Here is a 122352-nt window from a genome sequence, read left to right as displayed (position 1 = left end):
TTTTACAGCACAATTAATATAAATTATTTTAAAATTTACAGTATTCCCAAACTGACTCTTAATCATACTATTCGTACATAACATATCTAAATAAATGGTGTCATGTAAAAAAAAATTGAATAAAATTATTTATTAATCATATCTAAACAAATCAAATCCTGTCTCCGCTTTATTCAATGCGCCGATTATGAAATTTGAATGTCAAAATTTATTAGTAAAATTTGACATGAATATTACCGCTCCTGCGGGTCTTCAGTCTCCATGATCATGAGTTAGCGGTAAAGTATACTTTTTGACCTAGTTGGATGTAGGCATTTCCATTATGCTTAAGCTGTTTTGATTTTTACTTTTTATGGTACATGAGTAAACTAAAATTATTAAAAGATAAAACGGATAAAGAGAGGTGAGCAGCAAAATGATTCAGTAACTTAACGGTAAAAATAAAACTGAATTGTACTGGACTGTCGTGGTGGTTGAGACTTGAGATCTAACACCTCTGACCATTTTTATCGGATTGATCTACATTCGACAGGCACCAATCTCCGCACTAAAGTCTCCCTTCCACGCGCCTACATCATCTACGTCCACTCGAGATAAGAGCGCGTCAGCATCAGACGCTTTCACCGTCAACGCTTAGAAAGAGAAAATATCTCGTTGAAAAGTTTGCTTTGAATAAATTTTTGGATAATATCATCTACATCCACCGACGGATGTATCAACTTGGCTCCTGCTGAAATTGCAAATTTGTAATTAATTTGATGGGTAATTTTTAAAAATCTCCCCAGAGTTTTGAGGCTGTTGCAAGTAGATGGTGAAAATTATTTTATTTGTAAAAGATCCCATATCGTTAGTTAAAATTTTCATTGACTAATTGTTGACTTTAAAAAGATAATATTACCCCCAATAATAGTTTAAGTTAGTTAAAATTTTCTTAAAATCTTAAAAAAAATAAAATTACAAACTTAAAAAAAATTATATTTTATATTAAATAATTAAGATTTGTAATTTTATTACAAACTTTAAAAAATTACATTTTTATATCAAATAATTAAGATTTGTAATTTTATTACAAACTTAAAAAAAAAGTTTACGTCAGTTAAAATTTCCTTAAAATCTTAAAAAATTAAAATTACAAACTTAAAAAAAATTATATTTTTATATCAAATAATTAAGATTTGTAATTTTATTACAAACTTTAAAAAATTACATTTTTATATCAAATAATTAAGATTTGTAATTTTATTACAAACTTAAAAAAAATTATTTTAAGATTTGTAATTTTATTTTTTTAAGATTTTAAGGAAATATCAATAACTTGATCATGGTGAAAATAATTGTTTTAATTACTTATGAAATTGTAAATATTTAGAATTGTAAATATTGAGGATAATATTATCTTTTCAAAATCAACAGTTAGTCAATGAAAATTTTAACTAACGGTAGGAGGCCTTTTACAAATAAAATGATTTTTACCATCTACTTGCAACAGTCTCAAACCTCAGGGGAGGTTTTTAAAAAGACAAATGCTAAGTTACAATAATTATAACATACATCTCTCATGTGAACCACACAAATTATGGATTCTATAATTTTATATGGTTCACATGAGAGATGTATGGTACAATTGTTATAACTTAGAGGCTCCCTTTTAAAAATTACCCTTAGTTTGATAGGGTGACGTGACGTCGCGTCAGTGGATGAGAAATGACGGACCTTTTCGATACAAACGAACAAACTATATCTATATTTGAAACAAAAGTAAAAGTGACATACCCATTTGTTATTTTGCCACAGATCTTTGTGATCGGCCTATTCGAAAAGTTGTTGCCTAGAAAGTCAAATATTTGCATAAAAGAAGATACCAGCAACTGCGATTTAAAATAAGGGTCACGCCATTGGACCACCGTAGGTGCCAAACCCGCGGCCTAAAATCTAATCTTCTGATTGTACATTTTTTAATTGGCACAGCTACCACTCAAAAAATGATATTTAGTTTAAGAATAGATAAGACTTGAGTTGAATAAAATAATAATAAATTTATTTAATTTAACAATAAATAACTTTAGTTGTAAAACTAAATTATTTTTTAAAAAAGAACTAATCAACTTATCTAATAATAATAAAGCTAACTTGTTTTTAACCCAAAAAAAAAAGGAGATAGGAAAGTGGATTAATCTGAAATTTCTTTTTGTAATCCCATAACGCCTCTATAACAGAAAACTATTTTTTTTTAATTACAAATTGCTATGTTACTAAAATAATGAAATTCATTTCATACGAAAGCTAATGAAATAACGTAGGTTATAATTCATTTGGTAAATATTACAATCAGCATGGACATTAATTTAATTTAAGAATAAAATAAGATACATGTAAAAAAAAAAGAATAAAGTAAGATATTGAATAAATTAAACTATTGTAGCAAAATATTAATACATTTTATTTAAATTAAATAAAATTTAGACGGACGGTAATTGGTCGTTAAGAGCACGCTATCCAAGATTAGAGAATAATTACTAGTTAGGCTTCACATTTAGCACCCAGACAAATTAATTGGCCCGCACATATTGATTTCACAAATAGGAAAATTTGGTAATTATCAAAATGACGTCATTAATCAGGCCGGTTTTCGCGTCCGTATCATCACCATTATTCTTGGGGAAAAAAAGTTTTTTTTAAAATTTTTTTATATTTTACAATTTTTTCATTTTTGGAATTTGGATATAGACAAAAGAGAAATAGATAGATATACTTTTGAAATTCTGCCAAAACAAAATAGAATTTGTATCTCTGTGGTATTTCCGTAATTACCTCAAACAAGGAGGGTACATTCATCTCAGCCACTATTGCTCTCTTGTTTATATGCCCATGTTAAGCGCATTGTCTCCTCTCTCTATGATCCGCCGTCTCGTTCCCGTATAAATCCGTCTCTCGTCTCTGTTTTATATTTTTCTCAATACTCCATTTTTTCATTTACATTTTATCATTATTCTGCTCTCTCTCTTTAGATCCAATACGTACCGTTTTATCTGATCCAGGTAACGTAACGAATTGTGACTTTTATTTTTCATTTTTTTGGTTTAGTGTTCCTTTTGTTTGACGCAGATCAGGTTTTGATTGTTTTGATTATTTTTTCGAGATTTTGTTTGTTTTGATTTAATGTTGTGATGATGAATGTGCGTGTAACAGACTTGCATGCAATTCGCGCTCGTTTTGAAATTCCTTCTGTTATTTTTGTTTTGAGACGACGATGCTTTAATGTTTATTTGCTTGATCGATTGATAGATCGAGCTGTTTATTAGTGACTGATAGGATCAATCTCATGTGTTCTGTTTTTGCGTGTCGTTTTAATAATAATTGAATGCGTTTTTGGACTTTCGATGATTTCAATGCTACGGATCTGATATGAATTTGTTCTTCGTGTGCGTTTTCTCTTATTAATTTTCATTCTTATTTAAATTTGTTATTTTTTATATTCTCTTTCAGTTATTTCTTTAACTGATGCTGATTTGATACACAGAATATTGTTAATGAAAAAAAAACGTATGGATTAGAGATTAATTCGTTTAGATCTTTACTGTTCAGATGGCAACGCCAGCGGCAGCCGGGGGAGGATGGTACAGAGCAAGAGTGAAAGCTGTTCCATCCGGTGACAGCTTGGTGATAACAGCCTTGTCCAACCCGAATCCTGGACCTCCACGGGAAAAAACTCTCACTTTATCATCTATTATTACACCTCGGCTGGTAATCATTCTCTATCCACAATGTTGTATGTGGTTAGAGTGCTATTCTACATTCTCTAATTTATTACCTGAAATTTTTCTTAAAGTTAAATGTCAGTGGAGAAATTTTATAGGTTTGTGAGAATCTATTATATAATTATTTGTATTCGCGGCCTCTCAACATCTTGTTATAAACAGTTCTGGGTTTTCTACTATTACTGTTGACCTTGCTACTCCTTCTTGCTGTCAAATGTTATCATAAAAAAGTTAAAAATGGGAGTACATAATAATAACAAAAAAAACTCTGGTTGTATTACAAATTTGTAGCATCTTTCTGAAATATTTGGATTACAATATTTTTATTCCGTGAATTTTTCAGTTTCCACACTAAGAGAACCTTTTTGTGATAATTTGTCTTATTCTTAGGCCCGCAGAGGTGGTTTAGATGAGCCATTTGCATGGGACAGCAGAGAATTTCTGAGGAAGCTCTGCATAGGAAAGGTTCTTATTTTCTACTATCATTGTCAGTTAGTTTCATTAGTTTTTCTTCTCTCTAGATCAATTTTTGTGAGTGTATCAAATGCAGGAGGTCACATTCCGAGTAGATTATGCTGTACCCAACATAGGCCGAGAATTTGGCACGGTCATCCTCGGTGACAAAAATGTAGCAATGCTGGTTGTCTCAGAAGGCTGGGCAAAGGTTCGTCCTTCCATTCCCAGATTTGAGAGTTTGGACTTGTGTTTTGGTCCTCAGTATTTATTAGCTGAACGTGATATATGCAGGTTAAGGAGCAGGGTTCCCAGAAGGGGGAAGCAAGTCCTTTCCTTGCAGAACTGCTACGGCTCGAAGAGCAAGCAAAGCTACAAGGTCTTGGCCGCTGGAGCAAGGTTCTTTTTAACCCTTCCTGAAATGCATTCTATTGTAAAATCTAATTTTTTTTCTTATGTTCCTTGGGTATAAAAAGTTGAGATCTAGTGGCAATTGAATTTATTTTGAAGAAACTAAAAGATGTATGAACTCAGAACCTCATTTATATTTGCTTTTGCTGAAATAGATGATATTTGAAATTAAAAAAAAAAAGGGCTAAATAAATTATATTTAATAAGAAATATTTGGCAATGCTGGAGTATTGCATTAAGAATGAAATGTTCAAAGCCTAAATTTCTTAAAAAACTTTACAAGACACCACATTATGACTTTAAACGTATTTTGATGTGCAATATTTTCAGTTGCATGTTAATGCTGAAGTTTTTGAGAATTATTGATTCTATAAAATTTTAAAAATGGTTTCTTTCGCTCTTGGTAATTAAATAGTATTTTTTCCGTCAATTACTTTTTCATAATTTTTTTTAACAACATTAAATGAATGGATCAAATCTCATGTATAATTATCTTGTAGAGGACATAATGTTATATGTTTAAAATTATCTTATTGGATTTACTTTCCATTAAAGAAGTAGTTTAAATGATCACTTTTGTCAGAGTCCTAATCCTTGTTTGATCTAAGTTTATTAGTCTCTTTTTTTCTTGCACATACTGAAACGATTAGTATCACCACGAAAATGTCTTAGTTAGGTGCACGCATGATGAAAGAATTTTCCTAAGAACCCTGGAAATAAAAGAAGTTTCTATAGCTTAACTAGGATCAAGGATTCTAGAGTACCAATCCGGCCATCATTTGTATTAATGATGTTGCATTTTGGCTTTCATCAAGTTTGAGTCTAATGTGATTGGGCTTGTGCATTGTGAGCAGTCTACCTTTTAGTGAAAAATGACTGGCTTAGCAATAAAATTGTTGCCTAAATTAATGCATAAATGATGAGCTGTCTTCATTTCTTGATCATAGGTACCAGGTGCTGCTGAGGCTTCCATTAGGAACCTACCACCATCTGCCATTGGTGATTCTAGTAACTTCAATGCTATGGCTCTGTTAGATGCAAACAAGGGAAGACCTATGCAAGGTATTGTTGAGCAGGCTCGAGATGGCAGCACTCTCCGTGTATACCTGCTTCCAGAATTTCAGTTTGTCCAAGTTTTTGTTGCTGGAATCCAGGTAAACATGATGCCCCTTGATTGTTTGCATGTAAATTTTTTATTTAACTTTTTTTTTTTATGCCTTCCGAGACCAGTACTGCTTGATGTCTATATTTCTCATTTTTCCTGTTTCAATTAAGGCTCCAGCTGTGGCTAGGAGGCCTGCAGCTATTGTCGACACAGATACTGAGGAGACCAATGGAGATGTTTCGGCGGCTGAAGCAGTAGCTCCTCTGAATTCTGCTCAGAGACTTGCAGCCTCAACAGCCTCAGCTGGACAACAATCCACTGACGAACCATTTGCATTAGATGCCAAATATTTTACGGAAATGCGTGTTTTGAATAGAGAGGTATGTGCATTTCTAATAAAGTTGTCTTCTTTATATCCACATTGTTTAGATGGCCTAAATTCATAATTGATTCTTTGGTAGGTCCGTATTGTCCTGGAAGGTGTTGACAAATTCAAAAATTTGATTGGGTCAGTGTTTTATCCTGATGGGGAAACAGCAAAGGACCTAGCAATGGAGCTCGTGGAAAATGTATGTGCATAAACTCTTATCTTATCATCCTCTGATGTTGTGCGTGTATATATTTGCAAAACTTTATACTGTAGCTGAATTGAGGATTGTGATGTTTGATGCTAGCTTCCATGGTGGTATTTTTAGAGTGTTTTCTTGTTCATGACATCTCATAGATGCTCCATTATGTGGAGCTATGATGAAAAGTGAGGAAATGTTGACACTTTAAAAGTGCACCAATTCACGTAGAAAATATTGAAAATGAATCTAATATGTGTGTTGACAAAATAGACAACTTTGAAAATGAAAATATTTAGAAGTAGGCAAGGTCTGCCATTTGTCTACTTTGTCAATTTATGCCCAGCTATTTCATTGTTTACTGCCAGTGGTATGTATTGTATTTTGTTGAAATGGGATAGCTGAGGAAATGTTAAGTTCTCCTGTTTCTATACTTTTTGGCTCTGAACATGCTATGTGGCTTGAATTAATATTATTTGTTTATTCTGTAAAGTTGGTAGTGGTGCTTTTTTTAAGTTAATGTAAAATTTCTTCAATTGGTTCTCAAACATGCAAGTCCGTTCAGCCACTGCCTGTACTTTATTGTAATTGTTATGTAATAATATTATATGCTTGGTACAATCCCTGATAGGTTTAGCTTATTTGATAGGACTCTGTCTTTCCGTAGGGCCTAGCCAATATGTTGAATTCTACTGTTTAATTTTTATTGGACAGTTCAGGAAATATCAAAATTCCCCTGTTTCTACTCCTTTGTGGCTGTGAACATGCGATGTGCCTTGATTTAATAATATTTGTTTATTCTTTTAAATTGTGTAATGGTGCCTTTTCTTAGTTAAGTAAAATTTCTTCTAATACCCTGAAACACACAATTCGTTTCAGCCGCTGCTTTGCTTTATTGTAAATGTTACTTAGTAGCATTATATGCTTGGTAATATACTACTATCTATGATGGGTTTAGTTTATTTGATATGACTCTCTGTCTTTCCTTTAGGGCTTAGCAAAATATATTGAATGGAGTGCAAATATGATGGAAGAAGATGCTAAACGACGGCTAAAGGCCGCTGACCTTCAAGCCAAGAAAACCCGGTTGAGGATGTGGACAAACTATGTGCCACCACAATCAAATTCGAAGGCTATTCACGACCAGAATTTTACAGGCAAGGTAATATATGTTTCAGACAATCCCTTTGTTAGTAGTATTTTGTGTTTTATATTATAGGTTATAAATTTACCTGTATTCATTTCTCAGGTTGTGGAGGTTGTTAGTGGTGACTGCATTATTGTGGCTGATGATTCTATCCCATATGGCAATGCATTGGCAGAGAGACGAGTAAATCTTTCTAGTATTAGGTGTCCCAAAATTGGTAATCCTCGTAAAGATGAAAAGCCAGCTGCCTATGCTAGGGAAGCAAGGGAGTTTCTGAGAACACGGCTCATTGGCCGGCAAGTAAGTACAAATATTCATTGGAATGAATTTGAAGTTTCTTTATTTATTTTACTTTTCTTTAAGGTTAACGGGCAATTTGTCCTTATTTTCTCCTTACATTTGATTCAAATATATTATTTTTTTCCTTGGGAAAAGAAAGGATTATTATTCATTTGAACATAATTTGAATGATGATAGAAATTATAAATAATCTTTTATTATTTATTTTGTTTTAGGTGAATGTTCAAATGGAATATTCCAGGAAGGTTGTTGTGGAAGCAGCACCAGTGGCAGCTGGGGCTAAAGGGCCTGCTGGGACTAAAGGGCCTGCTGGGACCAAAGGGCAAGCTGCAGCTAAAGGGCCAGCTGGGGAAGAGTCTGTGGGGGCTACAGAAACAAGAATAATTGATTTTGGATCAATCTTCCTCCTGTCTCCCATTAAGGGTGAGGGTGATGACGCATCGGCAGTGGCCCAATCTAATGCTGCTGGCCAGCCTGCTGGAGTGAATGTTGCTGAGCTGGTAGTCTCACGTGGCCTTGGCAATGTGATTAACCATCGAGATTTTGAGGAAAGATCAAATTATTATGATGCCCTTCTTGCAGCTGAAGCACGTGCCAAGGCTGGGAAGAAAGGGTGTTACTCTTCGAAGGAACCCCCAGTCATGCACATACAAGACCTGACTATGGTTAGGATCAACTAAAATATTTCTCATTCAATGAATCGCGAAACCAAGTGACTTTTTTATCATTTACTCAATTGAATGTCTTTAACAGGCACCCGTCAAGAAAGCTAGAGATTTTTTGCCGTTCCTTCAACGGAGTAGGAGAATTCCTGCAGTTGTTGAATATGTCCTCAGTGGCCACCGCTTTAAGGTGTTGATTCCCAAGGAAACATGTAGCATTGCCTTTTCATTCTCTGGTGTCCGATGTCCCGGTCGTAACGAGCGCTATTCAAATGAAGCGCTTTTACTAATGAGACAAAAGATTTTGCAGAGAGATGTTGAGGTACTTCACTTATTTAAATATTCTCGGTTGCTCTCCATACTTAGTTTAATCTATATTTATTTGTTTCTATACAGATTGAAGTGGAAACAGTTGATAGAACCGGCACTTTCTTGGGATCCTTATGGGAGTCAAGGACCAACGTGGCAGTGATTCTTCTTGAAGCTGGCCTGGCAAAGCTACAAACATCTTTTGGCAGTGACAGGATCCCAGACAGTCATCTTCTTGAGCAGGCTGAAAAATCTGCTAAATCACAGAAACTGAAGGTAAGAATCATAGTGTAAGTCTTTTTTGCTTTCATTCTTATGTTGATTCTGCTAATTGAAATATTATTGCAGATATGGGAGAATTATGTTGAAGGAGAGGAAGTGTCCAATGGTGCAGCTGTAGAAGGCAAACAGAAAGAAGTGCTAAAGGTGATTTTGATACTATTGCATCATGTATTGTCCTCTTCTTGTGTTCTAAATAGTAAATGATTTCCTGCTTACCTCTATTTTCAGGTGGTGGTTACAGAAATTTTGGGAGGTGGAAAATTTTATGTTCAGCAAGTTGGTGATCAGAAAGTTGCCTCAGTTCAGCAACAACTTGCTTCTCTGAATCTCCAAGAAGCTCCTGTAATTGGTGCTTTTAACCCTAAGAAGGGCGAAATTGTTCTTGCTCAATTTAGTGCAGATAATTCCTGGAATCGAGCTATGGTCAGTGAACTCTTACCTCCCTTACAATTTGCTACAGCGAAAACTTAGATATCATAGCACTCCCTGCTGATTATACAAGCTTAGGACTTTCTGCTTATAATCATCTTAAGCAAATCTCAGTGAATGTATGTGTGGGTGTGGGAAGTACGAGTGGGGAGTTAGAAAGCTTATGAGAGTGAACCAAAAACATGATCAGATAATGTGGCAAAGAATGCCTTTTTCTTTTTCTTTTTCTTTTTCTTTTTTTCCCTCTCATATTAGGAAGCATATTTAAATCAAAATAAGTGCTCTAATATTTTTCTTTTCACTTAGAAGCAAAGCAATTTACTATTTAGGGGCTTAAGCGTCTGCAAATTTCTGGTCATGGTTGCTTGCTATGTTAAATTCTGGATATGGATACATCAAGACCGTCAAAAGTTTGGCAATTTATTTTCTCTGTTACTCAAATTCTGGTTGTTGAGTTCTGTCTGTAGTTGGTATTATAAGAATTTTAAAAAAACTAAAAACCATTGTTACCAATGCAATGCTAATGTGTTTTCCGTTATTGCATGCATTAGGACAATTGCCTTCTGTCATCTTCCTTGCTTCAGTAAATTCAAGATTTTAACTTGGTTTGGATTCCTGTGTTGTTTTGCTTACTCTCTGATCCGATATGTTTAGATTGTCAATGCACCTCGGGAGAAGGTTGAATCTGTAAACGACAAATTTGAAGTATTCTATATTGATTATGGAAATCAAGAGTTGGTTCCATACAATAAGCTGAGGCCTATTGATCCATCATTATCGTCGACACCACCTCTTGCTCAGCTATGCAGCCTTGCCTACATCAAGATTCCTGCCTTGGAAGATGAGTATGGTCCTGAAGCAGCTGAGTTCTTGAATGAACATACGTATAACAGTTCAAATGAATTTAGGGCCTTAGTGGAAGAAAGGGATTCTTCTGGAGGAAAACTCAAGGGACAGGGAACTGGGACACTTCTTCATGTAACTCTGGTTGCTGTGGATGCTGAGATTAGCATAAATACTCTTATGGTTCAGGTTTGATTACTAGTCCTTGATTTACTTGGTATTTCTAATAAAATAGGCTTTTGATTTGAGGAACACGAGCACGTGCATTTGAAAAATTATTCTAGGATGTGAAACTTGCCACTGTTCTCTAGGAAAATGAGCAAATGAATCTAAATAAAGCTGGCTTGTTTGTGTAAGTTACGCCTCATGTATTTTTCAGGAAGGACTTGCAAGGGTAGAGAGGAGGAAGAGATGGGGATCCAGAGACAGACAGGCTGCCCTTGAGAATCTTGAAAAATTCCAGGAAGAAGCTAAGACTGCTAGGATTGGGATGTGGCAGTACGGAGATATTCAGTCTGATGATGAGGACCCATTACCTTCTGCTGTGAGAAAGGTTGCTGGAGGCCGACGATGAACATGATCATATAATTGTACCAGAAGTGGTAATAGAAAGAAAAATGAGAAAAAAATCTACTAATGGCCCAACATGAGATGAGATAGAGGCCTAAGATGAGTTTAATTTATAGGCGAGATCATTCTCGCTTAGAGTGAGAAACAGTCCCAAACTTTGCAGTGGAAACTTGGCTTAAGTTTTGTCTTATTTTTTATTCTTGTTTTTTATTGTAGAATTTTGATCGGAGGAGAGGGTACAATTATTTTTTCATACATGGTACAATAAGGTGAAAAGTTTGTCCATCTCCATTAGAGGAATGTTATAAACAAATTTTCTTTTGATCTTCACTGTGTGAGCTGCCTGCTATTTCCTTGCTGTAAAATCCGTAAAATCCGACTCGTGCTTTTTTATACAGGAGCCAGATCGGTCATACTTGTGTAGGAACAATTGTAGTGCTTGTTTTGCTGAAACTTTCAGGGAGCTGTCAAATTGCTCGCGCGAGAACCGAAATTGGATAAATTTGTCCATTTGTTTCTAGAAATCATGTGAATATTGCCGGTAGATCAATCATCGCGATAGCTGACTGCAGTCTCAAATTATTTTCGGTTACAGGTATGAACGTGCCATATAAACATGATCATCATTGGGATCGTGTCATTTGAATGATGATCAAATTATTCTGTTTCAGCAGTGTTCTATTAATTTGAAATTACTGCTTTTTCAATATTGAATTTTAAAGATCCCAATGCAAGGGTAAGTTAACTATAGAGGATATTACTTTAGGTACATACTAAAGTAAAAACTATGTTCTTAAGTAGAAAAACCATAAAGCCATGTAGTATCCGTCACCGCCTTCAAGATTGCGCCGGTGCTTGTAACAAAGTAATGGTAGTTATACCGGGGGGTATGAGGCAAAGCCGAGAAGCGCTTCCAGATCGTCTATCTGATCAAATTTTGAACAATATAATTGTAAGATATATGCTTAACTCTTCAGATTTTTTTAAAATAATTTTTTTAAAATTTTTATTTACCGTGATGTATCCGAGATAGTAAGGATCCAATTTTTCCATAATCCCAGCAGCAAATTCCTCTGCTTTCTTTTGGGTATTTAAGAATTTGTCTGCAGATGCACTGAGGCAGATAATCTGTAGATATATATAACAATTGATGATTAAAATAACTAAAAGAAAATTCTGACAAGCACATGATTGATGATTCAAACTTAATTAGTACTGAATTTAGTGCATCTCTTGGAATTATTCAACATGCCATACCTCTGTGAGCTCATCTTCCGTGATTCTGTCAACTCCATTTTTACCAACTCTGCAATAATTTTTTCACCACACAAACAACAAAAATGATGAATGACTTGCAATGAACATGCCAAAAAATGGAAAAAAAAAAATTGTAATTTTTCCTTTTAAATTAAAGAAGAATTAATCATTACATGTCAAAGAAAATTTGAAGCCTGGAATGAAAACTCTGATTATTGATCTCATCCCAAAACTCTCTTAACTGATCCCTAGTGATTGTATCCCCATGAATGTTGTGTCTTCGAGTTAAAGCATCAAACAAGTTAACAGAAAATTCCTTCCAGTCCTTGTCCATTCCTGCCATAACATTAACACACAAATAAAATTATTAACAGCAAACAAACAAATCATACACAACATTTAATGTTGCATCATGCTATATATATAAGTGTGTGTGTGTGTGTGTACATGCCTATGCATTCGCCAAAGCGAGCACGAGGCAAGACCCCATTAGTTGATGCCGTAATTTCATCGTATCGCTTCTCAACATTAGCCCAACCAGCGCCACCATCAGTCTCGCTAATGAATTTGACACACCCGCTTAAGCTCTTGAAACATCTGCCTGATTCCAGTTCCAACAACATTGGAAAATGAAACTGTCCTGTCTCTAACCCTTTTTCAAGGAAAGAATTCTCAATTATTTCTTCCGTCCTAAAAACGAAGATGACAGCAATTATAGCAAAGGCCAATGGTAAAAGAACAGATGCATTATAATTGGACTTCACATCTGATATCATCAGAATAAAATGGATCAATGTAGCAATAAACTGAAGTGCAGAGAACACGATATCTACTATCTCAAGCTGCCGATCAGATTGTGATCTGATTACTCCGATGGTGCTTCTTCTTCTTCTTCTTCTTCTTCCCAAGAAACACGAATAGATAGTTATAGCAAAACCAAATGCGGACAAGAGAAATGCAGCGAGAGGAGCCCACTTGCTATTTCCAAATACATGATCCAGCACAACTGATACAGCCTCCAATACAAGGAACAAAACAGCAAGTCCGCGTTTCCAATTTTTACATACCACCAACTCACCGACCTGTGATATAAAAAAATTAACCCAAATTGAAAAAAAAAAAAAACCCCACAGTATATACCACAATAGCAAATGAATCTAGCTACGTTTGCTATCTAATTTTAAGTTTTCTTCTAGTATTAACTGTACCTATTTAGCCGATGACAAAATGCAGTACAACTCAAGTAATTAATAACACCATCAACAAAAAAATTATAGGTGTCCGACATTTAGACACCGTTGAGAATGAAACTTATATACCGGGCTTCTTAAGTGGCGAGGTAATCTCCTTCTTTCAAAGTCCATTCCTATCACTGTAAGCCCTTGTTGTGTAGCAAAAATATTGAATTTAAAGAAATTATCAGAGGAAAATGGCTTCCAGCTGCAATTAAAACAAGAGTGAAGTTGTGTGTTATGTTCAAGGAAAGTTCTGCGTTTTTTCCTTCGTGCCCACTTGATTGGGAATAAACGCAATTAAAAAAGACCAAGAATCAATGAAGAAAAGACTAAAGACTAAAGACGAACAAGTTGATTAGATATGTTCTTGGATTGATGAACCTTTCTTTAGTCTTTTAAATAAAAATTGAGTAAATTGAAAATTTTAAAAATAAAAAGAACAATTTAAAAATAACCAATTCACAATCCTAATGAGAGTAATAGTATTTTTTTAATCAAACACAAAACCACTTTATGTTCTTTACAACTGTGGAGCTCCATTACCAAACTGAATACACACACGTATCATACATATATCAAGTGTATGTAATATGAAAAATTAAAAAAAAAAATTCTAAAATCATTCTCTCCATACGAGCATATAAAAAAATGCTAATGATGTGCTATTTGGTTAAATCTGTTTCATTGAACGGAAAACTTGAAAAAAGGTTCCTGCCAAATACCTCTCGAAGTACAATTGTATCAGTATCTTTTCTCGCAAAAGCTATGGTGAAGATGGGTTTCTCTTGTAAATGGGTAGCCTTAATCATGCGGTGCAATTCTTCATCATTTTTCTCACTTCTAACTAATGTTACAGTCAGAGGCATTATTCATCCACAGAGAGGCGTGCGACGGGGATGCCCCCTCTCCCCTTATTTATTTTTTATTTATGCTGATGTCTTGTCTAGTTTACCATACGAAGCTGCAGAAAGAAGATTAATTCATGGAGTGGTTTTCGACTACAATCATGTAACTATTACTCATTTATTTTTTTAGCATATGATAGTTTAATATCGAGCTTCTCCTGATGAATGCATGTTTTAAAGGCAATCCCTGACAAGCACACGAAAGCTTCAGGACAGTCGTTTAACCTTGACAAATCCTCCATGATTTTTAGCCCCAGTGTACAGAATCGCATCAAAGAGGATATCAAGGCTCTTTTTCAATTGAATGTAGCTTCTCACCATGAGAAATATCTTGGTCTTCCATCTATGGTGGGGAGGAGAAAGCATCAATTTTTCTCAATGGTCAAAACCAGGGTGCTTAATAAAATTAAAGGTTGGCAATCACAGCTCTTTTCGCTGGGAGGCAAGGAGATTCTGCTGAAGGCAGTTGTGCAGGCTATTCCAATTTATGCAATGTCTGTTTTCAAGCTCCCAAAAGGGCTGTGTGAAGACGTACATAGGCAGATTACAAGAAATTTCTGACAGGTGCGTGATTGATGATTCAAACTTGAGACCCTTCCAAGGCATGAGCTGCAGCAGACTTGGTGCTATCAAACAGAGCAGGCGGATTAGGCCTCTTCGAAAATGAAGCCAACCGCTTAAGCTCTTGAGACAGCTGCCTGATTCTCACAGAAGCAGTTCCAACAACATTGGAACCAAAAGAAGCTGTCCTTTTCTCCAACCCTTTTTCAAGTGAAGTATTCTCAACATTTTCTCCGGTTCTAAAAACGAAGACGACAGTCAGTTACAGCAAAGGCCAACGGCAAAAGAACAAATGCATTATAATTGGACTTCACATCTGATATCATCAGAATAAAATGGATCGATATAGCAATAAACTGAAGTGCAGAGAACACGATAGCTACTATCTCAAGCTGCCGATCAGATTGTGATCTGATTGCTCTGACGTTGCTTCTTCTTCTTCTTTCCAAGAAACATGCATAGATGTTTATGGCAAAACCAAATGCGGACAGGAGAAATGCAGCGAGAGGAGCCCATTTGCTATTTTCTTCTCATGCTAACTGTATGTATCTAGCCGATGACAAAAAAATTTCTTCTCATGTTTAGCGAGCTTCTTGAGTGGCGAGGTAATCTCCTTCTTTCAGCATCCATTCGTATCACTATCAACCCGTGTTGTATAGAAAAACTATTGAATTTAAGAAAATAATAAGAAGAAAATGGCTTCCAGTTGCATGATCCCAGTTGCAATTGAAACAAGAGTAAAGCTCTGTGTTTTATCATTTGCGCCACTTGACTGTGAGTGAAGGTAATTAAAAAAGAACAAGGATCACTAAAATAAAATATATAAAAAAAGAAAAGAACAAGACTCACCAGTTGATTAAATGTGTTTCTTTGGTGACAAATGAATTGCTACAAATTATTAAAATACCTGTAGTCTAAAGGGAAATTTATATAATTAACTCAAACATTTTTGAGTTTTTTTCAAATTGGCTACGCTTATTTTTTTCTAACAATTAACTGAATACAATTTCTCTATCTCCAGCTTCACTTGGGAAAATCAGCAGCAGGTCAAGTGCAGTGTGTCCGCTCTTGTTTATGGCATTTACTTCCAAACCCTTTGGAACATCTGCCGCGTGGCCAAGCAATAATTCGATTACCTGCAAGTGAATTCATTTTTTTCCCCCAAATTCTTCTCTATAGTCAGATGATAAACTATGAGATACTTACTTGACATTGATGTCAGTTTGCTAGTCAAGCAATTCCGTCATTCTATTCCTAAATTTCCAGCATGTGAGGTGTGTCTAGCTTGCAAAAAAAGTCTTTGTAGGGTACAAAATACTGAGCTCAGTCGATAGATGGCGTTCCTGCCTAAAAGTGTTGCGAAAATTAAACTACGAGCAGAACATGCAATGAAGCAATTTTTCCAGTTTTTATTCACCAGTTTCAATGGACAGCATCATACTGACATTGAATAGTGGTTATTCAGCATGATGCCGCAAAAGTACATGGATGGGATACCTGCAGATCAACAATATAAATGATACAATGCATATTAACAAAATAAATGAATAAAGCTATACAATTTATAAATGACAAAAGGGTCAAATTACATCGTGAAGGATCATTACAGTTAATAAAACACAAATTTCTGTCATAATTCAATTACGACAAGATATTTTCTAAGTCGAGCACCAAGTCAGACTGAAGCAGTTGATGAATTGATTCCCACTCATAATCAATGCTGCTTTCATAATCAGATGAAATGGCCAATGTTTCTCCACCAGTTTCTCCACTTTGAAGCAAGTTGTTTCCGGAGTCACGTTGCTGGTGAGATAACATCGGATCAAAATGACTCATCATTATCTCCATAGATGGTTCGTAATGACATTTTGAATTCTGAACTAGTATCTGTTGACACTGATGTTTATGCAGTTGATTAGTCACACCAGAATGTTCAGCAACACTGCTTGCAAAGCCCATTCCACCAGACAAGCTCTGCTCACTCATCATATCAGTACTGCTGCAACTTACTTCTTTATAGTGCACATAGTTCTGTTGCTGATTTTGTTGGTGGGTCAAAACCCTCTCCACCTCAATATCTGTCACTTGTTCAGATTGATGTTGTTGCATTTGATCAGTCACACTAGAATGTTCAATAACACTGCTTGCAAAGCCCATTCCACCAGATAAGCTCTGCTCATTCAGCATGCCAGTACTACTGCAACTTACTTCTTGATAGTGCACATAGTTCTGTTGCTGATTTTCTTGGTGGGTCAAAACCCTCTCCACCTCAGTATCTGTCACTTGTTCAGATTGATTGTTGTTGTGTTGAATATCATTTAACTTTCTTTTCTTTGCAGAACCGTACTTCTTATCTTGGCCAGTTGGTTGGTTCTTTCAGAGCCTACAAAGCACATAATTGGTAGCTTGATTCTTGGGCAAATCTAGAGTGTATTCATGCATGATCCAAGCCCCATGATCCTCAGAACCTTTCTTTTCATAACGAAACTGCTTCTTGGAGCCGATTTTGATTTTGGATTGGCCGCTTACAATGTCTTTATTGGCATCCTCCCCTTGCCAAGCACCACCGGAAGAACCGACTTTGTGGTCAATTCTGGAACCCTTAGAAGACTTTTTCTTCAATTGGGTGAAGAAATACATATCCTCATCAGCATTCAAAAAGGGTCCTCCATGTGAATCCCAAATTTCAGAGGGTTTTATCTCATAAAGATTACAGTCCCTGATGAAATACTCAGCGAGAGGAATGGGTATTCCCGAAACCTTCTTCTTAAGATAATGTTCGACAAGTTCTTCATCTGATGGTCTAAACTGGAAGCCATGGGGAAGAAAGGGTATGTGTTCTTGCATTTTGTTTGAGAAGAAAAGGCTTAATTGAACGGTGAGTTGATTGACTAAGAAAATTTATTGGTGAATTACCGATAACAAAAAACAAAGAAGCCGAGACACAGAAGGAGAACAAAAGTAGATGGTATGTATGTCGGTGAGTAATGTTGTGTTATATTTATAGTCAATCTTGCTTAAATTGCAAGCTACCACTAGGTTTCCTAAACGGGCAAATCCAAGAAAGGCGGGAAAATATTGCGTTCTAGAATTCCTAGTTGGCAAAACGACTACAATGCGTATTAACTTTCTTTTTCTTACAAAATTATTGCAGCCCAAGTAAAATATAATTAATATTAATGTAAATATTAAACTAAATATTTTATTTTGAAATCAAAATTTCAATTGATAATTAAACTAAATATTAATGTAAATATAATTAATATTAACATAATATTACTAATAATTTGTAATACTAAAATTTAAATTTAATAATCTCGTTCAATATAGCACCGAACATGGTTTTGTATTAAATTTTAATTTAACTTAATACAATATATTATAATTTAAATTATCAACTTTGCAAATAATTTCATAAACTGTTTAGTAAATGTAGATAGCGAGACAATAAGTTGTGAAATAAATTATCATAAATGTTTGATTTGTGTGGGAGAAAAAAAAAAGAAAGAAAGATGAAAAAGGTGAAGGGTAAGTTTGGAGAGCTGTCCAATAATAAAATGACAATTAGGGTGTACGAAGTGAGCACTGCTCTGGCAAAAAATCTTGAGGTCAAAGGTTGTTGACTTTATTCAAAATTAAAAAAAAAATTGTTGTTAAGTGATTGTTGGAGCATTGAAGATGAAAATAAACATTATTGTACTAAAATGTTGAGTTCTAACACCTTCATATCTCACACCCACGCCAAAATCTTGAGTATTAATATCTTCAAAATCTTGATTCTTTAGAAGAGAAGGAAACATGAAAAATAAAAAAAGGAAGCCTCCATTGTCATAAACCCAATGTTCCTAACAACGTTAAACCGTTTCTAACATGATGCCAAAACTTTGTTCTAGTTATTAATTGTATCCCGATATTTTATGACTTCTGTTTTGATTAATTTCCTAATACTTTTATGATCTTTTTATTGTTAACAAAATGGATCCACATATAATTAACTTGATTCTAAATTAATGTTACAGTTTCTTAAAAATTATTTTAATTTTTATTATTAATATCGCTCGTATCTTTCTAACTGTAATGACTAGAATTGAGAATGTTATATGTATTATTTTTATACTTTACAGGGGTAAGATTCAAATAAACCCCTAACTAGAGTGATAATTTTTAAAATGTTGCCCGATGATACAAAAATATTGATTTACCTCCCTAAATATTTAAGAAATTTAATAATTAACTGATGTTAACTTAATAAAATAAGAGATTACCTTTATTAGTAACAAATTATTCTACCGAACGTTATCGTGCGCCTTTTTGACAAGCTGTTGATATGCCATCTCTACAAAAGAAAATGTGGGAAACAAAAAAGCAACTACAATAAAATATTTAAAAAACTATTAGGATTTTAATAATCAAAATGTGCATTTGCTTGGGTGGTTAAAAATTATTAAATTGATTCATTATTTGGGCTTTGGATTCAAAAAATTACAAGGAATGCCATTAAAGAAAAACATTTTCTGATTTGCACTGTAATTTCAACGACTCAATTTGAAAATTCAAAAATCATCTTTATCTCTCTATGACTGTAACAAAAAATTTGTGTCGTCAGCCCAGAGTCGGCCACCGTTCAAGGCTGCCGGTCTTTATTTTTTGGTCACCTTTCCAGCCGCAACAACCACCATTCGAACCAGAAGTAACCGCCCATCAGGCCCCAAGCGAGAACCGCCGCTGATTAGCTGCCGATCGGCGGGAAAAGGGTTATAACAGCCGCGATCGCGGCTGCAACACCCCAAATTTTATAACAGCCGCCATCGCGGCTGTAATACCCCAAATATTGCGATCGCGGCTGTTCTCTTTTGAAATTAAATTTAATTTCACAATATCTTACAATTGATTTCACGCGCATTGTTTGGATTAAGTTTGTATTAGTAAGCCTTATAAATAATTTGCAGTTAAAATAATTAAACTTATTGTTGCGTATAATGTATTCGACGGAATGTGTGCGAAAGTGGGTGCGTTGTTGTCGCTTTAATTTACTTTGGATGACCAATTTTTTTTTTTCTTTTTTGGGGCTTGATTTGGTCATGGCTGGTTAGGGAATGGAGAGAGAAGTTTGAGAATGGTATTAGCCTATTAGGTCTCATTGAATAGGAAACTTGTAGAAAGGTTCGAGCTAAAAACCCCTCAAAAGTACAATTGTATCAATTGAAAAATTTGCAGCTTATAACATCCAGATCCCTGAACTATAAAATATAATAATTGAAACCCAAGGCTAAGTTGTTATATCCTTACTTTCTGCAATAGAGAATAAAACTCTCCACAATTAGCCATAACAATTTTTTCTTCAATGCAGAAAATGAATCATCTCAGCATTAGACTGTCTCAAATTATACACTCTTTCATACATTTTAGTGTTTCAAAACAAAGCTCAAAAAGAACGAAAAAGAAGAAAAAAGAAAAGGCAAAAGCCAAGAATCCAGCTAGGGAAAACAACTAAAGCTGATAATCTACCAAAAGTGCAGCTAATAGCCACAGGCATCCTGCTTCCATTTGTTTAATTATCGCGTCTCCTCCGACGAGCAGGAGCAGCAGCAGTTTCTTCCTTCTCGGTCTCTTCTTCCTTTTCACCACTGTCCTCTTGTTTGCTCGAGGAACTCTCTGCAGCTTCTGTTTCTTTTGGGGGCTCTACTTTAGCCTGCACATGGTAAGCCAGCCCAGTGAGACAAAAGTACTAACACCACCCATGATTGTTAATAAACACTGAAAACAGGAAAATCGACCACTAGAGAGATTCAAGACTAACCTTCTTTCCACCAAAAATGATCTTGAACAGAACTGTGATGATCACCGCCACAACGGAGACAAGGATACCAATTGTAAGGTTTGGTTGTTTCTCTCCCTTCTCAATCACATCCTGTTGTACAAATACCAGTTTCAGGTATCCATTCCATATACTATCAATAAATTGCACAAAAGAAAAATAAAATATTATATAAACTTACAATGATCTTAAGTTTGTATGCATCCAAGAAAGGAATGTCTGCAACCTTGTACAAGAGATCAAATACCTTCTTCTGCAGGAAAAAAATTAAACAATTACGTTAGCACATAGATAACAGATCATATAAGAGTAATATGGATCAACTGCTGCCTAATCCATTACCTGGAAGCCTGCAAGGCCATCTGAACCAGCAGCTGCTTCCTCAGCCTTCAGTTTCTCTTTCTCAACATCAAACTTAGGCTTCCATGCAGAAGCCCGATAGGACTCTGCAACTTTCTCATCCTTTGATATCAAAATGTTGTCAAACAAAATACCATCCTGCATTGTCCAGATCTCAATGCCAACAGCAGCAATAGGCTCAAAGTCAGGTTTGTCAAGCTCAAAATAGTTGGGGTTTGGAATCTGCTGAGGCTTCCAAATACCCTTGTAATTAGGGTTGTCAATATGTGGAGCATGCCATTTGCCCTTGTAGGCAGGATTCCTCTTCATTGGCCTCTTCCACTCGCCGCATCCAGGGGCTGCTTCACACTTTGGGTTATCAATCTTTGGGGCCTCCCATTCACCATCCTCCTCATCATCCCAATCCTCAGGTTTTGTGGCCTCAGGGTCATCTATCTCCTCAGGCTCATCATCCAGCCATCCTTCAGGTTTCACAGCATCCTCATCTTCAATTTCCATGGGAGCATGCTCATCCCAGTCTTCAGGTTTTACTGCATCAGGGTCAGGAATCTTTGCCCTCTCATCCCAATCCTCAGGCTTCTTGTCATCTGGATCAGGAATTGTCTTCTCAGGAATGAGCGGTGGCTGAAAATCATCAGCAGCGAGGAAATTTGCCTTCTGCTTCTCCTCTCCATCAATTAAAATTCTCAACTCATTATCAGGTTTCAAGATGGCAGTGTATACATGAGTCAGTTTATCAGAGGGCACAGAAGGTGGGTTCTTGAGATGGTGTTCAATGTACTCTCCACTCTTGGGATTCTTATGCTTTAAGATGAAGTGCACCTTGTTTGTTGCACCACATTTATCAGGTCCAAACATAATCATATACGGAGATTCATTGTCGAACTCCTTGGATACCCAACCTGCCTCCTGAGGCCGCAGGTATTTCAGATATGCACCACCACATTCAAGACCATTCTGGAGGCGAACCTCATACTGGAGGACAACAGTTCCATCCTTCAAACTCAGGGGCTCATCAAGCTCCTTCACTATCGCGTACTTCTTTGCCGGCTCACCAACAAGAAGGCCATAATCTTCATGACCCTCACTCTTTGAATGCTTCCATACACCTAAAACCCAAAACCACACAGAAAATGTTAATGTCCATCCAACTTCACGAACCAACCTAATTTCCAAACTCAACCTAACTACATTCTGACGTTTGACATAGAGAACTCTGGATGATAAATTTTTCACACATCTGAAGTTGGGCACATAAACCATTTTATTGCATTTTAATCAGTTCAAGACAATAATCAACGATCTCTTCACTGTTATTTTGGATGTTCCTTATGTTTCTTGAAGTGTTTTGTGTCTAATATTAATGCAAATGAAATAACCCCTAGAAGGTTTCTCTTGTTGCATGAGACAAATAAGGCATTCTTATGCTCCTTTCCTAAAGTAAGCAAAGTGCCATTGGACCAGTAGCAGAAAATTTGGGTCTCCTACATACGGTACACATTAAACCACACACAACAACAACCCAACAAAAATTTGCACCTGTGCAGGAACATTCCCGACAGCATACATACACAACAACTAACTTTTCGATGATACACTCTTTATATATATACACACATAACGGATGCAGTCGTTCTCTGGTATAGGATCCTCACTTTGTTAAAGTCCGGGACCAACGACCAACTTTAGTCGCAGATTATAAGTCCGGATTGAAAAATTTTATATATCCTCGAGATTTCAAATAAAATCTACTTACTACACCAATCATTAATTATTAAAATCACCAATAATTAACACTCAGCCATTATCAGTACAGATCAAAAAAGAAAAAAGAGAAAGAAACTAACCTTTGTATTCATCTTTCTGAGAAACGATCCATCGTCCTTCGAATGACTCGTCAAACGACTCGTACAAGATCTGAAACGTTACATCATCAGAACCGTATATATACGACAAACACAAATTATACAGTACTAGAAATAATAATGCAAATACGCGCAAATGTAAATATAGAAAAAGAAAATATGGTACCGTGGCATCATCAGAAGCGGAGATCAATTGAAATGAAACGAAAGCTGCGAAAAGCAGGAGAGCGAACCGCAGAGAGACAGCCATTCTCTGCACCATGTGTGAGAGAGAGAGAGTCCGAGACCGCGATCTGAATCTAAATCTTAAAATCAATCAACCCAAGTGCTACTAAAGTTGTTACTCGTGTTGTAACTTGCGAGATCTTATATAGATCTTTCTAGAGACTGCCATCGACTTGTTTCGTCCAATGACAATTGATGCCACGTGATATTATCCAATCGCTGTTTGCCACGTCCACGGTTCCATCAATGCCGCTTCTATTTGTTTTATGCGTGATTTCTTGTCCAATTAATTTTCGTGCGAGACCCGCTCCATAATTCTTGCGCGGTCAAGGCCCGTTTTAGTCTTTACATTCAACGGCCCGTTTTATTCAGCGAAATTGATTTATTAGCATTTTTGTTTCGGCCACCTCACACCCTCAAATCTCAATGTCGACCCAATTCAATATTCATTACACCTCCCCCCACCCCAAAAAAAAAAAAAGACGGTAAATATAATTTCACTGATAATTTATATGGAATAAATATTTTAATAAGGATCAATTACTTTGTTAAAGTCTAAAAGACAAAAAGATACAGCATTTCAGTAAATTAAAAGATAAAGTATATGTGTTTTGTTAATCTTTTAGTTTATCCCTTCTTATTACTCATGCTTGGCAAACTTATTTTGATACTTCAACTACATATATCTAGATTCTCAACATATTTCATATTTGTAAATTACTTTAATAAACATATTTGTACCTTGAACGGCCCATTTGATGTGCCCAAAAATAGGCTCATTCAGCGAAATTGATTTATTAACACTTTTGTTTGGCCACCTCGCACCCTCAAGTCGATCCTATTCAATTCTTAGTCAAAAAAATTAGATACAGTAAATATAATTTCACTAATATTTTAATATGAAAATAAATATTCTAATAAGGATCAATAACTTTATTAAAGTAAGATATCAGTTAAAAGACAAAAATACACTAATTTTAATATATTATAAGATAAAATATGCGTGTTTTGTTAACTTTTTGTTTATCCCCGAATGGATCTCTTATTATTACTCATGCCTGGCATAGTTCGAAGATACTTCAATTACGTATATCTAGATTCTCAACATATTTCATATTGCAATATAGTTGTAAATTATAACCAAAAAAAAAATATACTTTTGTTTTGATCCAAAAATAGCTCACTCATCAAAAATAATTTCCCCCCTAACGGACACTCAAAAAATAGTTTGTTTTAACATATTATATATTGCCGTAAGGAGTTAAAATAATTTTTTTAAAGTACAAATCTTAGTATTTTTTTTTTTAAAAAAAAAAACTTGACTAAAGTTTTTCAAAACTACTTAGGCTATATAACTCAGGCCAGCTCTCCTTGAAATAGTTATAAACCTTAAAGGGGTTCTATCATAGTCGGACCCTAACTACAAACATAACAACACTAACTGAATTATATAGAATTAGCCAAAGTATCGGCATAAGGACTCCATTAAATTTCAGCCGTTGCCTCGTCAGTTTTATGGTTTTATGTTGTAATTAACTTCCTCGCATTTGTGGTTTTTGCATTATAGCACCCGCGAATCAAAATCTTGACTCTGCTACCATTAATTGTTGCAAAAAATATCTTAAGTTCTGTTCACAACTGTTGGTACTCCAGACTAATTTCAACAGCACAGTTACAATGTATGGTAATCAATTGCAAAGAAGCTGCAAACGATCATGATCATTGTTTTTAGAGTAATGATAGAGTAATAGACTACAATATTATATTTATTTATACAAACTGAAATGTACAATTGATGTGACATGAATGTATTGATTGGATAAAAATTAGGCTTTTGTTTAGTTATATAATAAAATCATGTTATGTAGCAGTCGTTACATGAAAATCCAACGGCTGTGAAAATATAGGATAATAAAATCATGTTATTTCCACAACCGTTGAATTTTCATCCAACAACTGCTATATAATCATATATGTTACATGATTATATAACATAACAATCTCTTAAAAATGATCATATACTCCAGTTATTATATATTTTCATTCATATATTATACAATTTTTATGCTTTTCATTCGTCTAATATCTCACGCTACATAGTTAATACAAGTAGTTTGTGTGTGGTTCTATCATTGCCACTGTTTTGATAATTGTCCAATTCGCTGTTGTGCGGTCAAATATGTATATAAATGAGCCTTAATCTTTGGTGAATAAAGAATGTTATCAAAATTGACTCATTCTCAATTACAAAGGTCAAGAGAATGTTTACGTCTTTTGCGGGGAATTCAACCTTGATGGGTACTAAAGCTAATTTTTAAGTAGCTCGAATTCACATCTGGTACAATATTCTAGATTTAATTAGGAAGGAGGCCACTACTACCTAGCTACCTGCCTACCTTATATGTACACTTTTGAAGAGATATACAAGATAAGCCCTTGAAAGGCTTGGAGCGCATATATTGTGCTACAACCACATAGCATTCAGTTCAAAGAGCTAGCATAGGCTCTAAGCCTCTAACATCCAATTTATTCATTTATCACGAGCACATAGAATCGCAATTGGTCCTGTTTTGACAGTATCATGTGCATGCGGTGATTAGGGTATTGCTAGTCGTAAAGCCCATTTAGAGAAAATTTCGAAGTTTTTTTTTTTCCCCCTCTAGGTTTCTCTCATTCTGAGAAAGACAGTCGTAATAATCTTATAGCAAATTAATATTTTATACAGCTGCAAAACTATTTATCAATGAAGCGGAACAGCATATACTTTAATTCTTAGACTGCCTCCTCCTCCGGACCCTTATCAGAATTATAATGATTAGCAATCCCGATAATACGTGTTAATTTTTGCCATTTGTGCACTACATAATAATAATCTTGATTCTTATTAATTCTTGCCATATATGCACCACATAATTAAATTAATAGTCTCGATTATATACGTATGTGTGTATCATGATCGATGGTCTTGATCCCTGCATATGTGTATCACACTTAACGGTACGTGCCGTAATATTCGTATCATAATGGCCTTGATGAAAGAATTAATCTTTATGTGATAAAGGGATGCCCTAGTTTGTCTGCACAACATTAATTCAAGGTTGTCCGGTTCAACTGCTGGTTAAAAATATTGACATGCATGATCAAAGTCTATGAACAAATTTCTATATCTTGGGCTAGTGAGTTGTAAAATTGCTATGAAAGATGAATATTGTCGATGAATTACCTTCATAATGTATACAGCCAGAGAAGATCCCAGGGAGCTCATCTCATTCCCCCCCACCATTGTGACAGACAAGAAGGCTCTGCAAGTTATTTACAGAAGCATTTATAGAGCTGCTAAGTCAGCTATATAATTAGTTAGAGTTAGTTTTACAGTCTTGATTAGGAATATAGTTAAATCATTAGATACTCATCGTAATTAGCTAGTGTAAATATAGTTACAATTGTACAGAGCACATTAGTAGTGATTGAATGACGAAATCAGTTTGTCATTGTTTCTCTCACATTTTCTCTCATTTTCTTTGTTCCCAAACAACTGTTTCTTACATATTACGTTTCATAACTTTGAAAGCTTATGCTGATTAATTGCTCCATTAGTTACAAGATCAAACTTCTCTGTAAGCACAGCTGACAAACAACACCCCGTGGACTGAATTCCAATTCATATCGTGCAAAAGATGTGCTGATGTTGTGGAAAAATTTTCAGCTCGGACTAACTAATAAATAAGTAATATTGTATATCTCTTACTTAATTTTGAAGCTGAAACTTATGTACATCAACATACCTGGTGCCATCATGGTTCATTTCAGATCAAAATTTGATTTCCTGATCTTCTTTACCGCTGCCGGCACGCCAGATTTCACAGCTAAGAGCCTATATTTTCCGAACTGCCCTACCTCAACGGCGCCTTCTGTATCAGAAGGAATGATTTGCAAAGCCAAGAGGAGCCGTTGAGGGAGAGAGTTCGGAGAACGTTAGCTCTCAAAATTAATTTTCCCATGCAAAGAGACAGCTGAATTTACTTTTTGAATTTGATGAGATGGGGATGTTATTGCTCAGGGTTTTGGGGTACTTGTAGCGTTCATTCAGGGCTAGGGTTTTATTACATGTATAACAAAGGCCATTTTTTTTTTCAAGGACTTGTTTCCAACCAATGTTAAGGGACTTACAGAAAAACTACTCACAGAATCACAGTCATCTTATAACGACATTTTATAAAAGTCCACGATGTATAATATTTATTCAGTGACGCGTCTTTGGTAACATCCTAAGAAATTGGAATTATACACAGGTTTATTCAGTAAGCACTGGCATTATTTGGTGTCTAAGTTGGTTTTCTGAAGAAAAGAAAGGAATTAGAAGCTAGCCCACAGAGATTTGGACGAATGGACGGTCTGCATTTGATCACAAACCGCATGCTCCACTTGTTTTAAGTTTCAATTAGTATTAATTTTGGTAGAAAATAAGGCCAGCTCAGGGTTTCCATCTAAGCAAATACCTCAGCTACTTCAAAATAGCTAGAGCCAGGGCCTAGGGGTGGCCGGGCGAGGCCCTAGGGCACGTTCTAATTGAGGTTTTTGTAATTTTGGAGAGGGGGACAAATAATAACATTATGTCGGGTTATGGTTTTAAACAAGGACTCCTGCTTAATTTGTCCTAACTAGATAGGGTCTGCAGCTTTAGGCTTCTCCGGCATCAAAGAAAAGGGCAAATTCAGTTACCAATATTTACTCTCTAGGTACCGCAATAGTACTGCTTCGGCCAGAGCATAATCTTATGTCTCTAGACATAATCTTATGTCATTGGCTAAGCTAATTAAGAAGAAGCATGTGTTTGGCAACCTTATTCTAACCTAATTTTACACACACACGCACACACAGAAAAAAAAAAAAAGAGAAATGAGTATTTCTCCAAGAGCTAATAGTTCTTCAAAAACAGTTGATTTTTTTCCCCCACAATCAAAGTTCAGAACTAAACAATTTAAATTAAGTACCTGTTAGAACTAATTAATCATTCTGATGCTGTAAAAATTTCTCTCAAATAAAAGGGGGAAAAAAAAAAGAACACCATGCACGTACAGAACTGATTAAATGGAGTCATAAGCTTTCGACCTCCCCCTAGGGTTTCCAACATTCCCATGCTTACAAGGCCAATTTGAGGAAGCATGGTATATTGGAAGCCTTCGAGGGAGGTTGGAAGCTTCTCCATTTTTAACTTATAAACAATTATGCTTGCTTGTTTGTTTTTCGCTATGGCTAGTTAGGTTTATATAGGGAAAATGAACCACTATTTGGGAATAAAAATCTTGTGCAATCCTCCGTACAAGGTGATTCACATGTTTTTAGAGTTCTCCAATTTCAATGAGAAGCATAATGTACACCTTATTTAAAAGGGAACTCAAAGGCCTACACTACCCCCGTCTTACTGCTTAGAAAAGAATCCACCATAGATTTGTTTGGTTTTCCTAAATCTGTTGGCAAGCAGCATACTGGATTTTTTTATATCCGTTTCTGATTTGAACTGTGCTGATATTTTGAGGATCTTGTGACACATGGACATTTATAATATTGTATAGTTGAGATGTAATCACAACCTTATACAAAGAAGATCACACAAAAATCATATCAGCATTGACTCCGAATCCATATGTATGTAGATAGATGTATGCCAACTACATCCATAATTATTTCGAAGAATAAATTAAAGATCTCAAATTGACTCATGGCTCATTACAAAGGTCAAGAGAATATGAATCGGGAAATTCAACCTTGATGTATAAAGAAACTAATTTGGTTAATGGAATTCAACCTAGTGCTCAAAAGATGCCACTCACAGTCCAGCTAGTTGCTACCTACCCTACATATCATCAACGTGGAAATGGAATCCTATCCATTGGCCCGGAAAGTCAACTTGATTAAGTTTCTGCAAACATTAGCCCATCAGCCAGCCTTAAAATGCATATATTATGCTGAGAAAGACACCATAAAATGTTCAAACACTTCAAGGAGTTTGGCTCAAACATCCCTGTTTTCATAGGAGATACAAATGAATTGATTACTGCAGCTGCCAACCTACATGCATTCATCTATTAAAATGAAACATGTTTATAGTATTTTTTAGTGGGAAGAGAAGAATGCTATCACAATAAGCTAGCTATCTATCACAGTTGGGAATATTTGATCCGGTGCATTAGTGCAAAGAAAAGAATGCTATCTCTTTCCCAAAATGCATACATATCTGATCTGCTGTGAGAATATTATCTCTCAAATATTCCCCATGTGGCAGATGTGAAGAGACATGTGTCTTGAGTAATAATAGAAAACAACAGAAAGGAAAACTTCTTGTTTACTTAAAAATGTATTTTTCCTTCCATTAATACAATGTTCCGCGAAGTTGTAATTTCAAAGCTTCACTTTGAAAGATATCATATGAAGGTTAATTGATTCAGATTACAAATTTATGTATAAGAGATTGATTGAAAACCCCTCTTTCTTTCTATGTCGTGTCATCCATTTTGTGGATGTTAAGACTGAATAATAAATTATAGAGTAAATTTTATACGGAAAGAAATGATTGATGGTAAGTCACTTGAGATAGTATCCTAACAGCGCGTGTAAACATAATATTATTGGGCCTATAAAATACATAAATAGCAAACAAAATTTATAAGTAGCTTAATAGAATTGACTTTTTAAAACAATTGAAGCATATCATTATATCACAATTAAATCCATCCAAACAGTAATAAATCAACTTAAATTTACATGGCGAAGCATTGGATCTCAAAATAGGACCATCCATGAATCCTATTGTAGGGATCTTCTTACTTTTATTTATACGTCTTAGCACGTTAAGGTTGTGAGATTATCTTATATAAATTTTTCTTCCCAAATAGACATCACGATTCACGGAGTTCAAGCATCTCTCTAGTTCTTGTGTATATATCTTATAATGGATTACCATATTGCATTAGTACATAATTCTTAAGTATATAATTTTATAGGGGTTGATGAATCATTTGAAAGGGATTTGTATATTTGAGTAATTTGAAACCTCCTTCTCATTTACAATGATTCCTTACTATTAATTAACCTTTTGAAGATTTTACACTTTTTAAAAAGTAGGGGAGTAGGCAAAATCAAATTGATTTTTTAACCACCTACCTTCCTATTATTTGAATGTAGATGGTATATATATATATACACACACACACACTTGAAAACACTTGATCAAGCTTTTGGAAATTGAAACTTTTTAAAGGTTTTACATTGTTAACTACCGAAGAATTCTATCCAATGTGAGAGTAGAAATAGGGATCTACCCGTTCTTGGCAATATAAAACATGTGTAGTTACATAAAATAAGAAATAAATTTTTGTTTTTTGTTATGTAAACTTTTGATCTTCATTTTCACAAGATTATATTTTTTCATTTTTTATTTATTTAATTTTTTTACTATTAACTGTAATTTTTATAATTTTTAATTAATACATTATTTTAATTTAATCTTTAAAATTATTTTTAAAAAAAAAAAACAAACGATTTAGAAACTGGTTAGACCAAGTCTTTGGCTACCATATCGGCCACATCCTTGTTATAGAGTTTCACGGCCAGCCGCGTATGTTTAACCTTTAGCAAGGAGCTGTAGTTATTTTTTTAAATATGCAGTGCAGGCAGCCAGCCTAATATGTATTATACGATTCATTGATATGCTTAATTATTCTAACATCCTATGAATTTGCAATATGATTAACGCATAGATTACGCACATGACTCTAGCTGCCGTAGCTTGTTTGGAGATGATGATATATGCGTAATGGGATGGTGGTAACTGGCAACGAAAGAAATTAATATATAAGCCCTCGGCACATGAAAAAGAGTGCATCCCACAACATCATTTGAATATAACATTACTGAAGTATTAATAATTAATTACATCTTCTATAATATGAAATTAATCTATCAAGTAATATAAATATTAAACAATTTGCCTCATACAATTGCCACTGCCCTTTACCACTTACAGTTTCGAAGAGTTGCACCAAATTTTTAATTAAAATATTATTTTAAATGTACTATATACACATAAAAGAAAGATGTTCCACTTCTTTAATTCAATTCTCATCCTAAACAACACCCCACCCCCACCCCCCCCCCCCACCCACAAGATGTTACATCACTTGACCGGCACACCAATGTTTGTTGGCAAGCTCACATCAAACTTTTCATAATATGTTGTGATGTTAGCTCATGAGTTAAGGAAAATTTATTAAAATAGTCATTATATTTTTATATTTTTTAAATTTAATCTTTCAAATTTTTTTTCTATCATAACTAGTCAAATGCTAAATTTTTGGATCGATCAAATTGTTCTCGCTACTTTCATCAAATGTTCAAACAATGCCACTCTTGCAATACTCAACACTCTCAACAAACCTTAACACTCTCAACACCCTCAACAAATAGGGATGCCAAATATCCAATTATGGATAGATATTATCCATCTAAATACAAATCCATAATTATCCATAATGAATATATCCATATCCATATCCAATAGTTAATATTGGGCATGGATATGAATTTTATCCATATAGATATGGAGATCCATGGAATTTTATTTTTATTATATAAAAATAATAATATAAAATAGTTAAAATTCCAATATCAATTTTGGCTATTAAACTATTTATATTAGTAATAATATATATATATAATAAAATGGTGGTCCGGTGGCCGGTGGCGGAGGTCCGGCAACTTTCCGGCGACCTTCCGGCGGTGGTCTGGTGACTTTTCGGTTGAGGTCCATTTATAATATTAAATCAATAAAATAAAATAATAATTGTTAATGGCATTAAATAAGTTAAAAAATTGAATGGTAATTTTGGAAACTTTAGTTTTTAATATAAGAGAAATTTAAATTCTTCACTGGTTAATTACAGCATTAACAAAATAGCTCTAATTATAAATTACATCATTCAAAAATTTTAGTTCGACTACTAAGAAGTGGAAGCAGAAAAGCACCTTGTTGAATGTTACATACATACATACATATATATATATATATAAAGAGAGAGAGAGAGAGAGAGAGAGAGACTAGTTTTGAGAATTGTATTCAAGTTTCCTAAAATGCTATGGGGGTTATAATCTTTATTGTAGTAGATAAATATAATAACTCAAATAGTACTAATGGAAAAGACCCTAAATCTTAGAAACTCTTAAATGTTAATGAATGTATAATTTAGTATAAATTAATGCCAAGGCTTATTAGGGGATCCAAGCATTCTTGTTTTTGGATTGCAAAAGATGAATATTGTTTGGATGGGACTATTAGCATTTAAAAAAATATTTTGAATATAAAAATATCGTTTATGTAAAATACTATTACAAACAATATCTATTATGAGCTGAATATAACATAATTATTTCAAGCACCCTTAACACAAACCCATTATTCAACATACAATATTTTTTCATAAATTCTGAATTTTTTGTTTCCAACATCTTAAAAAAATGTTATAGTAAAAAATATTTGCCTATAAGGTAAGTGTGACCCTTTCATTCTTTTTCTAAAAGTAAAAAACTATTAAGATAGCCGTCTTTTTTGCTTATGATTTTCAAAAAATAAAAAACATATCTTAAACCCCAAACTTCCTCTTCTTCTTTCTCGGTTGCACTGCAAACCATATTGATCATCTTCTTCTTTCTCGATTGCACAAAGTTCCCTTTTGGGAGCAAAAACGAAAATTTTCTTTATTACAAATAATTAATTACTAAAATTGTGTTCGAGCATTTGTTATAAACTTAAATTGATTTCAATGTTATAAGTGTATGCTAATTTTCTTAAAAATTTTATTTGGGTGTGCTGAATAATTTTATTGGTATTTTGAGTAAATAAAGATGATTAATTTAATTGGTTTAAGTAAGAAATATTTTTAGGTACTTTAAAGAATGCACAAAGTAAAACTTAATTTCTTAAACTTATTAGATAAATATAGATAATAATAGAGTGTTCAAAGTAATTAATTTTTAGAATTCAAATAGCTTCATCCCTTTTGTATTAATCGTCAAAAAATTGATTAATTACTTGGATTACTCCCGTTGTGAAAGGTCAATTTTCAAAGTGCCCTCTAAATTATTATAAACTTCAACTTACTCCCACTTTTGTTTAAAAGGTAAGAGAAAAATAAGAATGGATTAATTAAAAGTTTTCCCCTTTTTAACACAAATAGAGAAAAACTGAAATTTATAATAATCTAAAAGTATATTGAAAATTATTAGTTCATGAGCGATAATCCAAAATTTACCCCAATTACTTTCATTATCCATCAAGGTTGGACTCAGGAGAAAAGAGAGGCATTTTCTTCTTGACCTTTTGTAGTCTATTGGGAGTAAGTCATCAATATTTTAAGATAACTATTGTTGATGGCGAAAAACGACCTCAACAGCTGAGTTTGTTTCTTTTGGGGGATTGCAGTGCGAATCCAACCTCAAACGCAAGTTTGATCGCAACTTTTTATACCTGCCAACCAGAAAACATGGTTAGGATACGCCGGTGGGGTTCTGGCATAGACCCTCCGATGCTTAAGTCAGAAATTATGTATAAAAGAAGAAAAATGAGAATGAAGAATTATGAATGAGTTAAAGTCAAGTAATTTTCCGGAAGAGGGGCTAAAAATCTTGTAGAAGCTTTGGTTGATTTTGCTCACCCCTTCACCTGATGCGCTCTTCAATTTAAGTAGGCTCTTGGTCGTGGACAGTTACTTCCTTAACTTCAGCCCACTTTCTTTAGCAGTTGCAAGTGGTTGTCAGTTGGAGATGGTTTAAATAGATCGCGGCATACAGCTTCTCTAGAAATTAGGTCACGTTTTCTTGACCAGCAATTTTCTATGTCAAACTAATTCTCAAGTCGAACAAATATATTTTGAGGTTGGATTACTTCACTTTCATATCAGACATATGAATTTCACAGTCGCTTATATAGGCTTGAGGTTGTATTCTTAAATTAAGTCATTCACATAAACCTCAGGTTGTACTTGTAAACTAAGTCGCCAACATAGGCTTTAGGTTATACTTATGAGGTCAGCTCAACAGCAATAAGTTTTGAGTAGATTAGGATTGACAATATTTCTAAATTATTATAAACTTCAACTTACTCCCACTTTTGTTTAAAAGGTAAGAGAAAAATAAGAATGGATTAATTAAAAGTTTTTCGCCTTTTTAACAAAAATGGGGAAAAACTAAAATTTATAATAATCTAAAAGTATATTAAAAATTATTAGTTCATGAGCGATAATCCAAAATTTACCCCAATTACTTTCATTATCCATCAAGGTTGGACTCAGGAGAAAAGAGAGGCATTTTCTTCTTGACCTTTTGTAGTCTATTGGGAATAAGTCATCAATATTTTAAGCTATATTATCTAAAAATTAATTTGTCACCCAAATATCGTAACTTGGCATTTGTTTGGAAGCCAATAGATTTAGAAGAACAACCAAAATAATTCCTATTTAAACCTTTTTAATAGGATTATTTCGGATTACGCCCTCATGAAACTACAATTTTTAGAATACCTTCAAACTATTCTAGACTTCAACTTACTTTTATTTTCATTCAAAAGATAAGGTAAAAAATGGGTGAAAATTGATGAAAAAATAATTTAATTGTAAGAAGGTTGGGACTCCGAAGCATGCAAGGGAGGTTGAAGGCTTACTCTTCTTTATGTTATGCTGTCACATTCTTTCAATTGATCAGCAGCATCAACTATACCTGATGTCTTGTTTTTGGTGTTCGTTTGAGAATGATTATTGGAATTTCTCTGTTTCTTACCATCATATTCTGTGATCTTTTCAAGGGAGACTTTCAATTTCGTCTGTAATCTTCAGCTCTAAGTGGCCGATAATCAACTGCAATCTCGCATAAATTGATAGTTATTTTATTTTCAATTATGCGCAATTAAACATACCGCGGCATATTAGGAAGTAATTCTAGTGATGTGATGATATTAATATATAATGTTGCATGTACTAATATTGCTCTTAGGTCATGTAGAGGAGAATAGTGAAATTAAATTTCATAGTTTGCTTTAACATAAAGTTCGATAGGGAAAGGAATTACAATTTTTTTTTGGGATAAATTTATCCTTGGCCTTAAATGCTAAATTACCTATATTAGTAATGAAATATAATTTAATATCAAATTTCCGGCGACGATCCGGCGGAGCTCCTACGAAGTTCTAGCGACAGTCCGGCAGAGGTTTGGTGAAATTCCGGCAAAGTTCCAACGACAGTTAATTTATATTTCTATATTTTCATATTAAATAAATAAATAAGTTTGTTTATTTTATTAAGTTTCTTAAATCATTGACTAAATTTAATTAATATAAAATTACTTATAATATTAAATTGATAAAATAAAATAATAATTATTAATTATTAATGGCATTAAATAAGTTAAAATGTTGAAGGGTAATTTTAGAAACTTTAGTTTTCAACATAAGAGGAATTTAAATTCTTCACTCCTTGGTATGGAATTCAAATTCTATATTATAATGTATATTAAATTTTAATGAAAATTAAATTCTTATATATTTTTTGTAACCAAACAATGAAAATAAAAATGGAATTTGAATCACTTTCCTCTCCACCACTCTCTCCTCCCAACCAAACATCACCTTAGAGTGTGTTTGGAACACACCACATTACATGCCATCACACTATATAGCTAATGCAATGCAATCTCATGTTTACCCCATAACATGAGTAGTGCCCTATTAAATAAACTTGAGAAGGGATCGATTTGTGTAATATGGTACTATTCACATTAGTTTTAGTTAATCTCTTTCTTAAAATAATAAAAAATAAATACGAATATCTAATATTAAATAAAAATTAAAAACTCAAATATGCTACCGCCAGAGATAGATCAACGACAGCTGACTGCAGCTTGTGATGACAATAGTGAAGTATCCGTTTTAATTACAAAAATTTAAATTATTTAATTAATTACAAATAATAAAATATAAATGAATCTTAAATATTAAAATAAACATTACAATATAGTCCTTACTACACCAAATATAATATGGCACTATAACTTAATACAATATAATATAATATAGCCTAATATTATACAACACAATACGTTAAATATACTCTTAAAGTAGCCACAATATAATCTTATGATAATAAACCTTACGAGACATGAAACAAACAAATTTTTAAAAGTTCTCTTCTAGTTCAAGGTCGGTGGCAACAGGAGGGCGGATGTGGAATGTCTATTAAAGATAATAAATATTCTTTTCTAACTCGTTCACAAGGCCAACAAGCGGCGCATCTGGTGTAGTGGTATCATAGTACCCTCCCACGGTACTGACCGGGGTTCGATTCCCCGGATGCGCATTTAATTATTTTGCAATGTTTCTAAATAATGCTACGGATACTTTGGGCCAGTACCATTTTGAGGGCCTTATTTTGTTTTAGTTTCGGGAGTACATATGCAACACATGTTTGTTGGGCTAGATTCAAAAAATATAGAGTGGGACTATTGGCACCCCTCTAAATATCTCTTATCACCTCTTTTTTTAATTAACTTCATTATAATATTTTAAAAAATTATAAATTCTTTTAACACCTTCATCAATGATAAAAATATCTTTAAGTAAAATTTATGGTGTAAATTTCATTCTCTAATTTTTTATTATTAAAACTCATTTCAACAACTAGATTTCTTCTATTTAAAAAAAAAAGAGTTTTTCTTTCTTTTTATTGTAACCATTGATGGTAAATTCGTCACCTGAAAATAAAATAAAAACAACTTTTTTAATTTCTAAAATAAAAAATTATATAACTTTTGAGTGGAGTTTAATTAGAAATTGTTCTATTATGTAATTTTAATAAAAGTTAAAATTGTAAAATAATTGAAGGGGTTTTATGAGGTATTTAGAGGGGTGTCAATAGTCTCACTCAAAAATATATTATAATAAAAATAGAACAAAACAACGTAAGTCTTAATTCCCATTAAAATTAGAAGATAATTTTTTTTAACTTAATGATATTTTTAATTTTTTTCATATAAAGAGGCCACTACTCAGAAAGTATGATTAAGTGGAAAGATATTTTGGAGAAGATAGTAAAATATCCTTCAATTATTTTCTTCTCTTCTACTTATTATTTGTTATTGTGCCACTTTTAATCTCTAACTTAAATATCAAAGGGTAGGTTGATAATACCTCCATCGATAGTACCCTCGGAAATCTCTTATGGGTTATTATTTTATAGGATTCCGACTATCGAACTCTTCAATCTTAATAATGACAACCCTAAGTACATCAAGTTATCTCATAACTCGTTCTTTTAAGAAAAACAACTCTTACTGTATGGTCAAATTCTTTGTATCTAGCAGTTGGTGCTAAAACACTACCGTTGGGTTCAAACACACTCTTCGACGAATCAAAATTGGGAGTTGCTCAGCTTTGCAAAACAAAAATGGTGTTGCCAGCTTACCAACACAAGAGCAAAAGAATACAAACTATGAAATAAGTATTAATTAATAGAAAAACAGAGAAAAGAAAATGAGTCTCAAAACACACCAAAACATGAGTAAAATCAAACCGTTGTTCGCGGCAACTACACTACCACCAGAATCGGTGGTCGTTCGTAAAACCTCTAAAAAAGGATATATGGACTAAAGCTGCAAACTTCTTACAGAAGCACTGCCGCAAACCGGCGGATTCATTCGAGATTTTCTCATATCATTCACCTTGTTTGTCCTCATTTTCTCATGTTATCTATCATGTGCCCCTTCATTAATTCATTATGATGGCTGGAATGCTGCCGTTTTGCTTATAAGGTTTGTGTTGCCATTTTCAATGAGAATAATACTTAACGCATGCAGTTTGAAGAGATAAATCAAAATTAGTAGTCAAGCCAACTCTCAACGTGACCCCAAAGAATGCAAAGCTCAGCTTGCTTTCCACTTCGAGTGCCTTTGAAACGACACAATCTCCACCGTCCAGCAATATCGTTATAAAATAAATTTGCCTAAAATGACATCAAGTATTATCTATGCTCCGAATGAACCCTTCAAGTGATCATGTCGTCTCCGGAACCCAAACACCCATCGAATCTGTTGAATCATCCATCCAAAATCTACTCAAAAGCTTTTACAGAAGGCTTGAATATTGGAAACTCCTTTTGAATGCCTCCGAAGAACAAAACCAGCAGCTGATCAGTAAAGCAGCACCATGGAGAAATCAGCTAGCCAGTTTTCTAGAGTCAACCACAGTTCGGGCAATCACAATGTCACTGCTTCTCTTGGATCTTCTCTTCACCATTCTTGAACTCGCCTCTTCTCTATTACATTCTTGTGCTCCCAAAAAGAACCATTACTCTGATTCTTTAGATGATCATCAGCAAGTTTGGTACCACTGGGTTGGGGTTGCAATATTATTTGTAGTTTCTTTAAAGACTATGGCTCTGGCAGTAGCTCTAGGCAGGGGATTCTTTAGACGGCCAGGCAATGTGATTGATGGTGTGGTTGTTATTGGGGCTGTATTCTTGGAAGCGTTTTTGGAGAGAAGAGGAGGGGGGTTGCTGGTAATTGTAAGTTTGTGGCGTGTTATGAGGGTTGTTGAGAGTGCCTTTGAGTTGAGCGATGAGGCCATCGAGGCACAAATTCAAAGTATTTTATGCCAGTTTCAGGCCCTCCGTGATGAGAATATTAAACTTAACGAGATCATTGCTGAAAAGGATGTTATTATTGACATGCTCCGGGAAGAACTGTATCAATATTGTCAACAACATGCGAGCACTAGCGCAAGGCATTGAAAAGCTTAAGAAAATATAGAATATCTTCTTCTTCTTCTTTGTGTGTTTTTAAATTTATTTTGATTTACTTTTTAAAATATTCATAATTCTGTCGACACTTGTGACCACTAATCAGAGACTTAACTAAAAATTTTGTTTAAACTTTAACATCATAAATTTTAGTACCAGCGAAATTATCGGTTAAAAAATAGCCCAAAAAAATTCAATTTGTTCAGCGATTCACCCATTATTTACAAATTATATTTACTAGTCATACCCAATTATATTTACCAACCAAACATGACAAATTATTAAATTATTCAACCGGTGATTGCGTTCAAATCTAAATTTAATAAATAAACATGTAATCAACTGATTTATTTTTGCCGACTAAAGACCAGACGTGTTACTGACACGTGTGGAGCCCCGACTTGAACAGCTGCCTGATATTGAAAGATGAAAAGAATTTGATACATCCTTATCCACATCGACGATTTGAAATAATTAGTCTTAACATAGACACAAGTCACTGAAACGGCATACACAAGAAGCTGAAGCATCATCATCATCATCATCTTCATCTTACATACAAAGGATCATACTTAAGCTGTGTATTAACCAAACATCATTCACTTCAATTTACAATCATACCCATCACAGAGTATCCAGAAGTAAGCCATAGAAACAACCAGAGAGCCAAAATGAAAAAAAAAAAAAAAAAAAAACAGAAGAAATAATTTATTAAAAAAAAAAAAAAACTAAAAGTGACCACTTTTAGTTGTTTTCAGACTTGCTTGGGGTCAATACCAACAGACTTGAGAGTCTCGACACGGTGTTTATGAGCATAAGCATCTTTACGGATGGGATCAGGTACAGGATGATCACCGTAGTCAAACTCCTGAACGTGCGCCACCTTTCTGAAGAACGACTTGTTCAGGAACTTCTCAGCATCGCTCACCACCTTGTCGGGGTCGTTCACTTCCGGCACGGTCTCTCGCGTCTTCCTCCTCACGTACACGTTCGGCGAGCGCGCCAGCTGCTGCGTCGCCGTGACCAGCCCCAGAGACACCGACAGTGTTATCATGCCAATCGCCATGCACACCGGCACATAATCGCCCTTCTGAACTGGTTTTGGAAACTGTAATTTTGGCCTTGGTTGCTCTTGAAAATGGGCGTAATCGGCTGCGGTGGGCGCGTAGGATTTACCTTTCGGAGTTGTTGAGGTTGCATAAGTTGCAGTACTTCCTCTTAAGCCACCCATTAGTGACCTTAAATTACCCTGAAAAAAAAAAAAGTACACGAAAAAGATTATTTTTTCAAGTTCCAACTATACAAGTCTCTTGGATCTTGATTGAAAGATGAAATAAGTAAAATTACTTACGACTGATCTGAAAGCCATGACTGTAGTTTCTGTTTAGAGTGGGAGTTGTTCAAGGTTGATGGGAAAAAAAGAGATCCTTATCTTGCTTTATCTTTTCTTTGCATTGCTTCAGTTGATGTGCCAGCATATATATTTTATAGATATATATTGGGTGACACAGAGGAGAGGGTTCTGGCGCCACGTAGTGAAAGCTGCGGAAGGGGAGTTACTGAGTGACACTTGTCAAGAGCGTAAAGTGTACACCTTGCTATAGAACTCTCTTGAAGCAACACGTATAATCTGTCAACAATTTTTCTGTTCTATTTTATTGGAAGATTTTAATTTTACAGACCAATGAAAATAAATGGTTTGCCTCCGTTTGTCTTTGTAGATGGCAAATTGTTCGTTGACGTCTCATCGGCCACTGGTTTAATACGGTTTAAATTTTTTTTTTTATTTGGACAGTAATTGTTCACATTATGGAAGTGCTGACTAATGATCTAAATTCTTTTATTGTAAGATACACATATTCAATATAAAGTCGGTAGGACACATATTTACTTGGGTATGGTATTTTGAAATTTCATTTTAGTATATTAGTAGTTTTGTGATAAGAAATTTTATAGTACGGGAAAAGTCGAAAATTTTAAAATCGCAAAATTTAAAAGTTTTAAGAGTTAAAAGTTTTATACATTTTTTTTTAATTTTTTCACATTTTAAATTTTGAATTGAAACATTTTAATTAATATACTTTCAGAATGTATTATAAATTATCTAAAGCTGACTTTCTAATAAATTCTACATAGGATCTAGCTATGGTGCAGCTGTGGTATGGTACTATAGTTGCACCATAGCTAAGTCCCATAATAATATATTTGTAGAGTGTAGAAACTTCAGGTTTCCAAAACACGGTGTTATAATATATTTATAGGGTGACAATTTCACTTTTGCCATATAAACACATGTTACGTATAATATTTTACGGTAAAGATTTTGTCGCTTGTTAAACTATCAAAACAAAAAACTGTATTTGGTGTTAGGTTAGTTTCCCTTCATGATCTGAATTTCATGGGATCTTCGAAAAACAAAAACGTATCTTCACCTGTCATACTATGAAAACGAAAATGTATTTACTGCTAGGTTAGTTCCCTCTCATGATAGGAATTTCTCGAGAACTTCTAAAAACAAAAACGTTCTGGCACTAGCGTATGATTGCAATTTAACTATCCTTTTGTTTTTATTCATTCACCATTTATGGTCTAATTATCACTCATTATTTAGATACAGGTGACTAATTCTATTACTCATTAAGAGTTTAGGCAAACCGCTGACTGGCAAACAAATTTTAGAAGGGCCTGTGCGTAGCAATAGAAGCGCCAATTGAATTCCTTCAATAAGACTAAAGCATATATGCAGTATGCCTGTGTGAAAAATCAGACTTCTTCAGTTTTTTTTTTTTTTTACATTAGAGAAGAATACCTATTTATATACATTACACCTTAAGAACAAAATGGTAAAAGCAGCTAAGATATTGCAAATCAGTATCTCTGAAAATTAGGGATTATATCTCCTAAAATCTAGTATTTAAGTCAACACATAACTTTAAAATACAGCTAACATCTACAACAATAGTCAACACACAGCTGTAAAATACAGCTGACATATGCAACACTCCCCCTCAAACTGGAGCATAGATATTCTTCATGCCCAGCTTGCATACAAACTCTTCAAACTTGTGTCCAGGTATTCCTTTTGTCAACATATCTACAGTTTGTTGTCCTGTAGGAATATACACCAAACAAATAACTCAAGTTTCCAATTTCTCTTTAATAAAATGTCGGTCTACCTCCACATGTTTTGTCCTGTCATGATGGACAAGATTATGGGCAATATTAATTGCTGCCTTATTGTCATAGTAAAGTTGCCTAGGACTGTTTTTTTATTAACTGTAGTTCTTTGAGAACATGTTCTATCCACATAAGCTCACATACCGCATGTGCTAGTGCTCGTGCTCGAAATTCTGCTTCTGCACTGCTTCGTGCCACTACAGTTTGCTTCTTGCTTCTCCAAGTTACAAGGTTTCCCCACAACTTAGTACAATAACCTGTTTTAGGCTTCCTATCCATGATATTTCCAGCCCAATCCGCATCAACAAAAGCTTCTACATTCCTTTTTTCTCCCTTCTCAAAATAAAATCCATTTCCCGGTGTTGACTTTAGGTATTGAAGTATTTGGTTTACTGCCACGAAGTGAGCTTCTCTTGGAGAGTGCATAAACTGGCTCACTAAGCTAACCGCAAAAGCAATATCAGGTCTAGTATGGGAAAGATAAATTAATCTCCTTACTGGTCTTTGATATCTCCCCCTCTCCACGGGTGCACTATTTTCTTCAAGACCCAACTTGCTATTTGGTTCAACTGGTGTGGCAGCAGGTTTACAGTCAATCATACCAGTATCCTTTAGCAAATCTTGGGTGTATTTCCGCTGTGTAACTAGAATACCTTTAGTTGTTCTAGCTACCTCCATTCAAAAAAAAAAAACGTAGTGGTCCAAGATCCTTGATTTCAAACTCACAAGCTAATTTTTCTTTTAATCCTTCAAACTCTTCTTTGTCATCTCATGTTAGTATAATGTCGTCAACATACATGATCAAAATAGTTAACTTCCCTTCTTTAGACCGTTTGTAGAACATAGTATGATCGGCTTGCCCTTGAGAATAACCATAGTTCTTCAAGACTTTTCCAAATCGGTCGAACCAAGCCCTAGGGGACTGTTTAAGGCCATAGAGAGACCTTTTTAACCGACAAACTCTTCCAGCAGGTCCTTTTTCTTCAAAACCAAGCGGCATATCCATGTAAACTTCCTCTTCCAATTCTCCATTCAAGAATGCATTCTTGATATCAAGTTGGTTGAGAGGCCAATCTAAATTTGCAGCAAGAGAGAGAAGGATCCTTACAGTATTAAGCTTTGCCATTGGGGCAAAAGTCTCTAGATAGTCCACCCCATAGGTTTGTGTGAAACCTTTCGCCACGAGTCTTGCTTTATACTTGTCCACACTTCCATCAGCCTTATATTTGACTGTAAACACCCACTTGCACCCCACAGTCCTCTTGTCTTTAGGTCTTGGTACAAGCTTCCATGTGTTATTCTTTATTAAGGCTGCCATTTCTTTTTGAACAACTTTCTTCCACTCATTTAACTCTAGGGCTTCATGGATGTTTCTTGGAATAGTGGTATTAGATAGATTAGCCACAAAATTCCTATACTCCTTAGATAGATTTGCATATGACAAGAACTTGTAAATAGGATGTTTAGTGCAATTTCTTACCCATTTCCTTATCGCAATAGGCAAATCTGTGGACTTCTGAGCTTCGTTCTCAGCATATTCAGTAGGTGGGTTTTGATCTTTCCTTAGTTCAGATCTTGGTTCTACTTGGTCTATAAGTGGCTGTACCTCTTGAGTTTTATTCTTCTTTCGTGAATAGACATGAAACTCGCCTATAGGTTCCTCCAAATGTGAATTGGCTTTTATCCCTTTATTCATTTGTGACACTATTGGTTGATTAAGTTCTATGGTATTAGGTAGGTTAGGATGAATGTCTGGACTGAGGGAGGAGGTATTTGGTAGATTGAGTTCTAGGCTGGAATTACTGGACATATTGGGTTCTAGGTTGGAACTGCTGGACATATTGGGTTCTAGGTTGGAATTACTAGGCATCTTAGGTTCTAAAATGTCAATAAGATCCCAAGAATTATCTTCTCTCAAATTCTGCCCCTGAAGAGAATTACTCGTGTAAAAAGGTTGATTTTCAAAGAACTTGACATCTATTGTGACGAATAATTTTTTGGTAAGAGGATCATAGCACTTGTACCCTTTCTTGGTAGGAGAATATCCTAGAAATAGGCACTTGATGGCTCTAGGAGACAACTTTGTTCTTTGAAAACTCGGAAGATTTACAAAGGCTGTACAACCAAAAGTTTTGAGTGCAAGATTAGAGGTAACAAGGTGATTTTATGGGTAGCTGTCAAGAAAAACAGAAATAAGTGTCTTGAATTTAAGAACTCGAGAGGGCATACGATTTATGAGATAAGATGCTGTAAGAATCGCATCTCCCTAATATATTTTTGGTACATTAGTTGTGAATATAATGGCCCTAGCAACCTCTAAAAGGTGTCTTTTTTTACGTTCTGCAACCTCATTTTGTTGTGGTGTTCCGGAACAAGAACTTTGGTGGACAATTCCTTGTTGTAATAGGTAATTCCTTAAAATAGAATTGAAATACTCAGTTCCATTATCTGTACGGAGTACACAAATGTCAATTTGAAACTGAGTTTTTACCATGGCATGGAATTGTTTAAAAGTTTGTCCAGCTTCAGATTTTTCCTTCAAAAGGTACACCCAAGTGGTCCTAGAGTGGTCATCTATGAATGTAATGAACCATTTTGCTTTTGACAGGTTGTTAACCCTTGAGAGGCCCCAAATATCACTATGAATCAAAGAGAAAGATTGGGATGGTTTATAAGTACGGGCAGGAAATGGAACACGTGTTTCTTTAGCCATTTGACAAAAATCACAATATAATAAACTCAAATCTTTATTTTTAAATAAGGAAGGAAACAAGGTTTTTAGATATGGAAAGCTAGGGTGGCCTAACCTATAGTGCCACAACATTATTTCAGAAGAAACAAATTCACATTGAGAGACCTGAGCATGTCCTTTCACGGGTCCTTTATTCTTGAGATAATACAGCCCCTCATATTCCTTCGCATTCCCAATCATCCTCCCCAAGATTGGATCCTGAAATAAACATTTAGAACCACAGAATTTAGCTACACAGTTTGTGTCTTTGGTAAGTTTACTAACTGAAAGAAGATTACATTTAAGATTTGGGACATGTAAAACTAAAAAAAAGAGTCAAACAATTTGATAGTTTTACTGTTCCTTTTCCAGCAACAGTGGATAATGATCCATCAGCAATCCTCACTTTATAATTACCTGGACATGGAGTGTAACTAGAGAAAAATTGAGAAGACCCTATCATATGGTCTGAGGCCCCTGAATCAACAATCCAAGAACCTTTTTCAAGGGATTGGATGCTAAGGGCTGATGGGTTACCTGTATGGACTGCATTACAACTAGAGGAGGTCAAGTTATTTCTATTTGCTTGTTGATTTTGTATGAGGAGCTGTTGCAGCATCTCAAATTGATCTTTTGTGAGAGCAAACTGATTAGTTTTCTCTGTCACCATTCCCTTTGCTTCCTGCTGCCGTTTTGGTTTCCAATCTGCTAGCTTTCCATGAAGCCTCCAGCATGAGTCTCGAGCATGTCCTTTCTTGTGACAATAGTCCCAATAGGGACGTTCTCCATGTTTTTGTCCCTTTTGGTCAGCTGACTGATCTGTCTTTTTGGTCACCAGCGCTGATCTCTCTGCCTCAGGTTCCTTCACCAGTCCCATGATGACTCTCTTTCGACTTTCTTCACGCCTCACCTCAGCAAAAGCTTCTCGGATGGAGGGTAGAGGATTCTTTTCCAATATTCTGCCACAAACTTCATCAAGTTCTTTGTTGAGTCCATAAAGGAAATCAAAGAGACGTTCTTTATCCAACATCCTCTTATATTTGATGGCATCCTCAGAGCAATGCCACTGCGATTCATAGTAAAGGTCAAGTTCATGCCATATATTGTTTAAAGAATTGAAATATTGAGTCACTGAAAGACTCCCTTGCTTTTGGTCACGTAATTGTGACTTGATTTCAAAGAGCTGAGCTGTATTCCCAAGGTCAGAGTAGATTTCTGTAACGGCTTCCCAAAGCTCCTTCGCAGATAGTAGGAAGAGATAAGTCCTACCAATATCCACGTCCATCGAGTTGATCAACCAAACTTGCACCATTGAATTTTTAGCATCCCACTGCGGATAACCAGGATCCAAGACATCAGGGGCTTTGGTTTGCCCTGTAATATACCCTAATCGGCCTTTGCCACGAAGAAATAGGGTGACAGATTGAGACCATTACAAAAAGTTTCTGCCATTTAACTTGTGCAAAATTATTTGTAAAGAGGGGTTTTCGGTACCTAAGGAGACCGAAGAGATGTCCTGCCTTGTTACAAAACTGGAGGAAATCTCAGATTCTTGTGTAGGGTTTGTTGTCTTCTCCATTGGAAGGCTTGAGAGTTTAGAATGGAAGATGAGAAAAATTCAGAGGCTTAGTTCAAAAGAGCAGCTCTGATACCATGTGAAAAATCAGACTTCTTCAGTTTTTTTTTTTACATTAGAGAAGAATACCTATTTATATACATTACACCCTTGGAATAAAATGGTAAAAACAGCTAAGATATTGCAAATCAGTATCCCTGAAAATTAGGGATTATATCTCTTAAAATCTAGTATTTAAGTCAACACATAGCTGTAAAATACAGCTAACATCTACAACAATAGTCAACACACAGCTGTAAAATACAGCTGACATCTGCAACAGCCTGTAAGTTAAATTTTTAAGGACAAGAATTTCTTATCTTGTTGCTAGAATGATTCAAGTTGATGTGTATTAATTCCATCTAAGATTAAATAAATCTCATCAGAATCTGGATGCAAGCTATCCCCCGATACAAACTCATGCATAACCCCATTCAATTGAATCAAGCTACAGCCAGCATTCTTCTTGATCTTCCCAGCATCGAAAGATCTCCGTATCTTAACAACATCTTCCCATCTATCCGCATTGGCATAAACATCAGCCAGTACTTTATAAACCCCACCATCTTCAGGTTTCAACTTCATCACATGCTCTGCTGCTGCTTCCGCAATCTCAACATTACCATGAAGCCTACACCCTCCAAGCAAACCACTCCAAACAAACACATCACCCCCCATTGGCATCTTCTTTATCATCTCCAATGCTTCTTCAATCAAACCAGCTCGCCCAAGCAAATCCGCCATGCACCCATAGTGCTTTAGCTCTTTAGAAACCCCGTAAACAGATTCCATCTCATCAAACAGCTTTCTCGCTTCATCAACTAAACCTGCATGGCTACAGCCCACCAAAGCTCCCAAAATGGTGACACCGTCGGGTTTAATTCTAGCCTCTATCATTCTAGAGAAGTAAAAGAGTGATAGCCTGCCCAAGCCATGCATTGCAAGACCAACAAGCATTGCATTCCATGTAAATAAATTCTTTTCTTGACTTGATTCAAAAATCTCTATAGCAGTGTTAATGTAACCACATTTTGCATAAAAATCAACTAGCCCAGTTGACAAAAATGAATCAACTCGAATTTGATTAAGTTCAATATAACGATGAATATTCTTCCCCTGTTCTAGTTCTCCCAATCGGGCACAAGCTGAAAGAGCAGAAACTAAAGCAATATTATCAGGTTTAATATCCAAATCCATCATGTTGCAAAAGAGTTGAATAGCCTCTTGGCATTGATCACTCTGTGCATACCCCGCCACAAGGGTACCCCACGACACAGCATCACGAAATGGCAATGTGTCAAACAACTGACGCGCGTGTGCTAAATCGCCGGCCTTCACATAACCATCTATTAATGTGTTACAAGAAACCACATCTCTGTACAAACTTTCATCAAACAGTTCCTGCGCATCTCTTAGACGGTGAAAAATACAGTACACGCGCATGAGAGAATTTAAAACGAACACATCACAAATAAACCCAAGTTTCAAAACTTGAGAGTGAATGGTTTGGGCCAGTGAATGGGAGCAGAGTTGAGAACATGCTTTAAGGAGAAAAGGGAAGGAATAGAAGTCAGGAGGGATTGAAACGGTGCGCATTTGGGAGAACAAAACGACAGCGTTGAGGGGCGAGGAGAAGAGGGTGTGAGCACGAATGATGGTATTATAAGAAAAGGTTGAAGGGTATGGAATATTATTGAAAATCGACAATGCATAGCTTAATGGGTCTGTAGTGGGTGACGATGCTGACGATATGGGTTTAAAAGTGGTGATTGCGTAGAGGATTGTTGTGAGAATGTGACAAGGGCTGAGAAAGAGAAGGCCTTTGGTGAGGAAATGGGCATGGATTTGGTGGATTTGCTTGATGGTTTTACATCGTTTGATTAAATTATTTAGTGTCATCTTATTTGCTGAATCTGTCAGGAGCAGAGGAGGAATAAATATTTGGCAACATTGTTACCAAATTGTTGATGGAGCATGGTCCGCATGGACCTGGTGGATGGCTTTCCATTGTTCAGTGAAATTATTGAGTGTGTCATTCTATTTGACGAAGCGAAGCCAAGCGAAAAAACTGATTCAACTAAACAGTTTCAAAACGTGAACGGCAGGATTCGAACCTGCGCGGGCAGAGCCCACATGATTTCTAGTCATGCCCGATAACCACTCCGGCACGTCCACTTGGGTGGCCTTACTTTTAATGCTTTTAGGTTATAATTATGAGCAATGTGGGCACTCTCTATTTAATTGCCGATATACTACAATCAGAAATATACTAGAACTAACTTAGATCAATTCTATGATGTTGCGGTTTAGACTTTATTCTCATATTGAGATGCTTCTATCCCTATTAATATTAGAAAGATATATCTACTCAAATAAATTTAGCATTCGTATTGAGATACATGTATACTGTGCTACACATCACAAATTTTTACCATTAAAATTTAATTACAAATAATATAGCATTCATTTATTGATTTATGAGATAATATAATTAATTCAAATAAAATTAATTAAAAATTATCAACCACATAATAAGAGACCCATGCCATGCCACATCACTTGAGGTCAATTTTAAAATAAAATTGTGCGATGTCTGTTGTTACTTAAAAATATGAATAGTGCTACGAATTCCTAGTTGTTTCATCTATAATTAAGAGAAGAAATTGGAGTCTCAACACAAGGGTTGGGACTCAAGCCTTTGCTCTCAAAGTTGAGGCGCAAGGTCGCCATTAAATTATGAGCCCAGTGGCAAGTGAAATCATTTTTTTTTTAATATTTACCACTTACGAATATGTTATACTCTGAATTTTACTGAGAATCTAGATACATATATTTGCAGTACACTCCAAAATTTACATGAGAACTAACTTAGAAATTTATTCCAATAAATATTTAGGGAGATACCTATTCTATATCCAAACCTTTTGGACAAGAGAAATCGAGCCCCTATTAAGAGCCTCATGCCCTCAAGGGATGTGGAGAGGAGGTGGGTTCACCACTGGGCAACGAAGCCTAATAGTGAAATCCAACTTGAATCTTGTTCATGACAGAAGATAAATTGTCATAATATGGTTTAAGAATTACAATAAGATTATGAAATAACAAGTTGCAAACACGACAAGAGAAGCATGTTATGAACATTTGATGAAGTTAATAACCGTAGGTTGTACATAATACATACACAAGAGTTCCAATTAGAGCATGATGTTTTATTTTTTAGCTGTATCTTGTCAAAAGGCAGACTTTACAAGCATGCCCTAGAAAAAGAAAATTAAAAAGTAAATATATATATATATAGAAGAGAGAGGGGAAGAGATGGAGAATTAAAAAATGCAATATGAAACATAACTAGAAATATAAGCAAGACAGGATTTCGAAATCACCCAAAACTTTTTTTTTTTTCCATTTATTTTGTTAAACTTTATGGGGAATTTTGAGATGTTGCACATTAACATATATCTCGTACAACTTCATTTGAATGTGTCATCACCGATCACTCAATCATCATTTGCATCGAATTCAATTTTATGTGCGAAAATGAAAAGATCTTTGAGTGGTCAAAAAAACATCCGTCCGTGTTACTAATTTCTTAAGAAATTATATGTTATTTCTGGATTATTAATTTTATTTTTAAGTATTTCAGTATTATTATAGTTTTTTAACTATTTTACAAATAAAAAAAATTATAAGTATGAGTCAGTTGAAATTTAATGGAAAAGTTTTACGAAATAGTCAAAGTTCGAGAGCTATTTTAAATTTGAGGATAAAACAACGTTGCAATTGCTGCAACTTTCCATAACTTTTGTCTTTTTGTGGCTTAACTATATGGCAGTCCCTGATATTTTTATAAAATTAAAAAAGAACTAAAGGTTTAAAATTTTTATATATAAGTCATACTTAGGATAAAATGACTTTTGAAAATAATCTTTTGAGTGCAGTTAACACTTGACTCTTGAGTGATGATGGTCGAGAAAGATGGAGAGGAGACAAAAATGAGCCATTGAACACCTAATTAATTACTACAAAAGATAGGGCCTTTAGCGACACTAATTATTGTTACAAAAAGCTGGTTGCGACGATTACATAATAGTGAAACACAAAATCACTATTGTAGAGAATCTTTTACGATGGTTTATTAACCTTTAAAAAAAAAGCCACCTTCATTTAAAAGAGTACTTGGAAACTAATAAATTTATTATCCAATCACTTTTAATCAATAATAAAATATTATCATAAAGATTCACAAACCTAAAATTTTTAAAATAAAACAACATGGATAGTTGTCAAGAAACACAAAGCTCAAAGCTTTTGAATTATTCAAAAAGAAAGAAAGAAAATTTAAACTAGCTTCCTTTTTATTATCATTTTCTTAATCTTTCTATATAATTGTATTACACCACATAAAAAATTTTAAATTGTTCTTTTAGATTTTAATGGCAATTTTATAGATAAACTAATAAGTTGTTTGTACGAATAAACTAACATGGTAGCTAATACTAGAAGGGAAAATGTGATAGTAAATTGGTAAAATACTAAAGTGTTACAGCCTAATATGCTTTTTATTTCTACACTTTTTTATTTCACAATTTCATGAAACATTGAAATATTAATAACTTATATTTTTAAAACATATTCAATTTATTTAGTCTTATATTAAATGCATATTATATAAAAAAAATCATTTATGTAAGATTAAATTGTTGTTTTTGTACCACGTTCATTTTTATGATCAAAGTAGGTCAATGAATGAAAATTAAAAATTTTAAAACAACATGACTTACAAATGTAAATAACATGGATTGCAATATTAATAACCAATTAAGCAAACCTCTAACTATTGAATCTATTGGCTAAATTAGAAAAGGATAAAGTTGCAGTACCTTGCAATTTTTTCAAGGTACCTAGATCCTTAATTTTAACTTACTTGTCATTTTTTTTTTTTTAAAAAAGTACCTTTAAATCAGATTGTTCAAAATTTTTTAATATAACATCCCAGTTGTCGCTGAGTTCTGTCCAAAGATGTGGCAATCTGCATGACGACGCTAAGTCCCCATTTAGCCACCCACTGAACAACACCAACAAAAGCAATCTACAAGGGCCATAATGAAGGTTATTGCAAGAGACCGACCAAATCAACAATAAGGAATATAGAATAAAGTAACTAACACAATGTATAGCTATTCACATAGGAATCGACCCCTAACTTTTCTATTCGCTGAATAAAAAAATATGCAAAATAACTCTAGGCTTTGTGTGCTCAAGGACTTCACTCTCTCTAGCAAAATGTGGATCCCTAAAACACACAATCAACCTCACTATATATACATGTTATAAATAACACCCCTATTTGCTAAGGCAAGGTGGCATGCTGCCCTTGCACCACCTCATTTCTTTTTCTCAAGAGTAGGTACCACTAAGCATGATTTTAAGAAGCACACCTCTAGTGCCCCAGGACGAGACAACCGCTGCCCATTAACGTAGAAACAAGGAAGTGAAGAGTAATGATGCTACCCACTTTCCTTGTCTCCACATTTCTAAGCATGAACTCCAAGGCCATGTTTTTCATTAGTTACACCAACAACTACCGACTCATACTTCTTTCTAGGAACCATTTACGGAGAATTTTCAGCTAACATGCTCCACATTCAAACACCACTGCCCCAACACAACTCGAGTGTAATTCGAACTCCTCTCATATTCGCATAGTCTCTAAGTGTTGAATGTTGCCCTTGCACACTTTTGCACCTGCTACTCTCTAGCGCATGCGCTGCCCATACATACCTTGGCACTATTGCCTTGTGCCATCTCGCATTTTGCCTAACTCGGCCGGTGTAAGCGCCCTACACTTGTGTGCTTGCGAGATATGGTGTGCGTGTCCCTATGTGTGTTATCTCACTCTCCTCTGCGTTCCAACAATGTGCACTTGCTGTCACGACCCTGCCTGTGTGTCAGACTTGCCTTGCTCACAAGCACGCTCATGTTACTATTACGGCTTGACACATGGTAACATGCCAAGATTTAGCATCGACCATCGTAGTCTACGGCAGTGACACTAGCCACCCACCACCCGTGATGGGCTTGTCTAGCAGTCTAGCACACTAGTCAAGGCTGTTATTACACTTGACAGGTTCTTAGGGCACGCAATAAGACCGTTTAGGTGCGAGCTTGATATTTTATTAGAGAAATTCTAGAATATCTCTGATGTACTACAATCAATTGATGCATGCATGACATGTGTAATTGAATTTAATATAACCACTACTTGTATGATGGGTTTTCAAAATAAATGCACACATGTTATAACATTATTTATTTGTTATATGGTTAACATGGTATCTCTGAAGTATTCTAGAATTTATCATTTTATTGAGCACCTCATGCTTGTTATTACTTGATATGCATTGGGCGTTCAAAGTACAAAAAGTTAAATTTATTAATTTTTCCCAAAATCTTGGCCATTTTCATAAAGTTTCCAATTTCATGGTTCCTTCCACTAAGGGCCCTTCTCAGTTATCACCTTTGAAAAAAGAAGAAGAGAAAAACAAACACATACTCATTTCCTCACTTCTTGCAAATCATCATCAAACTCTGAACTGAACCAATAATTTGCTTCTATTTGCAGCGACTATTTAAAAAAAAAAAAGATAAACTTCATTTGTGTCTTCAATAATTGAGCAGTCTTTCCACATATAGCTAATTTAACCTCTCCACTCACATAGGATTAGTGCCAATTGACTCAGATTCTCGCAAACAAATTTTCAAAGGGGCAAAGCAAGAAGAAGAAAAATTGGACGGTGCAAAGTTTTTTGTACCAACTAAAAGTAAGTACATATTTCTTTATCCATATTCGCCCTTTAGACTGCCTATTTAGTATAAACTGCTTTAACCACCCTTTCCGTATTAATTTATTATCTCATTCTCTTCTTTTGGCACAGGAACCCTCCACCTGTTACTTAATGTTTCGATTATAATGTCAATTCCATTGTCATTCTACTTTTAACTTTAATTTTGTTTCTTTTTCCCCAAATGGAATAACTAGGCCCGCTTAGTGGTTAAGAGTAGTGCAAATTTATGTAAAGCAAAGGAATAATAATATTCTTATTTAGAGATAAGCATTGCATTACCCAACGAGAAAGAATAATGCTAACGGGGACCATTTTGAAAATGCGACACATAACTGCTGATCTGTGCTCTCTGTCATTTTTTTTTTTCAATTCCTATAGTCTTCTTTTCAATAAAGTGAAAGAACCATTTGATTAGCCCCTGCAAGCTCTCTTACGTTTGCAAAGGTCAATATATATACCACACGGCATTATTGGAGAAAATTTAACCATAACAATGCAGCAGCAGCTGGTGCTGCTTATGGTTCCTTCTATCTGAACTTCCACGCTTTGTGTGTGACACAACACAGAAAATGTGGAAGAAGAAGAAGAAGAAGAAGTTTATAAAGACAGCGAGCTAGCGAAGATGATGATAAGAATGTCATACGCTGAATACAAGGTAATCTTCTTCCTCCCCGGAGGTAAGAGGATGAACAGGCAAGTCATATAGAGGCAAAGGGAAGGCAACGCCTTTCTTCCGGGTTTGTTATGTTTTTATGTTGTTTACCATTTTCGCACCATTATCTCTGTAATAGCAGATTCAGGTACCCTAAAGAATGTAATGCTACAACATCCTTAGCCATTTACATAAAATATACAGGAGTACTTGTCAAAAAATGGGGCTGCTTAATGTAATCGTATGCATCCATATGCTGCTTAATTTGCTTCTCTTATTTTCTCTGTGTTGGTGCCAATTTCTGTCCACACGGCAAAGAAATGAAACCATGATTGACATGTGACCCCCCTTGCTCTGTTGAAAGCTTTCTTGCGTTTGTGTTCGTATCCTTTTTGTAAGGCAATATCTGAGTTAACAAAAGAATAAACTGGGTTTAGTTTAATTGCTAACATAGTAAGTAACAAATATATACATACAATCGATGTGCTTCAGACCTTTGCGTGCACTCCATCGAAAGATTGTTCCAGTAATGGCATTAACGAATCAAAAAGGAGAATAAGAAATGATAACCACACACGCACAAGCACAGAGCTTGGGCGCACCTGTCAAAACAATACAACTGAATTGCCGATAGCACCAGTTAAGAGGAGCACTGATATTTGAACAGCAGGTCGACAGCAAGACAAAGGAAAGCGTGTTGATGTTCACACAGTTTATGCACAGTGTTGTCGTTCCCAATTTTCTATCGTCTTGATGTCATATAGTGTTCAAATATTATTTTTCAACAGTCCTGAGTCAAAAGAATGTTCAGTTAACTCCTCCATACATGATTCCATAACCAGAATATTAACACAACAATAACCCAAGACACGCACCGGCATGATTAATTCAGCGCATTCACCTAATAAAAGCATGCAATGTCTATATACGACTGCTGAATCAAATATATAAACCACTGGTTTCGAACCATTCTCAGACGATAATTCATTCCTCTGAACTGAACCTGCAAAGATCCAAGGACAGCAGACACATACAAACAATGATAACAAAACCCAAACGCAATGGCTTAGGCACCAACAGCAAAGAGATTTTCAGGTTAAATGAAAAACATTTTTTTATCAACGTACGGATTTCAACTCTAACAAACTCTAACAAATCAACGTACTGTAGGCCAAGTACAATCTTGCAATACTAGAATTAAAATAAAACAAATACATACAGCTTGCACATCAAATTATTAATATCATGAAATTATATCTTTACATTGATAAATGTGAGGGTGTACAACAAAATAAATCTGCAGTTGTTCACTCTCGAGATTAGTGTAAGCAAGAAAAAGCAGGGATGAAAATGGAACACTCACTATCATTTAGTGATCAGATATCACGATATCACATAATCATTCTTTGCTCAACATTTAATTTTAATAAGCCTGGGGAAAAATTCTTGACTACAAAAATCATGTATCCCATCCACATGGGAAACTATAATCTATCATATCACTAATTAACCAAATGATTACTTTTTTACTACTGTTATTATTATTTTTCGTCATCAACTCCACTCCGCCTCCAACTATGAAATCAGCTTAGTGCATTTTTGCATTACGGAGGCACTAACCATCAAATATTTAGAGACTTTTCATAGTTTCAGAAACCAATCAGCTTAGTGCATTTTGGCATAACCAAAGCACTTCCCTATCAAAGATCCAGAGTCTTTTTCATAGTTTCATAAACCATGTATGTAATACTTGCAGCAGGTACAACCTTGAGAAGGTTTGGAAAAATTCCTTTGTAGAAACCCCTATAACCTTCATTCTGAAGAGTCCTCCAAAATACATCAGACATTCCCTTATATGCAGCAGCAGATTTTGAACGTTGGGCTTGCATTCTGGAAAGAAAAACAGTGTTATGCATGAGAAGAAGCGCAGTAAATCTACAATATGACCAGATCAGGTGGACGAAAAATTCCAAGCATCTATAACAAAGAATTTTCACCATGGACAAATGAAAACTTATTTCATTTGTAACCTCATACCTGGTTCTAATAACCTGTAATGGATAAACACACGTTGCTCCGAGAGCTCCTGAAATTGTCCCACATCCAAGTTGCACAAGAGGACCAGGTTCTACAGAAAAGGTGAAGTTTTCAGAAAGAAATTCCCCAATAAGAGCATACATAAATATCTGAATATATAAACAAAAAATGAAACGAGAACAAAACGTTGAAAAACAGATAGACAGATGATTGTACCACTGTCAGTAAGAATGTACGTCCTTGACAGATCTTTTAAAGTTTCATACGCTGCAAGGTCAATGCCAGCATACGGGATAATCCCAAGAAGAGATGGCACAAGACCTTTATAGAATGCCCGAGGACCTTCATGAACCAATATATCCTTAGTAAGCGTACCTAAGTTTGGAGCCTTTCCACCTTCACAAGCATGAGTCTGTAACCGTGTTTTCACAAGATCCAATGGATAGATAGCAGTCTGTGCGACCGCACCTGCCATACCACCAGCCAAAAGTCTCCCAAAAGCACCTATATCATCCTTTTCTTCCCCTATATAATCTCCAATTGCATTCTTCAAAAGTTCATAAGCATGAAATTTTATGGCACTTTCAGGTGCAACCTTCAGAACATTTAACCCATTACCTCGGAAAAATCCCAAAAAACCTTCTTCCTTCCATATCTTTCTTATAGTTGGCACAAGACGAGCTTGTGCCGTCTGGACTTGCAATACAACCTTCAGGCGGTCAAGAGGAGCAGTTGCAGTACGAGAAGCAGCACCTGCTATTCCTCCAGCAATAAAGTATTTGCTTCTCTGAACATGTTTACTGATGCCTTCTGGAATAACAGCCTGTTCTCCAATATCTACGAGGCATACCCTCTCCCAATGATGATAAATATTTTCAATAGTTGCCTCATGAGGATAGAGTAGAAGGAAATCTCTCCATTCTTCAAAAGTTATGATTCCATTATTATCCTTATCAACATGCTCCACAAAACGAGCCAATTCCTCGTCACTAATCTCGATCCCTGAAAAACAGAAACTGCCAGGGCTTATAAGATTGAAAACCTAACAAAGTTCAAAAAAATATGCTAGGAAGGGCTTCCACTAATTCAATATGAAGAAATATTACCAAATAATGTACAACAGGCATGATCAAAGGACAAGGAAGAGGGATATGGAAACAGGAAGGGTTGATTTCATTTTATCCCCAATTACCATTAAGACGACAAAATTTTTTTCATCAACACGCCCCTATTTGCCCTCATCTTTTGAATGGTAAATGGGAGTAAGTTGAGGTTTACAAAGTTTATGGGTATTTGAGGATAACCTTTATAATTATTATTATGAATTTTTCTCGTGATTTAGTCATCCCTTGTCATCCTTTGTGTTTGTTCTTGTATTTGCAAATTTTAGTGCAATCTCAAAGTTTGATTTATACAGGGCTCTCGGAGTTGTGGTTCATTTTACATCACAGTAGTTGATTCCATACAGTATGTATGCCAAGGAGTTTAATAGCTTTGTCTTAAATGATTTCTTCACAGTAAGAGATGTGGAAGCAGCTACTAGCTAGTAATGTGGTGGATACCATAGTTTTATCTCTAGGCTGCAAATTCATAAACTGTTACAACATTTTTAAAAGTGCTCTAAACCGTTGAGCTCAATCCTCATAATGGATATAAATTTCTAACCAGTAATCCTATAACAATAAGAGAGAAATTAGGATTCATGCAGCAAAATGAGATAAGAAAGCAAAAAGGAAATGGGTACAGTTACACATCTCAGGACAAACAATTGGCAAGATAACAGACAAACAAACTGGATGAAGGAAACTTTCAAAGTGAAAAATCACAAGAATCTTCCCAACCTTAAATCTTCACAGAAAACAATGTGTTTCTTCCTCGCACTCAGGACAAACAATTGGCAAGATAACAGACAAACAAACTGGATGAAGGAAACTTTCAAAGTGAAAAATCACAACAAGCTTCCCAACCTTAAATCTTCACAGAAAACAATGTGTTTCTTCCTCGCAAGGAAGAAACCCTCACATTCCCTGACCAATTACAGCAGACATATCCATCTTATAAGCAGACACTACAGCCAAACCCCACCAACATCCTCCCTTCAACCTCCCCCACATACACCAACTAACACCAAAACACAACTTATTACGGAAATCTAAATCAAGGGCACTACAAAATTTCACACACCGTCATGCAAAACAAAAGGGACTTCCAACTGAACTAAAGCTATTTTTCCTGCAATTATGACCTAGCAAAAATGAGAGGAACTAGGCAACCACATTTAAAATCTTTACTAACTGATGTGACCTGAATAATCGAAATAAACTGGCTTTTGGATAATGCTATCTCTCTCTACTCATCCTCAAACATAAAGGAACAAATTTCAAACTTAAATCTCTCTCTATCACTATGAACAGTTGCAATTTCACCCGTTCGAAAAGAAAATCATCCTTGTCCAGTAACAGACAAATAAATAATTCACAATAGTCAATGACAAGCAATACAAGCTCAAAAGTAAACAATAAAGGAAAAACAAACAGTACATGTACAATTAAGCATAAAGAGCATGTTGTACCAGCCTTAACAAGCGCGTCCCAAAGCTCTTCGGGCAAAATGCATCCATTGTGCTCGACATCAATAGTTTGAAAAATCTTATAAAGCTCCATCTCTTTAATGTCCATGTATCGACGAAACTCCTGATAATCGACGCGTCCGTCTCTGTTTGCGTCGCAGACTTTGAACAAATCCTTCGCGTACTTGTACTGTGCCGGAATCTGCAGCGCCGACAACCCGCTCTCGATCTGCGCGTAATCCAAGTATCCGGAATTCGCCGCATCGAAGAAATTGAAGAGGCTCCGGATTCGGATGTCCCTCTCTTCCTTGCTCTCGCGTAACGCGAGCAGCACGTGGTCCATCGTGACCGGACCCGATTTCCTCACCGGGTTGCATGAAGCGGAGCGGGTCGACTCCATCTTTGGCAATCCGACGCGTTCCACCGCGTGTCCTGCCCCTGCTCCGGTCATCTGCCCCTAGATTTTAATCAAAATTACGAGATTCGATTGTTGCTCCACAAGCATCGATTCAATCTGGAACTTGTATGTATAATCTGATAAAGGAAATTGAAAAATCGTTTCCTTTTCCGATGATGAGTCAAACGAAAGAGTCAAAATTCTCAATTGAGACAGCTGATTGGTGAACTTATGAGGCGATTTCTAAAAGGAGCACAAAATAGTGAATTTTCAAAAATAATAATTTTTTATTTTATTTTTATGTTCGCGGAATGTACCATCGCGCTAACCAAGATTCGCCAGCTTTTGCACATTATTTATTTGATGCTAAACGGCTTAAACCGGTTTGCTTTTGACAAAATAGAAAAGGCCCTATGATTTTGGTGAAATTACCGAACAGGGAATTGGCACGTGCAGATCGTGGGGGTTTGATCGATTTTTTCGGCGAATGGGACTGGGGAGATAACGAGATAACGCGATCCCGATTCACACTACACAAAGCACCTACCGTCCTTTAAAAATAAATAAATAAATTCTTTCGGTGTTCGTTGACGCTTCTTTTTGGTTCAAAATATAAAAATAACTTATTATTAAATAGCACACTTGCAGATTAAAAACATGAAATAAATTTTTTTTTTAAAAAGTAACATATGTGGTTCCTCTAAGGCGAAGATACTCAAACTTGGCAGCTGCCACAGGAAATAGCGACCCAATAATGCTTTGAATTTTCTCAACTTAGGACAGGTCCCTTACAAATGTCAACTTAGTGTTGAACACAACCAGCTACAGGAGTCGTAGAGAAAATGAAAGAAATGGACATAAAAGTCCAACAAAGGATCACATAAATCACACAGTTCCAATTACTAACAACAGTAATGGCATTAATATTGGGCTAGACCATAACCCACATTGGTCCACAGCAGACTGTGAGTCGCCCGGGTTTATTCACACTCGTCTAGCAAAGGGAAACGAGAGTTTCAATAACATATGGTACAGAGCTAACATTATTTCTGTCTAATACACATGGCTAAGCCTCATAAGAACAAGTTCAGATCATAATTGGTTGGTATCCATCTTCGTACTTATTCCTACGCCTGTAACCCACAGCGGCAGCAATGACAGCAACTCCGGCTAAAACAAATGCTCCCCAAACAAAAGCAGAATGGTTTATATCACTGTCCATCTGCAAAAACCAGGCAGTTATCACTTATCAGATGCTTGGTGTTTCTTGTTAAAATCACGAAGAGGATTATAGTTCTATTATCGCCTAAGAATCATATTAAACAGTTTCTACTCCCGCAAATAATAATCTTCTCATCAACACTAATCAAACGACTGTCTATAATCCATTCTCTATACCATTTCGATAATCTAAGAGGCAAGACAATATTCCTACTCAATTCTAGAATAAGTTTTTTGTATCTGCCGTATTTTCGCATGTGCTCACAAGCATAATAACTTGTATTGCTGAACTCACTATCTAAAAATATGAAAAGGGAATCTTACCTTGTTGAAAACATCTAAGAATGAACTGGACTCGGGCACCCTGTCTGCAACCAAAATGTAGAAAAGCCCCATGACTCCTGTGTGTTCGCGGGAGCTACTATAGCTAGATTCCACAATCAGAGTTTCCCCATCTGTTATCCTGAGGGAGCCTGGTTTAGGATAACAGGTCGACATTCCTACAATATATCCAGCCTCGTTTCCAGCTTCCATCCCATTTCCATAAGCTGGAATTGAAGAGCACATAAGTTGTCCATCCTGATTTCACCAAAAACAAGCATATCAATGAAAGAAGACATTAGGGAATCAAATTCCTTCCACAATCATCACAGTGGGTTCTGAACAAATTACATAAAATGAGTAATGAAGAATTGTTCTTCAAAACAAAAAGGGAAAACATCCAACCAAGTTGAGGGACCATTACACTATATATGAAACATCAATATTATCGAAACTTTGAGGATGACAAACAAATCAAGCAGCTGGAAGCTCAAAAATAGTCTATTTGGAAATATGATAATGTCACACTCACGTGTCCTCAACATCTAATTAATGTTATAAACATTTACATAATCTTAAAACATTCTTTATGTGCAAAAAATAGTAACTTCTGTCATAGCTGACAATTCTTTTGCAGACTAAAGAAACATTAACTTTCAAAGCATAATCTAACAAGAAAATTAAAAAGATCAAGAACTAGTACACGTCTTCATACATCACCAGTTTACCACCAACCTGGCAGATAAGAATGATAAAATTACAATGGAAAGTAGAACATAGACAAAAGAAAAGGCATGCCACGTGAATGCAAATTAGATATTGAAATCACCTCTCTGTATAGAGCTGCACCAATGCCCCCTGAGTGCTGATGGGCAACGCCATAGATGATGTAACCACTGGTTGGCATCGTGACACTGGTCCTTTTGGTGTGGACACACCCATTATCAGCTACATCATTGGCTTTACAGGGATCAACAGAATATTCAGTCTGCAATCAGAGATATTCCGATGGGTCCACATTTGTGAAGAAATTAAGTCACTAAGAGTTGCAAGAAAATCACAAATCAAAACGTTTACACTATTGATTATCAAATTTAAGGGCTGAAGTAAGTGTTTGTGCTTATGTGCTCTTGAATGTCTATAAATTTGTGCACATTTAATACAAAATCCTCCACATTAAACAAAAAATATCTTCAACGCAAGTCATTTCATACACACATATTAAACAGTATGCCGTCAAAGAGGACTCTAAGCCCAAAGAAAGTTTTCCAGAAAATTACGATTAGCTTTATGCAGATTCCAACTTTGTGTTCGTTGCATCAATGAACCAATTCCATTTTTCCAGTAATGCACCAAAACAAGCATTAAATGATTATATAACAACCTAGTTCAATGAACCGTAAAAGATGAAGAAAGTAATGCCGAGGCTATTCCACTGAGCGTCCCAAATAAAATTCATTTCTGTTTCAGCTTGGAGAGTTTCGTAAAAAGAATTTCACTTACCTGGCAATGATGCTGTATGCTGAATCCAGTGGAATCACTAAACCGTGTTTCATTGTCAGTGACATCAAATATGTAGATTTTAACAGGCACAATGGAAGTGTCCCAATCAACCCACTTTACGGTATATCTCAAATAGAGGCTCCTCCTGGCACCTTCAAAACCATTTTTCACTCTACACTGAGTACCATCGTAACAACACGCAAAACCACCTCTGTAATTTGGCCTTAGCAGCTGGCCATACTCATCCACTGTAACATTGTACAAATCGCACTTGCATTCGGTGCATCCCAACCTATCTTCGACACCTCGTGTATCAATTGCATGGACATTAAGAAACCATCTCTCTTCATAGCCTGCAGGAATTGTAGCAGGATTGCCAATTTCTATACCATAAGGATCTGGAATATGCGTTGCTGTTCCTCGTGTCTCAGAGCCAAGGCCAAAAAACTGCCCGAGACAATTCCTCTGGCATATGCCATCATTTCTCGCTGAAATGTAATCTGATTCATGAAGAAGTCTGTTGCCATTATACTCTAGTACTTCTGCATCTTTACGTCCATAGTATTTTTCAACGAGCCAATGGTGGAGATAAGTCTCGTGAAGAGGAATGGGATTTCCTGCCTCATCAATTACTTCTGCATCAAAACTCTTTAGAGCAATATGACCTCTCGGAAAGTCAATCCCATAGTAAAATTTATTCTCAACGGATCCTGGCCCCAGCACAAACTTAGGTGACAAAAAGACTTTAGATTTGACATTATAACCTTGTGAGTATGGAAAGCTTAATCCCAACAGAAAAATGGCTACCAGAATCTTCCATCCTTGAGAAAAATTTCTCATATCCCTGTCAGCTTTCTTATATCAGTTAAGCCATAAATGAACTGGAAATCCAAGAACATAAATAACTAAACACAACGTATTTGAGACAAATTATAGAGGTTACTGAGATTGAACTGGTATTTCCGGCTTTGTGTCAGTTAAAACGTGCTCCAACCAAAATAAATTGGATAACAGCAAACAACTCTCGTATATCCGAAACCAGGTCAGTAATTGTAATTTTTAAATAATCCCAAAAAAGGTTTGTAAGCAAATAAAATCCAGCTATCTCACGTACAAGCTCAATCTATTTGGACACATGTTTGGAAAAGTTTGACAAGACTCTCAACTGTTCCTAGCAATCACCACCGTAATAACAGATGGGGTCTATGATATTTGACTGATTAACAAAGTAAAATGAATAACTAATCCGTTCACATGCAACTTGGGTCATCAAGCACTAGCAGAAAGATATATCACAAATACTAGAGTGCATCAAACTATTGAAAAGCGTCAGGTAAAAGCAAAACCTGCGAATGAGTGATCATTTAATTGTGTGCAAATACAGAAACTTGACATGAACGAAAAATGAAAACAAACGATAAAATTTGAGAACAAAGAACGTACGCAGATTGAATGGTCAACGGCCTTTTCAGACAGTGAAAGACTGAAAGTTTCAGCTCCTGCTAGTGTGCGTCGCCTTAGTTCTTTCTCATTACATTCACAAATGAATTAACTAATATAAATGGCCCGCTACGTGACTTGGAAAAATGTGGTAGTCACAGGATCATCCACGTGTCCGATTATCGTATGGTCTAAATGTTGAAAATTTGACTATTTTGCACCAAGTGATAGACTTCAGACAGAGAACTGAAGATTTAGAATGGCCTAAGCAGTGACGCAACGAGCATTTTTTTTTTTTTAATCCTTTTGTCGCATCAGTAGAGTATGTACTGTTGCTTCTAGAAAGGCTAAATGTTGAAGAAATTGAAAGTTGGAGCATCGACATAAATGTGATAGTCAAGAAAAGCAATAATGACAAAATAGCCATATCAGCTTGATCGTTCTTCCATTTATCCTATGTCGCTACTTAGAAAAGCGTTCTGGCTACGGCAAGAAAAATTGGATAATGGAATGATGATTCTTGATTGTTCTTTCATTTTATCTTATGCGAGTCGTGTTGTTTGGCAGCACGTTTAAATAAATCGGTTTGGAGTTGCGTGCTACGGATAGTCTCTGATTGATAGGAATAATAGTGATAAACTATAATAATAGACAACATTACAAATAAGGGACCAATCTACGTTACAGAATCTGTAACGTACACACCCAATGGGAAGCAACACACGTGTCCTGAGGAGAGAGAAAAATTGTGCAAATGCAGGCAATATGAGTTGGATCTGTAAGTTACAGAATCTGTAACTTAGCCAGCTCCAACAAATAAGTTCATTGTACGCTTGGAAATGATTTTCAAGTAAGTAATTTTATTTGTGTGACTAATTGAATTAGAAATTTGACAGAAATGAAAAATTAAGAAATAATGGTGCGTTTATTTTATAGAATGAGAATGAGGAATGTGAATGAGGTGAAATGTTTACTTGTAAAAAATAAATAAAAATGAAAATTTACTGGAATGTCATTGATATGTTTACTTGACAAAATAAATGGGAATAAGGAATAGAAATGAGAATCAATTTAACAAAATACTCATAGTATTAAATAATGTAATTTTTATCAACTAGATACATGTATAAATATTATTATAAAAATACTATTAATTAAAAAAATTAAATTAATAATAATAAATGTTAATAATGATAATATTAATAAAAATAAAAATTAATAATTAATAATAACTAAAATAATATAGTCAATAATAATAATGATATTTAAAATAATATATTTAATAAATTTTGATAATAATAATAATAATAATAATAATAATAATAATAATAAAAAATTGTTAATAATGATAATAATAATAAAATAATTAATAATAACTAAAATAATATAGTCAATAATAATAATATAATGACATTTAAAATAATAAATTTAATAAATTTTGATAATAATAATGATAATAATAATAACTAAAATAATAAAGTCAATAATAATAATAAAGACATTTAAAATAATAAATTAAATAAATTTTGATAATAACGATAATAATAATAATAAATGTTAATAATGATAATTTAATAAAAATAAAAATAACAATAATTAATAATAACTAAAATAATAAAGTCAATAATAATAATAATAATGACATTTAAAATAATAAATTTAATAAATTTTGATAATAATAATTGTTAATAATGATAATATTAATAAAATAAAAACTAAAATAATTAATAATAACTAAAATAATAAAATTAATAATAATAATAATGACATTTAAAATAATAAAATTAATAAATTTTGATGATGATGATGATGATGATAATAATAATAATAATAATTGTTAATAATGATAATATTAATAAAAATAATAATAACAATAATTAATAATAACTAAAATAATAAAGTTTAAAATTTAATAATAATAATAATATTTAAAATAATAAAAATTAATTGTGATTTGAATGAGGGTAATTTAAAAAAAATAAAAAAAAATTAAAGGGATATAAAAGTAAACTCATGTTTTATTTTTATTTCTTTATTTTCATTCACAACCCCCATGTGAATGAAATTCTCATTCTTTATATTCAAATTGTATGGGACCCACATATTTTATTTTCATTTTTAAATTACATTTTGATCAAGTAAACATGAGTTTTATTCACATTCCTTCATTCTAATCTCTTAAACCCTTAAATAAACACACCCTAAATTTATTAATTACTTACTCCCCTACTTAAAAAATTAAAAAAAAAATCAAAAAAGTTCATTAGAGAGGAGGAGACCTGTTAATACATGGCCCGAGATATGAGCCGTACTTAAATATTCATCGGATGGGACACGTAGATATGTAATATTAAATATTTTGCAAAGGAAAAATCCTAAATTTGTAGATCAAGAAAGCTAAGGTTATTACCGGACTCCAAGGAAAGCGTTGACACTCAACTGTACCGCAAGAAGCCATCTTTACTGAAATGCATTTACTCAAACAGGATCAAAGCTGCAGTACACCGAATGGCCTTCCTTCATGTTCGTTAATGAAAACTTTATTGGTTTATCCAATTGTCCAGCTCCACCATTGAATTAAATGTAAATTTAGTCTAGACTTTTTATTAATTCTCTCCACCGGGGTGGATCTGTTAGTCGGCCGTACGGGGCTGCAGTCCGATGTAAAAAAAAAAAAAAAGTTAGTTTAATTAAAATTATGAAAATATCATTAATTATTAATAACAAAAATACCATTGATTGTTCATTACAAAACACCATCCATCATCATTACTTCCACAGGCACCATTAGAAGAAAAACAAAAAAAATATCATTATTATTTTTCCTTTACTTCCACCGACACCATTAGAAAAAACAAAAAAATTTCCAAACCCTTCCCGATTCTTCATTCTTCGTCAATTCACCTTCATTGCTTCACAAATCATAATTCATCATCCGTTCATATCTTCCGATTTCTTTGCAATCTGTAAATTTTTCTATTGATATGTTACTATACTTTTAGAACTTGCATAAATTATTTATTTTTCTTAGTTAGATTTTATTGATTTATTTTATATATTATTTTAATTTATTATTTTGATTGGCTTTTTTTAATTAGTTTTGTGATTTATTAGTTTGAGTTGATTTATTATTGTTATTTTTTCACTAATAATATTTTTTTTAAATATAAAAGATTAACAAAATTGAATTGTTTAATTTATTTAAGCATGCTAATTAAGCTTGTAATTATTAATTAATTTATTAATTCTTCTTTAGTTTCATGTTATGGTATTTTATAGGCTATAATGTCCAATAAATCCAAGTAGTAGATGAAGCAAGTTAAAGGACCCATTTAAACATATTGATAAAAAAATAAATAAATGCACAATCTTCACAACAATGTTTTAGGGCTCATTTGGTATGCCGGATTGGATTGGATTGGATCGGATCGAATTAGATAAGATATGATTGAATTGGATAACACTAGATTATATATAATACTATATTATGTTTGGTGCAATGTTGGATTGGACTATAAATAATCATGCCTTATGTTTGGTATGACATGAGATTGACTAGTAACTAATAATATGTCATATATATTAATTTATCAAAATTACTTTAGATTTATTTTAAAATGACATGAAATATAATCTAAATTAAATTAGTAATTATTGGTAAATTTGTTAAAAAATACAAATTCTTCCCTTAATTTTTTATATTTAACATGTTATAGTTTTAAACTTATATTTTACTAAATAATATCATTATAAACATAACAGGAATTATGAGAGGGATAGAGAGGAATTTTGGGCTTTTTTTTTTCTTATCCTATGGCTAAGTTTTAGCTTATCCCACACTCCCCCTTGTGATAAAATTTTGACATTGTTTGGACTAAATGGTGGGCTCCACTAATTTTATCCCACAATTATTTTTGGTTACCGAACACTGCATTAGGATAATTTTATCCTAAAATTGTCCAATCTCATCATTTTATACTTAAACCAAATGAGCCCTTAGAGAATAGGTTGCGGTTAAAAACCTCAATAGTAGCTACCAAGTAGTCAGATACTATTGATTCAAAATCCATAATTGATGAATTCTATTGTTTGAAGCTGCGAAAAATAAAATTTTAGTTATATTTTTATTTTGAATTACATTTTTATAAAATTATTTTGTTTAAAGTAATTATTATTTGGTGTAAGATTTCTAATATTCTCATCTTATTATGTGTATTTTATTTTTTTATAAAATTTTATGTTTTCTTTATAATATAACTTTAAAAAAAAAATTTAACCGGGGATACTTTAAAATCCTAGATGCGCCCCTGCTCTACTCAATTATTTATTGAATAAAGTGAAAGCAACCAGTCAAGTAGGGATGGCAAAATTCGAGTCCAGGTTCGGGTTTAGCCTTCCCGATTTCGGACCCGAATGCCATTTTCTTCTCCCGGACCCGGGTTTTAACCCGGATTTTTTCACCTGGGTCCGGGTCCGGGTTCAACCCAGAAAAATCCAGGTTTTCGGATTCCGGGTTTTGAACCCAGATGGGCACCATTTTTAGGCTTGTTTCAGAATGTAAAAACAGAGGTAAGGCACTGAGTGTTGAACTTGCAACTTTTTTCCATCACTGATTGCTTCAATGCGAAAATAGGAATAATATTTAAATCAAACAGAAGAAATTGATTAAAGAATATAACAAAACAATGAAGCAAAAATGCAAAACAAAACCCAAATTTTGTGATTGTCAGCTTGTCATCATCAAACAAAAGCTAAACTAATAGTAAAATAGAACACAAATGGCGACAGGGAATGAAAATCCAGTAAATTTGTATAGTTGGTCATTGCTTCGTCTACGTCCATGAATCCCAATTCGTCACTTCGTGTGCATGATATTCTGTTGCCAGCCGTGACCGTGAATGAGTTTAGGAGATATTGAGAATTCAAGCCTTTGATGATGATTGATAATGATTTGATGATGATGATTTAAATTGGTGAGTTTGGGAGATGAAAATGAGAGGAAATGGTGGTGGCTGTGAATTGATGAATTTTTGGGAGATGAAAAAGAGATGAAATGGTGGTGGCCGGTTTGAGTTAAAAGCCAAAAGTGCAAACTAGGGTTTTGTTCTTTTTCCATACATTTTTTTTATACGTATATTGAATATAAATATATCCGGGTCTGGGTTCCGGACATACTGGTTCAGTTGAACCCGGAACTAAACCTGGATATGTCCGGGTTTTAAAAAATTAATACCAAACCCACATATTATTTAAATGCGGTACAGGTTGAACCCGGCCCGGATCATCCGGATCCAAACCGGGCCTAGATTATTTTGCCATCCCTACGGTCAAGTAATTTAACTTACAGTTATTTATTGACTTTTTATTTAGTAATTTGGTTTTAAATAAATTTCCTAAAAGAATAACCAGTTTGTAACTGAAGAGGCGCTATTAGAATTTTACAGGGGTGTTAAAAATTTAACGTCCGAGAGTCAGGCCATGCTCAGGCTTTCTGATTGAAGCCCAGGTCTGGGTCCAAGCGGGCCAACACATGTGAAGCCCGGCCTAAGAACACCCTCAAATAAGCTAGACCTAGCTTATGCTCTTTTTCACCAAGCCCACGTGTTTGTGCTGTTAATTAATCTGTAAGCACATGAGGGTGGTGCTAATATCCAATTTAAAACCCCAATTACATACAATGGTACAAGTTCATCACTTCATAAGATTACATAAATGATAAATTTATTCTCATTTCATCATTCAACTCCCTTCTTCGACAATTAAAAATTTACAACAGACCATGCAGTTATTATATTAAATGTGAAAAAGGAAAAAGATTTTGGTCCCACAAAAATCACTTGAAGGCAGGAGGTGGATATGCGAAGGAGAAATGACTTCCACAAAGCAACGGCAATTAAAGCACAAAATCTGAACTCTGATACTATAAAAACAAAAAAAAGATTTAACGTTGAGGAGGTTTCAGAAGGCAGGGCATCCTACAGAAAAATATTTTCAGAGCCAATGATTTTTATTGTTCTCTTCCATTTGCCTTCGTCCCCATCCGAATTAATTTAGAAAAATAAAACAATTACAAAAAAGAAATTCCGCAACATTCTAATTTCTTTCATATTGTTGTTGTGGTTAGTAATGAAACTTTTAAGTTTAGTTAAAGAAGCAAAAAATAATAATAATAATAATAATCAAGAATACCAATCAATTGCATCATTCTCATTGAATCTTATTTATTATTATTATTATTATTATTATTATTATTATTATTTGTAATTATAATGTTATGGTCATAAAGTCCAATTTGTTCATCACCATAAAAAGAGTTGACGACGGAGAGAACTCATAGTGGAAGAGAAAGAGAGAGGAAAGAAAAATTTAAAAAAAAAAAAACTAAATCATTCGTTCATGATTTATTTTCCCATTTCAAAGCTAGTACGTATCTCTTTATTTTTTATTTGACCATATTATGATTCATTGTCGATTGTTAATTTGATTTCAAATTGAATTCTTTACAGTATCATAGTTAATAATGCACTATCTCTGGTAGCAATGCAATTGATAAAAGTCAAAGGTAATGTCACAAAGCACTATGGATATATTGTAAAATTATTGTGTGATGCATCCCAAAATATTAGTTGCAATATGCACACTTGTGTTAAATATATGACGAAGCATGCATACTTTAAGCTTACCGTGTATATAGATCGTTTGAGAAGGGGAAAACTAGGAAACAGAGATCCATAATTGTAGGAGAAACTATGATGAAGTAAAATATTTAAAACAGTTCTTTCAACGATTATTATTAAATAACACACATGCAGAATAAAAACATGAAATAATTTTTTTTTTTTATAAAAAAAAGTAACATATGTGGTTCCTCTAAGGCGAAGATACTCAAACTTGGCAGCTGCCACAGGAAATAGCGACCCAATAATGCTTTGCATTTTCTCAACTTAGGACAGGTCCCTTACAAATGTCAACATAGTGTTGAACACAACCAGCTACAGGAGTCGTAGAGAAAATGAAAGAAATGGACATAAAAGTCCAACAAAGGATCACATAAATCACACAGTTCCAATTACTAACAACAGTAATGGCATTAATATTGGGCTAGACCATAACCCACATTGGTCCACAGCAGACTGTGAGTCGCCCGGGTTTATTCACACTCGTCTAGCAAAGGGAAACGAGAGTTTCAATAACATATGGTACAGAGCTAACATTATTTCTGTCTAATACACATGGCTAAGCCTCATAAGAACAAGTTCAGATCATAATTGGTTGGTATCCATCTTCGTACTTATTCCTACGCCTGTAACCCACAGCGGCAGCAATGACAGCAACTCCAGCTAAAACAAATGCTCCCCAAACAAAAGCAGAATGGTTTATATCATTGTACATCTGCAAAAACCATGCAGTTATCACTTATCAGAGGCTTGGTGTTTCTTGCTAAAATCAAGAAGAGGATTATAGTTCTATTATCGCCTAAGAATCATATTAAACAGTTTCTACTCCAGCAAATAATAATCTTCTCATCAACACTAATCAAAACGACCGTCTATAATCCATTCTCTATACCATTTCGATAATCAAAGAGGTAAGACAATATTCCTCCTCAATTCTAGAATAAGTTTTTTGCTCTCCGGTATCTTCGCATGTGCTCACAAGCATAATAAATTGTATTGCCGAACTCACTATCTAAAAATATGAAAAGGGAATCTTACCTTGCTGAAAACATCTAAGAATGAACTGGACTCAGGCACCCTGTCTGCAACCAAAATGTAGAAAAGCCCCATAACTCCTGTGTGATCGCGGGAGCTGCTGTAGTTAGATTCCACAATCAGAGTTTCCTTATCTGTTATCCTGAGGAAGCCTGGTTTAGGATAACAGGTCGACATTCCTACAATATATCCAGCCTCGTTTCCAGCTTCCTTCCCATTTCCATAAGCTGGAATTGAAGAGCACATAAGTTGTCCATCCTGATTTCACCAAAAACAAGCATATCAATGAAAGAAGACATAGGGAATCAAATTCCTTCCACAATCATCACACTGGGTTCTGAAAAAATTACATAAAATGAATAATGAAGAATTGTTCTTCAAAAGAAAAAGGGAAAACATCCAGCCAATTTCAGGGACCATAACACTATATATAAAACATCAATGTTATCGAAACTTTGAGGATGACAAACAAATCAAGCAGCTAGAAGCTAAAAAATAGTCTACTTTGGAAATATGATAATGTCACACTCACACGTCCTCAACATCTAATTAATGTTGTAAACATTTACATAATCTTAAAACATTCTGACAATTCTTTTGCAGTTAAAGAAACAATAACTTTCAAAGCATAATCTAACAAGAAAATTAAAAAGATCAAGAACTAGTACACGTCTTCATATATCACCAGTTTACCACCAACCTAGCAGATAAGAATGATAAAATTAAAATGGAAAGTAGAACACAGACAAAAGAAAAGGCATGCCACGTGAATGCAAATTAGATATTGAATTCACCTCTCTGTATAGAGCTGCACCAATGCCCCCTGAGTGCTGATGGGCAACGCCATAGATGATGTAACCACTGGTTGGCATCGTGACACTGGTCCTTTTGGTGTGGACACACCCATTATCAGCCACATCACTGGCTTTACAGGGCTCAACAGAATATTCAATCTGCAATCAGAGATATTCCGATGGGTCCACCATTGTGAAGAAATTAAGTCACTAAGAGTTGCAAGAAAATCACAAATCAAAACGTTTACACTATTGATTATCAAATTTAAGGGCTGAAGTAAGTGTTTGTGCTTATGTGCTCTTGAATGTCTATAAATTTGTGCACATTTAATAAAAACTCCTCCACATTAAACAAAAAATATCTTCAACGCAAGTCATTTCATACACACATATAGTATGCCGTCAAAGAGGACTCTAAGCCCGAAGAAATTTTTCCAGAAAATTACGATTAGCTTTATGCAGATTCCAACTTTGTGTTCATTGCATCAGTGAGTCAATTCCATTTTTCCAGTAATGCACCAAAACAAGCATTAAATGATTATATAACAACCTAGTTCAATGAACCATAAAAGATGAAGAAAGTAATGCCAAGGCTATTCCACTGAACGTCCCAAATAAAATTAATTTCTGTTTCAGCTTGGAGAGTTTTGTAAAAAGAATTTCACTTACCTGGCAATGATGCTGTATGCTGAATCTAGTGGAATCACTAAACCGTGTTTCATTGTCAGTGACATCAAATATGTAGATTTTAACAGGCACAATGGAAGTGTCCCAATCAACCCACTTTACGGTATATCTCAAATAGAGGCTCCTCCTGGCACCTTCAAAACCATTTTTCACTCTACACTGAGTACCATCGTAACAACACGCAAAACCACCTCTGTAATTTGGCCTTAGCAGCTGGCCATACTCATCCACTGTAACATTGTACAAATCGCACTTGCATTCAGTGCATCCCAACCTATCTTCGACACCTCGTGTATCAATTGCATGGACATTAAGAACCCATCTCTCTTCATAGCCTGCAGGAATTGTAGCAGGATTGCCAATTTCTATACCATAAGGATCTGGAATATGAGTTGCTGTTCCTCGTGTCTCAGAGCCAAGGCCAAAAAACTGCCCAAGACAATTCCTCTGGCATATGCCATCATTTCTCGCTGAAATGTAATCTGATTCACGAAGAAGTCTGTTGCCATTATACTCCAGTACTTCTGCATCTTTACGTCCATAGTATCTTTCAACGACCCAATGGTGGAGATAAGTCTCGTGAAGAGGAACGGGATATCCTGCCTCATCAATTACTTCTGCATTAAAACTCTTTAGAGCAATATGACCTCTCGGAAAGTCAATCCCATAGTAAAATTTATTATCAACGGATCCTGGCCCCAGCACAAACTTAGGTGACAAAAAGACTTTAGATTTGACATTATAACCTTGTGAGTATGGAAAGCTTAATCCCAACAGAAAAATGGCTACCAGAATCTTCCATCCTTGAGAAAAATTTCTCATATCCCTGTCAGCTTTCTTATATCAGTTAAGCCATAAATGAACTGGAAATCCAAGAACATAAATAACTAAACACAACGTATTTGAGACAAATTATAGAGGTTACTGAGATTGAACTGGTATTTCCGGCTTTGTGTCAGTTAAAACGTGCTCCAACCAAAATAAATTGGATAACAGCAAACAACTCTCGTATATCCGAAACCAGGTCAGTAATTGTAATTTTTAAATAATCCCAAAAAAGGTTTGTAAGCAAATAAAATCCAGCTATCTCACGTACAAGCTCAATCTATTTTGACACATGCTTGGAAAAGTTTGAAAAGACTCTCAACTGTTCCTAGCAATCACCGCGGTAATAACAGAGGGGGCCTACGATATTTGACTGATTAACAAACTAAAATGAATATCTAATCCGTTCACATGCAACTTGGGTCATCAAGCACCAGCAGAAAGATATATCGCAAATACTAGAGTGCATAAAACTATTGAAAAGCGTCAGGTAAAAGCAAAACCTGCGAATGAGTGATCATTTAATCGTATAAAAATACAGAAACTTGACATGAACGAAAAATGAAAACAAACGATAAAATTTGAGAACAAAGAACGTACGCAGATTGAATGGTCAACGGCCTTTTCAGACAGTGAAAGACTGAAAGTTTCAGCTCCTGCTAGTGTGCGTCGCCTTAGTTCTTTCTCATTACATTCACAAATGAATTAACTAATATAAATGGCCCGCTACGTGACTTGGAAAAATGTGGTAGTCACAGGATCATCCACGTGTCCGATTATCGTATGGTCTAAATTAGGGATGGCAATTGTACCCGCAAACCCGTCTAAACCCGTCCGTTACGGATAATTTTACCCGTTGCGGGCGGGTTTAGTATTATAAATTAAAACCCGCACATGGATGCGGGTGGGTTTGGTATTAACCTTATATCCGGTGGATACCCGCATGGATATCCACCAAACCCGTAATATTTTTTTCAAATATTTTTAATTTAATTTTAATCTAAAAATGTATAAAGAAAATAATGTCATTAATTAAATTACCAAATAGCCAAAGGCTCAAAGTTGTTTATGTGTGTATGTGGCCTATATCCTATTCTAAAGTCATAATCTAAAGAAAACTAAATGTATTTTCCTTCGAATTAGTATTTGAAAATATTAATCTTAATTATTATTATAAGCATTGTGTTGGATGGGTGCTTATGGTGGTGAATGAAATGAATATCTTCTCTTGGAGCTTGTTTTAAATGATAATATGAAATGTAATTATTATTTTTAGATACTAGTTTGTGTTTTTTAAATGGATTTGTGTAATTTATACTTAAATTTGAGAATTTATGTTGAATTGATGTGGAAATTTTAATTTTTCATTTACATTATTTAAATATAAAATTGAGTATGTTATATGAAATTTAAAGTTATGATTATAAATTTATATATTAAACATTTGTGATTTTAAATACGGAAACCCGCAAAAAATCCGTCGGATACCATTGCGGGTTTAGTAATTGTTAAAACCCGCTGCGGGTGGGTTTTTGTAAAAAAATTAAAATCCGCTGCGGGTTGCGGGTGGGGTTGGTAATTTAAATTTTATGCGGATTTGGGTTTGGTAATGGCAAACCCGCTGCGGACGGTGCCCATTGCCATCCCTAGTCTAAATGGTGAAAATTTAACTATTTTGCACCAAGTGATAGACTTCAGACAGAGAACTGAAGATTTAGAATGGCCTAAGCAGTGACGCAACGAGCATTTTTTTTTTTTAATCCTTTTGTCGCATCAGTAGAGTATGTACTGTTGCTTCTAGAAAAGCTAAATGTTGAAGAAATTGAAAGTTGGAGCATCGACATAAATGTGATAGTCAAGAAAAGCAATAATGACAAAATAGCCATATCAGCTTGATCGTTCTTCCATTTATCTTATGTCGCTACTTAGTCAAGCGTTCTGGCTACGGCAAGAAAAATTGGATAATGGAATGATGATTCTTGATTGTTCTTTCATTTATCTTATGCGAGGTCGTTCTTTTCTCGCTCCCCTATTTAGAAAAAAAAAATTCAAAAAAATTCATTAGATAGAAGGAGACCTATTAATACATGGCCCCAGATATGGACCGTACTTAAATATTCATCGGATGGGACATGTAGATATGAACCGTACTTAAACTTCATTGGTTTATCCAATTGTCCAGCTCCAGCATTGAATTAAATGTAAATTTGGTCTATATGTTTGCTGTAGACTTTTTATTAATTCTTTGCACTGTTATTTATTGAATAAAGTGAAGGCAGCCGGAAAAGTAATTTAACTTACAGTTGCCTAAAAATGAATTTCCTAAAAGAATAACTCGTTTGCAACTAAAGGGGTGCTATTAGAATTTTGGAAGGGTGTTAAAAAGTTAACGTCCAAGAGTCAGCCCATGCTCAATCTTTCTGATTGAAGCCCGGGTCTGGGAGATTGGGACTCTCCAAGCGGGCCAACACATATACAGCCCGGCCTTAGAACACAACACCCTAAAATAGGCTAGATAGAACACCCTAATTTGGCTCTTTTTCACCAACCCTACATGTTTGTACTCTGTGCTGTTAATTGATTTGAAATTACATGGGCAAGGGCGGCGCTATTGACACACCTCTAGCGTCCAATTTAAAACCTGCATTACATACAAGTTCATCACTTCATAAGATTACATAAAATGATAAATTTATTCTCATTTCATCATTCAACTCCCTTCTTTGACAAATAAGAATTTACCGTAGACTATGCAGTTATTACATGTGGATCCAGCTATGTTGGAACCGTTCCAAAGGTAAAGCATTCTTTCATAACCACACGATCAAAATTATAACGTATTTTTCATTATTTATTATTTTGCGTGTGCGGCTATAATTTGTGTTTTAACTTAGAGTAACTCCAAAGTATTCATGACCTTATTTAAATGTGAAAAAGGAAAAAAAGAAACAGATTTTGATTCCACAAAATCACGTAAAGACAGGAGGTGGATTTACAAAGGAGAAATGAAGGGGGTGATGTGAAATCACTTCCACAAACAACGACAATTAAAGCACAAAATATGAACTTTGATACTGTAAAAAAGATTTAATGTTGTGGAGGCTTCAAAAGGCATGGCATCCAGCAGTAAATCGATAGATTTTTTCAAAGCTAATGATTTTTATTGTTCTCTCCGATTTGCCTCCTTCCCCATCCGAATTAATTTAGAAAAATAAAATGATTACAAAAAGAAATTCGGCAACATTCTACTTTTAATTTCTTTCGTATTGCTATTATGGTCAGTAATGAAACTTTCAAGTTTACTTAAAAAAGCCAAAAAAAAAAAAAAATCAAGAGTACCGATCAATTGCATCATTCTCATTGAATCTTTTTTTTTTTTTGGTAATTATAGTATTATGGTCATAAAGTCCAATTTGTTCATCACCGTAAAAAAGAGTTGAGCCGGAGGGGGTGGGGGGGGGAGGGGAGCAAGATGTGAAGAGAAAGAAGGGGGTGTAAACTCAATAAGAAATAAAGGTTATTTTTGGAACTAAAACTGTGCCATAAGAGTTTTATAATTTTCAAATAATTATAATGGGATAGATAAAGAAAAGGGGTTTCAAAAGATATTTAAAGGTGCCAATAGTAAAACTCTATAAGTAAATTTCATCTTCCCATTATTCATTGACAGCCTGTATAGTGCCTCCTTCATTGTATATTTACACTAAGCCCCCATGTCATTACTCTTGAATCTTGATGCCAAAGTTAGTTGATTGTCCACTTACGCCATTGCGCTCTAACCCACCCTCATAACAAAAGTTGAGAGTGTCTGTGTCTTTGAGTTCCAACAGCTAAGTAAGAACTCTGCTTTCTATAATTGCGCAAATGTAAGTATTCTCACTTTAGACAAATTTTATAATACATCGGAATTAATACAATCAATTAATGTATGTATGACATATATTTTTAGATTTAAAACAATTATTATTTGTATGATGGCTTTTTACATTACACACACATATATCATAACATAATTTATTTATTGTATAACTGATATGACACTTTTGATGTATTCTAAAATTTGAGAAATTCTACAATATATCTAAGGTACCATGTCAATCATACAACAAATAAATAATGTCATGACATGTGTGTATTTATTTTTAAAAACCATCATATAAGTGATGATTGTATTAAATTTAACTACATATGTCATGCATGCATTTATTGATCGTAATACATCTGAGTTATTTTAGAATTTCTCTTAAAATTTCTTCTCTCCTCTAGCATGTTGAGATAATATATTGATTAATTAAGATCTATGATTTAATAAGCTTGGTAGACCTTAAAATGTAATTCTCAAGAATTAAATACCCTGTGATTCCTAACATTTAAAATTAAAGAAATTGCAAGTCCTAACTATAAAATTCTATAAATCTTGCACACTAAGGCATCGTAGTGAGATGGTGCGTCCACACAAGTTTACACTTCATATTAATAACAAGTGATAACGGTGTGAAAAGTTTACACAAGCTACAAACAAATTAGAAAATGCCAAATGACCCGCATAAACACGTCGCGCAAAAACAAAAGAAGAATGATAGCAACAGCATCCCACTTTGGAGAGGCTACAAAGGCGGAAGTGAAACTGAAATCCCCAAGAATGGCGAAATTTGACCTAAATTAAAGCTCGAACCACTTAACCAACAACGTGTCAAAGGCTCTACTATCCCCTATTGAGCCGGGAGCCTGCTCCAATTATCTTACCCAAAACCAGAGTTCAGTTTTTTTCCCCTTCTTTTTCTTTTTCTTTTCTTCTTTCTCGCTCGATCCTCCAAAGTTTTTTTTTTGACCCAAAAAAAAAAAAAGAAAAATGACTGGAAAACATGAAAAAGCAAAGGAAAGAAGAGAAAAGAGACTCCAAGAAATTTCCCTCCTCCGCACCATTCCCTATTCCGATCACCAGAGGTGCGTGCCCATTTCAACATTTTTATTTTTGTAACTAAAATTTGAAATATTGTTTAATTTCCTCTAATGGGTGTGTTTGGAAATTTTGTAATAGATGGTGGTCCCCGGAAACTATTGCGGTGGTGACTGGTGCTAACAGGGGAATTGGGTTTGAGATGGCTAGGCAACTCGCTGCGCAGGGTTTGACTGTTATATTGACGTCGAGAGACACTAGTGTTGGCCTCGAGGCTGCTAAGGTCTTGCAAGAAGGAGGCTTGAATGTGGATGTTCATCAACTTGATGTCTTAGACTCGTCGTCAATCCAAGAGTTTTGTGATTGGATCCGTGAAAGATATGGTGGCATTGATATTCTGGTTAGTGTTAACTTGCCCGTAACGCCATCTTCAATTCAATTATATTAAATGAACTCGCTTATGTTGAAATGAATATGTCATTTTTGTTTTAGGTTAATAATGCAGGTGTCAATTACAATCTTGGTTCTGATAATTCTGTTGAATTTGCCAAAGAAGTTATTCAAACCAATTATTATGGCACCAAAGCTATGATTAAAGCTATGATCCCGTTAATGCGACCTTCTGCTGCTGGTGCTCGTATTGTTAGTGTGAGCTCTCGGCTCGGTAGACTAAATGGCAGGCGTAACGTGAGTAATCTCTCTTATTTCCCTCTCTCCTATTGTATTTTGCATTTCTGAACCAGAGCTGTGAATTTTTCCAGAGGGCCAACCTCACAGTAATAAACATAAAAGAGAATTTGATAAAAGATAAATTAATAAAAAAAAAAACTAAATCATTCATTCATTATTTATTTTCCCATTTCAAAGCTAGTACGAATCTCTTTATTTTTTATTTGACCATATTGTGATTCATTATCGATTGTTAATTTGATTTCAAATTGAATTCTTTACAGTATCATAGTTAATAATGCACTATCTCTGGTAGCAATGCAATTGATAAAGTCAAAGGTAATGTGACAAGCACTATGGATATATTGTAAAATTATTGTGTAATGCATCCCAAATATTAGTTGCAATATGCACACTAGTGTTAAATATATGACGGAGCATGCATAATTTAAGCTTACCGTGTATATAGATCGTTTGAGAAGGGGACAACTAGGAAACAGAAATCCATAATTGTAGGAGAAACTATGGTTCAGTATGAAGTAAAATATTTAGAATCCCATAAGGGCCGATAGCCCCTTGTTGTCCCTGCATAGCTTGTCCATGCTACTGAATCTCTGTATCATTTTGTTTATTTTCTCCAAGGAAGATGGCTACTCTGCATCTGTAACTTTTATGGCATGATTTCAAGTTCTTTAACACTTCTTTTGGGTCTAGTTCTGTTTGCTTTGTTAGAAAACTTGCAGCGCTTCAGGCGTCAGCAATGCTTTGTAGATAATGGTGCATGCAATTGCAGGGTTTGCCATGGGCTATTCTTTAAACTGTTTTCAGTTCAAGCATTGCCAAGTGGTTAATGGTAGATGCCACTGTTTCTTCTAAAATATATATATAATCAACTAACTACTTAAATTTAAAAGATGGTAGATGCCCACTTGGTTCCACATAGACTCCAACCTGTTTTTGTTTGGAAACTTGCCATCAAGGAAGACAAGTGGCGGACTTGGACCGCTTTTGCTGCAATTTTAAACGGGAAAACAGTTATTGTTCTTATCATTTAACTTGATATAGTATTTTCATATCTCTACTGGTTAGACATTTGCCACTCATTCTTCAATCTACACTGAGGGCTAATTTAGGTTCATTCATACAGAGACTCAGGGACTTAACATTGAGAGAGCAACTAGGTGATTTGGACGATCTCTCTGAGGAAGTAATTGATAGGACTGTTAATACTTTTCTACAACAAGTTGAAGATGGCACTTGGCAATCTGGTGGATGGCCTCAAACATATACCGATTACTCAATGTCAAAACTTGCAGTTAATGCTTATACAAGACTAATGGGGAAGATACTCTCTGACCGCCCTGATGGTGAGAAGATTTACATCAACTGCTTCTGCCCAGGCTGGGTGAAGACTGCTATGACAGGTTGGGCTGGTAATATTTCAGCTGAGGACGGTGCTGACACGGGTGTATGGCTTGCTCTGCTTCCAGACCAGGCAATAACAGGAAAATTTTTTGGCGAGAGACGTGAGATAAGCTTTTGAGGCAACTGGGCTAAAGACTATTGGAGATGAGAACTAGTCCACAAAAAGCAACAGCAAAATTAGAGTTTCTGCAAACTGCCTTATTTAATGAAGATATTGTTTCGTGGATTATTGGTGTTAGGATGGAGACAAAGTGATGGGTGCATGTTTTTGTTTGAACCTCTACGGAATGGTACTTCAAGCGCTAAATGCAGAAGTATGTAGAGTATCAGATTCTTTGCAATTCCTCAAAATGAAATATATGTTTACGGCATTCTTCATGCTTGCAATTCTCCTCTCTGACTAAAACAGTTATAACTTGGGTAGATTACATTGTGAGGGCCTCCTCCTAATTTAATTTGTCTTTCATGTTCTTATTTAGGCTAATGTATCACATCAAAATCTTTTCTTATTGTTTTTAAAGAGTTTTGCTGATATTTTGAAGCACGAAGCACGAGCGTTTCCTCAACATGATTTTGATGTTTTTTTTTTTGCTTCCATGGATGCCACATGCCTATGTTTTGGCTTTGGTGTATTGCTGAGTTTTCTAGGTGGTGAGATTGATCGATGATAAATACAGGGGAAACATATATACTTTGCATATGATTGAAAATATTTTTTTCTTTACTTTACGAATAAGGAGCATGACAAAGTGCCAACATGTATTAGACAGAAAATTTACCAATGACTCTAGTTGGGAAGAGTATTTCTTTCAACTTTAGTCCAAATTGCTCGACGGTGAACAAATTTGTACTAAATTTAGTCTTCCATTGAACCCTCGGGAGCCAGTTGAAGGAAGTTTGTTAGCTTCTCGAAAATCATCGGGACTCCATAACTATAAAACAATTTATACTGAATTAATAGCAAAGCTTTCGAGTCAGACAGAGAATTGAGAAAATAAAGGTTGTCCGCAAGACTGAAAAGCAAATAAAGATGGCTAGGTTTGTGTCAAAATTCAAAATAATGTCTTGCTACATGATGCCTCAAAATCAAGGCAAAGCTTATCTTACAAACAATTTAACAAACATTCAATGCACATAAATCATTGATTTTGATATTTCTTAAATCCAATGGATGAAAACAATTTTAACGTAAAATGAGGTACATGTGTAATAGTAATTTACAGAAAATTTCTTTTTTAATCACATATTTACTTTTTTTTTTTCAAATAAGTCCCTATTGATTTTGCATAATTAAACGGTTTTGTCGCCCATCTCTTCTACATAAATTTTTAAAACTTTATAAAGCGTTTACTAGATTTTTATAAAGATCTAAATGATTATTATAATCATAAAGATCTACAAATTTTGAATATATTTGTACACCTGTATTTATAATTTCTTGTCTTTGTTGAGATATAGACTAGATTTTTCTTCTAACACACACACACATTCAATCTATTTTCCCATCCTAGTACATATCATCAATGTTGTCACATATATTTTGTAATCTAAATTTAGTATCTTGAATTATAAGAGATATTACATGAGATAAATATCTTATGAATCTAATGAATTATTAGAAACATGGTACAATGAATAAATTACTAGAACCTCTAATAATTTCATAAAATATAGAAACTAATAAATTACCACCTTTTATCTATATGCAAAAATGATTTTACTATGGAAGATTTCAACCATTTGATCTGATCAATGATTCAGACGTGGAGAAATAATCAATTAAATTGAATATCACTATATTATTAAATAAATTAAGAAACCCAAATTTATCTATAAATGATATAAAAAGTGTAAAGAAAATATTAGAAATTAATAATTTCAATGAAGAAAATATAAAATAAATTAAAAAAGTTAAGAGATTAACTGAGGAAAGAATTTAATAAAGTTAAACAACTAATAAAAGAATTCAAGATTGAAGATCATGATCTATTAAAATAGTAGATCATTAATAAAATGAATAAAAACTCAATAGATATAAGATTAAACAAATTAGAGATTCAATTAAATAAAATAGAATGAATTATTGAGCAATTTGGTACTAAATTTACTATAAATATAAATAGAAAACTTAAAAAAAAAAATTAAACTTCTAGTAGTACTATTGCCTGGCTGCAGCCTGGGTTTAAAGTGAAACTTAAAAACTTATTGACGTTTCTAATAATTATTATCTTTTCGAAGGATTTAAAATTTTTTAAATGTAACATAAGTTTCGCCCAAAATCAAATGGCAATTAGCATGCCAATTGCTAACTCCAAAAAAGTACCGAACAACCAGTGCCATGTGGATAAAAAGGGGCCACGGTCCAACAAATTGGTTTCTTTATATACGGTACATGCTTGCTTGCGAGTATGTTATTTCTGAAAATTTTATTTTTCTCAGAGACCATTCAACAAGAACATGGCGAGCTTACGAAGAGCAGTGATTAACGTCCACCGTATTCTCAGATCCTCCGCAGTAGCCAATCGCAGCTCGATTGCGTCTGCTTCTCCAGCGGCTTCCTTTGAAACCCTTCTCAGGTAAACCCCTCTCCACCTGTCATCTTTTCTTTTCTTTTTCTTGTAATATTTGCTCTTTTTTCCCCTTTTTTTGTTTTTTCTTTATATTTGCAATGCAATTGATATCTGATGGTGATGATGATCTCTGTTCCAATCGTTTTAGGCCTCAATACAGGTGGGTTTCAAATACTACTCAATCTTTAGACATTGATTTGTCCAACGAGGAGAAGAAAAAGCGTCTGTTTAACAGGCTATTGTATAGGAGTAAGCAGAGAGGGTTTCTGGAGCTGGATTTGGTTCTTGGTAAATGGGTCGAAGAACATATTCATTCCATGGATAAAAATGGGATTAAAGCTCTTGTTGATGTCCTTAATTTGGTAATCACCTTTTACTTTTTTTCCCCCTCTTTTCATGAGACAATTATATGTTAATTTCTTCACTATAGACTTTTCGTATGCACGGAATGATTTAGAAATCAGTTTAGACAAATCAAGTTAAGTGTATTTTGATGCTTTTCATTCTCTAGCCCTTTTTTATTTGATCTTTTGATCATTTGATAATCTTCTGAATGGAATGACTATATTCATTTGTGCTAAATTGAGAATAAATTTATTATGCTCTGTTTAGCTTTCAATGGAGGTGATAACTTTGTCCCTGCCTGCCATTTTAATTAGTCGTGGCTGAAAGATGTGGAATTCTTTACATGGTTGCTTAGCTTTTTAGTGGAGGTTCGACTGTAAAGAAGTTTTGTCAGACAGGTTACATGTTATCAATTATGAATTGCCTATACTATTGTTGATTTGGTTTTGTTGCGGTGGTGGTACTGCTGAGTTTTAAGCCGTAGTTGGGTTTTGATAACTAAGAAACTCTTTATTAACTTGATCATTTCAATATGTATTTCTACTAATAATAAAGAGTTCCTATTAGTTTTGAAAAATTCTATTTGATAAGCTAGGAATTAAGTGAACATTAATACCAGGATGAATTGCACTGCTTTTCTTATCCATGTTGAAATTGACTGCATAAGATATTTTCTATATTTTATGGAGGAATAATAGGATCATCCACTAAGCTGCTTCATTTCTTTTGATTTAAACTGTTAAATTTAAAGCCAACATTTTCAAATTTTGTTTCATTTTTGCTCCATTGTAATAGTTATTAGTCAAGTTGGGAAGAGTTTCTGATTCCATTGGAAAAAGTAGTCGATTCAAGTAGACGAGGTAGCCAGCAGAGTCATCTACTTTTTGTTTAAATATATTTTTTCTGTTTTGCAGGAAAACCCAGATCTGTGGAAGTGGCTGACTGGCCAGGAGCAACCACCTGAGGCAGTGAAAACAAATCCTGTGAGACGCTATCTAAAATAATTTACAAGTTTTGCCCCATTTTCCTTGAAAATACCGTCTCATGTGTTTTTGCTTGCAATAGGTGTTTTCTGCCTTGCACAACAAGGTCATGAACAACCTCAACAGCTACGCTTCCCCTGAGACACGGTCAGAGCCTGGGCAGCCCTGGGTAAGAGGATGGGATGATTTCAAGAAAGGCCGTGACAGCCCACTGTCTGGGAATCAGTGACTTCTACACTATCATTAAAGCTGCAAGGTCTTGAAGAACTTGGTTGTTCTATAATAAGTGAATATTGTATTTTCTAGTAATTATTGTCTGTTTTCGCCCCTAGTTATCAAACACAAATAACAAACTGGATTTGTTGAAATCGATAGAGATGGGGCTGGCCTCCTCGACTGTGTAACAAAACTAATAAAACATAGTGAGATTGTGAGAAAACTGGCTCTCAAAGTCCCTGTTATATATTTGATTTTGCTCTCTCTCGCATTTTGAAAGTAATGTCAAACGTGGTTGGTAAAACTAGGAATACAGGAAAAGAATGAGGCAAAAATATAAATATCCAAAAGTTTTGGATTTCATAAAAGCTCAACCCCAGAATCCTCCTCATCCTCAAATTGTCTCTCATTCAATCAACAATGGCCCCAACAGTCAAACCCAAATCCTTGTTTCTTCTTCACCTAGCCATATCCTTCCAAATCTTTTTAATTACATCAAAATCAACAGACGCAGCTCCAGTTCCAGCTCCATGGCCGCCTCAATTCCACGCAATCTTGTTCATGAACAACAGCGGAACCCTTCAGAAAGTGGACCTCTGGTACGACTGGCCCAACGGCCGCAACATCAACATAATCCAGAACCAGCTCGGCAAGCTCACGTATGATCTTGAATGGGACAACGGCACCTCTTACATTTACACTCTGGACGCCAACAAGGAATGCAGAGTCTTGCATTTCCCCGTCGGCATCCTCCGCCCCAGTTGGCTCGACGGCGCCGAGTATCTTGGCCAGAAGTACGTGGACAAGTTTCTTTGTAATGTGTGGACCAAAGTTGATTTCATTTGGTACTACGAAGATGTCGTCACTAAGAGACCTGTTCATTGGGTCTTCTACACAGGTAAAATAAATAAATTAGATAATTTTTAATTAGTTACTACAAATCCATTCAGAAATATACCGCGATTAACTCGAAAATCTGCTCCCACTAATAGTTGGGAAAATGATGTTCGAGTCCCCTCTGCAGACTCGCTGAGGCCTTAATGGCTAGTAATTTGAAAATTTGAACAATGCCCATTTGAAGTTTTGATTGCAGCACGAGTTTTGTTTATGAAAAATGGTGGGAATTCAAATGCAGGGTACACAGCTGATGTGATAACATTTAAAGTGGGAGCAGTTCTCGAGGATCCCAAATGGCAGGCTCCTGTTTATTGTTTTGGGAATGAGGGGGAGGAAAGGCCGTTGCTGAATTCTGTGGTTACTGATTCTTCTTCTGGGAAATTGATTAGAGAGGTTTTCTCTGCTTTCTAGCTCCTCTCTATGAGGGTGTGATTGTAATTATTATCCATCTTCATCTGTTGCTTCATCTTCATTTTCTCTCAGTTTTTAATAAATTTTATGAGTTTTAACTTCTAAGCAGTGGCTACTAGTTTTTTCCAAAAGGAATTTGGTTTAAAAGCTATGACTCACTCACTAAATATTGTATTGTGGTGAGTGGTGACCAGCTGACGATTTGTGATGATTAATTAATTATTGACTAAGTAGATTTGAAGTAGCATCATTCAATTGATTACCACACTCTCCTCATATTCATCATTTGAGTAGTAGTGGTATTCAACCCCCATTTTCTTTTATCTCACAACACCTCACTTTCATTTATACCTCATTTATTTTTAAAATTATCATTTTTATCTCATAAGACCTCATTTTACTAACATCCTTCTCTCTTTTTCTGTCAAAAATATCAGATTTGTGTCGATGCTCTTTCCTCTTAGATGCAAGTTTATCATTTTTTGTAGAAGCTGATAATATGTTATAAGTATATATGAGTAAAAGGGTTGTTTTGACAAATAAAAATTTTAAAAAAAAAAATTCAAGAATCTGAGATTGTGTTCTACTGCTTGCCAATAGCTATGCCCTCCATCGAATGAATGGAATGTTTCGTTTCTGAAAAAATTGACTCTTAAGATATACAAGAATCAGTACATGGTTGCTGGGTTTAAATGGAATATAAATACAAACACAAGTTCTATCCTTTGTTGTAATTTCAAGATTAGTGAGATAAAATGAGGTGAGTAATATCACTATTTTTTAGGTAGTGTTTATATTTTACATTGGAGTGAGAATTCTGAGAGTAAGAATTCTGATATTGAGAGTGTGGAGTAGAAGTTAATTATTTGCTTATACCGGAATGAGAGTATGAAATTAAAATAAGAATCTAATTTATATATTTATTTTGTCTTAGATTGGGAGTAAATAGTTTCAAATTACAGTTTTATTCTTATTTAAATAATTATAGTTTTTAATTATAAAATTATTTAAAAAATATATTTGAAAAATAAAATATTTATTTTATTATATTTGTAAGTAAATAATAATTATTAATATTCCTAATTATGTAAATCATAATTTTTTATTAATTTTAAATATGTAAATTAAAAATTATTGATCAGAGAGCAACGCAAATGAAATAACATTATTAATAATATAGTATAAAATTAATGTTTTCTTAAAATAAATTATTTATTATTAATATTAAATAAATATAGTTCTATTATTTTAAATAAATATAATATTATTATTTTAAGTGATTTTAACTTAAAATTAACGTAAATTATTATTTTTAACTAAATATAATACTATTATATTTAAATAAATTTAATATTATTATTTATAATAAATTTAATCTATAAAATAGTGTAATATATTATTTAAATAAATATGATATTATTTATTTTATTAAATATACTTATGTTAAATTTAATAAAATAAGGGTAAAAAAAATAGGAAGTAGTGAATTCCCACTCCTACCGGCTACCTCTCCCTATGGGAGTGAGAATCTCACTCCTCACTCGAAAAAAGAGTGGGACATATCAATTAATAAATATTTATTTTTTAAAATATATAAATAATGTTAAAATAAGAAGAATCCACGTTCCTCACTTTCATTCCAATAGGTAAACATAACACATATTCATTTAATATTTGTAAAAAATTCATATTAATTAAAAAGAATACATATCGATTACTAAATATTTATTTTTCAATAACAATATTCTCAAATTTCAAGCCACCAAACGAAACTTGACAAAACAGAATATTTATTTTCAACTATATTTTAATTTATTTAAACAAATAATTTTTATTTCTTAAAAAAAAAAATACATTACATGGTCCATAAGGAACTACGGCCCATTAAACAAAGATGACGAAACCGGAAATCGGAAGAAAACGGAAGAACGATAGAGAGTGAGCGACGTGTCAAATCTTGACAACTTAACACGGTTCACAGCACAAAACATTTTTCACTAGCAGACGCCAAGAGCCAAAACTCCAATTAAAATCAGACAATTTCATCATCATAAAATCTTTATGTTCCCATTATTCAAAAAAAAAAAAAAAGAGGCGAATTATTGAACTGGATACTGCTCCGTTGACTGTTGTTGATACGAATTTGTTGAATGTGGTGGTGGTGGTGAGACGAGACCAAAACGAATTGGTTGCTTAGTTGCTGCTAGCTACATGGGCCCGGACTCGGACTCGGCCTCAAACCCGAACGGAGGATGGGGCGGCCGAGCTCAAGGTCTCTTCGTGAAAGCAGCGGTGCTTATTGGCGGCGCTGTTCTCCTCAAACGACTCACCAAATCCAAGACTCGCTGGGACCATGCCCGTATTGTTGCTGACTCTCTTTCTGGCGAGAAGGTGCTTCCTTCTTCTACTTCCATTCTCTTGTCTTCTTTTCAATTTCAACTTCATTTTTTTCTCATTTTAAAGAAAATTATTTATTAAATTTGTTTATATTGTTGTGGCCGGGTGGGTGAAATAGTTTTCGAAAGAACAGGCATCGAGAGATCCTGATAATTTCTTCAACATCAGGTGCTTTTTTCATATTTCTGCTTATTTGTATACATTTAGTATATGCATTAGAATATTGAATTGTTTTTGGCAATAAATTTGTTTTTTTTTTCTATTTTTTTATTTTTATTTTTATTTTGTATGGAAATGGATGCTGTTTTTGCAGAATGCTTACTTGCCCGGCAGCTGAAATGGTTGATGGTTCGAAGCTTTTATATCTTGAGCAAGTTAGTCTTACTAAATCTTACCTTCTATTTTCAATTGTTTTACATAGCTTTTTCAAATCTGCCATTTTTTTTAAAGGCGGATTCTCTTTTTTCTCTTATTAGGCATTTTGGAGGACTCCTCAGAAACCCTTTCGGCAGGTTTGTTATGCGCTGTATCATTTCAAATGTGCTATTTGCAAAATATTACTTTTCTTTGATAAAAGTTCTGACGGTTGTAGTTTGCAGAGGTTTTATATGGTGAAGCCTTGCCCAAAAGAATTGAAATGCGACGTTGAGGTGGGGCTTCTAATCTTATTTATGAATTCTGTAAATAATGTTTATATATTGCATCATTGTGATTTCTTTCTTGTTTTCGGCCGCTAGAAGATTTTCTTTTCCATGTATGAGGAGGCATTAGAGACTTTTCATGGTGCCCCTAATCATTCCTGTGATGATTGTTCTTATCATTGTAAGTAAGAGCTTGCACATTTGAGACATAAAGCATGCTGTATATGGAAACTACATTTTATGTTGATTACACCATGTGTTATTGGAAGTCTGAACTTTAAAAGAGTTGGTGACAAGCATCCATATACTATCAGACAGAGGAAGGGGGTTGAGTATAAAGATTCTGTTGACCTAGGGACTGACTGCTTAATATCACTTGTTAGCAATCTATTATTTGTTTCATATTTTGAAGAATTTAAGGAGTGCTTTATTCTTTTGGATTAAATGTCGCACAAAATATCAGTTACACATGGAACTGTTCTAGTTGTTGCTAGTTATCAGTATCATTGTTTTGTATGTTTGGTAGCACGGCCTCTACGGCTTTCACTATCATCATTCAAACTTGCACTCAGTTTTTAAAAGTGATGCCATAAGTAGATTTTGGACATTAGATTCAATTTTGAATTTTTTTTATGTGATTTTATAATTTTTGGAAAATTGTATTCATTGTGCGGCTGTGCACAGCTATTCTTTCCTTTATTGTCTTTTATATAATGCATTGCAATGAGTTTCATTTTTTAGTTGCTTTAGAGCCTATAATTAAATATTTTATATTTGATTTTGAATGGACAGGTAAGTTCATATGCGATTAGAGAAGTTGAGGAATATAAAAATTTCTGTGATCGTCCTAGGGATCAGCGCCCGCTACCTGAAGAAGTTATTGGTGTGAGTCCTCTTGTCATGTTTCATTTTCAAGTTATTGAGTATCTGAGTCATATGCTTGGGCATTGAACTTTGAAGACATAGTATGAATTTCCTGCACAGGTTGGACTTGGGTATAGCCATTCACAATTATGTCTTGAATAATCAAAGTTTTGTTTGTCTTTGAACTGTGGAGGACTTTATGACAGTTGATGAAGTGAACCGCAGCCAGAAAATAATGTTATTAAATATGTAATACTATAAGAAATGAACAATAATAATTCCCTGAGCTGTTATCATTACACTGGAAGAATAAATGTGGTTGGTTGGAGATTATCTCAACTTGAAATGTCTAATGAGTTCATTGATCAACAAGAAAAGCTAAAAATATGTGATACTTGCTAAAGTAAATTTTATTCTAAATCTTTGAAGATCAGGTACCCCAACAATTTCATTCAAATTTAATACTATGATGGTCGCTGGTTCGGGTTGTAAACATTAATTAGTACAACTCATTAAATTAATCTGCTCTATTGCTCTTGTTTTTAAAAGTTAAGCCCGTGAAGTATTCAGTTGGCAAATTAAGTGCTAAATTGATGCAGTCTGCAGATTATTGCCTTGGCTACCATTGTCCGTGCCTCTTTTGGCAGAAATATTTCATTTTTAGTTTGTGGCTGAAGCTGTATCTTTGGGCAGAGATGATATGCTTAGTTTTTACTTGCATGGGTTTCCGCTAATCAACTTTATTATATTATGTACAGGACATTGGGGAACATTTGACAACTATACATCTCAGACGCTGTGATCGTGGAAAACGATGCTTATATGAGGGCTCAACTCCACCAGGCGGATTCCCAAATTCATGGGTAGGTATTTACCTGTTACTCCATTCAACCTATGTTGCTTTCGGAGTAGCAAAGTGCTGTTCACTATAAACCTGGCTGTGGATTGACGCTTTTTGCTTTTCCTGTGCCCTTTTCTGACCAATCTTGACCCTGTGGTTTCTATAGCAGAATGGAGCAACCTACTCTACCTCGGAGCTTGCGGTCTTGAAAAATAATGAAATACACACCTGGGATAGAGGCTTTGACGATGATGGAAATCAAGTTAGTTTTCATTCTTTTGCTTCTCTTTCACCAGAGATATGCTAATAGTATAACAAAGGGTTTTGATTTAGCACTTTATTTCATCTTTATAGGTCTGGGGAGTGAAGGCAGGTCCATATGAATTCAAGCCGGCGCCTAGTTCTAGTTATAGTGACATGTTCTCCCCCTTGAATTTCCCTCCACAGCAGTTCTTTGAGAAGAGAATTGAAGGATCCTTTGTCTTGCAAGAATGATAACTCGGTACATGTAACTAAAGTATGTAAATTTACAACTTTCACTTATCTGGTAAATTAAACAAGAAATCCCTTTCTGTTCTCTATCAACTTTGTCATGCTGATCTTGGCCGAGTAATATCTCAACCACTAATCAGCTTGCACCGGAGAAATAGGTGTCTGGTAGGGCACCGTCGGATCCATTATTCACCATAGAATTTGGAAGCAAGTTAGTGACCTAATAAACACAGTTTGGAGGAGGGTTTTCGATCATGTAATCTGCATGAGTTGTATTATAGGGAAATTAAAGTTGATGTGATGTATTTACAATTTTTTACATTTGCTTCGCGGAGGAAATCCATAGAGGAAATGCAAATTTTTGGCATGTCATAATAGATATCATTGAGTGCTTTATTTTAAATGAAAAAGAGGAGTTCAACTCTTGCAATGTGGTATGGGCGCAAAAGAAGTGTAGTGCAAGTGAATAGGAAACCCATGAATGAAATAGAATTACAAGAGCAATGCTGTTCTCCCCACAAAGAGGGAGAGTTGCTGTTATGAATCCTAGAAAGCACTGTTTAGGTAAAAGTATAGACCAGCAAGTGCCACAGCTGCAACTGCAATGGCTATAGGCAATGCTTTTCTGCACCAAATTAAGATTTCATATTCAGAAACTAAAAAAAAAAAAGAAAAAAGAAGAAAAGCAAAATTACAGAGTGTTGAAGAAAGATTATTCAGCGTCTTACCCAATTGCCTCATCTCTCTGGATTTGTTCTTTTCTTGCCTTACGAACGGCTGTGTCATTTGCGCCTCTAGTCACTGCCGGCGTATATGGCCTAAATCTCCTCTTAGGAGCCCCGCAAACTGCATTGCAAAACACACACAATTTAAGGCAATTGTCATCCACATACAACATGCTAAGCTTGACTTCTCTTTAAGAGCTGATTAGGGAGATAAACATCACATTTAAGTTCATATATAAATTTATCAAATTAAAAAAAGATTCTTTATGAGCTGAGATGGATACCAGGGCAGAAGTAATTATCAGGTAATTGGTCAAAGGGTTTCCTTTCATTGTAAATATACCTGCATCAATCATATATCATCACATCAAAGTTAGCATCAACCATCAAGTGAAAAATACAAGAAGAAGAAGAAAGATTACCCGCAATCGCGACAAATATAGGCCTGTTTAGAGGCAACACGCATTGAGAATTTAGGAGCAGCAGAGGCGAGAAGCTGCTGATGAGGAGGAGAGAGCAAGAGATGAAGTGATGGAGCAGAGAAAGAAGATTTCAAAGCAAAACGATCAGCTGGGCGTCTCAGGCCAGCATTGTTGCCTGTGGGAGCTAAAAGAGGAGGTGGTGTTGAAGAATTTGTGGTGCTTAGCGCCCTTGTTGGTGCATGCAGGCCCATTTTATTTCACTATTCTCTTCTTCTCTTGTCCTTGAGAGTCTTATGTTTTGTTAGAAATAGAAGAGATGAGAAGATAAGAAAGTGGTGAATGTTCATGTAAAACTGTGTAAATATCATTTGGATTGGATGCCTGAAAATATATACGTGGAAGCGTGGCTTTCATGCTTCCTACACGAGGCCCTCTCGAACAACTTTTTGGACCTTTCTTATCTTTTTATGCTGCCCTTACACTTCTTGCTTCATTACAAATTTGCCCCAACTTATATCATACAAGCAATTAGCACCCCATGATTATAACATTTATAGTTTATAATTTAACAGACGACCGCACTTAATAGCGTAAATGATTAATAATAATTACAGGGATGACGTTTTATGTTAAAAATAAAATGGTCTCGTCTAGCAATGTTAATCACAAATCTGTATCACAGCAAAACCTTTCATTATGAGCAGGTCCAACCAAGAACAACCGAATGGTAAAAAAGAGATCATCATACTACAAAATGCTTCAGTTTCTAAACACAAGAATCAGATGCAGAACAGTTCCGATTTGATGATTCCTTCACCTAAGAGAAGTACAACAGAGAGCAACGAGTCTAAGGATGAATCAAAACAGTAATCTAATACGTTTGGAAAAACGAAGATTTACACTTCCAATAAATACCCGCATCATGAACTCCACCATATTTATATTTATATGCAAGTACCAACAGGAGGGACGACAAAAATTCATTACAACAAAAAGATTTATCACAGCTACCACGGTTTCAGGTCGCCAACTGGGCCGGCAGTCCAGTTTAATATCTTCTGACCTGTCTTCAAGTAAACACTTTTGTCATGCGGCAATTTGCGCGCAAGTCCATTCAGTACTTGATGAAAAGCATCACCTGGTTGAGCAGGTTGTGGGAATAACATTGCCTGCTTCATTGAAGGGTTGGCAAGCAATCTCTGTTTTCTCAGTATAACTTCAGTTGGGATCGCGGTGAGTATAGTGTCTAAGTTGGGAACATCTTTCTCATCTATAAACACCCCAATTTCCTCCCATGGAATTGCATCAGCAAAAGGTAGAACAATGTCATCTGCTATGATAACAGGTATGCAACCAAAAATCACAGCTTCGACCAATCTAGGGCTCCATGGGGCCCAGCCAAGCGGACACAAACAGAAGACAGCTCGCTGCATGTCCTCATAGTATGTTGTTGGGTGCTCAGTGGAAATGTCAAAAAGAGGATTGTCCTTGAAGTTCTCCCACACAGCTGCTCGTGCACCTCTGTGAAATGTTCAAACAAAGTTTAATAAATACTCCATCAATTACATATATTGGACAACACAACAAAGGCCCACATCATTACCCTCTGGTTACTGTTGTACTTTAAGGAAACTTCACTTAGAGAATTTTGACAATTTCTGTTCTGAGTTGCATTTTACATAGCTTTACGAGCATCCATATGTTTTAACTCTACCTAATCCACACAACTGGTCATTTTTTTCCCCAATATCATTAAAATTATGGAATTGAAACTTTGATATGCGAGCGAACTGTGTACACTTGGAAAACCTTAGACTAATTTTTTGACATGCAAGCAAAGAGAGATACCTTGCATAATAACCACCTTCTGGGTCATTTCCAACATCATAAAACAATCCTCGGAAATAGACAAAGATGGATCTAGGAGTTTTCTCAGGAATTAGGTGAGCTTGCATTTTCTGAGGAGGAGCATAAGGAGGAATTGTAATGGAGCCCTCTTTCAAGCAAACGTGATTCCGTTGTCCAAAAGTCTGAACCAAGGTAGCACGTTGGAGCAATGGAAGATTTCCTCTTTCAATAGCTTTCTCTTCCTGCAAGAGAACATGTGAACAATATCATACACGACCGAACAGCAGAAAAATCACTTACCAGAGTACAATGATTTATCATATCAAACTAGAGATGCACAGTGATAATTGCTGCTTTATAGGCAATTCAGAAGACAACAAAAATATTGTAAATTGTTTTAAAACAGTTCATCGACAAAGAAGTGTAGAGAAGAAAACAAAAGGACAAAAAACTACTAACTTGATAATGAAAGCATGCTCCAAAATCATGGGGCACTACAAAAAAGTGATCAGCCCCCTCTGTTCGATTCCAATAAGGCCAATTGGAAGAGATGAGCTGTATAGCACTCCTCATCATACGGGGTGACTTGAAAGGCAAAGGGAGACCATTTGGTGTCAGGTCACAAGTGGTGTATACAGGGGTGTAGAACCAATCAGCTTCCTCCGGGTTGAGGGTTCGAACAGGACTAGATAAAAGAAAACGATGCATAAAGATCTCAGCGGCAAACATGTGAGTGAGGCATCTTTGATCCTTTTGTAGAATTTTCTTGTTGTATTTGCTGGGGAGCTCATACACAAAAACTTTCAACCTTCCCACAGGATCATCTTCCAAGACATCACCAGCACTACCTACATTCACATAAACCAAGGTTGCTTACTACCGCATACTTAGAATTTCACAGCAACAGAGGTTCAATAGTTACAAAATATCTTTATTGTTTGCATACTTTTCAGTAGGAAAAATTCAAAACTGTGAAAAAGGCAAGGAAAAATAGAACATCAGAATTTTCAGAATGACAATATACCCTAGATGCAAGCCGAAAACAGATGGAGTTCACAATATACCCTAGATGCAAGCAGAAAACAGATGGAGTTCTCTAGACATTAAAAATTTTAAGCCCAAAAATCTTGTTGACTATAGAAGGAATTTGTATTAGAAAATTATCCTGAAACAATTTGCCATCTGTCTCTTCAGGTGTCTTTTACCCATAACCAGATAATACTAACTATACCTGCATCGTACATTGGCCTAGTAACATGCTCATTAGGGACACGATCTGCTGTAAGTCAAAACCACAGAAGAAATGGGTATCCTTAGTAAAGCTTCAATTAAGTCCAACTAAAGTCAAATTGTACCACAGCAAGTTCTTTCATAACTAACAGTTCATTCCAACTGTCTGCTGTACATATAAAAGAAAAGTACAGCAACTTCTTAACTCATAAAGGCTAATCCCCATTTCCAGTTGTTGATATCTTCAATGTAGCAAGATCGTTACATTTAGCATAAGATCTAATCTTCTTTTAATTTTCCTTATTGTTCAGTTCTAAGATCTCTGGTATACAAGTTTAAATGTCATCTTCTAATATTTACAACATGAGCGATTAGTTCCACAAATGCCCACTACAGGGAATGCCTCATAAATCTCAGAAGACAATAGCATGAACTTAGTACCAATTGAGTGGATCCCTATAAACAAAACCCTAAATTTCAGAGTATTTCACCTATATCACCATTACAGTGCAAACTCACCTCAAATCAACAGCAAAAACAACACAGATGGTGCCAAAGATAAAAATTCACAAGCAAAAAAGTAACCAAAATGGAGATAAAAACAGAGATATATAAAGCATAACAACCCAAAATCTGACCTGAAATTCTCTCAGTGGGGTGTCTCCTGCCCAGCTCCACAGCATCAATCCTCAATATGAAGGCAGTACAAACAAGCCCAACAAAAACCCACCTCCAAATCTTCATCTTTTTACTTCTTTAGCTGAATTAAGCCACTGAATCTGACAAAACTCAAAGCACCAAAAATAAAATCTTGGGACTCTTTTGAGTCTGTGTATAAACAAGAAGGAAGATTTTTGACAGTTGGGATGTCAAAAGAATCAAGCTGTTGAAATAGATTCCTTAAAGTTTGGATTTTGATTCTGCATTAACAAGAAATGAATTAGCTCTTCGTTTTGTTGTTTAGGTTTGATAGAGAAGTTGTAGCTAAATTGATTTTTCTAAAGAAACAATGAGTAGATGTTTCTCTTCAAAAGACTTCTTGAACTCTTTCATTACTTAAATTTTCTCTGTATATTTTTATATTATTTGTTTTTGAAAAAAATTATTATTTATTTAATATTTAACAAGTTTTTGCTTATTGCATAATTGGCAATTTGCATGCTCCCGCTGTTTGAAATGTGGGCTGTTCAACTTTAGAAGCCGCACGCTCACTCTCTCTTAATTTTTTTTTTTTTATTTTACAATTATTTTGTTCATGCTTTCAACAAATTATAAGCTGACACACGTCCAAACTGTGGTGTTGTTAGACAAATTAATTATTTGAAACACAAGATATTTTTGTTATTTTCTTAATCACTCTGTGTTTTAGAGAGGGAAAAAAAAGAAGAAAAATCTCAAATCAATCTATGGTTGATTGATTAAGATTTTTAAATCAATGGAGGGCTTATATTCTCATAATACGTAAGGTTTAAAATATTAGTCATATAACTTTATTGTATCAAGTATTCACATGACTTGATAATGTGGAATTTAACAAAGGTTAAATATCTTAACCGGAATGGTAATGAATTAAGGTAGCGTTTACTTTTTGGATTGGATTGGGAATCCTGAGGAGTGGGAATCCTAGGATTGAGAGTGTGGAGTGGGAGTGGGAGTAGGTTGTTTACTTACACTGGAATAGAAGCATGGATTAGAGATCAGAATCCAATTTATGTGTTTACTTTGTCTTGGATTGGGAGTAAATAGTTTCAAATTACAATTTTATTCTTATTTAAAGAATTATAGTTTTTAATTACAAAACTAATAAAAAATATATTTAATGAATAATATTTATTTTATTATATTTATAAATTTATTATAATTATTAATATTCTTAATTATGAACAATAAATTATTAATTTTAATACAAAATGAAACCTTATTTTATTTTATTTAATATAATTATATTAAATTTATTATTATATAAAATAATAATATAATATTATTTAGTACAAAATTAATATTTTCTTAGAATAAACTATTTATTATTATTAATATTAAATAAATATAGTACTATTATTTTTAAAATAAATATAATAATATTATATTTATTAATTCTCTATTAATATAATAATATTATTTAAAAATAATTTTAACTTAGAATCAATGCAAATTATTATTTAGTTAAATATAATATTATTATTCAAATAAATATAATAATATTTATTTTATTTTATTAATTATAAAATATTAAATTAAATTAAATTAAAAAAAATAAAAGGATAAAAAAGGGAGAGGTGGGAGTGGATTCCCACTCCCACTCCCCACTCCAAAAATGGGTGGGGCCCACGGAGTGGGACTCCCACTCTCTTCTCATTTAGAGGAAGTAAATGCTGGAGTGGGAGGAATCCACACTCCTCACTCCCACTCCAGCAAGTAAACACAACAAGTATATTGTTAATATTAACTTTGGAAACAGAAGAAATGACATACCATAAGGTGCTTGATGTAGGGAAAATTGAATGATTTACCATATACAAGAAGGGATTTAGTAAGTAGTCTTTAACAAAATACTTCTATTATCTTAATTAAAACTCTCTTTTTAGAGCAATGTGTCTTACAATTCTAGCGGACAAAAATCCGGCCAACCGGTGCAACACACCTAGTCCATAAATTTGTTGTGGGTCGATTAAATTAATCTAAAAACCCGTAAGACTGGGAGTCCCTTTTTTTAGCACAAGAAACCTTTCATTTGCAACCAAATCGATGGATCAAATTAAATACTAATTTTATTTTTATATGAATAACAAAATAAAAAACTAATCGGTTGTAAAGCATATTATTAAATTCTTTTTCTTCTCTTTCCTCCTACTTTATCTCCATAATCAATATTATTTGATTCTCTAATTAAATTCCTCACAATATATTGACTTTTCAGTTAAGTAAAAGTATCATTAGCACACAAAAGTAATTAAGAAGAAATAAAAATTATAATTTAACACACCAATTTATTCTCCTAATCTCTCTAATATATTTTTTTCTTATGGAAAACTTCATGACAAAAAAAATTAAAAAGAAACGTGTCAAGGAGCTAAATAAAAATAAAAATTAAATGGTTGAACGAACAACATCTTTACTTTTTTTCTTCTGAAGTTATTTTTATTCTATAATATTTCTCCCTATATAATTGTTTTGTATTCCAAGCCACTCAAAATTTTGTAAACAAATAAGGCCATTTAAAAATTTTCAACTAAATTAACTTTTCGACGTATAGAAAAGTATTGAAGTCTCCTTCTTGAATGCTCTCTTTCTCTCAAAAAAGAACAAGAGAATGGAGTAGGTCAGAGCTTTAATAGTTCAATATTTCACTCTTTAGACTAAGTGTTTATTTTTTGTCAGGGGTGTTAATTCAGGGGAGTGTAGCCAAGAGAGTGGTCAAAGGTGAGTAAAACACCGAGAGCAATACACAGGGTAGTTAGTGGGTAAAGAGCTAACTTGTGTCCAACTCTCATGGACATAGAGGACTTAATACGTAAATGCAAAGCAATTTCTATACGAGATGACAGTGAACGCAAGCTATCACTCAGAAGTAGAATGCAAGGATAATGAGGTCGCATAATGGCAAATTCTTTAGTTGAAAAAATCTTGTTGGCAAGAAGTGTCCATACGGAAGGGATCAAAATTGCATTAACGCAAGTATGGAAAACAACAAAAGAAATGAAAATCGAGAGCTTGGGTAACAATATATTTCTATTCAAATTTGGGTTGGAAGCAGATAAACAAAAAGTAATGGCTGGAGGGCCATGGCATTTCGATAGGGTTTTGATTGTGCTAAAAGAACCTAGTGGAATCGGGAATATGAGGAAGGAAGAATTCACACATGCTGCTTTTTGGGTACAAATTCACAATGTACCTATAATATGTATGGAGCGAGAAAATGTTTAAAAGTTAGGGGGACTGATCGAAGAAGTTCTAGAAGTAGAAATTGATGATGATGAGAATGTATTAGCCCATATGCAAGAGTCAAAATATCAATTGATATCACAAAGCCATTAGAAAAGATGGTATTCCTGGAGCTAAAAGGTGACGACGAGGTAGAGTTGCCGGTATTGTATTATTGGACGCCAATTTAAAGAGTGTGCAACATATGAGGGGCAACTAAGGAAAAATTGTCCTATAGTGTGTATATGAAGGCATTGTCCAAAGTTGAAAAAACCAGGCTAAATAGAGGAAGAGATAAGTGGAATAGAAGATTTAAGCAATTCAATAATGATCCAAAGGAACCAGAACACCATGGGAGGAGGCATGCATAACAAGTTGGTTTAGACCTGTATGAAAATGAACCTAGGTCTAACTAATCCAATTCAGGTGAGAATGATGGTCAAACAAAGAAGACAGGTGAGCAATTAATGCAAATGACTTTGGAACCAAGAAATCAGCAGGACAATAGTCAAAAGCAACCTAGTATAGTCACTGTCGAAAATGTAGCTAACAATTTGTAGGATTATGGAAAAAAAAGGAGACGAAGTGGGAATAAAGAACTGAAAGGGAAGAAATTTTAGTTTAGCGCTAAATTTGAAGCCAAATTTAACTCTAAATACAAACCCCGACAAGGATTAAAGCCACTCGAGTCCAGATGAAGCAGTTTATGATAGGTCTGGTGCCAAAAATATTAGGACCAAGAGAAGAAAGAGGAAGATACAGGCCCAAAGTGCAAGCATCAAAGGGCACTTAAAAGCAGGGTCAATTATGGGGAAAGCTGTGAATTATCAAGGTTAAGCTCGAATAAAAAAAAAGCATGGATCTTAAGTCCTTACAAAACCTTTGTAGCTAAAGTAAGCACTTGCAATTTGTCTCCTCATAGCTACAAACTAATCTGGAATGGCTAAAAAATGGTGGAGAATACTGAAAACACTCACAATACAATTCAATTGGCAGAGGCTGAGTATCAGTCTCACTAAAAACTATGAAATTATTAAGCTGGAACGTCCAAGGGATGAGGAATGATTGGGTATTCATAGCTCTTAAAAAATTTCTCTAATTGTATAGGCCATAATTAATTTTCCTATGTGAAACTAAACTGAATTCCGTACAGATGAATAATATTGGTAAGAAACTCAAGATGGAAAATTACTTTGCTGTTGGTAGTAATGGTAAGAGTGAGAGTTTAGTTATGCTACGGAATTATGAAACAATGGTGAATATCACATCTTTCAACAACCACCACATTATCTTCTTGGTTGTGTTTTGGTGATTTCAATGAGATTTTGAAGTTGAATAAGAAAAATAGGCGAAATGATAAAGAGGTTAATATAATTAGTGATATCAGAGAGGTTGTTTAGGACTGTAATTTGAGAGATTTGGGTTGTTCGGGGCACCATTTCACTTGGTCTAATAGGAGATTTGGTTGCCATTTTGTCGAAGAACATCTGGATAGGTGTTTGTGTAGTAAAGAATGGACTAATTTTTTTCAAGACTAGGCTGCAACAAACCTGGTTACTTAGTGTTCGGATCACAATCTAATGTTGATGGAAGCAACGGACAAGGATGGTAGAAATCAATATAGTAAATGAACAGTCTGAAAAGCCCATTATGAATACATGTGGAGATCCTACGATGAATGTAGGAACATTTTGAAAGAATAATAGGTCAAACATGGAGAATGGGTAGGAGATAATGTAGTACAACTCTTTAAACAAGTTAGCAAAGCTTCGCTAGCTAAATTAATGGACTGGAGCAAGAAAACTTTTGAGGGCAGCAAAAGGAAATTGGAGAAATTAATGAACATAATAAAAGAACTCCAACAGTAAAAAAAGTCAGTATACAAGTGGTGAAGAGTTGAAAAACATAGAAAGACAGATCCACAATCTTTTACTAGATGAGGAGATTTTCTAAAAGCAGAGATTTAGGGCTAACTGGCTTAGGGAGGGAGATAAGAACACAAAATTTTTCCACCAAAAGCTTCATCGAGAAAGGGGAAGAACAAAATTTAGGGATAGAAGATACTCAAGGAAATTAAGTAGCAGAGAATAAAGACATTGAGAAAGAGTTATGTGGGTACTTTACAAAATTATTTTTAACTTTTACTCCTACTCAAGATCAAATAGAGAAGACACTGAGAGGAATGGCTCCAAAGCTATTAATAAAAATAAATGAATACCTGAGTCAACTTTATATGAAGGAGGAGATAATGGAGGCTTTAAACCAAATGTGTCCAACTAAGGCTCAAGGGCCTGATGGATTTCCGGTTGCCTTCTATAAAAAGAACTGGCTTTTTGTCAAGGAAGGAGTCATTGCCACATGCTTTCACATTCTAAATGAAGCATGTACTATTTTCCCCTTGAACCACACTTATATTGCTTTAATTCCAAAGATTATGAAGCCTAGAAAAGTAACTGAATTTAGGCCAATAAGTCTCTATAATGTCATTTATAGAATTGATGCCAAAACTACTGAGCAAGTTGGCAGCATAAGCTTTTCTTGTGTGGAGGGAAATAAGTTTTAATCAAAACAATGGCACAAACTGTTCCAACTTATGCCACGAGTGTCTTTAAGATATCTATTGGTCTGTGCGATCATATTCAACGATCTATATTGGGATTTTAGTGAAGAAGGAAAATAAGGGTATTGCCTAGACCATATGAGAAATGATGAGTCAAGCTAAGATTCAAGGAGGAATGAGATTTAGAGACATCTCAAGCTTCAACCAAGTCTTGGTGGCTAAGTAGGGATGAAGACTGATTCAAAATCCAAACTCTTTAGCAGCAACAGTTCTAAAGGCTAGGTACTTTAAAATGATGATTTTCTTAATGCACCAATAGTCAAATCCATCATGTATTTGGAGGAGCATACTTTTGGGGGTGACAAGTAATCCTTAATGGATATAGATGAACAATTGCTAATAGGGAAAACATCTCAGTGTATAAAGATAACTAGATTCCAAGACCGTCCACACTTCAAGCCTTTTTCTAGCTAAAAAATGCCTCATGATGCAACTGTATCAATATTAATAGATAATGAAAACAAGTGAAAGACTGATATGATTCAACGGATGTTTCAAAAGAAAGATGCAGATGCAATTTTAAGTATCCAATTTCCAAAGAGACAAAGAAAGAACGAAGTTATGATAGAAAAGGGACATATTCAGTGAAAAGTGGATCCTAGTGGCGCTAAATATAAAATTCCTAGATTCACCAAAATGCTCTGACAGTAAAAGTAACAACTAGAGTATCATATGGACCCTTACTCTCCTAGAAAAAAAAATCAAGATTTTCATATAGAAGGCAGTAAAAAACTTACTGCCAACAACTGATAGTTTGTGGAAGCGTAAAATTGTTTAAAAAGCTCACTACAAGTGGTGTGGGAATAGATTGGAAAATACTTTGCATGCTCTAATCACTTGCAAAGCAGCGAAGAAGGTCTGGCAACTCTTGATGATGGCAAGTGCAATTCAAGAAACGGGAAATCTAGATTTTTTAGGAGTTTTGATGATGTTACAAAAAAAGCTAAGTAAAGTTGACTTAGAGCTTATGGTGACGATGTGTTGGGTGATTTGGCATGCTAGAAATAGATTTTTTTTTAAAAGGTTGAAATCAAATCCAATTCAGGTAATGGCCAAAGCTAAAGCAGTTAATAAAGCCTTTAGAAGAACAAAACTTCTAGAGATGCTAAACTTGGAAATAATGCAGAAGAAAAAACCAAAAGTTTGGACCCTTCCACCTTGAGGATGGGTAAAGATTAATGTTGATACAACTACTGATACCAAAAGACAATGTTTAGGCTTGGAAGCAATAATTAGAGACTCCACAGGAAGGTGCTTAGCAACATCTATAAAAACTACAAAGTTTTGGGGAGATGTGTCATATGCAGAAGCAGAAGTAGTTGAGTGAGGTATCAACATAACAAAAGAAGCAGGCTTGCAGTCAATAATCTTAGAAATTGATTGTCATCAGGTGGTAGAATTGATAAACAACTGAGAAAATAGCTTAACAGAGATCTACTAGATCATCTTAGAAATTCAAGCCTCAAAGAAGAACTTTAAAGCTTTTGAATCAAAGGATGTCCCTAGAACATGTAATGAATGTACCCATTCTTTAGCTAGGATAGCTATGGAAAAATCTGAAACTTTTGTTTAGGTGAAAATTTTCCTCCCAAAATTTTGCATGTATTCACTTCGTTGAATTAATGAAAGTTTTACTTTCCCATCAATAAAAAAAAAAAATCAACTGAAAGCTTCATTCAACGACAGAACATAAATTAGAAAAAAGGAAAAAAATACCGATTCGCTTAGCATAAATTCAAAAAAAGAAATCTTAAGATATTCAAAGTACTTATTAATATATGATATTGCATAACTAAACCAATTCAAAAAGTCAATTAATCAAAGTAAAAAAACCACATGCATTATAACTCTTTACCTCTCCAATTGTCCAAAAAGCTATGTAAATGTTATTTGTAAAAGCCTATCCCTCTCCAATATTTTATTCGAGCTATGAATTTAACAATTTTCTTGTTCTTTCAATCGATATACCTAAAAATATATCATCTTAAATTAGGGATGAAAATTTTTTCTATTGGGATGAGATCCCACAAGATCCCATCCCCTTTGGGACGAGATTGAAACATATTTTTGTCCCAAAATAAAAGGTACGGGAATTGGACATTTTTTATTCCACTTGCATAAATTGGATAGGACTGAGATTGGGAAATCTCGTGGTATCTAGTCCCATTGCCAACCTTGTTAGTTTAATTTAGTATTATATTATTAAATTTTGGATATTTTAACATGGTTAAAGTTGGTTATTGTCCAAATCTATATTTTTTGAAGCGTAAGTCTTAATATTAATGTGCAATGGAAGCAACTAGGTAATTAATAAATGTTAGCATAAAATTATATTCGAGCATGCATGCAGTCAAAATAAAACTATTATTTGATTATTTTACTTTATATTTATTTAGGATTTTTGTTATATTGAATTATGATGATCCTTAAAAAAAAGTTAGAATTTATTTATATTTGAAATTGTTTAGGATAATGGGATGGGACAAGATATTTAATAGAATGGGACTAGGGGTGGGCATCAGATCGGATTCGGATAGATCCGATCTGAACCGAATAAGTTCGGATCGGATTCAGATTTAGCTTCAAATCCAATCAGATATAATTTGTGCAATCCGATCGGATTTGATTTGGATCGTATCGGATTCGGGTCAATCCAAATAATCCGATCAGATTATACTGTTACTTAAAAAAAATAAAAGTAGAAAATCATAAAAAAAAAAAAAAACTCAAACCTGATTCCCAATTCCCAAATCAATAAAACAAAACAACCTAGCCACAACCACAATGAGCTAACCCACAACCACCAACCACATCCACCGACTGCGACCTAACGCACACGACGACCCATGTCGTCGGCGACACAACTCGAACGAATCCAGCCGCGTCTGAAAAATACCGTCATGGGGTTATGATAAATTTTTGTCCCAAAACAAATAAAGAATAGGAATAAGACATTTTTTTATTCCATTTACATATACGAGATTGTGATGAGATTTGTCAATTCCAATAATTCGAATCCTATCTCATTTCCAACCTTATCTTAAGTTGACTTATTCACAATATTATAATGTCTGAAAAATGCATTATGCATTCACATTAATTGCAAAAGTACAAAATCATAAATTTAAAGAGAAAAAATAACAAATACTATATTAATTTTCCTTTTAATGCATAGTTATGATTAATACAGTCAAAAACGTTGCAACAGAGCACAAGATGATAAAACGAAAAAAAAGAAATGAATCAAACATTTTATTTAGTAAAAAGAATACTGACGTTACTTAAAATAATACTAATTATCAAGATAAAATAGGAGGAAAGAGAAGAAAAAGCATTCGATAAAAACACTGTGGGGCCATTAATTTTTGTTTTGTTATTAAAAAAATAAAATAAAATCAACATTTAAGTCGATCCACCGGTTTAGTTGCTATTGAAAGGTTAAGATTTTGTGTATATTCTTGTGTTAAAAAAAGGGGGCTATTCTCTATGGATAGTTTTTATTTGTATTTCATTTTCAGTTGTTTCAATTAATTAATTTACCTGATTAATTTTGTTATAATATTTAAAAAAATTTGTAAATGGACTTTAGGCTAAATCCTACCTGCACAACCTAACCCAACCACGCTTATGTGGATTAAGTTGACTTGGATTGAGATTTATAAAGGATTTGATTACCGTACACATAACTCATGGATCGGAATAAAATAATCATACTGATTGTGCCAATTATGACCTATTTTTTTCTATTGTGATAACAGTAAAATTTGTATTGAAATATTAAAAAAAAAACATTATGTGGCATTGTGGATTTAATCCATTCTATTGAATCCTTCAATCAAATTGTAGCTAATTGACATTAATTTGGATATGTTGATACCAAAGAACAGAATTTTATTCATGCATTGGAAAATCAATGTGCTAAACTCGGCCAGTGGGTAAAAAATTGGTTTCCATTGATAAAAGCATGAAACCAATCATGTAATATATTTAATCTATCTGAAAATATAATAATCTATTAAAATTTTAATTCACCTGTAATTAAGTTTTTAATTCATTTAAAATTAGATCGGATTAAATATGCCTTTCGGTTAATATTCATGTATTGTTAGCTAAGATAACCACGATAAAACTTGTTATATGTATATATATATATGAAGATTAAAGTCGGAAAATTATCTTTAACTGAACCGATCAAACTCAAAGGACTTATGAATAATGGTCTTGGAGATTCAGATGTCAAGAACATTATAGTAGGTGATGTTTCATTTATATAATTCATCTAAAACTAATTTGTTGAATTTGTTAATTGTTAAGCATTTAAAAGCTAATAAATTCTTTTGCCATGACATGTAAAATTCTTTGGTTCTATAAAAAAACGTTTTGAATACTTAAAAGGAAATAGGAGATTAAGTTCTATGAAAATACTTGGAGGTTTTTCTTCCAAGCATATTGACTAAATTGCATAATTTTGAAAATTCTTAAGGAGACTTATTGAAGAATTTGAAAAGTTTAGATACAGTCAAAAATGAAAATATTGGAAGTTTTTACCGTCCTAATAATGATATTCTTGCAAATCTAGCCACGGCTTTTTTTTCTTTTTTGTTTTTCAAAGTTTTGGAAACAAGGACCAAAATATAAAAATGCCAAAGTCTAACTGGGTCCAGCTAGACCAAAATTGTTGACAGGTTCAGCAAACTGGATTTGAAAATACAAAGTCCAATGAGCAGCCATGCTAATGAAATCAAACAGAGTCAAATTGGGCGACCCAATTTGTTTGAAATTTTCTCAAGAGAAACTACTCACGGTCTCGCACAACCATCGAATGGTGCACTAAATTGAGTGAATATCACGAAACTTAAGTTTATGAATTATCAAGTGAATTTAAAAAAGAACACCACAAGATTAATTTAACAGTCATTATGACAAATTTTAGTTTAAATGAGTTAGATGCTTGTTATGATTATGTACGGTAATGCTATGTTTGCTCATTTTGAATGCTTAATTAGGATACTCATGGCATTTTATGCGTCATTTGTTGAATCAGTTGTAAAAATAATAGGTTAACAATTAATAATAAAATCAATCAATATCAAACATATGACATTAAATATTAGTAACACATTAGTAAGTATTTTGACTAAGTATCTAATCTAAGTAAGCATAACATCATTAATTCTCACATTACATATATTTTGTCTACAAATATACTCAAAATGTGTTGTTACTTAGAGATTAATTACCAGACGAGTTACACCATTATATGGAATTAACAATGTTTTCGTACTCTTCATTAAAAGATGTTGATTTTTTTAATCCTAAATTTTCGTTCATAATCCTAACTTATTTACGAATCATTTGATATTCACAAAAATGGAAGATGTAATGAAAAACTTTGAATGTACAAATTTAGAGCATGAAAAGGAACTCCCGCTGAATTGCACTCTTTAGACGTATGGTAATTACAGTGTGTAACTCTCGGGGTAGAAATTCAACTACGGCCGTCTCCATTACGTGTGAGGTCGGTTTTATCTCGTTAACTATTCTTGGTGGAGAATGTAGTAACAGAAAATTCTTCACATTCAAATTTCAAAAAGTCAAATGAAAATGATCGCAGAAGTCCTCCCCATTGACCTTAATTTGATCTGACCATTGATTTTAGCATGATCAAATTCCAATAAAATAGTTAAATAATAGTAGATGGCCCGCGGGGAGCACGTGTGAAGACGACTTTGAAGTTTCGCATTAAATACATATTATAAATATTTTAATGAGCTTCTGTTCATCTCTTCCAGCTCGTGGTGACTTTCTTTGGATCAAACACCATTACCAATATTACGGCATTATCACCAGACCAGCACCTCATTTCTCTTCATTATTTCTTCTGCATGCGGGCGGGCGGGATAATTAAATTCGCATCATTTTTTGGAATCCCATGAATTAAAAAAAGGTACGTTAAAATTAATCACTGATGATTTGGTTTTCATTTCTTGCATATATATGTTATTTTCCAGAATCAAATGAGCATATTTTTTTTTTCCTTGTATTTCTTTTAAAACTCATTTAACGTTCGTTTCATATACTGTCGATTGAAATATAAAGCTTTCTGAGTTCTGACGATTAAATAGGCCCCCAACAAGTCATAGTAGAGGCTCTTCCATCGAGTATATGTCTTATGTTTGCTGAACTGCTTCTAACTTAGTGAAGAAAATAGTTTATATATATATATATATATATATATTAAAAACTGCAAAAACATTGTTGTTATTTAGGGGCAATATGTAATTAATTAACCTTTTTTCCCTAGTATTAGCCGATCTTATTATGTGGGTAAAAAATTTGATGGGAGGGGATTTTTGTATTCGCATAAGATGTGTTTGAAACAGGCGCATTAGCTCAGTATGTCGGCACATTTGATGGCTCCTAAAAGTGGGACTCATAAATTAAATGATACGAGTCTCACGTATTTTCGGGTCTATTATAGAACCTATCGGACCTGCCAATTTGACAGGTGTTAGGTGGTAGGCCGATCTCTACATAAGTCTTTTTTAATGATCCTGTACTACATTCAAGCCGAGACAAAGAACAATGTCTCATATCTTGCCCATATCGTGGGCTATAGACATGAGTTAAAACTTGCTGTGAATTGACCTAGTTAAGGGCTTATGTCAAGAATTTTATAAATTAAAAAAAAATATATCATTTATAATTTATAAGCGTTCTTTGTTATTTATTATGTTGTGTTGTTAGTATTTTATATATTGGACCATTAGACTATTATATATTGGATAATCATTCTTAATTTAAGTGTTTTTTTTTTTAACTTTTAACTTTATTAAAAATACGGTTTAAATCCAGAATTTGTCATCCCTACCCTCACAAAAAACGAGAAAAATAAAATCTGCATAAATTTGTTTTACAACAAGAAAATACCATTCAAAACATGCATTGATTATTCTAAAAATTTAATAAATGTTTATTAAAAAATTAATACAATATTACTTCAATTTTAAACTGATATTCATTTATAATAATATTAGATGAAAGTTCATCACAAAAATGAGATCTCAACTGCCGGCAGCAATATCGGTGATAATTAATAAGGTTGGCCTTACCTAGCACCGACCAACTGAGCACCAGCCAATTTTGGCAACCATCCGGAAAATGGAGATAATGAGGTGACTTTCATGTACGAAAAATTAAAACTCATACTATAAATGGTAGAAAAATAATACCCTACAAATTAAAGGCACAAGATTCATTAGCAACTACATTATTTTGTTTGCTTAATTAGCGATCTTTTCGGTCTTTGTTGTTGTTGTTTTTTTTTTTTTTCAAAGCAAATGGGAATTTCATTAATCAACATTTAGTTAGATATACAAGTACGACCACAGAATAATACCAAAAAAAAAAAAAAATTCCATAAACATTAGGATTAATTTACAACACACCTGCATTATTTTTCAAGTGATATTTTTGTATTTGATTGAAAATCAATATCAATATTTGATGAATTTCAAAATACATTTGGTAGCTTATTTCTAAAACAATATTTAAAAATGAAAACGTGAAAATATATTTGTTGTTTATCTAAAATTACGGAAACAATGAAAGGGAATGACGGAAAAAAAATTATTATAATGAAAGAGTTTTAATAGATTTAACTAAGAAAATTTATAATTTACTTATTTAAATTATATATTTATTATTTGCTTAATAGATTTTAAAAATAAATTAATTAAATTGAATATAACTGTACAATTATTTTTTTATTTTCTTTATAGTCTTTCAAATTAATTTACTAATTATCACGTAATTATTATTATAGTGATAAGGATGAATTTAATTTTTTTTTATTAATTCATATGAGTGTGAAGTAACGTGATCATAATTTAAATGCATGTTTACAGTATTGTATTGTATATAATTTATTAAGGATAAAAGCTTGTTTAGTTCCTATATTATGAGGTTAGTGCCCATTTAGTCAATGTATTTTTAAAAACACCTCAAAACGTCCATGCTACTAAATATTGACACTTATGCCATTATTTTTTTATTATTTTTAACTTGCTTTTACAATATTACATTTTTACAATAATGTTTTTTTTGGATATTAATAAAAAATTAAATTATCAAATTAAACTCAAAAATAAAATAAAAACAAAAAAAGGTATATATTAATTTTTGTGGAAGCTCACGTATGTCTAAAAAATTAATATCGTAAAAAATTACATTATCAATTTTTTAAGAAAAATTAATATTTTAACTCAAGAGTGTGTTCCACAAAAATTAATATATATATATTTATTTTATTTTATTTTTTGGTGTTAAACTGGTAATTTATTTTTTTCTTTTTAATAATGTCTAAAAAAATATTATAATAGGGCAATATTATAAAAATAAATTAAAGGGAACAAAAGATAATAGCAAAAGTGTCAATAATTTAATGGTATGGATGATTTGAGATATTTTTAAAAATATAGGGACTAAACGGATATTAATTTCAAAATATAGGACTAAACGAACTTTTATCTATTTATTAATTATAATAAAATATTTACGTGCATTATTTATGTGACTCAAACTGTGGACCCCATCCATTTAAAAAGTATTTATTGCATTCAAGCACGTGGGACCCACGAGTGGCAGGACGCGCAAAAGCGGTGAATGCAAAACGGTTCTACATAAACGTCAATTTGTGTAATTATGTCTAAATAAAGGGTCGTGTTAATAAAAATGAATACGATTTATTTTTATAAATCGTGTGGAAATATTAAGATACAGATAATATTTATTTATTAATAGTGTTAACTATATTAATTCATTAATGTATTTAATATAAAAATAAAAAAATTGATTTAAAAATAGTAAATATATCAATATTATTATAAAAATAGGTCATAAATAAATTAACATGATGTAAATATAATTTGAATAAATTTATAACATAACATGAATGTGACACTAGTATTATATTATATATATTCATTTTATTATACGTGTAATCATCTTGAAATGGTCTGATACAAATACAATATAGTTATTTTATCTTCTTGTGCAATGTCTATTTATTAATCGTTGTCGATATTTATTAACACGAATACAAAAATGTCATATTCTATCTATATCTTATAATTGTATCTCTAACCTATTTTACGGATTCTAGTCCAACCAAATAAGTTTTACACTTTCCCATTTTCATAAAACATAATATGACTAGCAAAATTTACAATACCAAATCCACTTAATTTTCTCCTTTTAAGGCATTGTTTGGTATGCCTTAAGAGATGGGGAATAGCTTCCTACTTTAAGTAGTACCTTTATCCGCCTCAGGATAGACATAACTCCAGTTGATTTCAATAGCTTCCAGATTGTAACTCACGTAATTAAACAGCGACACCTACTGCGCATCTACTTCATCACCTACCAACATTTAATTAAGTGACGGGTTCTTCCCCAACTACACGTTCAAAATGACATAAACAGAATTGAATTCGAACACATGGGTGATAGCTAGTTTTTCGTTGTCACCTTCGATAAGATTTTTGCAACTTAGTCCACTGTAGACATAGTTACAAAAACTATAGGGTCACTTTCTCCATTATGTAAATATTTTTCTTATCTTCTTTTCAGGATTTCTATGTACATATATCGCTCAAGGAGGGCAAAGTTTTCTGAAAATCTCTGGTGAAAAATCTCAAAAAAGAGAGTGACCGTGCTAGCATTTGATGATGATGATGAGTTGTGAGTATATGAAAAGCAACATTGACGAGAAGGAGGAGACCAAAATACGTCTCATGAGAGCCCTTGTTGAGAAGCAGGATCCCTCTTCCAAGGTATATATTATGAAGCAGGAGCCATCATTGTTGTATTAAAAGTGTTGTTTAGATGCCCTGACTGGCCGTGAATGCGCCTTGCACTCGCGGTCACTTAAGTTCTAAGTAATAAGAGGTTATAAGAGTTGGTGTTTAGTGTCATTAACGTGGTTCCTGATATTTTGGTGTGCAGGAAGTTGATGATCCGACGCTAAGAAGGTTTTTGCGGGCTCGCGACTTGGACGTAGAGAAGGCTTCTGGTATGTTCCTCAAGTACCTGAAATGGAGACAGACTTTTGTTCCAAATGGTTCCATTTCTTTATCAGAGGTCCCAAATGAACTTTCCCAGAACAAGATGTTTATGCAAGGGTTTGATAAGAAAGGACGACCTATAGCTACAGTTCTTGGTGCAAGACATTTCCAAAATAAATTAGGAGGTCTTGAGGAATTCAAGCGTATGTTATCACAGCTTTTGAACGTCTCAACTCTCATTTGATGAACTTATATTTGTCCTCAAATTTTGAAAATAACTAGCTGCTTCTTGTTGGACTCGCAGGTTTTGTGGTCTATATTCTTGACAAAATATGCTCAAGGTACCAACTAAAGTTTTTTGTATAGCCATGGCATGACTGAGGGAAGCAGATCAAAATGAACTGTTGAATAACCATAGACTATGATCGTATTTAACATGAAAGTATTGATGTAGCAGGATACCACCTGGACAAGAGAAGTTCGTTGTGATCGGAGACCTTAAAGGGTGGGGATATTCAAACAGTGATCTCCGAGCATACCTTGGAGCTCTTTCCATTCTGCAGGACTACTACCCAGAAAGACTTGGGAAGTTGTTTATTGTGCATGCTCCATACATATTCATGACAGTATGGAAAATTGTTTACCCTTTTATCGACAACAATACTAAGAAGAAGGTATGGACTTTGTTTCGTCAATGGAGCTAAGGTGATTTTGTCGGAAAGGAGTGGTTCACGATCTTTAATATGTTTTCTCAACCTTTGCAGATAGTATTTGTGCAGGACAAGAAGCTAAAATCAACTCTGCTGGAAGAGATAGACGAGAGTCAGATACCTGAAATATATGGAGGCCAACTGCCTTTGGTTCCCATTCAAGAGACATAAATGATAAAATGTTGCAAAATCGTATGGCACATATGGGCATGTTTCGATCTGCAAAAATGCAACATAAATCTGATTACAGATTTCGTGGAAAGAGTCTGTTTTGTTGATAACGGGTGGAGACAAACTCTTTTTAACATGTTAACTGGAGACAAAATCATACCAGGGATTTAACAACTTATGCATACAGATGAGAAAATCTCACATTAAGTGTCTCCATTGTCATTGTATTTCCGTTTTAGAACACCTTGTTTATTGAACTAATAAGCAAGCATGATTCCCTGGGTTAGATATCAGATTCATCTTAGCCATTTTTCTCTTTCTTTTTGTTCCCTTTTACGGCTCATGTATTTCTATTCTAAGCCTTGTGTAAGAACACACAATGCATGTATTTATATATCCAAATTCCAGCTTGATTACCCTCCCGCAGGTCACATAAGACCGCAATTGATGCACTTGTCAGCACAGGAGTTGCAGGATCAACGTCCATCAGGTTGGCCTCAAGGGAGACTATGAAAGAAAATCTACCATTAGCAACACTTAGCGTAACCATCAATACTAGAGATTGTGAAGCAAGGCATGATCAAATCTGACCACCCGTTAAACTTAAAAATAACAATGACTGCTTGTGGGGTCAGTAAATTTTAATCATTAATGAGTCATGCTCGTGACATGCTTCCACTGAGGGATCATTCACGCTGCCCAAAATTGCTAGGGATCGAAACTCTAAACTCATACCAATATTCTGTTGGAGTATGTTATTCGGACACAGTAATAAAAATTTCACTGACTGCCACAGCAGCCAGAAAATGAAACTAACACATGAAGAAACTACCGAAAAATAACAATAACACACATTGCAAGGCAATCTACTTGAGATGATATGAAGTACGAGATGGCATAAATTGAGCCTTGCCATTCATGTGTCATTCTGGCAATGCTAATTAACTTCATCAAAAACTGTGCAGGGATTAAGATTTTTGATAGAAATAAAATTTAAGTTTCACATTCTTATTAGAAGGAATATAAGTGGATACTGCACAAAGAATTGAGCTCAATTGTATACTTTGTATTTAGGTTTATTCAAAAATCAAAATGTTACATGGTTAGACTTATTATCACAGTACAGCGTTTCACGTTTATGGAACATGAATTACTTCTCACCACACTAGGTCCCAAATGATTTCCACAAGGAAATTACATTACAACAAATTGATGATTACGAGTTAGATTAGAAATCCTGTGACGAGAAATCTGAACTTGGCAATATAAACATCCAATTGCGAAAATAACCTTTTAGTTGTTGGTTTCCATGAAAACTGCTGTTCACCTGAGTTGGACAGCATACCATTCCACTTGAGCCACCTTCAGTAGTTACTCTAAGCTGTTATCAGCACTATTTTCTCTGTAGCTATTCTAACAAACTTCCCTCTTGGTGAAAGCATGTGATCAGCAACCTTAGTGATCAAGTTCAACAATTAAAAATCCCCAAGGAGTTTCTGAGATCTGAGTTCTTACTTCATATGCTTGTGCATTTTAGCTACAGCCTGAATATGTTCCCATCTTAATGATCCAACGTAATCACATTCTTACAAAGCCTTTGTTATTTCAATCCATTTTCCAAAAGGAGTGGAATAGGAGAAATAGCCAAGAGCAGATGCTTAACTGCCAATGACAACAGGAGCAGCACCTCAATTACTTCAAGATAAAAGAAAAGTTTGCAATATTTAGGTTATCCAACTGGTCAAGTGCATGTTTTCTAAGTCTATAGGCATGTCTAGCAAAAACAGTTCGCTGACCAGCCTCAGAAAGGTCTTAATATTCGGCTTTTCGGAATGTGGCTCTGTGAAGCAACTCCCCAAGAGATCTGTCCTGCATCCATTCTCCGAAAAATTCAGAATCAAAGTTCAACAGAAAGATAACTATTAACCAAGCATCTGGGGACTTGACTACCAATAGTCTCCACAGGAACATAAACCACCTTCAAACCGGTGAAAACGAATCCGATCCCTTACTATAATTACTCTTCTTAATAGCCTTGAAATCATCTTTATCCAACTGTGACAGTCATGACAGATCCGTAGATTTTTTGAAATCCTTATTTCGGTGCCCGGGCTTGTTTTAAGGATTCCATAGGCCAAAGCCAACTTTTCACTGTGATGATACAAATTTCCCTCCTTTTCCTCTTCAGAGACATCCATCAAAACCAATTCTGTTGCAGGCAAAAATCCCTCTGACTTGGTCCGCTGGATCAAACTTCCTAATATTTTGTCTATTGCTTCAGCTTCTGGATGGGATCTATCACCAGCCTTGAACTGGTGAATGACACCTGCCAACTCCAACCAACTCTTTCCCTGACTTTTACGAACTCCTTTCTTTTTCATAATTTCTCTTACATTCTCAGCGGTATCCCATCGTTGTAGATAGCAATACATATTTGAAAGCAAGACATAATCTCCACCCATGAGACGAGATATATTGGCAATGGCAACTTCACCCAATTCCAGTCTTTTGAAAGTTCTACAAGCACTAAGAAGGGCCCTCCAGACAACGACATCTGGTTCCATTGTCATAGAAGTAATCAAACCATAAGCCTCTTCAATATGTCCAGCTCGACCTAAGAGATCAACCATTGCTCCATAATGCTCTAGTTGCGGCTGAATTGAATAACGACTTCTCATATGATCAAAGTATTTGCAACCCTCTTCAACCAAACCGCAATGGCTACATGCTGTCAAAAGTCCAAGGAAGGTTATAGAATCAGGTAAAACATTAAACATCTCCATTTTTGTGAATATAGCACTTGCATCGGCAGCAAGTCCATGGATCGCTACCCCGCTAATCATTGCATTCCAAACGGAGACATCATTTCGTTGAACAGTATCAAAAACTTCTTTGGCCATTTGAATTTTACCGCATTTCGAATACATATCTATCAGTGCTGCACTCAGTATGAAATTCAGTTCAATTTTTTTCTCAATAATCAGATTATGCACCCAATATGCATGATTAAGAGCTCCAAGTCGTGCACACCCAGTAATAACGGATGCAAAAGTAAACTTGTCTGGTTCAACTTTCGAGCTAAGCATCTCCCTGAAGAATCTCAAAGCCTCATCAAACCGTGCATTTCTAACAAAGCCTCCAATCATAGAGTTCCACGACACCACATCTTTATCTGGCATTTTGCAAAACACCTTCTTGGCAACCTCACATTCTCCAATTCTCATACAATTTTCAATGATTATGTTCATAGTAACCAAATTAAAGTCCGAAAGAGAAACTTCATCTAGAATTCGATTAGCAAGACCGAATTTATCACAATGCTTATAAGCTGACATCAGAGAAGCAACAACTGATGGGTAAGTTTCAAAACCACATTTAATAATTCTAGTGTGGGTTTGACTCACAACTCTAAGTTCCAAGTTGCACTTACAGGATTCAAGAACACCGCAGAGGGCTCGATGATCTGCATGATCATGAAAGAAACAGTCAAAACTACAGCTCAAGGAAGCTTATTAAGTGGACACCCTTTTGATAAAATGCTGATTAATAACAAGTAATAGGCAAACAAGAGTGGCACAAGAGAATAAGAAAGCGAAAAAGAGAGAGATAGTGAAATGGGCACCTTTACATTCATGGTGTAAGCCCTGAGGCCACGAGAGTGAACTGCGGGAGCTGGTGGATTGGATTGCCATGGGAGACTGCCTAGTAAGCATCTTCATTCCATTTTTCCTCATACTTTTTGGCGCTTTTTTCTCTCACTTCGTTCTTTCTGCTTGTATATGTTATGAGAAGTGGAAACTGGGCTGGGCATTTCCACAAACTGGGCTTTCTAAGCCCATCTCAGATATGATTGGGTTTCTTTTGTTGGATTAGTCCATCTGTATTGTGGTGCTGCCATAGACAAAAAGAAATAATTATAGAATGACAATTTATTGTGTTTGGTAGATGATGAATGACTTTTAAATAATTTTTTTAATAAAATTAAGGGCTTTGTTGTAATTGTAAATTATAAGTGGGTGTGAATATGAAGACGGAAAGCAAAACGGAACAAAACAAGCCATCTAGTGGGTGTGGATGCGAGCAAGATCAATTTTAACTAATTTTAAGCTTAATTTTGTACTATGTTGCTGCAGTTTCAACTCTTGCTCTTTAAGTCATAATCTCAAACAGCAGGCCAGGTGATAGCAACTTATAATTCCCTCAAACAAACGAAATAAACATATGGAAACCGTCCAAGAAGATCAACTTCAAAGTCACAACCTCCTCAACAATGATCAATATCTTAAAGTCCATGCAGTGCACAGATAAGAAATGATTTACAGATGATATATTGAAAGGTTCAAAACAGCAACCCTTTTGCTGATAAGTTCAAAGATGAAAATGTCTCCTTCTTTCAAATTCTCATCCTCCACAAGTTCAGTCATCGATAGAGCAAAGCCACCATTTTCTCTCCAACAAACGTTCATATTCATAAACTTGTGTCTTTCATTAGAAACTCGCACCTCCATAGATTTGGCATCCCTGCTCGCAAAATGTTTAGCAAAGGTGGCTGGAACATACTGCACAAACATAAAACTATTTCAAATTCAAAAGAAACTATACAGTCAACAGTGTTTATTCAAAGACCTTACCACACGATTGTGCGTTATTGAACTTGACGGCAAGATGATCAATGATGTGGGATATTTCAGATTCAGTGATCTGGCGATTTTGAGCACTCTCTTGCTTTCTACTGTCGAAAAAGCTCTGTGTTTTTTGGAAATACATATTCCCATTTCTGTAAGTAAATCCCACAAATTATATTCAATATCACCACCACCACCACCACCACCATCATCTGACTCATTTTTCTCCACAAGCTCCTCCTTTCTGCACTTCTTGATTTGTGGCTCACACTCACGGTACTTGTGCTTCGCTTTGAAGTTCTCAAAGGAATAATTAGCAGCAGATTGACGACTTCTTTTGTCAAGCTTTGAACCTTCTTCACGCTTGTAATTAATCTCACAAGCGGTGAAATCGAATATAAGAACACAAAAATTTGAATTCTTGTCATACTTGAAGACCGAAAAGTACCCGGCAGAGACTGAATAATATTTTGCGAAATCATACCAGCCATCATCAAACCAAACACCCCCCTCATCTCTTTTCAAACGTACTCGCCAAGGACGACCATTAGGTACAGCAAGGGTGGCATCTTCAGAAAGTTCGTGCCCAAAATCTCTCACAAACTTTGGTGGAATCCGCTGCATATATCATGCAAATATTGTGAACTGAAATCAGAATTAGGCAAGAAAGAAACTGAATTTGATTGTACCATTAAGTTTGAATTTCTATCAGGATTAGGCAATACATTTATTGAAAAAAACGCTACAAATAGGCAGGCCTTGGCGTCTAGGGTAATTACTTATTAGATGAGATTTCTCATTCCCGTGCGAACCTTTAAAATAATTTTAAACAATACTACGAACAGGGGAACTGAAATAATAAGTTTCAGGATGGTAGTGAAGCAAAGCCACGCAATCTAAATACACAAAAGTCGTTGAAACTTGTTTAAAGGCTAGAAGAGGGAACTGAGGAAAAGAACTCCGTGATAATCAAATCAAATAAAGAAGATGAAACAAAAAGCTATAGAATTAATTAATTACCAGCTTCTTGTGTTCCAGTGAAGGGGGAAGAATAACCTTGAAGAACTGCGGGGGACGATAAGCCATTGATTTGTTCTGTTACAAGATATGAAATCATGAATCCATTTTGACTTACCCCTTCAAGTTTTAACTGCCCATCTGCCCCAGTCAATTTTATTATTTTTTTAATTGTTCTTATGGCAACATTTTAATTGGTAATTAATGAACATTGTTATAATCTGTTTCCGGTTCTGCGTAATTGTTGTTTTTTCTTTTGGGTGTTTTTTTGTCTCATTATTGTATTTAAATTTTATCTCACTATCAAGAAACTTCCAAGTTCCATGCAGTCAGTGGAAATTATACATATACGTGCAGGGATGGCAAAATTCGGGTCCGGGTCCGGGTTTAGCCTTTCCGGATCCGGACCCGGATACTATTTTCTTTTTCCGGACCCGGATTTTAACCCGGATTTTTTCACCCGGGTCCGGGTCCGGGTTCAACCCGAAAAATTTCGGGTTTTCGGATTCCGGGTTTTGAACCCGGATCAATGAATCAATATTAATTTCTAAAATTCTAAAAATAAAAAATTAATACATTTCTAAACAATAACACATTTAGATTAATCAATAAAATTAATTAAAAAAATAATATTAAAATTAAATATCCGGGTCCGGGTTCCGGATGTCCGGGTTAACCTAAACCCGGACCCGGACCCGGATATATCCGGGTTATTAAAATTTATTCCGGACCCGGATTTTTTTATATTCCGGTGCGGGTTCAACCCGGCCCGGATTATCCGGGTTCGTCCGGGTCCGGGTTATTTTGCCATCCCTATATACGTGTAGAAGTCAATTGCTGCTTTTTTTTTTACCGTACATTATTTTAAGTTACAACAAAGACAAATTAATATAAAATTAAGAAACAAAGTAGTGGATGTGTACGAATAAGTGAATTTTGCATAATTATAAGTTGGGTTAGCTTAAGTTACATGTGATGTAAGAAACATAAGTGACCTGATTAATTAAGTTACCAACGAGCAACACGTGGTAATAAGGGGCATTAAAAAAAGAGTGCTGCTATTTAGACTCAGAGAAGACAGAATCGGCAGCACATGCCGCCGTTTCCTGTCCTCTCTCTCTTTAGAAAATGAGCATGCGTGAATTCAGTTATGGGCTCACAATCAGTTTAAAAAATTAAATTTAACATGGCGCGTGAGCTAATATCAGCATTTAACAATCAAATTTTTTTCTTGTCCTCTCTCTCTCTGCATCTCTCACCTCTCTTTTAACTGTGCATTTAACGGAGCCATATTATGCATTTAACAAGGAAAAATCAGTTTCCTGTCCTCTCTATCTCTCTGCACCTCGCATCTCTTTTAGTTGTTTATCACACAGCCAATTTTTGCATTTCCAACCTTGCTCGATTTCAGCAACCAAAAAAAAAAAAAAAAAGCGGCCATAAGGAAGAAGCTAGATCTGAATTTGCAAATAGAGGCAACTTGATAAAATTGGTATTGATTAATTGGTAAGTTGGTGACTCTCATTACATTCAAATAAAGTTTTTGTTGTGTTCTATATATTTAAATGGTTAGAATTTTTAACTTAAATTGTAAAAATTCGTAAATTTGTTCTTTTTATATATTTAAATTGTTAGGATTTTTTTAATTTAAATGGCTGGAAATAATGGAATAAATTATAACAATTTCTGAATGTGTTTGATATATGTTAGGATTTTTCTTAATTTAAATGGCTGGAAATAATGGAAAAATTATAACAATTTCTGAATGTGTTTTATATATGTTAGGATTTTTCTTAATTTAAATGGCTGGAAATAATGGAAAAAATTATAACAATTTATGAATGTGTTTTATATATGTTAGGATTTTTTTAATTTAAATTACTGAAAATAATGGAATAAATTATAATAATTTCCGGATGTGTTTTATATATTTAAATTGTTAGGATTTTTTAATATATGTTAGGATTTTTTTAATTTAAATTACTGAAAATAATGGAATAAATTATAATAATTTCCGGATGTGTTTTATATATTTAAATTGTTAGGATTTTTTAATTTAAATTTATGGAGATAATGGAATAAATTATAAAAATTTGTGGATGTGTTTTATATATTTAAATTGTTAGGATTTTTTGTTACTGGACAAAAATGTTATATAAGTTTCTTAATACAAATGTTAATTATTTTGTAGAAATGGAGAATTTGGAAAATGAGCATGCATTTGAAGAGTTGCAAGAAACAAGAGCTAACGATGTAGATGAAATTGTGCAACCGAACAAATGTGAGCCAGCTCTTGGAATGTTATTTGATAATCATGAAGAACTGTTTGCATTTTGCAAAACTTATCGTAAACAAGAGGGGTTTCCTGTGAAGGTTCGAAGTACTAAGAAGGGGATTGATGGAATTGTAAAATATGCGACATTTGCATGTAGGCGTAGCGACAAGTCAGAAAGTAAATCTGCTAATGTATTGAAGCCGAAACCGAATGTGAAAAATGGTTGTGATGCAAAAATTGGAGGTTGTCTAAATGAAGATGGAAAATGGGTTCTTTGAACTTTAAATCTTCAACACAACCATGGATTGAGTTCGGACAAAACTAGGTATTTCCCATGCAATCACATAATTAGTGCAAGTGCTAAAAAGCGAATTAAAATGAATGATTGTTGACAAAACAAGGCGATTATAGCTTGAGGAAGGAGATGCTATGGCGCTTTTAAAGTACTCCCAAAAAAAGCAAGCAAAATGTAATGGTTTTTTTTAGCATTGATTTGGATGAAAAGGATCGATTAAAGAATGTGTTTTGGGCAGATCCAAGGAGTAGGGCAGCTTACAAATATTTTGGAGATGTCATCACATTTGACAGTGCATATATAACCAACAAGTATGACATGCCATTCACGCCCTTTGTCGGAGTTAATCACCATGGACAATCTATTTTGTTAGGATGCATATTGATTTCACGCGAGGATACAGAGACATTTACGTGGTTATTTGAGGTGTGGCTATCATGCATGTCTGATTCTCCTCCTTTTAGTATCATTACAGATCAAGACAAGGCAATGCAAAAGGCAATTGAAAATGTTTTTTCTACTACTAGGTATCGATGGTGTTTATGGCACATAATGAAGAAGGTGCCTGATAAGTTATGGGCTTTTAAAGAACATGAATGTATTATATCTTCCCTGCTTTCTGCTGTTTATGATTCACTGAGTTCTGATGCGTTTGAGGAAGCTTGGCATGACATGATTACAGAATATGATTTATGGGATAATGATTGGTTAAATGGTTTATACGAGAAGAGGCATCGTTGGGTCCCATGCTATTTAAAAGACTGTTTTTGAGCAGGAATGTCAACAACTCAGCTAAGTGAAAGTATGAATGCATTTTTTGATGGGTTTGTTAACTCAAAAATAAATCTGAAACATTTTGTGAAGCAATATGAAAATGCATTGAGGAGGAAAGCTGAATTAGAATGGCAAGTAGATGCCAAGTGTTTCAGTAAAAGGATACCATGTGTATCAAGATATGAGATGGAGAGGCAAGTTGAAGAGGTGTACACCATTTCCAAGTTTAAAGAATTCCAAGAAGAATTGACTACTCTGATGTATTGTGATATATTGGATTTTGTAGGATCAATATATAAAATAATTGAATCATTTGGGCAAGGTCGGAGAGGCATCTTTGAGGTTGTTTTCGAAGAAGCTGAGTGTGAAGTTAATTGTATCGGTTCAAAATTCCAGTTTAGGGGGATTCTTTGCAGGCATGCCCTTGCAGTGCTGATACGTGACTTAGTTGAATACTTCTAGAAAGATACATTTTATCAAGGTGGAGGAAAGATGTGAGGACATGCTATAGTAAGGTGAAAGTTAATTATAGTGTGCAGAATTTGTCTATCCAGTAAGAAAGATATGAAAAAATGTGTAAC

The 122352-nt window shown here is 34.4% G+C and overlaps 21 protein-coding genes and 2 non-coding genes across 28 annotated transcripts; 10 read left to right on the top strand and 13 right to left on the bottom strand.

Annotated features, from left to right (window-relative positions):
* Positions 1-2847: 2847 nt before the first annotated feature.
* On the top strand, positions 2848-11159 carry LOC18045229 (ribonuclease TUDOR 1). 2 transcript variants are annotated; one of them, XM_024185816.1, is made up of 17 exons: positions 2848-3038; positions 3586-3744; positions 4149-4223; positions 4309-4422; positions 4506-4610; positions 5570-5776; positions 5898-6107; positions 6189-6296; positions 7285-7455; positions 7543-7740; positions 7956-8405; positions 8494-8592; positions 8799-8987; positions 9060-9137; positions 9222-9416; positions 10077-10454; positions 10645-11159. In XM_024185816.1, exons 2-17 carry the CDS (start codon positions 3586-3588, stop codon positions 10837-10839), a joined length of 2931 nt encoding a protein of 976 aa, XP_024041584.1. In that variant the 5' UTR covers positions 2848-3038; the 3' UTR covers positions 10840-11159. The 2 variants fall into 2 exon arrangements, with proteins under 2 accessions (XP_024041584.1, XP_006436994.1); XM_006436931.2 differs by having other exon boundaries at positions 2867-3038; positions 8494-8724.
* A 3653-nt stretch (positions 11160-14812) lies between these two features.
* On the bottom strand, positions 14813-17640 carry LOC112099122 (NAC domain-containing protein 7-like). The gene is made up of 3 exons (XM_024186222.1): positions 17181-17640; positions 16439-17069; positions 14813-15032 (listed from the first exon to the last, which is right to left on the bottom strand). Exons 1-3 carry the CDS (start codon positions 17638-17640, stop codon positions 14813-14815), a joined length of 1311 nt encoding a protein of 436 aa, XP_024041990.1.
* A 2403-nt stretch (positions 17641-20043) lies between these two features.
* LOC18045228 (calnexin homolog) lies at positions 20044-23191 on the bottom strand. The gene is made up of 6 exons (XM_006436930.2): positions 23003-23191; positions 22819-22888; positions 20954-22080; positions 20793-20864; positions 20594-20704; positions 20044-20485 (listed from the first exon to the last, which is right to left on the bottom strand). The coding sequence occupies exons 1-6, from the start codon at positions 23096-23098 to the stop codon at positions 20345-20347; spliced, it is 1617 nt and encodes a 538-aa protein (XP_006436993.1). The 5' UTR covers positions 23099-23191; the 3' UTR covers positions 20044-20344.
* Positions 23192-36390: 13199 nt separating this feature from the next.
* TRNAG-CCC lies at positions 36391-36461 on the top strand. Its single transcript has one exon. It is a non-coding gene; the product is annotated as a tRNA-Gly (tRNA).
* Positions 36462-38135: 1674 nt separating this feature from the next.
* On the top strand, positions 38136-38888 carry LOC18045227. Its single transcript, XM_006436928.1, has one exon. The coding sequence runs from the start codon at positions 38136-38138 to the stop codon at positions 38886-38888; it is 753 nt and encodes a 250-aa protein (XP_006436991.1).
* Positions 38889-39361: 473 nt separating this feature from the next.
* Positions 39362-40420, bottom strand: LOC18045226. The gene is made up of 2 exons (XM_006436927.2): positions 40249-40420; positions 39362-40146 (listed from the first exon to the last, which is right to left on the bottom strand). Exons 1-2 carry the CDS (start codon positions 40264-40266, stop codon positions 39652-39654), a joined length of 513 nt encoding a protein of 170 aa, XP_006436990.1. The 5' UTR covers positions 40267-40420; the 3' UTR covers positions 39362-39651.
* Positions 40421-41991: 1571 nt separating this feature from the next.
* On the bottom strand, positions 41992-42752 carry LOC112099121 (uncharacterized mitochondrial protein AtMg00810-like). The gene is made up of 2 exons (XM_024186221.1): positions 42219-42752; positions 41992-42006 (listed from the first exon to the last, which is right to left on the bottom strand). The coding sequence occupies exons 1-2, from the start codon at positions 42750-42752 to the stop codon at positions 41992-41994; spliced, it is 549 nt and encodes a 182-aa protein (XP_024041989.1).
* A 3784-nt stretch (positions 42753-46536) lies between these two features.
* Positions 46537-48440, bottom strand: LOC18043552 (pentatricopeptide repeat-containing protein At5g61800). The gene has a single exon (XM_006436926.2). It carries the CDS (start codon positions 48317-48319, stop codon positions 46748-46750), a length of 1572 nt encoding a protein of 523 aa, XP_006436989.2. The 5' UTR covers positions 48320-48440; the 3' UTR covers positions 46537-46747.
* A 73-nt stretch (positions 48441-48513) lies between these two features.
* Positions 48514-48595, bottom strand: TRNAS-AGA. Its single transcript has one exon. It is a non-coding gene; the product is annotated as a tRNA-Ser (tRNA).
* A 5128-nt stretch (positions 48596-53723) lies between these two features.
* On the bottom strand, positions 53724-59283 carry LOC18043551 (calcium-binding mitochondrial carrier protein SCaMC-1). 3 transcript variants are annotated; one of them, XM_024185793.1, is made up of 6 exons: positions 58527-59281; positions 56171-56956; positions 55955-56045; positions 54793-55807; positions 54412-54707; positions 53727-54323 (listed from the first exon to the last, which is right to left on the bottom strand). In XM_024185793.1, the coding sequence occupies exons 1-4, from the start codon at positions 58972-58974 to the stop codon at positions 55618-55620; spliced, it is 1515 nt and encodes a 504-aa protein (XP_024041561.1). In that variant the 5' UTR covers positions 58975-59281; the 3' UTR covers positions 53727-54323; positions 54412-54707; positions 54793-55617. The 3 variants fall into 3 exon arrangements, with proteins under 3 accessions (XP_024041562.1, XP_006436988.1, XP_024041561.1); XM_024185794.1 differs by having other exon boundaries at positions 53724-54323; positions 54412-55807; positions 56330-56956; positions 58527-59283; XM_006436925.2 differs by having other exon boundaries at positions 53726-54323; positions 54412-55807.
* A 366-nt stretch (positions 59284-59649) lies between these two features.
* LOC18043550 lies at positions 59650-63514 on the bottom strand. Its single transcript, XM_006436923.2, has 5 exons — positions 63409-63514; positions 61966-62809; positions 61292-61450; positions 60466-60720; positions 59650-60142 (listed from the first exon to the last, which is right to left on the bottom strand). The coding sequence occupies exons 2-5, from the start codon at positions 62803-62805 to the stop codon at positions 60008-60010; spliced, it is 1389 nt and encodes a 462-aa protein (XP_006436986.1). The 5' UTR covers positions 62806-62809; positions 63409-63514; the 3' UTR covers positions 59650-60007.
* A 6802-nt stretch (positions 63515-70316) lies between these two features.
* On the bottom strand, positions 70317-74182 carry LOC18043549. The gene is made up of 5 exons (XM_006436921.2): positions 74024-74182; positions 72581-73424; positions 71912-72070; positions 71121-71375; positions 70317-70797 (listed from the first exon to the last, which is right to left on the bottom strand). The coding sequence occupies exons 2-5, from the start codon at positions 73418-73420 to the stop codon at positions 70663-70665; spliced, it is 1389 nt and encodes a 462-aa protein (XP_006436984.1). The 5' UTR covers positions 73421-73424; positions 74024-74182; the 3' UTR covers positions 70317-70662.
* Positions 74183-78258: 4076 nt separating this feature from the next.
* On the top strand, positions 78259-80965 carry LOC18043548 (carbonyl reductase [NADPH] 1). Its single transcript, XM_006436920.2, has 4 exons — positions 78259-78370; positions 78465-78723; positions 78816-79010; positions 80140-80965. The coding sequence occupies exons 1-4, from the start codon at positions 78276-78278 to the stop codon at positions 80533-80535; spliced, it is 945 nt and encodes a 314-aa protein (XP_006436983.1). The 5' UTR covers positions 78259-78275; the 3' UTR covers positions 80536-80965.
* Positions 80966-82815: 1850 nt separating this feature from the next.
* Positions 82816-84782, top strand: LOC18043547 (succinate dehydrogenase assembly factor 2, mitochondrial). The gene is made up of 4 exons (XM_006436919.2): positions 82816-82993; positions 83136-83349; positions 84247-84315; positions 84398-84782. Exons 1-4 carry the CDS (start codon positions 82875-82877, stop codon positions 84542-84544), a joined length of 549 nt encoding a protein of 182 aa, XP_006436982.1. The 5' UTR covers positions 82816-82874; the 3' UTR covers positions 84545-84782.
* A 71-nt stretch (positions 84783-84853) lies between these two features.
* Positions 84854-86142, top strand: LOC18045429 (uncharacterized protein At4g14100). The gene is made up of 2 exons (XM_006436918.2): positions 84854-85429; positions 85667-86142. Exons 1-2 carry the CDS (start codon positions 84952-84954, stop codon positions 85837-85839), a joined length of 651 nt encoding a protein of 216 aa, XP_006436981.1. The 5' UTR covers positions 84854-84951; the 3' UTR covers positions 85840-86142.
* A 1599-nt stretch (positions 86143-87741) lies between these two features.
* LOC18045428 (chromophore lyase CRL, chloroplastic) lies at positions 87742-91451 on the top strand. Of its 2 annotated transcripts, none has more exons than XM_006436916.2 (9): positions 87742-88230; positions 88355-88404; positions 88550-88610; positions 88713-88748; positions 88836-88886; positions 89670-89762; positions 90500-90604; positions 90752-90844; positions 90937-91451. In XM_006436916.2, the coding sequence occupies exons 1-9, from the start codon at positions 88051-88053 to the stop codon at positions 91075-91077; spliced, it is 810 nt and encodes a 269-aa protein (XP_006436979.1). In that variant the 5' UTR covers positions 87742-88050; the 3' UTR covers positions 91078-91451. The 2 variants fall into 2 exon arrangements, with proteins under 2 accessions (XP_006436979.1, XP_006436980.1); XM_006436917.2 differs by having other exon boundaries at positions 90749-90844.
* LOC18045427 lies at positions 91433-92585 on the bottom strand. Its single transcript, XM_006436911.2, has 4 exons — positions 92222-92585; positions 92084-92142; positions 91803-91920; positions 91433-91699 (listed from the first exon to the last, which is right to left on the bottom strand). Exons 1-4 carry the CDS (start codon positions 92470-92472, stop codon positions 91621-91623), a joined length of 507 nt encoding a protein of 168 aa, XP_006436974.1. The 5' UTR covers positions 92473-92585; the 3' UTR covers positions 91433-91620.
* A 319-nt stretch (positions 92586-92904) lies between these two features.
* On the bottom strand, positions 92905-96363 carry LOC18045426 (probable beta-1,4-xylosyltransferase IRX10L). The gene is made up of 4 exons (XM_006436910.2): positions 95938-96363; positions 94529-94917; positions 94070-94311; positions 92905-93742 (listed from the first exon to the last, which is right to left on the bottom strand). The coding sequence occupies exons 1-4, from the start codon at positions 96041-96043 to the stop codon at positions 93229-93231; spliced, it is 1251 nt and encodes a 416-aa protein (XP_006436973.1). The 5' UTR covers positions 96044-96363; the 3' UTR covers positions 92905-93228.
* Positions 96364-107644: 11281 nt separating this feature from the next.
* On the top strand, positions 107645-113370 carry LOC18045425 (CRAL-TRIO domain-containing protein YKL091C). 2 transcript variants are annotated; one of them, XM_024185948.1, is made up of 6 exons: positions 107645-107787; positions 111471-111673; positions 111846-112107; positions 112209-112245; positions 112362-112578; positions 112669-113370. In XM_024185948.1, exons 2-6 carry the CDS (start codon positions 111566-111568, stop codon positions 112783-112785), a joined length of 741 nt encoding a protein of 246 aa, XP_024041716.1. In that variant the 5' UTR covers positions 107645-107787; positions 111471-111565; the 3' UTR covers positions 112786-113370. The 2 variants fall into 2 exon arrangements, with proteins under 2 accessions (XP_024041716.1, XP_006436972.1); XM_006436909.2 differs by lacking the exon at positions 107645-107787 and having other exon boundaries at positions 111299-111673.
* A 506-nt stretch (positions 113371-113876) lies between these two features.
* LOC18045424 (pentatricopeptide repeat-containing protein At5g50990) lies at positions 113877-116642 on the bottom strand. Its single transcript, XM_024186411.1, has 2 exons — positions 116408-116642; positions 113877-116248 (listed from the first exon to the last, which is right to left on the bottom strand). The coding sequence occupies exons 1-2, from the start codon at positions 116517-116519 to the stop codon at positions 114732-114734; spliced, it is 1629 nt and encodes a 542-aa protein (XP_024042179.1). The 5' UTR covers positions 116520-116642; the 3' UTR covers positions 113877-114731.
* Positions 116643-117049: 407 nt separating this feature from the next.
* Positions 117050-118551, bottom strand: LOC18045423 (putative B3 domain-containing protein Os04g0346900). Its single transcript, XM_006436907.2, has 3 exons — positions 118431-118551; positions 117417-118028; positions 117050-117344 (listed from the first exon to the last, which is right to left on the bottom strand). The coding sequence occupies exons 1-3, from the start codon at positions 118494-118496 to the stop codon at positions 117102-117104; spliced, it is 921 nt and encodes a 306-aa protein (XP_006436970.1). The 5' UTR covers positions 118497-118551; the 3' UTR covers positions 117050-117101.
* A 2069-nt stretch (positions 118552-120620) lies between these two features.
* Positions 120621-120980, top strand: LOC112099120. Its single transcript, XM_024186220.1, has one exon. The coding sequence runs from the start codon at positions 120621-120623 to the stop codon at positions 120978-120980; it is 360 nt and encodes a 119-aa protein (XP_024041988.1).
* Positions 120981-121174: 194 nt separating this feature from the next.
* LOC112099119 (protein FAR1-RELATED SEQUENCE 5-like) lies at positions 121175-122233 on the top strand. Its single transcript, XM_024186219.1, has 2 exons — positions 121175-121712; positions 121773-122233. Exons 1-2 carry the CDS (start codon positions 121175-121177, stop codon positions 122231-122233), a joined length of 999 nt encoding a protein of 332 aa, XP_024041987.1.
* The last annotated feature ends 119 nt before the right edge of the window (positions 122234-122352 follow it).

Source organism: Citrus clementina, unplaced genomic scaffold, assembly GCF_000493195.1.
Source record: "Citrus clementina cultivar Clemenules unplaced genomic scaffold, Citrus_clementina_v1.0 scaffold_4, whole genome shotgun sequence".
NCBI lineage: Eukaryota > Viridiplantae > Streptophyta > Magnoliopsida > Sapindales > Rutaceae > Citrus > Citrus x clementina.
The sequence above is the reverse complement of the archived record's forward strand: the minus strand, read 5'-3'. Positions and strand labels throughout refer to the sequence as shown.

What these genes read in the sequence shown, in the direction of transcription:
- LOC18045229 (XM_006436931.2), top strand. Translation starts at nt 3,586, where the DNA reads ATGGCAACGCCAGCGGCAGCCGGGGGAGGATGGTACAGAGCAAGAGTG. An exon ending in CTATTATTACACCTCGGCTG is followed by an intron (nt 3,745 to 4,148) that starts GTAATCATTCTC and finishes TCTTATTCTTAG; the next exon opens with GCCCGCAGAGGTGGTTTAGA. An exon ending in TGCGTGTTTTGAATAGAGAG is followed by an intron (nt 6,108 to 6,188) that starts GTATGTGCATTT and finishes ATTCTTTGGTAG; the next exon opens with GTCCGTATTGTCCTGGAAGG.
- LOC112099122 (XM_024186222.1), bottom strand. Translation starts at nt 17,640, where the DNA reads ATGCAAGAACACATACCCTTTCTTCCCCATGGCTTCCAGTTTAGACCA. An exon ending in AGCTACCAATTATGTGCTTT is followed by an intron (nt 17,070 to 17,180) that starts GTAGGCTCTGAA and finishes AACAAGTGACAG; the next exon opens with ATACTGAGGTGGAGAGGGTT. An exon ending in GACTTAGAAAATATCTTGTC is followed by an intron (nt 15,033 to 16,438) that starts GTAATTGAATTA and finishes CTTCGTTTTTAG; the next exon opens with AACCGGAGAAAATGTTGAGA.
- LOC18045228 (XM_006436930.2), bottom strand. Translation starts at nt 23,098, where the DNA reads ATGGTGCAGAGAATGGCTGTCTCTCTGCGGTTCGCTCTCCTGCTTTTC. An exon ending in TCAGAAAGATGAATACAAAG is followed by an intron (nt 22,081 to 22,818) that starts GTTAGTTTCTTT and finishes TTTGGGTTTTAG; the next exon opens with GTGTATGGAAGCATTCAAAG. An exon ending in TCATTTTTGGTGGAAAGAAG is followed by an intron (nt 20,486 to 20,593) that starts GTTAGTCTTGAA and finishes TACCATGTGCAG; the next exon opens with GCTAAAGTAGAGCCCCCAAA.
- LOC18045227 (XM_006436928.1), top strand. Translation starts at nt 38,136, where the DNA reads ATGAACCCTTCAAGTGATCATGTCGTCTCCGGAACCCAAACACCCATC.
- LOC112099121 (XM_024186221.1), bottom strand. Translation starts at nt 42,752, where the DNA reads ATGGAGGTAGCTAGAACAACTAAAGGTATTCTAGTTACACAGCGGAAA.
- LOC18043552 (XM_006436926.2), bottom strand. Translation starts at nt 48,319, where the DNA reads ATGACACTAAATAATTTAATCAAACGATGTAAAACCATCAAGCAAATC.
- LOC18043551 (XM_006436925.2), bottom strand. Translation starts at nt 58,974, where the DNA reads ATGACCGGAGCAGGGGCAGGACACGCGGTGGAACGCGTCGGATTGCCA. An exon ending in GTACATTCTTACTGACAGTG is followed by an intron (nt 56,046 to 56,170) that starts GTACAATCATCT and finishes CCTTTTCTGTAG; the next exon opens with AACCTGGTCCTCTTGTGCAA. An exon ending in TTACAGGTTATTAGAACCAG is followed by an intron (nt 55,808 to 55,954) that starts GTATGAGGTTAC and finishes TTTTCTTTCCAG; the next exon opens with AATGCAAGCCCAACGTTCAA.
- LOC18043550 (XM_006436923.2), bottom strand. Translation starts at nt 62,805, where the DNA reads ATGAGAAATTTTTCTCAAGGATGGAAGATTCTGGTAGCCATTTTTCTG. An exon ending in GCATACAGCATCATTGCCAG is followed by an intron (nt 61,451 to 61,965) that starts GTAAGTGAAATT and finishes CTCTGATTGCAG; the next exon opens with ACTGAATATTCTGTTGATCC. An exon ending in GTGCAGCTCTATACAGAGAG is followed by an intron (nt 60,721 to 61,291) that starts GTGATTTCAATA and finishes TGGTGAAATCAG; the next exon opens with GATGGACAACTTATGTGCTC.
- LOC18043549 (XM_006436921.2), bottom strand. Translation starts at nt 73,420, where the DNA reads ATGAGAAATTTTTCTCAAGGATGGAAGATTCTGGTAGCCATTTTTCTG. An exon ending in GCATACAGCATCATTGCCAG is followed by an intron (nt 72,071 to 72,580) that starts GTAAGTGAAATT and finishes CTCTGATTGCAG; the next exon opens with ATTGAATATTCTGTTGAGCC. An exon ending in TCTTAGATGTTTTCAGCAAG is followed by an intron (nt 70,798 to 71,120) that starts GTAAGATTCCCT and finishes TGGTTTTTGCAG; the next exon opens with ATGTACAATGATATAAACCA.
- LOC18043548 (XM_006436920.2), top strand. Translation starts at nt 78,276, where the DNA reads ATGACTGGAAAACATGAAAAAGCAAAGGAAAGAAGAGAAAAGAGACTC. An exon ending in CCCTATTCCGATCACCAGAG is followed by an intron (nt 78,371 to 78,464) that starts GTGCGTGCCCAT and finishes ATTTTGTAATAG; the next exon opens with ATGGTGGTCCCCGGAAACTA. An exon ending in ATGGTGGCATTGATATTCTG is followed by an intron (nt 78,724 to 78,815) that starts GTTAGTGTTAAC and finishes TTTTTGTTTTAG; the next exon opens with GTTAATAATGCAGGTGTCAA.
- LOC18043547 (XM_006436919.2), top strand. Translation starts at nt 82,875, where the DNA reads ATGGCGAGCTTACGAAGAGCAGTGATTAACGTCCACCGTATTCTCAGA. An exon ending in TCCTTTGAAACCCTTCTCAG is followed by an intron (nt 82,994 to 83,135) that starts GTAAACCCCTCT and finishes CAATCGTTTTAG; the next exon opens with GCCTCAATACAGGTGGGTTT. An exon ending in TTGTTGATGTCCTTAATTTG is followed by an intron (nt 83,350 to 84,246) that starts GTAATCACCTTT and finishes TCTGTTTTGCAG; the next exon opens with GAAAACCCAGATCTGTGGAA.
- LOC18045429 (XM_006436918.2), top strand. Translation starts at nt 84,952, where the DNA reads ATGGCCCCAACAGTCAAACCCAAATCCTTGTTTCTTCTTCACCTAGCC. An exon ending in TCATTGGGTCTTCTACACAG is followed by an intron (nt 85,430 to 85,666) that starts GTAAAATAAATA and finishes ATTCAAATGCAG; the next exon opens with GGTACACAGCTGATGTGATA.
- LOC18045428 (XM_006436917.2), top strand. Translation starts at nt 88,051, where the DNA reads ATGGGCCCGGACTCGGACTCGGCCTCAAACCCGAACGGAGGATGGGGC. An exon ending in AATTGAAATGCGACGTTGAG is followed by an intron (nt 88,887 to 89,669) that starts GTGGGGCTTCTA and finishes TTGAATGGACAG; the next exon opens with GTAAGTTCATATGCGATTAG. An exon ending in TACCTGAAGAAGTTATTGGT is followed by an intron (nt 89,763 to 90,499) that starts GTGAGTCCTCTT and finishes TATTATGTACAG; the next exon opens with GACATTGGGGAACATTTGAC.
- LOC18045427 (XM_006436911.2), bottom strand. Translation starts at nt 92,472, where the DNA reads ATGGGCCTGCATGCACCAACAAGGGCGCTAAGCACCACAAATTCTTCA. An exon ending in TATATTTGTCGCGATTGCGG is followed by an intron (nt 92,143 to 92,221) that starts GTAATCTTTCTT and finishes TGATTGATGCAG; the next exon opens with GTATATTTACAATGAAAGGA. An exon ending in CAGAGAGATGAGGCAATTGG is followed by an intron (nt 91,700 to 91,802) that starts GTAAGACGCTGA and finishes AATTTGGTGCAG; the next exon opens with AAAAGCATTGCCTATAGCCA.
- LOC18045426 (XM_006436910.2), bottom strand. Translation starts at nt 96,043, where the DNA reads ATGAAGATTTGGAGGTGGGTTTTTGTTGGGCTTGTTTGTACTGCCTTC. An exon ending in CCCCACTGAGAGAATTTCAG is followed by an intron (nt 94,918 to 95,937) that starts GTCAGATTTTGG and finishes ATGTGAATGTAG; the next exon opens with GTAGTGCTGGTGATGTCTTG. An exon ending in GAGCATGCTTTCATTATCAA is followed by an intron (nt 94,312 to 94,528) that starts GTTAGTAGTTTT and finishes GTTCTCTTGCAG; the next exon opens with GAAGAGAAAGCTATTGAAAG.
- LOC18045425 (XM_024185948.1), top strand. Translation starts at nt 111,566, where the DNA reads ATGATGATGATGAGTTGTGAGTATATGAAAAGCAACATTGACGAGAAG. An exon ending in AGCAGGATCCCTCTTCCAAG is followed by an intron (nt 111,674 to 111,845) that starts GTATATATTATG and finishes TTTGGTGTGCAG; the next exon opens with GAAGTTGATGATCCGACGCT. An exon ending in AGGTCTTGAGGAATTCAAGC is followed by an intron (nt 112,108 to 112,208) that starts GTATGTTATCAC and finishes TTGGACTCGCAG; the next exon opens with GTTTTGTGGTCTATATTCTT.
- LOC18045424 (XM_024186411.1), bottom strand. Translation starts at nt 116,519, where the DNA reads ATGAGGAAAAATGGAATGAAGATGCTTACTAGGCAGTCTCCCATGGCA. An exon ending in CTTACACCATGAATGTAAAG is followed by an intron (nt 116,249 to 116,407) that starts GTGCCCATTTCA and finishes ATGATCATGCAG; the next exon opens with ATCATCGAGCCCTCTGCGGT.
- LOC18045423 (XM_006436907.2), bottom strand. Translation starts at nt 118,496, where the DNA reads ATGGCTTATCGTCCCCCGCAGTTCTTCAAGGTTATTCTTCCCCCTTCA. An exon ending in CACTGGAACACAAGAAGCTG is followed by an intron (nt 118,029 to 118,430) that starts GTAATTAATTAA and finishes TGATATATGCAG; the next exon opens with CGGATTCCACCAAAGTTTGT. An exon ending in CAATAACGCACAATCGTGTG is followed by an intron (nt 117,345 to 117,416) that starts GTAAGGTCTTTG and finishes ATGTTTGTGCAG; the next exon opens with TATGTTCCAGCCACCTTTGC.
- LOC112099120 (XM_024186220.1), top strand. Translation starts at nt 120,621, where the DNA reads ATGGAGAATTTGGAAAATGAGCATGCATTTGAAGAGTTGCAAGAAACA.
- LOC112099119 (XM_024186219.1), top strand. Translation starts at nt 121,175, where the DNA reads ATGGTTTTTTTTAGCATTGATTTGGATGAAAAGGATCGATTAAAGAAT. An exon ending in GGATAATGATTGGTTAAATG is followed by an intron (nt 121,713 to 121,772) that starts GTTTATACGAGA and finishes GTTTTTGAGCAG; the next exon opens with GAATGTCAACAACTCAGCTA.